Consider the following 144,179-nt stretch of genomic DNA (forward strand, 5'->3'; position numbering starts at 1 on the left):
CTTAGAAGATTGTTAAACCCCCTAACCCTACCCTGGATCATATGGAGCATTCATTACATGCTTTTGTTTGAGAGTCTCCAAGTGCCCCCATAAGTGGCAACAATAATGTCCTAATAGTAGAGTTACTTACCTCTATCAAACTATCCAAGCTGCAGCTTGACGTGAATCTTTTCAGTATGACACATATGGCAAAGATCCCAACATTTGGATTGTAATTCACTATGATTGGCTCACACTTGCTTATGTCTTTCTACACTTGAAGATTGGGAAGACAAACCCCATCCAGGACGTTCTATGACAGACACGTTCAGAGCCCATTGACTATGGTTTTATTCTTTTTAACTGAAAGAGGTGATCAAAAAAAGTCTGGAGATTTCCAATAGACCCTGCGACAAAGTCTTGAATGCATATATGAACACATCCTTATTTGAAAAATAAGTTGAAAGAGTTATCCAGGATTTACAAAAAAAATGACCGTGATCATGGATAAATAGAAAAAGTCAATACTATGGGGAAGGGAACCCAGTAGGAGCAGTGGTGTGGACGCAAACAGTCAAGACAGGGTCACAAAATATGCAGCAAACCGGTTTATTTAGAAAAAAAACCAGGAAAATATATAAACCTTGACTTCAAGCACAAAATGAGCAAAACAAAATACAGCCTTAACTTCAGGCAAAAACAAAATAAAAACCTGCTCGTCTGAGCAACTAACTAAACAGTAACGTTAATACGTGTGGCTTACCACCAGCCACACGAGCAAAACAAACACTACTTTGTCTCACCAGACTCGGGGTTACAGGACAGAACCATACATCTCCTTTCCCCTCATGGAACTGCACTGCATTGCAGGATCTGCAGCCTTTTCTGGCCCAGTAGTGAGTCCAGGATCTACACCGGGGCTGAGGCCTACTCCAGAACCGCACTAGACCACACATAAGTTAAAAACCAGGGGTATCTATAGAGATATTCCAGCACTCTGCCTGTCACCTTCTCACAATACTTATTTTGTAAAGTCCCACTGATAAAGTGCTGTCATTTTTCTGGCACCTGTCTGTCTCTCATTGCTTCCTGGATAAATCTAAGGAGGCAAAGTGAGGGGCGACATGCGTCTGGGAGTAGCGGCATGCATCCCGTCAAGCAGGGCCGCCATCAGGAATTTTGGGGCCCCATACAGCCTACGTGTCTGGGCCCCCCCCCCACGTGACAAATTTAGCCCCGCCCACTTTTCTGTTGACTCCGCCCATTCATTTTTCATGTGCTCCCACACAGTATAATCCTCCTACAGTCACCTGTAAATTATATACCCCCCTCCATCTCTCCCCCAGTTTCATATACACCCTTCCTCTGCCCCCAGTTTCATGTCCCCCCTCCATCTCTGTCCCCAGTTTCATGCTGTTCTCCCCCTTTCAACTGCCCACAGTTTCATGTCCCCCCGTCTCTGCCCCATTGTCATGCCATTCCCCCCTCATCTGCCCCAGTGTCATGCCATTCTCCCCCCCATCATCTGCCCCAGTGTCATGCCATTCTCCCCCCCACTTCATCTGCCCCAGTGTCATGCCGTTCTCTCCCCACCCCCTTCATCTGCACCAGTGTTATGCCATTCTCTCCCCACCCCCTTCATCTGCCCCAGTGTCATGCCATTCTCCCCCCCTTCATCTGCCCCAGTGTCATGCCATTCTCCCCCCTTCATCTGCCCCAGTGTCATGCCATTCCCCCCCTTCATCTGCCCCAGTGTCATGCCATTCCCCCCCCTTCATCCCAGTGTCATGCCATTCTCTCCCCACCCCCTTCATCTGCCCCAGTGTCATGCCATTCTCTCCCCACCCCCTTCATCTGCCCCAGTATCATGCCATTCTCCCCCCTTCATATGCCCCAGTATCATGCCATGCTCTCCCCACCCCCTTCATCTTCCACAGTGCCATGCCGTTCTCCCCCTCGCCTTCATTTGCCCCCCTGTTTCATGGGCCCCTTCACTTACCTCTTCCATCGCTTAGTGTCACCCGCCGCTCCGCTCTCCGCTCTCACGCCACTGAAATAATTTAGGCATGATGTGATGACGTCATCACATCGCGCCTACAGACGCTGAAGCCGGACAGCGGCGTTTAAACCAGGAGCTGAGCTGTCACAGCTCCTGCTTTAATCGCGTAAGTATTCAGCTCATCGGCGTCCGACGGACGCCGATCAGCTGAAATCGGGACCGGCAAGTGCTGGGGCGGGCAAGTGCCGGGGGCCCCAAGAGGCTCTGTGGGCCCCGGCACTTGCCCGACTATGCCCTGCACTGACGCCGGCCCTGAATGACTGGTGCAGGCGCCAGGGGGCCGGCACACGGTGGCGGGCCAAAACCGGGCCCCCACCAGTTTTCAATTTGGCCGGGCCCCTGACGCCAGTACCAGTAATACTGGCCTATCGGCGGCCCTGCCGTCAAGGCATATTTTTCCGGGGCAACACGATGGCTCAGTGGTTAGAACTGTAGCCTTGCAGTGATGGAGTCCTGGGTTTGAATCCTGCCAAGGACAACATCTGCAAGGAGTTTGTATGTTTTCCCCACGTTTGCATGGATTTCCTCCGAAGACCTACTGATAGGGAAAAATGTACATTGTGAGCCTTATGTGGGGCTTACAATCTACATAAAAAAGTCATATTGCTCTGCAGGTAAATTTACCTGACGTGACACATGCCACTACTCTGCCACTGCACATGACCGCTGACACAGGATGTCACAGTGCTGTGGGAACTTCTGCTAGAAGAAAACACCAGAGCAGCAGGACTGGAATTTGCTGAGAGAAACCGGAGTACCTTCTCCAGCCTCATATTAAAAAATTGTTATCCTGGACAACCCCTTTAAGGTGGCAATTGGGCTTTATTAAAGGGGTTTTCCAGTTCATTTTTATTGATGATCTATCACCAATAAGAGATCAGTGAATCCCCCCCTTCTGATCAGCTCTATGAAGGGACCATGGCACCTGTTCATATTACACGCTGTCTGTTTATAGTGACCGTGTGATATAAGTACAGTCTTGTCTTATAGTCATGTATAGGATGAGGCTGTAGTTAAATGACATGACCCCTATGAGATATATGACACTACTAGCTGTTACCCGCGACTTCGTCTGCGGTGATTGTAGGAGTGGGTATATACAGGCGCGGGTAGGGTTTTCGTACTGTGTATAAGGGATGGGATATGAAATGTAACTTTGTATCTTGTTGTTGCTGTAATTCAGAGAATACGTGAGACTTTTGTGTTGAAGGTAATTTGTATTAGAGCTGCTATATATACGGTGTTGTGAGAAACTTTACATAGTGACTTTGGAACAGAAGTATTTGAAGTTAAGCCTTTCCCGCCGATGGCATTTTTTGATTTTCGTTTTTGACTCCCCTCCTTCTAAACCCCATAACTTTTTTTATTTCTCCGCTCCCAGAGCCATATGAGGTCTTAATTTTTCCTGGGACAAATTTTTCTTCATGATGCCACCATTAATTATTCTGTAGAATGTACTGGGAAGCAGGAAAAAATTCAGAATGGGGTGAATTTGAAGAAAAAATGCATTTCTGCGACTTTCTTACGGGCTTTGGTTTTACGGCATTCACTGTGCAACCAAAATGACATGTCCCCTGTATTCTGTGCTTCGTTACGATTCCGGGGATACCAAATTTATATCGTTTTATTTACATTTTGACCCCTTAAATAAATCCCAAAATGTGTTAAAAAATTATTTTTTGAAAAGTCGCCATATTGTGACAGCCGTAACTTTTTTATACGTGCGTGTACGGGGATGTATAGGGCGTCTTTTTTTGCAGGACCGGGTGTACTTTGTAGTTCTACCATTTTCGGGAAATGTTATTGCTTTGATCACTTTTTATTCAATTTTTTATCAGAATCAAAACAGTGAAAAAACGGCGGTTTGGCACTTTTGACCATTTTTCCCGCTACGGCGTTTACCGAACAGGAAAAATATTTGTATATCTTTGTAGAGCGGGCGATTTCGGACGTGGGGATACCTAACGTGTATGTGTTTCACAGTATTTAACTACTTGTATATGTGTTCTAGGGAAAGGGGGGTGATTTGAATTTTTAATCCTTTTTAGTTATTTTTTTTATATTTTTTTTACTTTTTGTAAACTTTTTTTTTGCATTTATTAGACCTCCTAGGGGTATTGACATGGGTGGGCGGTGTCGCGGATTGTCAGAGCGGTGGGGGTCGGCAAACATGGCTGCCTCGGAGCGTTAAAGAGAGCCTCCTGGAGTAGCGTTAAGGTGAGGGGCAAAGTGGTAAAGTATATGTATATGTGATTGTGTGGGGTTAGGGGCGAGGCTGTAGAGGGCAATATGAATTTTGGGGCTTGCTATGGTCCAAAGTGTGTGAGATTGCAGAGATGGTGGTGTGAGTTTGGGTTTTGTGGGGGTCCTGGCACAAACATATGTGTGCTATTGTGACAAAAAGTAGCCTATTGCGCAATCGGGTGTATTAACTATGTTTGTGGAAAATTTCAGCCAAATCAGTGGAGCGGTTTTTCCGTGATTGAGGAACAAACATCCGAACATCCAAACTCACAAACCCACAAACTTTCACATTTATAATATTAATAGGATGTAAACAGAGAAGCGGTCACGGCGCTTACACAAGTACCATGGTTCATTCAAACAGCTGATCAGTGGGGGTCCTGGGTTTTTGACACCCATTGATTATTTCATTAATGACCGGGAAAACCTTTTAATTAGGAAACCTATGGGGGATCATTAATAAGGGGAACTATTAATACAGGGCACACGGACATTATTAAAATAAAGATGTACTTTAGAGTATTTTTTATAGGGGGGGGTTATAGTATATATTTTATAATTGGGGTAGTGGCAGGATGGGTGTGTAGGTGAGTCAGGTGCCTGGAGAAGTGAGGAGCCAAAGATGTCTGTGTTGCAAACTTTACAGAGACAAATCACAGCTGGAAGGAGTGGTCATGGCGGCTCAAATGGAAGAGAAGGGAAACGTGAACGATTAGTCAGAGATGTCTCCTGTAAGTCACAAAATGTTACTGCACTGTATACACCTAAATGATAGAGGATAAATACCTGGTTAATGGAGGTCTGTCCGCAGAGACCCCTACTGGGCCTGAGAATAGTTCCCCCCTCTTCAGGAATTCAGCTTGACCGCAGCCAGGTTGAATATAGGAATGTCGCATAGTGGATGGACAAACCCACGTGGCTCTCATCCGTCTCGCTGGGAGTGCCAAAGATAGCCAAAGTCCAGTACTCAGTTATTTACGGCGCTCCTAGCAAAGAGAATGGGGGCCACGTGGGCTCATCCATCCACCAAGCAGAAGATGTGTGGTTATTTTCATTGTTAATGCCATGTTGTTCTGATACTGAAGTAATACAGTAAGAAGAATTCTTATAAACTGTTCCATAACTTTGTGTATTGTGTATGTTTATTATGCGACAATAGCATGTAACCTTTTTTTTGTGGAGGGGGCTCCTTTCTATAGTCTGCCTCAGGCAGCAAAGAGGCTAGGTTCCCCCCTGCATACATGCATATGTCATTGCTACAGGCAATCTCTTGCCTCAGTGGTGATGCTAGTAGTCATATGCACATGTCCAGAAGGCCATAGCTGCAGGAAACAGGTGCAGATGGACAGAAACTAGTGCAATGCTGGATCTGGTGCATCAGGGGATTGAGGAGGTGAGTACGTTTTTATAGTATTCATTCCCTGCTTTCATAGAAAAGGATGGGCGACACATTTTTTCGGTACTTGCCGTTTTGAGGACTAAAACATTTATGTTATTTGGGTTATTCAAATAATTGTTGCATTTATTTTCAGTGATAAAGCTTTATTTTATGTTATTTCTATTTTTGCAAAAAAAAGGAAATAGTTTTACCTCTGTTATGATAATTTTTTGGTTGGTGACACATATGGTTATATGTGGCTAAATCTTGTAGTGTGGGTGTGGTAGTGGCGTTATTTTTTTTTTTTTTATAATTTATTTAGCATTTTAACATTAACTTTTTTTTGCTGCTTTCTCCTATAACTGGGGTTGATACTTTAGATATGTAGTTCTTAGCCCCCAGTAGATTGCATGACCACCAGACCAGAAGGGAAGCCACATCATGGCTGCTTCCATAGCTGTAAAGACCAATGGAAATGGACTGGGTCTAAACCTTGCTTGGGAGGTTAAGATGAAAAAGAATCGCGCTTCCACCACGATATAGGATAAAGAAATGTCGGCTTTATTTACAAACTTTACACACAACGCGTTTCGGGCGTACCTCACCCTTTTTCAAGGGTGAGTAGCTTCTGTTGGACCCAAATAGTTCTACAATGTGAACACAAGGCAATTTACCTCTCTTGGGCCCAGAATAGATCTACAGTGTGAACACAGGGTGAGTAGGATCCAGAGAAAACAGGCTGTTTTGAAATAGAGTGTGCTCTGGATCCTACTCACCCAGTGTTCACACTGTAGATCTATTCTGGGCCCAAGAGAGGTAAATTGCCTTGTGTTCACATTGTAGAACTATTCGGGTCCAAGAGAGCTACTCACACATGAAAAAAGGTGAGGTGTCCAATCCTGTGACTGGCTTGCCTGCACTGTTGCGCTTATTGTTGTCTTACGGTGTCCTGTCCGGATACAAAGTCAATCTCTCAAAGTCAGAGGTCCTGAATATAACCCTCTCCCAAACCACAGCCTCCGAGTTACAAGCTGCCACCCCGTTTACCTGGTCATCGAAACCATTGAAATACTTAGGGATTTACCTGACAAAAGATCTGGCCTCCCTGTACGCTGCTAATTTCCCCCCGTTACTGGAGTCACTGAAACGCTTACTGACCTCCTATGATGATCACCCATTGTCTTGGTTTGGAAGAAAGAACTTATTGAAAACATACCTTATACCCAAGATTATATACTGTATGGCTATGTTACCGATTGCCTTGCCTCCTATTTTCTTCACTACTGTCCGTCGTCTGTTCACAAAATTTGTGTGGAGGAATAAGACCCCTCGAATTTCGTGGCAACAACTAACGAGAAGGAAGATTCAAGGAGGGATTGGTCTTCCTGACATGCTGAAATACCATTCTGCTGTGCGTTTGACCTGGTGGTCTGAACTTTCCTTTCCGCTGTTTTCCCGGATTCCTGCCGCCTTGCTTCAAGAGAGTATGGATGTGCCCCTCCAGGCAGTGCTCTGGTTCCCACATCTGTTTCGCCCACATATCTCAGCTACGTCTGCACTAATACCTACACTGTCAGGCATACGCCCGGACCTACCTGGGGAACTAATCCCAAAGCCTTCACCGGTGATGCCGCTGTCTCTCATTCCGTATCTGTTTGGTTGGTCCTCTGGGGCATACTCTGACCTATGGAATAGTTTTGGTGATTCTACTCTCGCTGACATTACAACTACAGATGGCTTCCTTCCCATTGAGAACATTTGCGCTTCTTTTCGAATTGACCCCACCCAGTTCTTGCACAGACAACATTTGAAAGCGGCCTTCCAAAGAATACGAACATTGTTCTCTCCCAGGCTGTGCCTTACTGAATTTGAAAAATTACTGATGTCTAAGACGACGATGCTCCGGAAAATCTCCCACTGCCTCCGTCATTTCATTGACCCGCATGTACCTTTTAAACCAAAGTTCTTGACTGACTGGGAGGCCGAACTACAGATCTCTCTCACTGAAGAACAAGCCGACCTGGTCCTAGCCCACTCACATGGCCTTTCCCCGTGTATAAGGCTTCAAGAGAACCACTATAAGTTGCTTACACGCTGGTACAGGACCCCGGACTGGTTGTTTCGGAAAAAACTGCATTCCTCTGACCGCTGTTGGAGGTGTCAATCAGATGTTGGCACACCACTTCATATCTGGTGGTCTTGTCCCCTTATTCAAGATTTTTGGCGTGGAGTACAGGACCTGATACGGAAAATCTCTGTCCCTTATTTTGACCTTACCCCAGAAATGGTTATCCTCTCTCTGCCCTCTGATGATTACTCCCCAAAGAAAGATAGGCTGGTCACCCACCTTTTGTCTGCAGCGAAGTCGCTTATTCCCCTGAACTGGATGAACACGTCTGCCCCTTCCATTTCGCAGTTAGTTGACAAAGTTAACCAAATTTCTCGCTTCGAGGAACTTATGAACTGGTCTTCCCGCTCTCATGATCGATATGTTAAGGTTTGGACCCCCTGGCTCATCTTGCGGCACTAACGAGTTCACGGTTTGTTGCCTTTGCCTGTACTTACCTACTCCTCCCCCTCCCCCTCTCCCCACTTCCCTATCTTACCCTCGTCCCTCCCCCTTCTTTTCTCTTGGTTCTGCTCCCTCCTGATTTTTCTCTTTGGCTTCTTTTCCTCCTGCTACCTGCCTTCTTTCTCTGCCCTCTTCTGCCTGCGTTTCCTCCCCCCCCCCCTCCTTATTCCCTACTCTCCTCTGGTACAACTGAGCTGACTGAATCTTTACATTTTCCTGATGATATATGGATTTGCACTTGCTGGCTCTATACGGTTCCCTGGACCTCACTTTGTTGTGTTCTCATTGTTTTCACGAGAGAAGTACTTGTATGCCTCATGCATTTTCTTGTCTTATTCTTGTAATATTGTTGCTTTTATTATATTTTCTGTTCTTGTAAAAATTTTGAAAAAATCCAAATAAAACTTTTGAATTAAAAAAAAAGAAAAAGAAAAAAGGTGAGGTACGCCTGAAATGCGTTGTGTGTAAAGTTTGTAAATAATGCTGACATTTCTTTATCCTATTCTGGGCCCAAGAGAGGCAAATTGCCCTGTGTTCACATTGTAGACCTATTTGGGTCCAAGAGAGCTAATTACACTTGAAAAAGGACAAGGTACACCTGAAACGCGTTTTGTGTAAAGTTTGTAAATAAAGCCGACATTTCTTTATCCTACATCGTGGTGGAAGCGTCATTCTTTTTCATCTCAACCTCTCAAGCAAGGTTTAGACCCAGTGCATTTCCATTGATCATTTATACCATCGGATGTTGAGAATCTGCTGCACCCCACTCAGAGAAGGGACCCTCTGCAATTGGTTCCTATGCCATCCCAAAAAGTTGTGGTCTCTCCACAACTTTACCAGGTGTGGACCTTTGATCTATCATACTTACCTGTACATCACTTAACTTACTACGCTATGAGGCGCTCGGTGTTCTTTCCTTTTCTTTTTTGAGCCATAGCAGTAAAGACAGTACTCATTGAGCATTGTGTATACAGTGATTGAGAAGGCAGGGACAGTAGTAATCCATCCCTGCCTTCTCTATGGGCGGCCCGGCTGTTATAACTGTCGGTTTCCTGCTTTTGCAGCTGCTTAACTTTGCAAAGACGTATAGGTAGTATATACAATGACTATATACATCTTGGCAGTACCAAAACGGTTAGAATAGTGAAAAGTATGAAAAACTATATTGTGTACTAGTAATTCAAAAGGACACACTAAATGCATGGTATGAACATAGTCTACAGGGCTTGTCTAGTTTATTGACTCACTATATAAACCTATCATTCTTTCATAAAGAAGCAGACGTGTTTCTCGTCTTGAAGACTCTTATCTCAGCAGTTTAATCCCCATGTCAAAACAGTTTATAAATTCAGAGCTGGCAGAACATTTTCTCCATAGAGTCTATAGGACAACACTGCCGTACCAGGAATATTTCTGCATCTCCAAGCAAGGCCCTCACAAGGTAAACCAGCAAGAACAACAACAAAAAATCAATTCTTCCTTTAGGCAAAATAAATAAATGCATATAAAGCAGAATAACAATTCAGCTAAGAAAAGCAGAACGCTTTCATGTGTTTCATGTCTCTCCTGCTCAGTCATTCATGCTGGACGTGCTGCTATTTCAAAGGTGCTGGAAGAGGAGCCTGGCGGGAGGTATCATGGCTCCATTTGATGCTCTGTTATGATATTCGCATCTACAATTATATATCCAGGATCTTTGTTATCTCAATGATGTTATTCTTTGAATACAAACTTGTCTATGGTTTCCCACACACAGCGCCTCCTGAAAGTATTTTATCAAGGAGCCATTTCCCTCCATGCCTGAGCGCCCAGGCCTGCTAAATTGCTTTTAACACAGAAAAATATTCCCAACCCCCTTACTCATGATAACATGGCATACTTAAAATTCCCCAGTGCACATACAGCAAAACACTGGAAGTATTATATACAGTGACAAGCTCTGCCCTGAAGTGAAGGCATATGCACATGACAAGAAACCACACTTGGCGCTGAAGCTTATCTTGTTGTAACACCAATCCAAGTCATGGCTCTAATCATATTAGTCCAACTGGGCTGTAAGCAGATATATGGTCACTTATAGGATTACTACACCTCAATGTAAAGACAGCTTTATGTGTAATTTATGGGGTGTTCCGGGAGTTTAAGAAATGAAGCTAGCTGCAGGAAACGTTAAAAAATAAAGAAAACAAGCATTACTCATTGTTAAATTCCCTGGTGCCCAAGTGCTGGCGCTCTAGTGCTCTCCATTAGTCTCTATTTATTTCTTTGTATCTACAGTATAACATTCCATATGTCCACATGACTGCAGCCGCCGATATCTGTTCTCAGCTGTACTTATTAACATCACCACTGAGGCCACTGATGGCCTGGAAATAGCTGATCCATGTCAGATCTCCACCAATCTATTATTGATGACGCATACAATAGTTTGGGCCTGATAATCCATTCAATGCATCAATATCCATAAGGCATTTTAACCACTAATACAACTCAAGCTATGGTCACACCTATATTGAGCCCGACACTCATTCCACTAGAAAAATGTGGATGTTAATTTTTTTTTGGCAGAGACCATGTGGAAACATGGCAGACCCCATTATAGTTTATGGGCCTCTTCTGGTAAACGCTTTTTAAGTGGATTGAGTTTCCCACTTGGGAATCCGAAGAACGGAAACCCCAACGCAGGTGTGAGCCTAGCATTATACATTAGAGGCAGCGGCATAGTTAGTGGGGGGCACGGTCTCTTAGGGGCCCACCCTGGAGGTGCCATAAACATATGCAGTTCTTTCAACTCTATTGGTGAAATTCATGGTAGAGCAGGAAGCATCCTCTGTATATAATGCCTTTCTTATATCAAATTATATTTAGTCCAGTAGATCACACTATGACTCCATGAATGTTGTCTCTGTCCATTGTACACAAGCCTGGAGATTTATGTATCATGTCTTGTCAGGTAGGATTGGGAATAAGAGATTGACCCTTAAAGGGATCTTTCATGTCCTCCTGCACATGTGGTTTTATATACCACTAGAAAGTCGACAGTATGCTGAATTCAGCACTTTGTTGGCTTTCCCATTATGTGCCCCCGGGCTGGAGATATCGGTGCTGTTAGTGTTGACAACGATCTCTGCCCACTGTCAGAAGGGTGTTTCTGACAGTCTACTGGGGTGTGAGCTATGCCCCTCCTGACAGTACTCATCCATAGTCCTGTACTGTCAGAGGGGGCGTTACGTACCGCCCAGGAATGATGCTGAGCAGTGAGGAACGCCCCCCAGTACAGGACTATGGACGAGTACTGTGAGGAGGGGCATTCCTCACAGTCCAGCTAGACTGTCAGGATTGCTTTTCTGACAGTGGGCAGAGATCGGTAACGGCCCCCGGGGCATATAACGGGAAAGCCAACAGTACGCTGTATTCAGCGCTCTGTCAGCTTTCTAGTGGTATATAAAACCGCATTTACCTGAGGACATGAAGGGTCCTCTTTAAGCTCACTGTGCACGAGTTTAAAGTCAACTTTGAGGCAGATGATCAATTTTACGAACAACTCCACCATTAATATAACAGACTGAGGGGCAGTTTAGAAAGAAAATGCTGTGAGTTTGTGCAAAAAGACAAATGATCGGCCAAATTTGGCTGAAGTTCATCTAATGTGCACGGACACCTTAATCTGTTCTACAAGACGTTTGACTTTTTGCTTAGTAACAGAGAACAATATAAGCCATGTATCTAATTTGCCGCTGATAGTCTTGGCCTAGATACTGTAGATCAGTGATGTAAGATGTTTGAGGGAAGGTTTTGCCACTGTCTTTGCTATTTTCTTCAAGTCTCAGCTCTGGAATCATCACCCCGGACTTTCTCGCACCTCCACCTCCGCCTCGCTCACTGATCAGCTTTATGTAAGTGTTTGTAATTATTTTAGAAGGGCTTAAAATTAAAACAAGTGAGAATCAACACATTATAAATTGCTCCGCGCATCACAATAAGGAACCTGAGGTGAATCTCATCGCATTAAGAAAAGCTAATGTTAAGCAATAATGCATTCTTCACAGCTGAATTAATGTCCTTCATCCACTGAAGCAGGAAATACATTCACAATGAATTACATTTTCTTCTTGGTCTGGGTAGGTACAAACACTGGATTTCTGCCAAAAAATCCCTGTGAGCTCATGCACCAAAATAGAGCCGGCGAGAGTCTGAGCAATTTACATTCTTGGTGCAGACTGGGGACGATGCGCGGCTTCAAATAGTCTCCTCAACTGCAGGCTACACTGTCATTCCATTCATGTACTCCATCTTCTCATGTGCATTCCTTCCCGTGAAGGCATCAGAGGAGCTTTGTTCCAAAATGATTGCTTGGAAAAGGAGCCTTAAATGGAACGTAGATTAATGACCGGACATCTTGTAATATTAAGGACATTCATACAGGACATTACTAAAGAACAGCACTTGAGCTTATGTTGTCATCTACTAAAAGGAGTCTGTCAGTGCCTTATAGGGGGCATTCACAGGAGCAGAGACTTACCTTTGTGGCTACAAACCAAGGAAGCAATGCACAGATAATCTAATTTTAAGGATATGCAAATCAGCCTGCAAGTGCGCTGGGGGCGGGGTCTGATTTATCAGAATTGCCTACAAACTGAGACAGATTTCAGAGGAAAGCTGGAGGACAACATGACAAATCAGGCCCCGCACCCATGGTACTTGCAGGTGGATTTGTATATCCATAAATAGATGATTCATTATCTCTGCATCTGATCTGTGGCCATGAAGGTATGTATGTTTCTACTCCCACTGCAGACCCCTACACAACACAATTATTTGAATGGCAGCCATATTGGGCCTGACAGACTCCCTTTGATAATGTTTTACCAGAAATTCCCTAAAACTGATGCATAGTTGTTTATGCAATACTAAAGTTGTCTCCTGCATGCCAAAATACTGACGCAGTAAAATTGATGGGTGACGGATACAGAAGGATACCGTCCGTGGTGAGCTCCATGCTGGAGAACAACTTCTATCCCATGTATGAGATCAGAATAGCACTGAGCAGCACTGAAAGCAACTGACTGCTTCACCCCAAGTGTGAGAAGGAGCGTTATCGGAGATCCTTCCTCCCAACCGTGGTCAGGCTGTATAATCTACATCAGTGAAGATCACTCCGCACAGAGAACTAAATGATCTGAAGTGTTTCTTTCTTTTAGTTTAGATGACTCTTAGTATCTTTTCTTTCTGCTATGAGCTTGTATGTGTTCTTTTCTTGTAATATATTACTGTATTATCCATGCTGCTGTAACACACTGAATTTCCACATGGTGGGACTATTAAAGGATTATCTTATCTTATCTTAAACATGAGGCTCCTTAGCAGTTGTTATGCTCCATTTTCTGGAAGCCTCCAGAGTATGCTGAGAGTTGTAGTGTCAGGGTTAGTTCACACGGGGATTCCGCGGTGCATATTCCGTCATGGCTACCGCAACAAGATGCCAGTGCAGTGCACGACATCCCATTGCAGCTTTCCACTCCAGATTAGGCCCAAATGAATGCCATGGTGCCATGAGGCGCGGAATCCGCCTGAAAAAAGGGCAGCTCACTTCTTCTACATAGACCGCTATTATGAGGGGGCAGATTATGACGTGGATTCAGCACTAAAATCCACCCCCTCTTGCCCCGTGTGAACAGGGTCTCACAGCTGCTGCAGACTGGAAAGGAAACTCAGTATCAAACCATCTACAGTGTATTGTAGGGGACATTATGCTGGGCTCCATCATATCTTTAGATATGCAACACTTTCCTGAAAATGCTGTTTTAGAAATATGTAAATGAGGCAGAAGTGCACTGGGCGTGTCAGAAACTCAGGTTTTCAAACTTGAATACACAGCCAGTGCACTTGAGCCTCTTTTGCATTATTAATAACTACATCTTTTCCAAGGGAATGGCGCTCCTATTGGTCTGAGCATAATGTCCCCTACAATGCACTATGGCCGGGGGGGTGACAGATACAAGACACCCTCAGCAAATAGTGCAATTTTTGTTGCACATTTCATTGCACAATTGTTGCAAATGCGCAGAGTGTGGACGTATAAACTGTGTGTGTGGACATAACCTTCAGGTATATCCTGTGGTGCGGTAAAATCAAACTTTTTATTGTGATCTTGAAAAACTAGTGCAATGTCCATTATTCAGCTACTCAGCAGTGAATACAGCCTAAGGTTAGGTTCACACCTGCGCTGGGTTTTCTATCATTCGGGTCAACCAGGGTATCCGAATAATGAAGAGTCAGACCACCAAAACAGTGGTTACATGCCGACACCGGTGGACCCTATTGACTATAATGGGGTCCGTTGGGTGTTCGTTGTTTCTGCAGTAGAATCTCCAATGTGAGCTTAGCCTAAATTTTCTATATTTAATAAGGGTGCATTCACACTACGTAACGCCAGCGTGTATCACAGCCGTACACGCCGGCGTTACAGCAGGGCTGCCGAACACTTCCCATTCATTTCTATGGGAGCCGGCATACGAGCGCTCCCCATAGAAATGAATGGGCTGCTTCTTTCACGGCGAGCAGTCCCATTGAAGTGAATGGGAAGTGCCGGCGTATACGGCAAGCTCTGCTCATGCCGTGCCGTACACGCCGGCACTTCCCATTCACTTCAATGGGACTGCTCGTGGTGAAAGAAGCAGCCCATTCATTTCTATGGGGAGCACTCGTATGCCGGCTCCCATAGAAATGAATGGGAAGTGTTCGGCAGCCCTGCTGTAACGCCGGCGTGTACGGCTGTGATACACGCTGGCGTTACGTAGTGTGAATGCCCCCTAAAGCTACGACAATTAAGATAAGATACTCCTTTAAGGGCCTGTGCACACGGAAGTTAACACGAGCGTATTTTAGCATTCTACACATGTATAGAATACACGGGTAAAAATAACAACCCCATTGACTTCAATGAAATCTTTTACATGTGTAAAAAAAAGTGCCAAAAAACGTGACACGTTTTTTGACACGATTTTTAAACGTGTAAAAGATTTAATTGAAGTCAATGGGGTTGTTATTTTTACCCGTGTATTCTATACATGTGTAGAATGCTAAAATACGCTCACATTAACTCTGTGTGCACGGGTTTATAATCCCACCATGGGGAAAAAAAAAAATAAATCCTGGACAACCCCTTTAAGGAATTCCAATGTAAATCCTAAAGCAGTAATAGGAAAAAACCTACAACATATAGACACTAGCAAATCTGTAGGTAAGCTAAAGGGCTTCTCAACTATGAATCACAGGTCCTGTATAAGTCTCCACACACCTGAGAAGGTGGTCTCTACCCTAAGGATGGACGTTATCCCCACAATCTGGTCTCTCAGCCTCTCACTTCTACCAAATCAATTCTCTCTAGGCTGCGCTGATGAAGTCCAACCAGACAGAAACGGTGTCGTCCGTAGCTGAGAAATTGATTTGGTTATAACCTCGCATTATTCAGTAAAGACTTCTGGGAAAGTCGGGCATAATGTTCAGGGTGCTTCCCATAGAGGGCGACATAACAGAGGCACTGTCTCCCTGTTTACATCTTGGGAGATAGATTTGCATATTCTTCCCAAGGTCCAAAACAGCCATTCTGGGCAGGGTTTAATATTACTGGCAGGAGTTTGCTGCCACCTACTGGCTGCAACGCATAGCATATACAGTATAGCTAATTTATCATGTTTACAAGTACTGAGATCTGCTCATTCTGGTTATTGAGACTTGGCCCCCCCAAAAAAAGGAATGGTATATGTGTGTCTGTCGAATTGAATGTGCATATAATAATGTGCAAAAGTTTTAGGCATGCATGGAAAATAGAAGTGTTTATAGTTCATTTTTCTCAAATAAAATACAAAGTTAATAAACAAAATAGAAATCTAAATTCCATCAATATTTGGTTCTTCTCAGGACACTTGAAGACATTTTTTTGAAGGAACGTGGTTGTTCCAAACATCTTGGAGAACTAGCCACAGATCTTCTGTTAATGTAGGCTTTGTGGGGGTCATGTCACCACTTCCAGGACTCCTTGTCTGGACTCTTTATGCCGAATATAGATCTTAATGACACTGGCTGTATGTTTGGGGTTATTGTCCTGCTGCAGAATACATTTGGAACCAACCAAACGCCTCCCTGATGTTGCAAACTGCTGTCAATTTTGAAGAAGCTCCAACACACAGGCAACAGTGAGGAGGACTATAGGGGCAGTGGTCAGTCAAGAACACTTAGGCCTTGTTCACATCTGCGTTGGTATTCCACCCGGGGGAGTCCACATGAGGATCCCCCGAATGGAATACTGAACGGAACTGCAAGCGGTGTGCTAGTGAAAGCACACGGACCCCATAGACTATAATGGGGTTCGTGTGCTTGCCACCAGATCTCCGCAGGGATCGTGTGGAGCGGAAAGTAGATTGTGAACTACTACTTCGTGCAGGCAGCGCGCGGCAAGCACACGGAACCCATTATAGTCTATGGGGTCCAAGTACTTTCCCTAACACACCACTTGCAGTCTTGCAGTTCCGTTCAGTATTCCGTTCAGGGGGGTCCTCATGTGGACTCCCCTGGACGGAATACCAATGCAGATGTGAATGAGGGGTAAATGAAGCAGATAAAAGACTTCTTATTTACTTGTTTATTTTTCGTTATTTTTTTTTTTATTTTAATCAAGACTGAGCCCCCACATATTTTCTATTTCCCTTTATGGGATGCTGGGGATGGTTGTTCCCATTTCAGGGGCGCCCGGACCATGCAGATATCTGTGCCCCTGTTTGAGATGAGATCTCATTCATTTATTTGACCCCTTCCTCATTCTCCCTCCTTTTTTTGTTTTGCTGGCCCCTTTTCTCTCTTTGTCTCTTATTCCTCTGTACCTTGTTGAAAATCAATAAACTTTGAATTGCATAAAAAAAATGAAAAAACAAAAAAGCAGTGGGTTGTCAAAAGTAAAATTTGATTGTTTTTCAATAAAGTTTCATCTTAGTTCCATTTTTCATTTTCATAAGGGGTTAAAGGAGAAGATGCATCCCACAGTTTGTTCCGTATGACCCCACATGTGGATTAAAACTGCTGTTTGAGACCAGGACAAGGCACAGAATGGGAGGCGTGGTATTAGGCAGATTTCGAGGGAATCGTTTTCAGGAGACAACACATTTGTAGAGCACCAGTGCAATGGACAGTACCAAGATGTGACCTAATTTTAGAAATTACACCTGCTAATAAAATTTAGCACGGGCTAAAGTGGTCATTGTGACCCCAGAGGCTTTCCACAAATAAATGAACAACGGATGGTGCAAAATGAGAATTAACATGTTGCTCAGTATGTCATGCCCTGCTTGTAGCACTGTGAAAAATAAGGTCTCTATTTATTAAGTAATCTTTGTTGATATTAGTAACACCCTATCTGAAGACCTATTCTTATGCTTGGAAATATGACAGGTAGAGATGGGTGAACCTCTGAAGATTTGTTTTGTTTCGGCTTTGGATAGTTCAGCTCAAATATTTGCATCCGGTTGAATAAGTTTGTCACGTATCAGAGCTTAAATTGGTCCTACCACATAGTGTTTGACACTTAAGAGGCTCCTGGGAACCTAGCTATCCCATTTCTAGTTCTCTAAGGCTAACACAGCCAGAGTTATTTCAAAGTGAAAGTGACATGTACGTCTATGGGAAAATGGATGGTAAGTAGAGATGAGAGAACACTGTTTGATCAAATACATATTCGATCGAATATCAGGCCATTCGAGGTATTCAATTACAATCAAATACCACGAGGCAAACGCACTAAAAATCCGTATCCCCTCCCACCTTCCCTGGCGCTTTTTTTGCACCAATAACTGTGCAGGGGAGGTGGGACAGGAACTACGACAACGGAGGCATCGAAAAAAAAATCGGAAAAAGTAATTGGCTGGCTAAATCAGGTGACCTCTAATTTATACAAATGGTGGATTTAACATTTGGTTAATTTGGGGCTGTGAACTATGTGACTGTGAGACAGGGATAGATGTACAGGCAGGGTTAACTAGGGATTACCTTTATTTAGGTGGGAATGTTACTCACACAGCTCTTTGGGGCTCTATCTGGTCGGGATCCCTGTCAGCTTGCGATACGCGCAAGCTGACTTTTTCCCATAGGAATGCATTGACCAGTGTGGATTGGCCAAATGCCATACAGAGTACAGCATACGGCCAATCAACGCTGGTTCTCCCGGAGACTCGTCTGTGAGGAGGCGGAGTCTAAGATCGGACCAGAATGGAGACTGCTGTGGACCGATCTTAGACTTCACCTCCTCTGGCAGAACCAGTGTTGATTGGCTGAATGCTGTACTCTGTATGGCATTCGGCCAATCAACACTGGTCAATGCATTCCTATGCCGAGATGTAGCAGAGCTGGCCGTGCACTCAGCTCAGCTACTCCAGAGATGCAGCTGAGCTGAGTGCATGGCCAGCACTGCTACACCGGAGATGGTGTTGGTGTCGGCAGGCTATGTGACCGGGCTCGAATCAGTGGCGTGAATGATTGTTTCCCAACCTTTTGAGAGACAGGGCACCCCTACAAAATAATAGTAGTATATCAGTTCCCTATCAGTAGTGATAATGTACCCTCCATTAGCCCCCCATACAGTATAAAGGTTCCGGAGACTCTTTGGGAGCCTCCAGTTGCCCCATTAGTATTCAGCAGGTAACACTAAGTCGGCATCTCCACGTGTCTCTGGTAAAGACATGCAGAGGTGCCCTCAGATATTGGTGCTGCCTCCTGCATTGACATAAGTGAATATTAAGTGCTGTGGTACATCCATTGTAGAGTAGTAGGAGGCTTTTGTCTAATGGAAAGGGATTCAATGGACCCCTTTGTATTAGAGCTCTGCCTGGCCCCAGTGATTGTATTGGAGGTCAACTGCAGTGGGTGAATGGAATGTGTGTGTTTTTTTTTTTTTAAGTCTCATCTTGGTCCCCGACAACAATAACATCAGTACTACCCCCTCCTCATAAACAGCAGGTGGATTTTTAATAATCTTGTCCTCCATGGTTATCTCTCCAGTGACCTGTGAGCATACCCAATGAGAATTCTTTAAAATGAACATGCCTGGTGAGTCAGGAGTAGATACAATAAGATCTTGTTCTCAAATCTGTACATTGCAGCCCTGCATTGTGACCTCCATGACCACGCACAGTCCCATTGATTTGTGGAAGACTTCCTATCTGTTTCAGTGTATAAGATACAGGTAATATTGCACAGTCTGATTTTCTTGAACCTCCAGACTCCAATGAGCACGGCTGGCTTGCAAAATAAAAATCAGTGCATGGATGTCTGTATACAAAATAAATGTGATTGTGTACTGTCCATGTTGTACCCAGCCATGTGAATAAGGTCTTACTTCTATTATGGATTTTTTTTCCCTCCTAACAGTATGTCTTTGTAGTATCCACACAAACATGGAGAGAACATACAAACTCCTTGCAGATGTTGTTCGTGGCAGGATTCAAACCCAGGACTCCAAGACTGTAAGGCTGCAGTGCTAACCACTGAGCCACCATGTTGCCCCCTCTTACTTTTATTATGGATTTAAGCCCCAGTCAGTTTACAGTATTGTGGTCAATATTTCCATCACTATTTGTAAGGCAAGACCAGAAGTGGATCCTAAACATGGAAGAGAGGAAAATCTTTCCATTATATTTTATTTCTCTGTAGGCTTCCCTCTTGGTGTTGGCTTACAAATACTTGTAGAAAATGCTGACCAGACAGTGTAAACATTATCCTATAGGTAGTCATCAAATGGAGTAGCTGTCCTAAAGAAGGATCATCGGGATAAGCTCCCTTGCACTTTTCCCTTTCATGTTCCCTATTTTGCCGCTCTCATTTCTTTACCCTTCTGCTAAATTTCAGATCCCTCTTGAGAAAAACTGGACTCCATCATATCACATACAGACATTTCTCTTACTGTGTATTGGATTCCGTTGTGGTTGCCTGTATATTGGGATGTTCAGTCACTGTATATTACCATTTTGTGACAAATTCTGCCTATGTCTCCTACAGTTTTGTTATCTGTAATAATACATTGTTATGGTTATAAAGACAGCTCTTTTTCTCACCACAAAAGGTCATAAAATTTGAGAAACAAATGTGTATTCTGGGACTTTTATACTGATAGGATAAGTCATCAATATCAGGCCAGGCCTGTAAGCTCTTCTTGGGGACTGACAGACCATCACTCAGCTATTCTATCCTATCTAAGGCTGGGTTCACCTCACGAATCCGCCTGAAGACACTCCCACCTGACTCATCCATTTGGACCTAATCCAGAGCGGAGTGCGCGACTCGATGCCTCCACCTCAGGTTCCAGTCCAAAATACCCTGTGTGAACCCGGCCTAAGTGATTAGGGCTGAAATTGCAAAACCAGAAACAATTAATACACTATGTACGACCTGGGCCTGGTAAACAAAGAGACTGAAGCACTATGAATAGCAGAACAACATCTGTATCTGAATAACAGAAGTCAGACCCACACCAGTCTGATATGGATACGTTTCTAAGGTGATTATATGAATATAGGGGTCCTTAACAGGTTGTCCGGAATAAAATATTGATGACCTATCCAACCTAAACACCTGAAACTTGGACTGGGCACTTGACTTTTTTTTTTTTTCCCTTTTTTTTTTTTTTTTTTTAATTTTGGCAGAGAGATCACTAATGTGTGTTTCTATATGCGTCTAAAAACTACTAATACACCCCCCCCATTTTACATTCTATCATTGCCAAGTGGACTTTCCCGTATGTAACAAATCCGAAAATAAGAGACGTCAGCTTGTCCGTATTCCCATCCAGGTACTGGATTACATGAGTTTACAGAGGTCACAGTTCATGATGGATTTGAAGGTTGATATAATTACGTATCCAAAGCACTTTGGTTGAACAAATTCAGAAAGTGATGTATAAAGATAAATACAATGAAACACAAGCATCAAATAAAATAAATATTAACTCGTGGGCACTTTTTTTTTTTTTTTTTTAAATTAAATTATTTTGTAATCAATTGATAACATTCCAACGTTCGGCGTTTCGCCCAAGTTTCTAAACAGCACAAGAAACATATAGCAAAATGATCAAAACACACAGCTTTTCCTGAGCTTCTATACCTAATTGAATACAAAATGAAAATCTTTCAAATAAATAAGAATATTTCCAGGATTTAAAAAATGGAAAGTAAAGGCAATGTAAAAAAAGAAAAAAAAAAAAACATCAAAAAAAGAACATTCATATTAAATGGGCTGTTCTTGCCAAGTGTTGACCACACTTTTTGGAGGCCGATGAACTCAAAAGCATCAATTTCAATAGAAAGACTGAGGCAGGGGTATAGGAATCGTATTAAAACACATCTACAAGGTATTCTCACATCCTGAAAATGCATGGATATCAATCTAATAAACATATTTGACAACACACATGTATAATTCATTGTCACAGTTATAAATACTCAAAACGTCCATTTTATATTGAAGGGAGTTACAAGGAGGAGGAAAATAGGAAAGGAAAAATAATCTGGATATGTTTACATAGTGGCAGAAACTTTCCTCAGATTCATTCATCTCTCTAAAGCAAAGAGAAGGAGGCCCCTGTTTTATCGGAAGCGGACATGCCTGCTGTCAGACTACTATAGGCTTCAAGGATTAGTTGAAAATTAACCAGGAGAATGTGGAATAATTGTGGTTTTCTACATACCCAAACTCTACTCAATCTAATAATCTGGGGTGTCTGCAGTTAACCCTTGTATTCCAATAACCTTCGCATGTTAGATTCAGAGGAGGTCATGATGCTGAAATTTAGGGGACAGTTTGGCAGTCATTTTATTGACTCATCAATATTAGATTGGTGCGGGTCCCATATCAGGACACCCCTAATCATCTGGTTAAAGAGGCTGACATGCTCAGATGAGCACCGCTCCTAAACTCAGGCCAACAATGTCATATTGACTGGTCACAGTCGTGCAGCAGCTCAGATCCAATCAAGTGAATAGGATAGGGTTGTCATACCAAGAACTGCTGCTATATGATGTACAGTGCTGGGCTAGGTATGCAGTGAAGAGGCTGCAGAGCTCGTCTGAACCAGTTGAATGGCAGGGGTGAAATGGCATCCACTAATCTGATAACCCTAATGTTGTGCCGGGGAATGGTTATCTATGATTCTTGAAGTCCCTGCCTCCTAGACATACATATTTCTGTAGTGTAATCACTATGGGACAGTGTTCCTTTAGGTGGCAGGGACTCCTAGCATCATAGATCACTATATTGCTAAGAGACCATTTCCAGGCACAATGTTCAGTCTAGTAAATACGGGTCACACACAGACTGAGTTTCATAGACTAAATTTAACCATGTGAATTAGGACACGTCATGGCGGTCTTGTCTGGCCTTATCCTTACACCTTAAACAGCATGGCTTTGCAGGTTTACCTGGAAACCCATGTTCCCATCAAAGCAAGTTATCTATATGGTGAGGGTCCAACTACTCAGGCTCCCACTGATCAGGTGAGGGGGGACTTTTGAACAATATTAGGGAGTAGGAGACCACCCTCTATGGTGTCCATTTGACCTTGTAAGGCATTGTAGACAAGGGTTAGCCTATTGGGACAGATCCCTATAAATCTGCAGACATCCCATTTTGTTAGTCAGCAAAAGAGAATCAATTGTGACACCTACAAAATACATCCCATAGTGTATATACCCTCTTTGGGCGCTACTGTATTTTTAGGCTTTTTTTTTTTTTTTTGAGTTAGGTGAATGTAAATGTATACAGTATATCTAATGCATGTCTGGTACTGAAGAAGTCCAACATTTGCACACTTTCCTGAAAGTAACATATACACATACAATGTGATGCAGTGGATTAGAAGCAGGCATTGTGTTTTCTGGAAATACTGCTTTTTATTTTCTGGAAAACTGAATGATTGGCTACAGTAAGCCACTGCTCTATAGTACAATGGCAAAAGCCATGTATAGGAAGGATTCAAAGGGTGGGGAAGGCGGAGAGTCGGGAGGCTTAAATTCCATAAAAATCAATTTAAATTAGGTTATTTCTGTATATTTATATATATTTATATATTTATAAATAAACACTCTGACCAATATCAGATTTTTTTCTCTTAGTGCACTGTTGTAGGAAAAAATGGTTTAGTGCAGTTTTCTAAATTAAAAAAACAAAAATTGAGAAGGGAACACAAAAAACCAATGCAGTCCTCTGCAGTGTATAAAATAAGATGGAAAAGAAATCTGCACATTTGAAAGAAATGTAATGTGAAAAAAATAACACAACATGCTACAATATGAGACATGGCAATTGTTTTTGGCAAATAAATTAGAAAAATATGAAGATCATATTCTGCATGGAGAAATTCAATAGGTTTCTGACTTAAAGCATATGAAATGCATAGCATTATTCCATTGTACATATAAGATAATGGTCTTATAGGGTTTTTTTTTCTGTTTATACTCTTTATGCAGGTGAACATCCGCAGGTTATTAAAACAAACGCAGAAAAATAATAATTTTACATGTTTGGGCTATGTCAGAGCCCTTCTCCATCTTGAACTCTGTCCCCAAACAGTTAATAGTTCATTCCTGTCTGAAAGCTTCGAAAGATGACTGAACGGCAGAATCACACTTCGGCCCCAAGCTCAAGCACCCCAGTCTCTATCACAGCAACATATTTGTCCTCAATCTTAATCAGCAGGATAGTTTTGTCAATGTGGGACCTATTACAAGGGTCTCTGCTGCAAGGCACCCAGCGGTGAATTACCTGTGGAAAGCGACACAAAAGAACAGAGCGAGAGAGAAAGAAGGGAAGAGAGATCAAGAGAGAGACTAGCGTTAGATGTCTGGCTTGTCAAGGTACTCACATTTCATTTGGTCCGTTTTCACATGGAGATCAAATCAATATATCTCTATTTGGTGCTTCTTATACAATGTTGTAAATCCATTAAAATACAGGATCTACTTTCAAGGTTTTTACGCTCGAGGGTAGAGGAAATGAAAAAAATTGTAAATAACATTACATGTCAAAAATAGACATAACATTTGCCTCTGTCAGGGCTTGCAACATGGTACATTGCCTTTACTTCCCCTTTTCTAACTGCAATTTAGATTGGGAAATACCAGCTTTGAAATAAAATCACAAACTAAAAAGTTATAGTTTTAGGCTAAGGCCACAGCGACTTGCGGCAGTACCACATTAATGTCACATTGCAAGTTGCAACTAATGTATCCTGCAGTGATACAGTAGGTCGGCATTTCTGGTAAGTGTCATGTTGCAAGGCTTGGCTGCAACCACATTCACCAGCATTAGTTGCAATGTAGTAGCAAGACCTTGGTGTCTTAGGTTAGACAACTACAAGCTGATGTGAGTCATGGTAAGGAAAGAACTCCATGTGGGCACAGCCATAACAATGGTGAATTATATTAACATAGGCCTTGTTCATTTCTTGCATTGAGATCTAGACCTAAGTGTATTCAAGATGCCAAGCAAACGCATACTGGAATCGCACGTAGGTGATTCTTCGGTTGTGAATCCTCCAAATTTGGGAAAAATAACGTAGAACTGAAAACTCATATTTACAAGTAATCCCTGTTTATTAAAGCAGCAGTGCAACAATCTGTCCCACTTGAGACAAATCTGAGTGATACCCAAGATATGCGGCACAGGAATTAGATTCTGACGAGCAAAAACTTGTGTCCTTAGCAACTACCATTAGCAAACAAAAAGAAAAATACTTTATTAATTTAAAAATATCCCGACAGATGGAACAATGTAAATTTGTCATCAAGGATAAAGAAAAAAAAAATGAGCTTCTCCCTTGGAGATATTAATAGTAATCATCATAATTGAAGAAACCTACATGGCCTTCCATGCCTTCCTGAGGGCTCCAGTCTTTCCAGCTATTTTTCCCGGCTTTTAGCCGCACTAGCTCATCCGGCCATTGCAGCTCTTTTCTTTTGGATATATTAACTCCTTCAAGCACCTGGCTTGGATCCACAATCTATGAAGGGAAAAAAATAGGACATTGGATCAAAACATTTCCAAATACTGAAAAAGCAATATATAAATCCTACCAGGTGATTTCTGACAGCGGCGTACGGTAGAGGGAGAATGGCTGAGAGATAGTTTTATAGGATTTGGGGCAGGATTTCTGATTAAAAAGCAGAATAAATGCTGACAGCACCTCTAACTAACCATACACAAGATACCGTATTTTACGGACTATGGGAGTGTATTGCCGTCTATGGGAGATTTTCTACATTACTATTATGGCTGGTCATGGACCAACCGCAATAGTAATATAGCAGTGACAGGCCCGGGAGCCTCATTAGGCTCCCAGCTGTCACCAGAACAGGTCGGCTCCTGCGACCCCGCCACGCAGGAGCCGGCCTGCAACTTTAAAGTTATGGGGCCAGTAGGGACCAGCCCCGGGGGGTATTCTACACTTTGGGGGGAAGGGGGGGATTAAGTTTTAATGCCCGCAATTAGAATGCATTCTAATTGCGGATATTAGCTTTGGGCTTCCACGTATAGTGGAGACCCGGTTGCTATGGCGACCGCTCTGCAGCAGAGCGGCCGCCATTATTCTTACAGACCTGGCAATAGAATGGCGTACAATGGGAAGAGTTTTAGACGCCGGCACAGGTGCCGGGGGCCTGCAGCATTGCCACGCTCCTGCCGCTGCAGGAAGCCAACAGCAGCAGGGACATAGCGATGCTCCACATTCGGACTATAACACGCACCCTCATTTTCCCCCCAAATTTTTGGGGGAAAAAAGTGCGTCTTCTAATACGAAAAATACGGTATTTATCTGCAGATTATTGGCAGGACCAACATATTTTAGTCACATCTGCTGTTAAAGGAAATCACTTTGTTTTTTCATTACATCCAGATAGTAAAATAAGATTTTATTCTATTTTTGGTACATTATTATGGGGGGCTGCTACCTTGCCCAGCATTTAATAATATGTTTTACAGCAGCGGCTATGTAAACATGCTATGTACAGGGAGTAGATAACAGGTCTGTAGAGAGCGAATCGGGGATGGAAAAAGTTACCGACTTTAAAATCAAATTATTGTTTCCAATTATAAAAGATTACCGTTATTGTAAAATTAGATGCATAGCTTGTCACATGTGTATTTCCATAAGTAGTCAGGCTGTGGAAACTTAGAGGAGTTGGAGTCAGTGATTTGGTCTAAAGACTCCACAACTCTGATAGATAAACTGACACCTATTGTATGTAGCTGATGCAATGCTAGGTCAATGGTGACATCATACAAGTATGGTGATATCATGCATGTATGGTCAGCTAAAGAATCCTATGTACTACACACAATAACGTTACCAGTGTGTACGCAGAAGGCTGCACAGGGGTAAGCCAGACCCTCACTGTCAGGCTTTATCCTACCCCGAATCCTCTAAAATGATTTAATACCTCAGCTTCTCTCATCATATCCTACTCTTACATAGGGCAGATTTACTTTAAGACAACAGTTATGCAAGGCTCTAAAAAAAATTGGAGCTTTCACAGGAATTTTCTTGGGAAATTTTCCTAACATCATTCTATCTCAAATGTGATGTGAACAGAGCCTTACAATAACATCCTTAAGCTACAGTAACCTGCAAAAAAAAGTACATGTGAATACAACCGCAAAGATTGTATTAAGGTCTTCTCAGAATTAATAGGATTGTCTGGGACCACTGAATTAAAAGCACCCAGCTCTGGAAGGCTAGAAAACAATGCACGAATACTTACCTGCATCCATGTGCTGTGTATCTCATGGACGCAAAACACATTTGGCTTTAAACCATTTCTATAATAGTACTGTATTTCTTAGAAACAAGAAACTTAGCAGGAGATGGGCAAAAAAGTTTGGTTATCCGTAACTGTAATACTTTATTGAAATCACCAGAGGACAAGTACTGGATCACAGGGTGACGGCGAGGAAGCTTTTATGGCTCACATAACACTAAGACTAACTAAGGAGCAGTCAGGCAGTACAATGTATACACAAAAGTGTAAAGCCACCCATACACATGAAATAAAAGGCCAATTTCGATTGATCATCATAATCCTATGGTCCTTCCCTACAGCTGGTGGCAGACACGTGTCTGTGAAAATGTGATCTGCCAGGCTAGGAAATAGCAGCTTTGAGACTATGTATTATTTTGCTGATCACTTGCCACTTTGCACATCCCCAGGGATCAAGATTTTTTTTTCCTTGTATTGAACAGATTCCCCAATTGTTTAGTTTAGCCTGTTGTATGAACAACCCAGAGGCCGATCATTACCATGTGTACGGCTGGCTTAAGCAGACAAGTACTACATGAAAAGTGTCTTCACCTGTACTCTGTACATGACGTCTTCCTTTTTGGCTCTTGAATGTGTTGCTGGACTTGAATTGCCACATGACTGTGTTTCAATAAGATTTCCCCCTTCGGTTCCCAAAAACCCCACTAAAGTGTGCCGTTTGCATGCAGGTATACTCTGGCTGGAGCTGCTAGAGGAGGGAAGGCCGATCATAACTGACTGGCTTGTGGGGTCTGCTTGGTTTGCCATGGACAAACGTGACTGGATGGATGTTGGGAGATTACGAAGAGAGATCTGGCTGGTAGAGGATCGCCTACAAGGCACAAATCCTGTGTTGGACGTCCGGAGGGATGAGTGACGGCTGTTGTAGCAATAAGATGATTGACTGGCCACGGAGCCACGAGCAGGGGAATGTCTGACAAGGCTTGATTGCATGGAGTGAGAACTGTGGCTGGTTCCTAAAACAAGAAGGCAACCAAATATTAATATAGTGTGGCTTTAAGAAATTACAATATTTTATGACATCTGTGGAATCCAATATTAATAGATCATTGAGAATGTAGATTAAAAAAAAAAAGTTTGAAAGATACATAGAAAATAGGCACATTTCCTACAAAGAAACATATGGCTAAATCTAAGTGCAAGATTATACAACGACTCAGATGAAACTAGTTGTCAAATTTCTTATCTAGGAATATGGAACTGAAAGAGCTGAGAAAGCATGTGAACGCTTATCTCCCCTATTCTAAGGGCTAGTTCACACGTGAACTGCCCGCGCGGGTTTTGACACCGAGAGAGACGTGTCGAGCCGCGTCTCTCTCTGCCGCGGCTTTCCCCTCCGCTGTCGGCTCAAATGAATGAGCCGACATAGGAGGGTGCTGCCGGGGGCGGAAGCCGCGCGGCTTCCGCCTGACGATAGGGCAGGTCGCTTCTTTTCTCCGCTAGCGGCAGCCCACCGCTAGCGGAAAAAAGAAGCCTGGCGGTCTGCATAGACCACCATTGTAAGGGGAGGTTTTTGACGTGAAATCCGCTGTCAAAAACCTCCCCTGGGCTCACGTGTGAACGAGCCCTAGGTGACAACATTGGATCTTGACCTGAGAGTGAACATCTGGCACTGTATTATAGGCCACTTCATCTCTATGTACTATATTTCCTATACACAGGATATGTCTGATGTGAAGGTTCCCTAAACTAAGTGTCCATTTTCGGAACTCATAGAAATGGATGAACAACAACAAACAAAGCCATCTCTCCATTCACAGCAGACTAGCTGGGGGAAAAAAGAATGGGGGGGTAAATCCTGCTCTTGAAGCAGATGCAGGACCCAGAATAGGAACCTGCATCTATCTAACATTTATCAGACCTTAAAGGGGTTGTCCACTTTCAGACCAATATTGAGAGACAAATGTTATGGTTTGCATAATAAAAAGTTCTAAAATTTTACAATATACTTACTGTATTAATTCCTCAGTTTTCTAGATCTCTGCTTGCTGTCATTCATTCTGTTACTTCTAGTGGATAAAACTCTGACCATGGTCATGTGATTTACGGTCCATGGTCATGTGATGAGCACACAGGTGCCGCTCGTTACAGTCACAGCACAGTAATCAGACATCTGCCTGGTAATCAGCTGTGCACCTGTGTGCTCATCACATGACCATGGACCGTAAATCACATGACCATGGTCAGAGTTTTATCTACTAGAAGTAACAGAATGAATGGCAGCAAGCAGAGATCTAGAAAACCCTGAGGAACTGATACAGAAAGTGTATTGGAAAATTGTATATCTTTTTATTGTACATTTGTTTGTCAATATTGTTCTGAAAGTGTCCAACCCCTTTAAATATCCCAGATGGGAATACCCCTTTAAGGAATAGCATGAAAATGAATGGACATCAGCTAGTTCAAGAGTAGATAAGGAACTTTTGCTGGTAACTTCCTAAATGCAACAAGGTTACCTTACCTAGGGTTGATAAATGAGGGACTCCTGGAGGTTGGAGGCGTGAAGTCTGTACATGTCCTGTACCCCCAGGAATCCCCCCTTGTGATACACTGATTTGAGCGTCATTTGCATTAGAAGGGTTGTTACTGTTTATGGAGGTCCCGCCTCCAGCATCTGAGTCCTCTATGTTTCCACCGCTATTACACCCGGCTCCGCAGCCTTTCCTTAACCTGAAATAAAACAAACAGCAAAGTCAAGGTAAACGAAATTGCAAGTTAGAAAGTCCAAAGGAGGACCTCTGCTCTCTGATCTAATATTTTACATAGAAGAGATTCTAAAGTCTTTCTTTGAGCTCTTCATCAGGCCACTCTTCTGTTGCTCCTCCTGGAAATATATCAATAAATAGCTAACTGTCCATCACCTCTGCCCTGTCAATACTGAAAGGACAATATCTGTGGGTAACAAAGTACCGCGTAGACAGGGGACTTCTTTACAATGAGTTATTATTTTACTCATACATTTCCAGGAGTAATAAGAAATGAGTCCTGAAGCTGGAATCACATAGGGATCTTTTGGGGCACTTTAAGTGAGTACTTTATCCAGTTTTTTTTTGGGGGGGGGTCGTTGCCTAAGCCAGAGGGAACAGGAAATATACTTATTCCTGCTGGATTTACTTTGGGCTTTAGCTCAAACAACCACCACAAATGTGTAATTCTAGCCTCCGAACTGTTCACTTGTTTTGAGGAATGTAAGCATTTACTAAAGCAGACCCACTTAGTCCTCAAGCAAACAAACAAGTGTGCAGACCGAGGCTCTTCCGATGGGGTTATCTGATGTTCCATTCCGTCGTGATGATTATACAGAACAAAACCTCCATTAAAGTAAATAGTCAACACCAATCTGTCGTCATTTCAGTGCATTCTGCTATTAAATCGGCCCCCACTTGGCCTGTATACTCGGTTGTGTGCATGTAAGCCTTATAATGAAGATTCCCTTTACCTGTGCCATGTAGAAACAATAAAATTCCTGATATTTGCCACACTTATGGGCCCCCCAAGAATTTCCTTGAGCTGGTCATGGCTGTCAGAGTAGGACGTTGTTAGTGGGGACACATAAATAGGATATCCAATAGGCTGGTCACAAGAAGAGTTGATCATGTTCCTGAGAGCCTGTTTAGCATTTTGGATGCTGCCTCTCTCAGGGTTGCGGTTCCGGAGAAAAACTAGTTCCTGCTGTTGGCCAGCCCACAAGCCACGAACACATTCTTTGTTTACCTGTTAGAAGAGAGGAAAATGATCTTCCATTAAGGGCATATATAGCTAATATAGGGATATAGGGATTTGCGTGTTGCAGTGACTGTACAAAATAAGCCTTTGAAAATAGTGCAGGAGAATGCACAATAATCCTACTCTGCCTCCCAGGCTTCACATTACTTGCCAAAAATTGTACAATATAAAGATTTTGTTTAAAATAATCCAAAATTAGATTGACAAACATTTTTTCTTATGGCTGGGTTATCAGGCAGGAACACTACATGCACAAGAAGATAACCTGGCCACAATGAGGAATCATGACTGGGTTTCTCAGTAAAGAAAGTTCTTGCATTCATCGTCACATCCATTGGCAATCGATCAAGACAACAGACTATCACCACTAATGAGGTTAGAAAAAAACCTTCAAAATCCTGCAACTTTATATATTTTTTTTTATAAAAAAAAAAAAAAAAAAAAAAAAAGCCTCAAAAAACAAACCTGGTATTTGAAATTGATTTTTGAAGCTTGACAAGAATAGAACAGCTCCTCAGCCATCAACACCAGGTCTTCTAATGGTGTTGTAGGTCTTAGTCATAGTGCTGGCTGGCTCCCAGACTTTATAAAAATCACTATCCCTCCCTCTTCTAAAATTTTTGGTTTTATTAATCCACAGGACACAAACATAAAAAGTTAAGTTCAAACTATAGGTTTCAAGTGGTAAACTTGCTCTTAGTCATGGCATTACTAAGAATGAGTTTAGCGCTTGAAACGTGTAGGTAGGCACATTGGGGATTCATCTTTTTGTATGCGCCCTTTGGATTAATAAAGACAAACCTCAGCTGAATATCACCATTTATGGAATATAGCTCTGGCTATGCTGCTGGATACGTGAACCTAGTAGGCAAAGCAGGCCACTCTGCCACCTAGTGCACAGATGAGCAATATGGTCTTTGGCCAGTCATTGCAGCTATTTACAGTTTGTTATAGAAGCTTATATAAAAAGGATCATTTCTCCATAGGTTGGAGTTACACTTTAATATGCAAGTCATTAGTTGTGCATTCTCTTGGACAGCAAAGAGTGAAAAGGGTTCGAAAATTGGTCACCTTGATAACCCGGAAACTGAGATAGCGTTTATTTAACATAATAATCTTGTACTCATTAGTCCCATCATCCATGACATGGCGCAGGGCAAGCAGTGAAGGAGAATTTGAGAGAACAGCGCTTCTCCATGCTGGATCTCCCTCATGGGCAATTACTAAATTTTGCTCATGAGACATGATGGCTTCATATAACACTGCAGGGTCATCGTACTCGTCTGGAGATGTAAAATGATCCTAAAAGACAGAAAAGCAGAGCAGACAATGCAAAAGATTAATTGACAGCCACATACATATCGACACTCCTTCAATACTGAAGTTGGCAACACACACTGAATTTTGATAGAACCAGCTGACCATCCAAAGTTTATAAATGAACCACAGACTCTTTCCTGATGATGGATGTCAGGGAAGAGAAGGAATGTGATAATGTCTTACAACGGTTTTGGCCCTCTCTTATTTATTACAAATTTCATGCTCAAACTGAGAACACGTGTATGGAAAAATCTGGAGAAGTTGCCATGATCGTTCAACCAACAGCATTACTCATTCATATACATTGCAGCCTGATCTATCTTTAGGTGCATTTTGTTACGTGATCCAATACAAAAATTTCTCAACACAAACCTGGTGCAGTTTTAGTGACATCCGGATTCCAGGGACTACTACTTTCCTGAGTAATTCCATATCTGCAAAAATCCACTCATCTCGAATGGAGGAGATGCGAAAATCTCCTTTAAACAAGGCATGTAGACCGTATAGAAAAGACTCAAGGTTACTAAGAGAGGGGGGAAAAAAGATAGTTAGAAATGTACAGCAAAGAACAGACTGAAATGGTAGACAATTAATAGCACAGGCTTTATACTTTATATAAACAATGATGGCACTGTGGGTTGTGCAGCCTCGTAACATTGGAAAAGATACATTTGTGTGTCCCAATAACATATCAGCAAAAACAGCAGCTCTTATTCACATACTGCAATACCTTTCACATGTCAGTGCAAACTTGCTGCCAAGGAATTCAAAGTTTATTCCATATGCAAGAGACGTGGGCCCCACTTTGCATAAAGGCTTTGTTGTACACTACATGCAAAGTGAATGGGTTTCTGGCTAATCCCATCCACGCATTGCAGAGAAAAAAAAAAATCTGTAGCAGAAATGCTGCGATTTAAAAAAACAAAAAAAAAACAAGTGTTTTTACAAATCGCAGCATGTCAATTACACTGGCGTCTTCTATATAGGTATAATAGAAGCAGAAAGTCCATAGAAGAAAATTCTAGACTTTTTGTGAAAAAAGTTGAGGGAGAAAAAAACAAAAACAAAAACACCTTGATGCGTTTCCACCACACCGGTTTTTTTTTTTTTTTGCAGATTTGCTGCATCTGGCCTTAGTCTAAAAGTTTATTCTGGAGCACGTCAATCTTTCCATTTTGTTGTGCCGGAAATAGCAGACAGCTCATTTACCTGGACATGTGATGAGATGCTGTCCCAAGAGCTCTTCTCCCCAAAATACAGAGTCCATAGCAAAGTGTTACCAGAGGGGAATCTTTCTCTGCTTCGATAGGCTGAAAGAAAACCAACGAACGCAGAAAATGAAAATAACAGTCCACATCAATGAATCAGAAAGTAAATCAACATTACCATTTTTTTTTAATAACGTATTTTCCGGACTATAAGGCGCACATAAAATACTTCGATTTCTTCAGAAATCGAAAGTGCGCCTTATAGTCCGGTGCGCCTTATATAAGGCTTGAAGCGGCGGCACGCGAGGAGCTAAGCGGCGGCCGCCGGCAAAGTCTCCATGCCGCTTCCATACATTGCAATGGGAGCGCGCTATTCAAATAGTATTCGTTCATCTCTAACTATTTGAATAGCGCACTCTCATTGTAATGTATGGAAGCGGCATGCAGACTTTGCCGGCGGCCGCTGCTTAAAGGGATTCTACTAGAGATGAGCGAGTACTGTTCGGATCAGCCGATCCGAACAGTACTCGCTCAACTCTAGATTCTACCATTAAAAGAACTTCTTCCCCCTGACCACGTCGGAATAGCCTTAAAAAGGCTATTCGTCTCCTACCTTTTCCATAGCCAGCGCCGCCTTCTCCCTGAGCTGTGTTCGCGCCTTCCGTGTCCTCGTCTGTGTTGTCTTCTTTGGGCCTCATGGATGACGCATACGCAGTCGGCTCTGGCTGCTAGAGCCTGTTAGAGCCGACTGCGCATGCGTCATCCATGAGGCCCAAAGAAGACAGAGACGGAGCTGCGGAAGAAGGCGGCGCTGGCTATGGTAAAAAGATAGCCTTTTAAGGCTATTCCGACGTGATCAAGAAGGAAGAAGTTCTTTTACTGGTAGAATCCATTTAACTCCTCGCGTGCCGAGCGCTTCCATTCATTTCAATGGAAGCGTGCCATTGAAATGAATAGAAGTGGCCGGCACGCGGGGGGTTAAGCGGCCGCCGGCAAAGTCTGCCGGCCGCAGCTTTCAATCACATATAAGGCGCACCGGACAGTGCTGCGCCTTATATTTCGGTGCGCCTTATATATGAACCTAGGCAGGACTATAAGGCGCTCATGGGTAATGCGCCTTATAGTCCGGTGCGCCTTATAGTGCGCAAAATACGGTAGCATACTTTATATATCATGTGCTTGTTATGACACTTAGGGCTAGTTCACACGGATTCCGCGTGAACACATTCCGTCGCGGCTGCAGCGACAGGATGCTGGTGCAGTGCACTGGCATCCTATTGCAGCTTTCCGCTCTGGATTAGGCCCAAATGAATGGGCCTAGTCCGGAGGGTGCTGGCGCAAGGCGGAAGCCACAGCTGAATCAGCCGCGGTATCTGCCTGAAGAAAGGGCAGCTAGCTTCTATTTTCCCCTAGCGGGAACAAACTGTTAGCGGGAAAAAAAAACCGCTAGTGGTCTACGTAGACCTCCGTTGTGAGGGGCGGATTTTGAGGCAGATTCCGCGTCAAAATCCGCCCCCTCTTGCCCCGTGTGAACTAGCCTTTAGGCTAAAATACCACCTTTAGCAAAAAAGCAGCTGAAATTATCTACCGTAGTTTCTTCTGCAGGTTTTACACCTGTGGCTGGGAAAGACTGAATACCATGATAAACCCGTGGGACAAGAAGTTAACCTGCTGCAAGTTCAAATCCTACAGCGCCAGACACTTTGCACATTTGTTCCAATCCCACATACATTACACTTGTACAAAAAAGCATTTCTGTGGGTTTTTTTTATTTAACAAAAGATCCACTATGTGGTAAATATTGCTGCACGTTCAAGAAGAAAAAAAAAAAAATGTTTCAGCCTAATGGTACCTGTACAGTAACTGAGAACTCTAATCTAAGACAATGTTCAATTTTTTTTTTCAGGTACATATTAATTCTATTAAAAAAAAAAAAAAAATCTATTTGTATTGCATTTCATAGTGTCATATACTTTAACGTAAATAAACACCAAAAATAAGAGCGACCCCAACCCCAATGCCAGCAGAGAACAGTTACGTAGCTTCTTTTATTACCAACTATTCATGCACCTTTTCTCTGCGGGAGGAACAATATTTTATCCAGTTCAGATAACTTGCACAGAAGCTCTCTCTTGAAATGCCAGCCAGGCGAAGATCATAGTCCTCATCAATGTTTGGATTAAATGTAGGATCCACATCTACATAGCAGTGATCTGAACATGGTCGGAGTCCTTCCTGCATAGTTTCATTGGCCAACCACTCCTCCAGTTTTGCAGAGGTTGTCACATAGTAGATAATACCCTATGAAAAATACCAATAACACGTCACCATGGGCTTTTCAAAAGTACATATTGCTTTCAAGAGCTCTTAGAGAAAAGGATTCCATTACTGTACAGTGTAAGAAACAGGAAGCAGTGGGCTCAGTACACTGCACAGTACCTGGGGGCAGTGCTACTACTGCAATGTTAAAGATAGGCCAGAAGATTAAAAAAAAATAAATAAAAATAAAATAAAACCTCACAGAAAAGCCCTTTAAGAAGAATACATATTTTTTCACCGATACTATACACATTCCATACCTTAACGTAGTAGGTAGTTAGAATCCGACGAAGGTCAAAAACCTGAAGCATGGAGGCTGCACTGTTATCTGTAATGCTGTAACCCTCCAAAACATACTTTGTCACCAAGACTTCCCATGCAAGCCACCGCTGTCCAAAGGCAGCATTGAAAGACAGCATGTGGGGAACATGTCCAGGTTCACAGCAACAAAATCCCTCATCCTCTTCCACCCCCTCTGTGATGGCCTCTACTTCACGTTGCTGGCAGTAGGTACCTAAAAATTATGAAATTAAAAGAGAAAATTGTAAATATGTGCAATAGTTGTGGCATAACACCGGTATCTAATCGCAACTGAAATGTGCCATTTTATGCAAATTCAGACAATTACCACATTTGTAAAGGTAATAAAAAAATGCAACATTTCGGATTTACTAGATAGACTTTACATTTCCTAACTTGAAAAGGATTAAGCAGTATGGTATCTCAGAACATAACATTGATCTGTAGGGGTCCAGAACCCACATCAATTATTGCTGAAAAAATAAAAATCCTGCTCGATCTTGCCATGGATTCCACAGCCAATTCTGCTACAGAGTGCGTGGCGTGAGAAGCCTCGCTGATTATGTGATGGAGCAGTGCAATGGAAAGGAATTTGAGATGGATGTCCGCCTCAAATTCCTCTTCATTTGCCCCCATGAGCATCTGGCCTAACTGTCAAAGCTAAAGAGCAAGCAAAGAAAACTAAAAATAAGTGATACAGCTGTGGCAATGCCACAGATCGACAAAGCAGTGTACCTCGAAATTCTAAGCCTCGAAGCTGAAAGGTGACGAGTCCATTGCCAATTTCTATGAGGTGGACAAGAGCATTGAGATAATCAGAGGCGAGGATAAAACAGTCTCCTGTATTGTAATTGCCCCAACGACCAAGAAGGAGGTCTCCACAGAGACTGTGCTGTAAGGAGCGCGTCAGGTGCTCATAAAAAATTGAATTCAGATTGTTGTCGTCTGACCCTATAAAACAAAAAAATACTAATTTAATCCTGCAGTAACAGATCTCGATAAAAAATGTTAATGTCAAATTATCAGAATTTATTATGGGCAAGATCTTGATAACCACTTCATATACACAGTAAGCTTTATTTCACTTTATAGGACATTTTTTTAAGGTTTTAATATCATAAGCAATATATAATCTTTATCAACAGCAATACTTCAAACAAGATTCTTTACAATAGTCACAAGAATGTCCTATCAAGGATGTTACCTACAGAAGGTGCAAAAACGGCAGTCGCATTATGACCTTTGTGCCCATAGGGATCCAACCACCACTTAGTCACATATAGCATCCTCGCAGCGTGCAGCAGCCCTGCACTGGAATCCCTACATCATAATCTATTATGTTCTGTCAAATCACATTACGTATTATTCCACTATACAGTTATCCCTATGTGCACTTAGGGGTGCAAGAAATTCAACAGCATACAAACTGTTGCCTGAAAAGATCCAAAAATCACACTATTGCAACAGAATAAAACACCATGTATAGTATATAGAGTTGGGGCCCTTGTTACCATTCTGTCTACTCTTGTAGATTTTCTTGCCACATTGTAGAAATAAGTAAATGAAAGTCAAGCATAGTTAATGAAGCTAAAAAAAAAAAAAAAAAATTCTATTAAAGAAAGTAACTTCACACCTGGATTTCGGTCGAGTTGTGAGGCCAGCCTTGTATTTGAGTGATCCACACGCTTTGTGCTGCAACATAAAACCACACATAGTTAAGAATCCATTAAATACTTCATCAATCTGGAGAGAATGGTTTTTGATGAAAAATACATACTACTCTAAAATCTGAAAGCTTTTTACATCTTGGAACAAATATGCCTAATGATGATGGCAACGTAATGAAACACATTCAAGGACTTACTTGTAGTCTCTTTCCCAGAATTTTACAGGCCTCACATATGAAGTGATGAATATTGCACTCCCAAGAAAAGGGTTCAAAGGGGTTGAAAATAAAGCAGACACAATTGCTTGGACAAACAACATAGCAGAATCTGAAGAAGTAAGTTAAGGAAACGGACCCTTTGGTTAGATAATAAGCCCCATAAGGGACAGCGACTGATGGGAACAGAAGCGGCAACAAGCACTGCTGACTATAAAGACAACAGAAAAAAAACCCATACCCATAATAGTTGGTGAAAACAAACATAGTAATAACTATTAAAAGCATAAAGGATACGAGGTACGGCGAAGGGCTGGGCAAAGGCATGGAATGCTGATCCCCATGTAATCTGCCACGGAGCAATGTAAGTGTAGACAAAGCGTAACTTGTAAAACAGTTCCCAAAGCTGAAACAAAGTAGAGAAGATTAATTAGAACTTTTCTACAAAATCTAGACATGACACAGTATGGCAGCCAAACAGTTACATAGAGAACTCGGGGACCTAGATGGTAAGTAACCTATGTGCAAACATAAACGGGTTATTAGCCCATGTACATTATAAGCCAGCATCTGAAAAGGTGATTAAAGGGATTTTTCGGGACTGAACTACTGATGACCTATCCTCAGGATCGGTAAGGGCTTCTCAATCTTTTAATATTGTGACAGCACATGGTATTATCTGGGCCAACTGTCCATGCTTAGTGTTTAATTACCTTAGCTATAAATTTGTTTGCTGTACTCAAGCAGAACATTAAAATAAGCTTAAAAAAAAAGAAAAGAAAAAAACACTACCCACAAAACACAAAAACTAAACCACCACCAACAGGGCCTATGCAACATATGGTTGGGGTCTCTGAGTGCCATGTGTGTAGTGCACATATGTACCCAATGCTTAGTTCATCATTATATGACTATCCGAGCGCTGAATTTCACATTTATCACCTACTCTGTGACTGCAGATGATAAATGAAGTTTGTGGAGAAGAATATTTAGTAAGACTTCTCTGCCATTAATTAGCTTATTAACTGTACAAAGGCTACAGACTGGAGATTTTGTAGCTAAGCCTCATTTATACAGGAATTAACCCATTAATAAATGAAATGGTATGATTGTCTAGGGGATGATGTGGCCAGTTTATACAACAGATTTCAACTAAGGCAACCACTACAGAACAGCAATATTATTTAAATATACAGAAACGCATGAAAAATACGACAAAATGTATATTTGGTTATATACCTTGCTGAAGAGGATGGACATAAAAAACAGGTCTAGCAGGAGTTTCTCTGAGCAATCCTTATAATCAAATGTGAAGAAGAGTACAGTGAAGATGAACGTGGCATACTGACAGGTAGGGCTACTGTAAGACGACCTTAGCAGCTTCATTCCAGCAATAGTGATCAACAACGCGCCAACCCTGTTGAGAAAATAATGACAAAAGTAAATGTGATGAAGTCTAAAAAAAAATGTTTTCTTACTTAAATTAACTGGATACTATAATAGTATATGACTAGGATACATTATATGATCTGATCTGTTAGGATTCAGCTTCTGGGATCCCACCATCCATACAAATGAAGAACTGTTTTAGCATTGTACAATGATAATCCATCAACGGCTTGAGCGGGGAACTAAAGATGAACAATGGGGCAAAGGCTGCAGTTTCCTGCAAAGCCAGGTGGCTGTGACTGCCACTTTACAGGGAAAACTTGAAAGGCAATTCAGAGGCCAAGCAGCTCTCCATCCCCTTTATTCTTAGGATTATGTACCCAGACATCAGATCCGCACTCATCATAAAGCAACAGCACAATCACATCACTTCCTACGAAGCTAGAAAACTACTACTTAAACATACTCACTCTGCACCAAGTTTCTTAGGGCTACCTATATCCTTGGCACCATTGCTGAGTTCATTAAGAACTATGAGTGGGTAAATAACATTCTTTTCCACAAAGAGCAGCCAGACATGAGCCTTTTCAAACCACATCATATGAGCAGCATCTTGGGAGGACGAAAAAAAAGGGGGTGTTATTTTTAAACAAAAGTTGTTAATATCTAAGAGACAGCATCCTAAGTGTTATATCACCCGTGAATAACTTACTTCGAACTTCAAATTGATAATATTCCTTTGTTTTTAGCAGCGGGTGTGAGAAGCAATGCCAGGGAAGCTGTTTGCGTACTTGTGGTAAAACGTAATGAGTAAGGAAACCAACTGAACCAACTACTGCATAGAGAACATAACTCAGAACAGGCTGCAAAACAGAATCAAACGCATTAGTAAAGAATCAATCCAGTCTACACATTCGGTGACGTGTATGAATACAACTTATATTCAGAAGTACAAAAACAAGTTACCTGTAATGCTGTAAACACAGTGCTGACGTGAATTGCAAAGTAGAGAACTGCTATGACCACACAGACAACTAGGTCAGACTGAAGCCGTTCATTCTGCAAGAGAGTAAACAAAAACTTTATTTAAACCCTTAAATGGGTACAGTTTGCAATAGCAGATTGATGATCTGGGGACCCTTCTATGACAGGAGATGGATCACTAGATGTTAGTTTGGGTCAGTGGGAAACATGGTGATTGGAACAGAGACAGGAGTCTGCTTTGATCATGCCATGGTCCTGGATCACAGTAGGGATTAAAAGTTCTTCTGATCCCGGCTGTATAACAAAAGACTGCTCTAAGAGCCTAGAGGACTCAAACCTTATGTGTAACATGAGGGTCCCTTAAACCAGTCGAAACACCTAGGCAAAGAATAAATGGAGAGGAGGCTGAAGATGTGGGCAGCTTGCCGAGTTTACTGGACAAAGCTATGTTTAAGTGCACATTCCTGTAGTTGATGCTGGTTACATTTTTCAGTCATAAAGCACAGAACCATGACAAAAAAACATAAAATCACTACTTCAAGAGCACTTACAACAGAGTTTCTTAGCTTCTCAGGAAGAGGATCTTTCACTTCTGACAGAGGGTCCTCTGGATTTTTATCCTCATTGTTTGGAAAGAGTTTTGATTGCACCAATGAGCTAAAACCAGACAAAATACAATAACATTAAAATAATAATAATAAAAAATAAATAAAATATGACTTTTTCCACATTTTTGTTTTCCAAAAATCATAACTTTTTCTGTCAACAAAGCTACGTGAGGGCTTATTATATGCATGGCAAGTTGTAATTTTATTTGGCACCAATTTGGGGTACATATAAAGTTTTGATTAGTTTTTACTAGCATTAACCACGACATTGTCCGCGCCGTCCTCACTCCCTGCGCGAATCACCTCCTACGCGGCCCCAGCCTCCCCCGCGCACCCGTCCTCCTTCCCTCTGCATGCATGGCAGCACTGAGGCAGTTTCCCCGCCATGCCGCAACCAAGAGCACCACTCCCATCTATGCACAGCAGCCGGACCCGTCTGCGGCACATAACAACACCCCCCACCAGTGCTATAGACACAAACTCCAATGGGCAACCCTCGAATATAATGATCGATGGCCCGGGAGAGGTAAGGGAACATAAAAAAGTGTTACTTACCTCTCTGGGTTCCAGATAGGCTTCAGGCCTAGTTCTTTGACGTTCCTGAAGATGGCCAACACCACTAAGGAGTGCAGCGGAGCCAGGGATAGGCACAGTGGTTTTTTATGTTGGTATCCCCTTTCGGTGTCCGATTATAATACTCTAGGGTTTGAAAAGACCCCAGAGTATAATAATTATTTATGGGTGTTCACAGTGGGGCATAATACTGTGTGCAGGGGCCACTATGGGGCATAATGGTATATGCAAGGGCCACTATGGGGCATAATAGAGCGCGCAGAAATGCAGGGAAGAGGGGGGGGGGAGCGGGGTTGGTCGGGGTCTTCGGCGGTTGGGTGTGGGGGGGGGGGAGAGTGCTATTCCTAGTTAGCCACTGGTGTCTTTGTAGATATTCGCTCACCTGTGCACAGGTAAGGAATAGTTCCAACAGCAGCCATATCTAACTGAGATAGCTTTTGCTACAATTGTCTCACATTTTAGAGATTTAGATATTTTAAAAATTTCTTATATTGCATTTGATGGCATTAACAAATTTTTATTTCTACGCAAATTTGCCTGTCAGTAATTATGTATATATACACAAAGTCGGAATTCAATGGTCTTACAATTCATGTTCACTGGAAATGTTACATTTGTTAACTTACATGAGGACAGAGGGATCGCTGCTCTGTCTGCTGAGATGGTAAGAAACTGCCACTAGTACACCACAAAAAATGGAGAACAATACCGGAACATGCGGGGCATCCCAAGGATCCTGAAGAGAAGATAAAAGTGACGTTACAAGTCCTCTCCGAACTAGATGTGCAATGCGTCCTAAATAAATGGAATACGGTCCACAAGTACTAGATACTAATGCATTAGACTGTTCATTCTGGAAAATATATGCAAGTATCAGTTATAGATCTAGATCTAGATCCAAGGAAAAGGGCAGAGGAATGGAAAAGGATTGGCAAGGCATTATTCTTTTTCTTAATTTATGCCACGTGAGAATGCTCTCCCCCCAGCCTCTCCTACGTCCATGACGTTTATTTTATTCTATAATGTATATAAAGTATACACTTAAAGTATAAACACTTAGGGCTAGTTCACACGAGCATAGAGGGGGCGGATTATGAAGCGTAATCCACGTCATAATCCGCGCCCTCACAATGGTGGTCTATGGAGACCGCCAGGCTTCCTTTTTCTGTGAGCGACATGCCACTCATTGAAAAAAGAAGCAATCTGCCCTTTCTACAGGCGGATTCGGCGGCTTGCTGAGCGGCGGCAGCAACCTCCGGAGTAGGTCCATTCATTTGAGCCTACTCAGGAGGGGGAAGCCGCGACTGTCGGAAGCCGTGACAGTCGTGGAAGGCGGATTTTGGCCTGAGAGTGACGCGGTTCCCCGCGTCATTCTCGGAGCCAAAAACCGCCTTTACGCTCCCTGTGTGAACTTACCCTTAAGTGTTCTGCTAGCAAATAGTAAACCAAATGATAAAACAGAGTTTGGAGAACATAATGGATCACTATCGAAGAGAATAACAACAATAATAATAATCTAAAACCTTCCAGACTTCAAAATATTATAGATTGAATATTTAAAACTATGGACAAAGGGATAAAGAATACAAAATAGTGGTTGAGAATAGGACTCCCTCTATATCTTATTTCATATAACCAATACAATGATGTAATCCTTCTACAAGACGTAATATTCTTACACTTAAAAGGTAACGTGTTAGCTCTCCAGAGGTGTCTCTCTGAAATAATTCGGGAGCATCTTTTCCTATAACTCCGAGTTCTATCGTTCTATCATTCCTCTATTTTCCTCTTAGAAATTTCTAAATAAACTGACAACTGGGAGTTACCATTCCTGTCAAAGGAGTATGGCAGTCTGACGCGAGCAGCACTGACTGGGTAGGGATCAGTTTGTGCAGAGAATCACCAGCAACTGGTAACCTAGTCATCAATTTGACTATTTCTAGGAGGAAAGACAGGAACAGTACAGGAGACCCAGAATTGTAAATTCAAGTGGACAATTTTAGGAGACGATAGATCTTCTTTAATGGCCCTGTAATAACTTACCTTAAGAGCACCATAACACAGTCCATAGAGTAAAGCTACTGCCACAATGCTACGAATAAAGCTGTAAAGTGCTGCAAGCAGGCTGGTGGTAGCTGAAAGATAAAAAAAGTACAGAATCTGTAGGCTCACTCCTTGCTAGATCTCATAGCTATAATAATAAATAAAAAAAACAAGAAAAAAAATAAATAAAAAATGCTTAAAAGGGGATTCCTCATTTACATAACATAAAAAGAAAAACAGACATTCTTGCCAAAATTCTGAAGGTTGCACCCTCTTTCTTCTCATGTTCAAGCATGCTCACTACGACGGTTTTCACTCAGGGCATCTCCTAATTCTCGTGGTCACTTGGGGTAACCATTATACATTTTTCACAATTTATCACATGTTTAGGAGAACCCTTTAAAGTGAACCTGTCACAAAGAAAGTACAGTCTTATCTGCAGAGAGCAGGTTATAGAGAAAGAATGGCAGAGTATATTGATAGACAGTGTGGCGACAAATGATTCCACCCGTCATCTATTGGTTTATAGCTTGACTCTTTCCATGCTTAGAATTGGAGGGTATTGCTAGTTAGTGACTGACAGACCCCCATGTAGGATTGTGCACACAGAATACAGAGATATGTACGCCAATTACTCACCCTATGACTAGATGATTGCCTCTAAGCACAGAAAAAGCAAAGTACCGTAATAAACTAAGGCCTTGTTAAAATCTCCAAAGCAGTCTCCAGCGCAGAGACTCCTGGGTGGAAAAAGTCCAGCAAAAAAAAAACCAGACACATTACAGACACCATTATAGTCAATGGGGTCCCCCAGAATCCATTGTTGTCCATCATATTAGATGGACCACTTTTCCATTCTTCTGGTCCTGTACTGGACCAAAAAAATAAAAAAAGAGAGAAAAAAAAAACCCCAAAACAATGGTGCTGGTGTGAACACGCAATAATACTGAATCTTTTCCGTCAACACTGTATATACCAGTAAGCTTGGCAATGCTGCTAGATGTCTTTTCATAGTGACAGGTTAACTAAGTTTGGCTTGTTTACTTGCTATGTTCAGGTTAGTTAGCTTTATTTAGCTTATTTTTGTATAAATGCAAAAAAAAAAAAAAAAAAGTTTACAAATTTCTAATTCTATCACATACAGCTCCCGAATGTACTTTTTTCAATAAGACAACCATATAACACAACCATTAATGTTTAGTAGAAGTAGTACCTACCATTTCCACCAAATACATGTATATCCACTTGTTCACATAGGTACATAACGAATGTGTTCACCTGAGGCAGAAGACCAATAAAAAACACAACTGGGAAACAGAGTGTGAACACTGTGGGAGGAAAACCAAAAAAAAAAAAAAGATCAGCGAGTAAATAAACCATGCCATACTGCCAACACCAAAACACGGTCCGAGGGAGGATGACATACATAAGAAGCTTACGCGCCAGTACTACATCACCACTCTCCATGGGAACCATCATGCCAGCAGTATGGTAAATGACCATTTGAGCACTGAATGACTGCAGGGGGTCATGTGCTGGTTGCTTGTAAAATTTCCAGGGGCTGCTGAATCTTCTGCACTGGACTGGCAGGAGACCAGGGTGACTATTGTTTTTTGTGTTATTTTAACATATTTTCTGTTTTTCTTTTAAAGCTAGGTAACCACATGTAAAAGCATGAAGGCATCTTACTAACTTCTAATGACTTCTGGTGTCACTCTTCACTACAGAACCCCAAAGAACTTAAGTACACATTTACATGAACATATTCATAACTTGTCTCTTGCCTTTCCCATTTTATTGTATATCTATAAATCTCCCATTCCAATGATCACCTTTTTTAAAAACACCAAACCCACCAGGACCATCTGTGTTAGGGAGTGTTCACACTACCGTCATTGTCCGACATGTAGTGTCCGCTGCTAATTGCATTCATTTAAATGGACATTGGGTGCGTTCTTTTCCAGTCCGTGTCTGTCCTTAAGCGTCCATTCCCAAAGATGTCCGGCTTTTCCTTTTTCCTACGTCAGGTTTTTGCTGCCTGCTTGAAAAGTCTGACATCTTTGGGAACGGACACTTAAGGACATCTACAGAGAGTAAAAGAACGCACTCGATGTCCATTTAAATCAATGCAAAATGTCACGGACAAAGCTAGTGCCCGATGCTAATGTCCGCACAAGATTTTGAACGTACATTAGCAGTGGACACTAGCTGTCGGACACCGACGGTAGTGTGAACGCCCCCTTAACCTAAAAGAAGCTTTCTGCAGAGCATTGTGTGGACAAAGCCTAAAGCGTTAAAGGGGCTCTATTACCAGATTTACGGGTTATGAGCTAAAGATATGCCTGAATAGCCTTTAAAAAGGCTATTCAGGTGCTGCTATTAGTTTGTAAAAAAAAGACCCCCCTTCCCCCTGTTTTTGTTAATTACCTTGGTAATAGATATGTAAATGAGTTTGATCGTACACGGTGGGCATTTCGTGCACCCCTTAGCGTCATAGCTTCTGGACGCCCACCGCTGCCTCCAAGGCCTCCTCCTCCTGCTTATTCACGGCAGTTTCTATTGAAAGCACGTGCGTGCGCAGTAGCGCTCCCTCTGGCGCGCTACTGCGCACATTCCAGCATAATTTTCCCATAGAGAACATTACGAGCTGGAGCGTGCGCAGTAGCGCGTCGAAGGCAGCTCTACTGCGCATGCTTTCAATAGAAACTGCCGTGAATAAGCAGGAAGAGGAGGGCTTGGGGGCAGCAGTGGGCGTCCAGAAGCTATGACGCTAAGGGGTGCATGACACACCCACCGTGCACAATCAAGCTCATTTACATATCGATTACCAAGGTAATTAACAAAAACGGGGGGAAGGGGGTCTTTTTACAAACTAATAGCAGCACCTGAATAGCCTTTTTAAAGGCTCATAACCCGTAAATCTGCTGACAGAGCCCCTTTAAACTTCAGCAAGCAGAAGAAACATACTTACCGATTACTAAGTCCCTTGCTGAGATGAGGAGCACAGGATTGGTGAAGGCCATTCCATATAATTTGTATTTGGTGGCAGACAAGTTTTTGCTTCCATAGTCCAGTAACCAAATAAGGCCACAACAGGCACAGAAGTAAACAGGCCTACTATAGGCTATGATACGGTTATGGCCCTGAAATAAAGACACATATAGTGAATGCAAGAAAGTAAAAATTCTATCATTTTGGAAACTATGAATAAGGGCTGTCGTGACCTGGAACACAGTTGAGTTCAGATTTTATAAGAAAAACCAAAATGGTGTGTATATATGTATAAGTATAAAGATATGACGATGTCGGAATACTTACATGTCTAGGAGAAGAAGAATCAGGTTGAACACTCTGAAATAAAAACATAAAAAGCCAATTAGATTGTATTTAGCAGGACAAACAACAACCTGTATCACTTGAAGCTATGTAGCTATGTTCTCCAACCAGTAGCTCTTAGTATTGTGTATTGGCTTCAACACAGACGTGGACGGCTGAGAAAATCTTTGACATGGAGAAAATTATATTGATACATGTTGCTATGAGGCTTATTCAGCATGTCCTTTCCCTAATATATACAGAATGTGAGTCTGTGTGTGACCAGAATACTACTACAGTCATTAGCTCTTATGCATTGACACAACTGTATGGTGTACATATTTATCCTTCTGCAGCTCATGAACTATCTATTCTCCACTGTGCTGACAGACGCACATGCTGAGGAGTATGCAATTCCCTATTCTTCCTCCCAGTGCAGTGGGTGACATTGGTGCTTTCCTATATCACACACTGCATGTGTGATCTCTTGGTCCTCCGCCTATCTGCCATACTTTCTTCTGCATCCACAGACCTACTCTTTGTATAACAACCTCATTCCTCCGTACATGCACACCATATATATAGTAGCAGCTTTTCAGAGAATTACAGCTTCACCTCAATGGGACAAACCTGTAGTTCTCACACAGCTGCTTCACTATATAAAGCTGGAAAAGTTTTTCCAAAAGTATTTAAAGGGATTCTACCACTAAATCGGTATTTTTTCTGCTTTAGACATCAGAATAGCCTTTAGAAAGGCTATTCATCGCTTACCTTTAGACGTGGTCGCTGCTGTGCCGTTTCTTATAAATACCAGTTTTTACCGGTATGCTAATGAGTTCTCTTGCAGCAATGGGGGCAGGCCCAGCGCTCAAATGGCGATGGGGGCATCCCCACAGCTGCCAGAGAACTCTCTCCAGCGACGCCTCCGTCTTCAGCTGCATCCTCCCCTTCATTCGTCCTCTTCTGTCTGCGTCAGCTCCGACGCCTGCGCAGTCTGCTCTGCCAGTGAGACACTAGTAGAGCCAAATGCGCTTGCCGGCGGCCACTTTTTGTTCGGCGTAGACTTAGAGGAGCGTACTGCGCGTGAAATTGCGGCCTCGAAAATATGGCCGCCGGCCGGCATACTCTACTAGTGTCTCGCTGGCAGAGCTGACTGCGCAGCCGTCGGAGCTGACGCTGAAGGAAGATGGTGAGAGAAGGGAAGGATGCAGCTGAAGATGGAGGCGTCGCTGGAGAGAGTTCTCTGACAGCAGTGGGGACGCCCCCATCGCCGTTTGAGCGCTGGGGCCCGCTCCCATTGCTGCGAGAGAACTCATTAGAATACTGGTAAAAAAACGGTAATTATAAGGAACAGCGCAGCGGAGACCACATCTAAAGGTAAGAGACAAATAGCCTTTCTAAAGGCTATTCCGACGTCTAAAGCAGAAAAAACACAGATTTAGTGGTAGAATCCCTTTAAGACAGCACAAAAATGTAAACAGGCGGCTCACCTTGAGAAGAGAGTACTGACAGCTGGCAATAACAAGACAAAACTGGAAGACCCAGATATCTTTGAAGAAGCCTTCTGTGAGAAGAACGGAGCCCAAAAAGGCCACGAGAATTGCAAGGATGATAGACAGGACATTTTCTAAGATCTCTCTATTCCTGAAAGATTTATGAAACACAGGTGTCAGCAGAAATCCTAGCTTCTACATTGGAAGATAAGCAGAAAATTGCTTTCAGAGTCAAATGGAATTACCCCTTAGTTGTGCATAAGGTAAAGGAAGAAATATTGCATACTATTATACCAATTATTAACATATTAAGATTTGAGTTACTCTTAAAACAAAATTTAAGCACCAAATATAAATGATAAATTACCATTACTTTTATAATACTACAAAAACTCTTAAGTATTTGTAATAATAAAGGACAGGCGACAAGTCAAGAGAGACATCACATGTACCAAATTGCTGCCTTTACCTGTCAAACAAGGCCAAGAGTGTCAACCTGTCAAAATTGATGCCAACCCAGAGCTTGGGCAGAATCCAGAAGCGGTAGTAGTGTTTCACTTTGTGGGATGCCTGCTCCTGTGGCTGCATCTGATCCTGCAGGTCAGGGCTTAGGTCAATATCTGGCTGCTCTAGCAGGTCTGTGTCTATGGTCAGCAGCCGATTTAATCGAATCTGAGGGAGAGAGAGCTACCAGAGAGTTAGAGGAACACAACACTTCATAACAGATGAGAAACTAGAGGCTTTTAAGACTAGAAAATCTAAATTTGCAACAAACATGGCAATAATATGTTTACTGTCTCTTTATGCAGATAGGCCAAAGCAAATTAGAGTTTCCATTTTATTGCAGAATATAAAGAGTAGGCAGTAAAACTAGATTTCCATTGAACAGTGCACGTTGTTATATTGTTATAATAGCTGTAAAATGATGTCACATAAATAATATATGTACTATTATTAAGCTCACAGCACATGAGGTATGTAATCATAAATCATATGTTTGGCTCTAGTGGTTGTCAGGCGCCCATTAAGAAGAAAGCGTAGAAGGTATAAGTACACGGGGTGCAGAACAAGGTTACCCAACTGCAACTAAAAGCAAATGCTTCCTCAGGTGCACAGGCAGCTGGTCATAGGGCACCGCAGAGACTATGACATTACAGCAGAGGAAACGGAGCACAATTTTACACTCCCCATAATAAAAGATGGAAATAAAGCAAAGACTGAAAATAATCTTACTAGATCATGTGGATAGAATCGAACTGAGGTAGAACTTGATACATGGGAATCTGTGTCACTGTAAAAGAAGCAAATATTTCATCATCAATACAACAAATACACAAATATCATTGTTTATTTGCCTCATAAAGCTAGGAAAACACACTTCGGCGGTGCACTATTTACTCCCTGTACAGTATATACCTCTGACAGTAATGGCAAGTCATACATGTGCATGTGACCGCTACAGCCAATCACTAGCCTCAGCAGACATGTGCTGTACTTGTATGGCACATCACGACTGCGGGAACTGAGACCAATGGGTACCATCAGAGCAGGGGGGAACTGAACAGATGACTAAAGGATTTCATTCTACTCAGTTTTTTTTTTAGTAAATGCTACACAACCCCTTCAAAAGGGAACTCCCTCTTAATAAAGCGATAGTAATGACATATCCTAACAATATACTAAGTGATCAGTAGGGGTGTGACCCCCCAAGACCAGGGGTAGGGAACCTTTGGCTCTCCAGCTGTTACAAAACTTCAACTCTCAGCATGCATACTTGCTCAGCTGTTTTTGGAACTCCCATGGAAGTGAATGGACCATGGTGGGAGTTGTAGTTTAACTGCAGCTGGAGAGTCGCAGGTTGCCTACCCCTGCCTAAGATCCTTATGGGATCCTGAAAATAATGCAACGGCATAGCTTGTTTAGAATGACATATCCTTCACTGTTTATCTTCCACAGAGCTGCAGCTCCATTCAATTAAATCTGTGCTAAATCTGTAGCACATTCACTTCATCCTCATGACTGCTAGGGTCTCAGAGGTCACACCCCCACCAGTGATTGCATATTCTAGATATTGTATAGAAGGGTCATTCCTATCCCATGTCTCCAGCTGCATTACATAACTGTTCTACACTGCATGGATACGTAGGGGACATGAAGAACCTTGCCCTCGTGCAGTCAACCATAGTGAGATAAAGCCAATAATCTGGGAGGAGCTGGAGATCTCGTTACTGGAGACTGAGCACTCTGACCTTCATGTAGTGATTTTTTACGTATTATTCAGCCAGGCTGGTAAAGTAGTAAACCGATCTGTTTAATAAGGATGTATAAATGTAGGTCTATATAGCTTTACAGAGGTCTTCCAGTTCTATAGTGAACATACAGAAGTAATAAACTTCAAAAGATGAGCAATTTTATAAACACGCTGACCAATACAAATAGCAATACAGAGCTGTGTGTATGCCCAATCTTTTAGATTTAAAGGGGTATTCCCATAACTCTTGTTCTGCAGCCTGAAGGCTCTGTACTCTCTTCACTTCCTGGATTTCTCACACATTGGTGGGCGGGGTTTCACTTGCTCTATCTGCTATGATCCACAGTATGACGCTGATGTGGAAACTGATGTAGCAGAGCTAGATTTGAGTCATTACATACAGAGGTAACAGACTCCTAATCTAGGCCTTATCAGCCAAATCCAACTAAACCAGCTGATAAGTGGAAAAGCTGAAGATAGACAGCACAGTAATCCCAGAGCTCTCACCTCCCCCTCCCCTATATGAGGAGCTCTGTTGCTTGTCAGCTCCTCCCTCCCCCCCTGAGAGCAGGCAGCTACCTCACTTGACAAATGAGCAGATATTCCCAAGGGCCATAGAAACAGAGTGTCAACAATGAAGTGAATAAATTAAGATAGCGGCCAAACAAAGCAGTTTTGATAAAGCAATGGATTTAGGAAAAGTCTTATATCCACATAAACTAGCAGTATAGACAGGATCCTTGTTATGGGACAACCCCTTTAAGAGCTGTAATCTACCAGTACTCCTAGTGTACAGAGAGTGCTCTGGTGACATGTATGCACAGTCTTTACACTTAAGACAGTACAGTTATCTGATACCGGAAATAAGAACTTTGTTTACTTCAGAGGGTTACCATATAATAGATACAGGTGGCGTACAGTTATAATAGGCTGCCAATGTCCAAATGCTGTGACCTGTGCTGAGTGCTAAAGTGGCACTTGTGCTGGAAACAACAGTATTATTTGCCTCCTGAGTCTTCAGCTTTTTTCAGAGAAGAATAAAGTTAAGAGTTGTTTTGGGACTAGGACAATGACGAGCTTATCCTTAGGAGAGTTGTGAAGTATATATGGTACGCAGTTGTGATGCAAAATAAGAGGCCGCAGTGTTTGGGCAACCACTACAGCCTCTTCAGTAGTCACCAAGCACAGTTACTCATTGTATAACAGATGTGGTTGGCTGATTTGAACTGGACAGATCTGCAACAAAAACATGTGACCAAATTATGTGATGTCACTGGTCTAAGAGAAAGTGGGGCTCATCTGACCACTGTAGTCTTTTGGCAGGGAGACGGTGTTTGATTCCCCTCCATATACTTACGACCTACAGATAAGTCATCAATATCAATGCCCCAAGAAATATCTCTGAATATGCATTTCACTAAGGAATTAGACAGACACACTCAAATAACAGAACATGATACAGAAATTGTAACACCAACCAGAGGTTATTGGATGTTCTTCTTGCAGCTGGCTCAAAGTTAACCAGCGACATGTCGCAGCCACCAGTCTCATAGAGGGATGGGGTGAATTTACCTGGAAGTGATGGAGAAAACAAGAGCACACAGGACAGGTTAAACACTTCAGCACAACAGAGGATGGACATTGCAAATGATAACATTTTCTCACCATGTATTAACACTAAAAGGTGCCAACAGACCCAAATATTCAGAAGATTAAATTCAATTCTTAAATATGCTCAGTTCACAAATGAATGAAAGCCACAGCTGTGCGGTGGGCAAAAGATACGATAGATACAAACAGTGACTTATAATAGCAGTCAGCTGGTGTTTTAATATTGGAGTCAATGGGATCCACATTGGTCAAGGCCGGAAACCATGACACCAATGTGAATTAAGCTATAATGCATTTTATAAAACGACTTGCTTTATACATATTACAATGAGCAAGTACATCAGACGAAACAGGAGAAAATATTTTAAAAAAAGTTAAATTTTTCCTTAAAATAATATTCATTGAGCATGTGAGCACCTTAAATAATATATATGTATAAACACACAAAAAACATTAATGAATAATATTTAAGTTTTATAAAAAAAATAATAATAAATAAATAAAAAAAAGCATTGAAATCACATGACGTTAAATTGAGGAAGGAACGGAGTCATTCTTAACCTTTCCAGCACTACCATTCAACAAGGCATACATCAATTCTGCAGCAAATGTCACACACAATGCAGGAAGCAGAAGCTACGGGAGGAAGTCAAAAGGCTGCGAGCAACACCACAGTGCAAGTTAGATGCTTTTGGATCACACAAATGTAAAAAGTGAACTGTATGCAGTGAAAGAGGTCCCTGGTAAGTGGGGTATTAGTCGTGTGCCCTAGAGATACTAGGACATAAACTACGTTAGTTTCTTACAAATTCATAGGATGTGCTTCCTTTCACCATTTGCTAAAGATGAAGGGTTAAATAGGGTTTCTGATTTATTCGAGTCCTACAAATTTTATAATGGTTATGAAACATATTTTGTGTGTTTTGTGTTAATCCCTCACCGCCTTCACAGTCTTCGCATGGTATCAAGTGAAAAGGGACATTCTTGTTCAGTCAGGAGTATTGATATAAACAGGATGTATTCACATTGAGCCTCTGTGCAGTAAAACGGATTGCGAAGACACCCTTAGGCCACGGCTATGTAGTAAATTTAGGCTGCATGACATTAAGATGGCAAATACAATACCGCCTGTTACACCTTGTGAAAAATACTGAATTTCTGCTGACCAACAAGTTACGGCACCTTGCAGGTCACAATGTGAGCACACCCACATCACATTAGGCAGAATGTAGAAGTACAACACTGCAACCTTATGTTACTCTAATACATTTCAACATGAAGTCCTAACCTTAAAGAAATGCCCCTTATGACAAGCTATGCACTTGTGTGAGTGGTATTTTTAGGGCAAATGTCAACTGACAGCAAGTAGAGACCTTAAAGTGGTTTTCTGGGACTAGAGTATTGATGACATCTACTTTGTGCAATAGACAAGCAATATCAAATCGGTGTGGTTGCCGGGAATAGAATGCAACCAATGAAGATATGGCACAACACCATACATTGTATAGCAGAAATGACTGGTATTCCAGCTCAATCCCATTCATTTTACTGACTGCGACTGAGCAGCAATAAGGCCATGTGACCAACAAAAAAGTTGTCAACGGTAAGCAGATCTCTTTAGACTGCTGATCTGCATGGGTGCCGGGAGTTTAAACCCTCCTAACTGATGTTTATAACCTATCAAAAGGCAGGGACATCAACATCACAGTCCCAGGAAACCCCCTTTAAACGTGGCGAGTAAAAGTGTACTAGAAAGTAGCATAACATTTTGCATTACAGTGTGTAACCTTAACTCAAATAAAACTGTTCTTTAAGGCATTTTCAATAGAGTTATATAGCCACTATCACACCTTTATGCTGTGAGGCCCAGTTCACATGTGTTTCTGTTTGGGATGTCCGCTTGGGGACCCCTGAACGGAAACCTAATCTGCATTTTTAAAAAAAAAGCGGTTACCAAAGGAAACCCACTTACATCATAGACTATAATGGGGTCCGTGTGGTTTCCGCAAGAAAAATGCAGAGAGAAAAGTGCTGCTTGCAGGACTTCTCTCCACATTTTTCATGCGAAGAGGGGAACAAAATGGCCCGAATGCAGATGTGAACCAGGCCTAAGTAACAATACTCTTGCGCTGATCCGCATTTACATTCCATAATGTGATATTGTTTTATTTATGTTGCCCTCTATTAGGCCAAGCCTCTCTAGTTCTGCCCTAGCATCACATTCCTTACCTGAAATAATGCAAAGCATTCTCAATGAAAAATAGAGTTCAATGCATTTCAGGTTAGTGTAAAGGATCCAAATATATATTAAAAATGTGCGCTAGAAAGTTTAGGTAAAGACCAGAAGCAAAAATGACTTAGAGATATAGGATTACAGGAATTATAGGATTAGATAACATTTGCACCGATTAACCAAACCATTCATGAAAATCATTTATAGATTTTAATACAAATGTTTTGCAAATATGTTTAAATGGCACCAACATAATAAGCAAGACACGAAATATGCACAACAAGGAAGCCAAAAAGACAGCAATGTATTGTTCACATGTAAAGCTTACTCTAAGGAGAAATAACTGCATTGGGGTTAGAAATAAACAAATTGTAAAACATTGCAAAACACAAAGCAGTACTAAAATCTTAGATATAAAATAAAAAAAGAGGCTGTAATGTGATAAGAAGAACCTGCAAACTAAGATCTAAAAGAAAAGGTCGGTAATGAACAACTGTTAGCAACAACAAGCAATCCCAATTACTCTTCTATAGAAAAGCACGCAGGGGAGTTCAGTCAGTCCTCATATAAATGCTGTAGGGATAAAAAATATGGTCAGCAATCCGTTTAGTATCTGACTAGAGAGTGTTAGATTATATATTAGTCATCAGATAAACAGATTCCACCATTTCATTATTTAACAAAACTAGGTCACAATTCAGAAGCATTGTGTGAAAAATGAAGTACAACCTTACTGCTTCCATAGGAATAAATGGGGTAAGTAGCAGCTGGGTGACTGCTCTGGATTAACCCTACAGCGAGCATGACAACTTCTATAAAAGCAGAAGTTGTGGCAGTTTGTTAGTCTAGAGTATTCAAGTGTGATAACATGATAGCAAACCCCCCCCCCCCCCCCCCAAAAAAAAAAAAAAAAAAAAAAAAAAGATACATCTAGTACTCTACTAGCCTCAGGGAGAATGGCAAATGTTCAAGTTCATAACCGTATAATGTGAAAGAGTCAACAGTTTGTTTGGAAGGGATGAAAGGAGAAAGTTGCATCTGAAAAAAACCACAAGACATCTGGAACAGTGTCCTTTGCACAGACGAGACCAAAAATGGGGATGTGGCACACTGCCAGATTTGGCAAAAACCAAACACAATCACTGCATACCAACTGTCAAGTACAGTCATAGGAAGATGACAATTTGAACTTCTTTTGGCAGCCACAGGACATGACACCTTGCAAACATGCAAGTATTCAAGGGACAAATGTAAGGTCATCTATCCAACAAGACAAAGATCCCAAGTAAACCAGCAGATCTACAAAAGAACGGCTGAAAAATAAAAGAATCAAAATGTTGCAAAAGCCCAGTCTAAGTCCAGACCACAACCCAATTAAAATGCTGTGACAGGACATCAAGAGAGCAGCAAATAAACCAATGCCCATAAAATTAATGAACGGAAGCAACATTGTAAAGAAGAGTGGGCCAAGGTTCCTCCAGAAAGATCTGGGAGACTTAACAAGTCATTGAGAAAACTATTACTACAAGTTATTGCTGGTAAAGGTGATTCTACAAGTTATTAATTCATGGGGTGCATTTAGTTTTTCACACATTGCTTTTCCATTTTTGTTAAATAATGTTATATGTGAAATCTGTTGTGTGCTGTTGTTCATCTGACCCTCTAAGGGAATGTTCACACGACAGAAAATGAAGAGGAATTCCTCTTCATTTTCCGCCGCCGGCATCTTCACCCGTTGTCTAGCCGCGACGGGCTGCTCATGCAGTGCCTTGGCATTCTATTGCGGCATCCTGCTGCTGATTAGGCCCAGATGAATGGCCTAAGTTTGAGCCGCGAACTTCGTGGCCAAATCCGATGTGGATTCTGTAGCAAGATCGAGCGGGATGCTTTTTTTTTTCCTTCTGTGATCTTTTCTGGGTGGAACCTGCCCTGGATTCGGGGATGAAATCTTCCCCCAAATCCGTAGTAAAATTCTGCCATGTAAACACACCCTTAAAGGGGTTGACCACTTCAGACGACTTTCAGACCAATATATATATATTTTTAATTTTTTTTTTTTTTTTTTAATGTAGATTGTGAGCCCCACATAGGGCTCACAATCTACATTTTTCCCTATCAGTATGTCTTTTTGGAATATGGGATGGAAATCCATGCAAACACAGGGAGAACATACAAACTCCTTGCAGATGGCTTTTTGCCCTTGGCAGGATTTGAACACCAGGACCCAGCGCTGCAAGGCTGCAGTGCTAAGCACTGAGCCACCGTGTGGCCCCTACTTTCAGACCAATATACAAACCATAACATTTGTCTGTCAATATTGGTCTGAAAGTGGCCAACAGCTTTAAGGATATATATAATTTTTTTTTTTTTTTTTTAATTATACATACCATGACACTGCTTACATACTATTCCAACATTTCAGGTGTACATTAAATTCTTGCAAAATTCAACAGTTTATTTTATGCTCATTCTGATTTAGAAGTCCACTGGTTGGTCCTTCTCAGTGACTGACCTCAAGCTTTGCATATACAGATATCCTTATGTATACAGATAGCCATTAGTCACTAAGCAGGACTGTCCACTGAACTCATGAACCCAGAACAAAAAAAATAAAAAAATAATTCTGCTGAATCTTATCCCATAAAACTATATTCTATAACATGCCGTCTACAGACTGGACTGCAATACGATTTTTCATGAATGAATAGTACAAGTGAATACAACAAAATGTTGAACGAGGAGAAGAAGAGCCTGCTGGTCAATAGCAGAGATTACCATCCGCAGTGAAAATCTCCTGCATCTAGTAAGAACCACTATATAGAGGAAAGCCATAAATAAATGACTAAGCTGGCAACAGCCTCCTCCTTTACCCCTTGTAGACCTCAGTGTGTGAGGCTGGATATGGAGACTGGTGTTGTCAGTGATAACAGACTCATAAATGGAAAAGGAAAAACATTATTATTATTCACTTCTACTACTCATTTATGAAAAGTTATATCACTGGAGGTAGGCTTTAAAAGTTTGCATGCATGTTAAATGGGCTAAAACAATTAATGACATCCTAAAGAAACACTTCCAATATTAGATTGGGGGAGGGGGACATCTAGTACCCTCACTTATCGGCTGTTCTCGGCAACTGATACTCTGAGAAATTAGCAGGAATCAGACAGCTCTGTTCTCGGTGTTGTGGCTGAAATGAGTCACTGCAGCTAAAGTTCCATGATAATGAATTGGACCTGCAGTTCCAATGTTCGGCCACTACACAGAGAACGGCGCTGCTCCTTTCCTGTTTCATTCTCTGAGTATCAGCTGCTGAAAATAGCAGATTGGTGGGTGGTATCAGGTGTTGAACCCCACCAAGATGATCAAATATTTGTAGCCTAGTAAAACCCTTTAAGACCCCACGTAGCGGGCTGAAGCAAAATAAAAAAGTGCTGCAGGAAAAACCGTATCACTTTTTTTCCTGCAGTACTTTTCACAAAGTTTACAGAGGTTTCCTCTGCAGACGTTCTGCTTCCATTATACCAATAGAGAAACCTGCCATTTCCATAGGTATAATTGACATGCTACGATTACCAAAACGGCAACGGTTTTGGAAATCACAGCGTGTGCTGTGTGGATGGGATTCACTAGAATTTGCAGTGACTCTAAAACGCCACTTTTTTACACACTTTTTATACATGAGCCCCACAGTACTTGTTAGTAGAGGTGGATTTGTGTTCAGTGAGCTGTCAAGAGAGATCAGTAGTAAATTTTAAAAAGTAAAAATAAATATAATGAAAAAATGTAGACGTTAAATTCATCAACCAGAAAAGCTCCACATCTCCACATTCATACAGGGTTCTGGAATGGAAAAAATAGAAGTGAACTGCATCATTACCCAAAATGTGCTGCATTAAAACTTCCATGTCCCCAAGGTTACATAAGGCCTGCATACCAAGTTCATCGTGCAAACTGCTATTGCCTACGGCAGATGCATTGTCATGTGATGCCTCTAAGTGGACACTCCCATTTCTCACCAGCAAGGAGGCGCTAGCGCTGAGCACTGCAGCCTGGGAAGGGGGGCGGGACTGGACTTTGACCTGGGTTGATGGCTGCTGGCCTTGATGACCATCTTGAAGGCTACAAGAAAACAGTTATTGGGTAGACATTAAAGGGGGTAGTGAAACAAGACCTATGTGAAAAATTACCTGACCAGATCCTATCATAATGAAGATGCAAGTAAGCAAATCAATGTTTATTCTGTGCTGTGGACATAGCAAAAGGGCTGGGGGACAAATGTTAAAAAGAAGTAATACTTAAACATAATAGGCTAGTCTAGAGCAGCATCAATACAGCAGTATAGCATGGAAAGGCCCCCAAATGGTTGGTGACTGATCAAGCACTATATCAGACACACAGCTTAGGAGTCTGGTGTATTTAGGTGTACAGCGCTGCCCCCTTAGGGTGGTGACTGATGGCTGTGTGCCTGATGTACTGCTTGATAGTTCCTCCTAGAAATGCCCGAAATACTGTTACCTCATAACAGCCTATGAAAAGATCTCAGCTCCCTACCATCAGAGTAAAGAAAGTCTCACAAGTACCCGGCCCCGCAGATAGATTTAGGTCTTTCAGTGCTTTACCCTTAGCAAGATATGGCTGTTTCTGTCAATGTACAAAATAAGCTCTTTGGAGCAACAAAGGCATTGTCATTGCTCTAAAGTAGTAAGTGGGAAGGAAAAGCCCTTGTTGCCCCAAAGATATCATTTGCATATTAATAATTAAAAAAAAAGAGCGATATCTCAGCAACGGAGGCACCAATGCAAAGGGGAAACACCATTTGATTCAGGTGACTAACTTATTTGCAGGGCTGACTTGAATTGCCAGGTTCTTGTGACAGACTCCCTTTTATTATAACATAAGGAGTAGAGATGAGAGAGTACATTTGATCGAATACCTCCGCCGCATAGTTCTTGGCATAAAAAAAAGCGCCAGTAAAAATTTGATGCCCCTCCCACCTTCCCTGGAGCTTATTTACATCAAGAACTATGCGGAGGAGGTATTCTATCGAATATACTCGCTCACCTCTAGTAAGGAGGTACACTGTAATAGTAAATATATAGGTATTGCCATAAAGACTAACCAGAATACATACTTCTCTTACTCATTTTTAACTTGTCTCCATACAATTTCAAGCACTATCTAGCCCAGATAAAGCCTGGTGCTGTATAGGTCAGGATATATTTCATCTGCTGCTCAAATCTAGCAAATATGACCGCACACCGCTGCAGTAAGGTAGCGTAAGGGGTCTATTTAATATGTAGCATGGCATGAATAATTTACCCATATCAAAGCTGCAGGAAGTGCAAAGGTAGACGTACACAATAGAACCCGGCACTACTCCGCACACAATATCATTTGAGAGATTGGATGAAGAAGCCTGAAAATTATTTGTCAATGAGGACTGTTTGCTTGTGGCAATCTGCAGGTCTTATTATAGTGTAGAAGTGGGGCTAAATATTTTACTATCAAGCTAACGTCAATGGGGTTTCTCTATAGACTCAGATTACCTATTGAGGTACAATAAGTGGAAATACAACCACTGTAGCCTCTAACACTAGATCAGAATAACAGCTACTCCTATAAGTCCAGAGTTGTCTATACAGATGGCTAGCGACTGTCTATAAGGGGCCTCTGGAAAAGCCTGCTTGAGTAGTCAGGACAAAGTGGTGTGGCACTACCCTGGCATTTCCTATACATAAAATAGCAAAAAAAAAAAAAAAAAAGTCTTTCCTGAGAAAAAGATCACGTTAAAGGGAGACTATCAGATACTTTTTTTCTCCTGCACCCGGTAGCAGACTTACATAGTTGTGGAAACATACCAAATGTTGAAAAATTGACCTTTTAACACACATGCAAATGAGCCTGCAAGTGCTGAGTGAGTGGGTGGTCCTCAGTCATCCCGGTTCTTCGCCCTGGAGTTAACAGCTCCAGCAGTTTCTTAAATCAACCTGATCAATACTGAGATCACAAGTGATCCTGTGATGGTGCTCGAATTGTACTTTCCCTACTGTGGGCAGCGGCCTCAGTGACATCATAGGGGAAGCATAGTACAAGGTTTACCTAAGCACTTACCAGGCTTGGGACAGCCCACTAGGCACTTCCAAGCTCATTTGCATATGTGTTAATAGTTTGTTTGTAAGTCAAGAACCAATTTCCAAGAAAAAGCAGTGCGTTTCCACATCTATATCCACTACCTAGAGATTGGTGATGTTAATGGGCAGAAAATCCCCTAACCATGGTGTGGTTTACTGGGCAAAAAATATCCAACCAACTTCCTTTAACCCAAAAAATGTGAAAAAAAAAATCAAATAAAAAAAATTAAAAAAAAAAAATCACTGGTAAATAAACAGAACTCTCTATCTGACCTACGCCATTAAATTCTGAGAAAATTCTACAAATTCTATGTCAAATCTATCCTTCTCTTGCTCCATAACTGGGTAGTGATGCCATGGTGAGGTCTGACTCAAAAACGGTTACTAAAAAAACAAATGAAAATCTTTAGCAGATGACAGAATGGGCTTTATAGTTATTTGGCTTATTGGCTTTTTTTTTTGCTATATTAGGCAGGAACTGTTATGTAGGTTGCAAATGACTTCTTAGCATTAAATGACTGCTTTGCAGCAGATCCATGCAGATCACATGCTCACAGTGTCATGCAGAGAAAGCCAATATAGAAGGGGGGAGGGATCAAAGCAAGACTTATGTATTTCACGGTATTAGGATGACAGGTATGGGGAGTGGTGGGTGGAGCAAGCTCAGGGTAATGGTTAGAAGCCTGCGGCATGCCATATGATGGAACTTTGGAATACCATACCTGAGGGGTGATCCAATGAGCGATGCGGGAGGAGTGGGATTACTCCCTGCATTGTGCCTGCGCCGGACAGCCTGGCGCCTAAATGTGCTGCGTTCGCGCCGAAATGTTACAGTTTCCTCACTGGTGTGTGCTGCAGCAGCAAGACAGAGACTTCAGGTGAAAAACCAAACTAACTCCGATATAAGTATCCAAAATATTAACTTTAGGATTCTCCCCATTACCCTTATTTCAGAGACTGTTCTCTCTCTGTATGTTTATATTCCCTCTACACAAAACTACTTACATAAAGATAATAGTACATATAAAAAAAGAGTAATAATGAACATGAGCCTATAGGAACAACACATGAATGGCTTCTACATTGCAAACTTAGCAAATACAGGAATCAATAAATCATCTCTGGTCACACACGCTGCAATATTTTAGGACACATGAGGATTGGCAACAGTGTGTGCTGAGTAAGCAGGAGGAAAAGCTGGAAATTTAGTGACTCACTTTGAGGCTGGTAAATATAATCTGCACATAAGTGGGGATTGGTCTGTATATTAAATCATGTCGTCAACACATCAAAACTTAGAACAATGAAAACTACCACAAAAATGTTTCATGCAGAATGTCCAAAAACCATCACACAGCTGGGCTGTGCAAGTGAAAACAGACTGAAAAGGCAAGAACTGCTGAAAATAGTCAGCATGGACACAGCAATGCAATGGTCTGGAGCACAAAGAGATATTCCCAAATGACCAAGATACATATAAGGGATGCAATTATTGGGCCACGTCAATGACATCAGAGCCCGGGATCGATCAGACATGTTGAATTTCAATCCGCTTGGGGACCTGCCGAATGGAAACTTATCCGCATAAAAAAGCAGTTACCTAAGGAAACCCACAGACCCCATAGACTGTAATGGGGTCCGTGTGGTTTCCACACGAAAAATGCAGAGAGAAAAGTGCTGCCTGTAGGACTCTTCTCTCCGCCTATTTCATGTGGATAGGCGTACAGAATCCCCAAACAAAGATGTGAACCGGGCCTTACGCTAAAGTGGATATTCCTGACTTTTATGGTGGTTCAGAAAACAGACTAGTTCCCTGCATCTATTTTTGAAATCGCCATAAAAGCGAATAGAGAGACGCCTCTCCACACAGAGGCCCCCAATTCTTGAGACAGGCGTGGGTCCCAGGGATCGACAAACCTCTATGGATATGACAGATGGGAAAACATATTTAACACCAAAGCTTGTGAGTTGCAAATTCTGTGCACATTAATAAGTCTCCTACATAGTCAGATAAATACCTGGTAGCCCACAGATGCCACTAGAGAGTGCCTAGGTATTTAGGGCAATACGGTTTATAAATGAACCCAATAAATATTGGATAGTAAGTTCCTGTTCACCAGGTAGCTGCAGTTAGCAAGCCTTGTGCTCATCATATAAGGCTGCATCCCAACAACACAAAGTATTGATATTTATCTTTGTCCACTGCTGTAGCTTCTGGCACCTGGAGGTTGTCAGAACAGATCTGTGTGGAGTGCAGGAGTCAGACCCCACAGATCATATGCTAATGACAGATCGATATCAAAAATTCACTTCCTTTCTGATGAGACGTGAGCCTCATTCTCCAGCACAGCGGACACTTGCCCCAGTGTTTTCTAATAAGATTTATCTAGGACACATTTACTGTAGTCAGACATTGGAAATCACTGCAGAACACGGCAAAGCCAACCTTGACTGCATGAACTACAGAGACAAAGCAAAGATACAAAGTCAGATTTGTGGAGATGATGATCTGCACAAAACAAGGGTTAATTCACAAGAAAAGCAACAAATCTGTTATACAAGGAAATAAAGAACGCCGTAGCGGCTGGTAGTTCGCACTTCATTTACAAGGATAAAAAAAAAAAAAAATCTGCAAACTTGAAGGTAAAAAAAAACCTGACACCAGTGGGTAGAATAAAACATGTTACCTAAAATAAACTGTACAAAAGGAACAGTTAGGTTAGATATCCATGAAGAGCTTAAAAAAAGTGGGTGCTAAAATAAGCCTAGGAAAGACTTGCTGGCATCCAGTGCTGTGAATACAACAGATCTTTGGAAATTCTGAGATCCAGATGTGAGAAGACGTAACTCCATGTGTTATAAGTAGGAAAGTCCTAAATTAAAATATTGTGTGATTATTGTGTATTACAGAAAAAAGCAGAGACAGACCGTGATGCACTAGACTGGAAAAAAAATCCCAGGAGACAGGTAACCAATGTGCCAGACAAAATAATGGGACATGTTTGTCTACTAAAGCGGTTACGTTAGTCCATAGAAAAAAACTATGTAAAGTTGTCTCATAGGGTGGTATACCTGGCTCCTAAGGTCTGAAATATAAGTACGGGACTGTAATAGAGCTTAAAGTTACCCACTATCCTCTGCAGTCACCACCACAGGAGTTCATGTCCCTTTATGAGTAGAATGGATAGCAGCAGGTATGACCATCCCTCCATTTACTTCTATGGGACTGCTAAATTCTGAGTCCCATAGAAGAGAATACTGCAGTGGCCAGCCATGTATATAACCAAATCATTCACACAGGGTACTCAAGACCTATGGATAAGGGAAACTGGGGTAAGTGGAAACCCCCCCTTAAAAAGGAACCTGTCACATGAAAAATAGAGTTGAGTCTGCATGTTACATAGCAGGAGGGGCCTGGTACACCTGATACCCCTGTCATTTATTCATTGTCAGTCAGATAGCTCCGCCTCCTGGATGTCTCGGCATAGAAGAGCAGATACTTCAATGGATAAATGACAAGTTATATGGAATCTGTCTCCATACTTATCTAAACATCTGATCGGCTCCTCTTGCTCTATAACATGCTGCCTACAGAGTGAGCAAAGTTTGCTTTAAGGGTGGACAGCCTGCTAAGAGTAGCCCCAAAAATGATCAAAATGATCTCAAAGTGTCCAAAGAACTGGCGTATAGTATATAAAGGAACTTCTTGTTATAATGCAATCTGCCAAATAGTTAAAAAGGGAAGGATACATTTATTACTTTGCAAATATTCATAACATCCAGATGCTGTCCTTTATCCACTGCACAAGAAAATTAAATAAAAAGATTTGCCACAAGACAGATTTAAAAAAAAAAAAAGTAGTTAAACTATTTCTGCACATTACTACAACTCAGTGTAGAAGTAGACAAAATCAGAAAAAGTCACTGAAAATACTTTGGAAAGGGGAAAAGAGATCCAAAATAATGAAACCAGCAAGACTGGACAAAAAAAAAAAGAAAAAACACTGGTATATGTGCGTCTGGTATGTAGCACTACTGGTAATCGGTGCAGTGGTACACAAAATGTCTAAGTTCACACAGAGGAATTTGGTGTTGACTTTAAGGCGGATTCCACCTGAATATCAATGCCAAATTCCATCCTTAATCTGCCTTCCATTGGATTCCATGGTAGAGAGACCGAAGCAGGACAATGAGAAAAAAATAAGTGTCCTGCTCGATCTTTCCAGAGATTCCACAGCCAATTAGGCCACAGGACCAGCAAACACTCAACTGAATACGCCCACTCATCTTAGTGTAGACAGAAAGTATAAGAGGCATCAGAGATGGAAGGAACGCCCACCCCCCGACAGTGCAAGTCTATGGAAGAGTACTATCAGGCGGGGGGTGTTCATTACTGCCCAACAATAACTTTTCTGACCGAGGGGAGATATCAGCACCCATATCTCCAGCACCAGGTCGCACACCATGAATTCAGCGCACTGTCTGCTTTCTAGCAGTATATAATACTGCACATCTATGAGGACATGAAAGGTCCTATAACAAGATCTTCTGATTTAAGAAGTGGGCCATATTCTTGTGACACATTCACTTTAAATGGGAAGAAAGAAAAAAAAAAAGTTGAGGGTACACTTAAGGGTACATTTACACACTCAGGTTTTTGCCTGCAGTTTACACTCATACCTTTTGAGAATGGGGGCATCCTGCAGCTGCAGTGAATGGAGAGGTGCTCACACATATGCAGCTCTCTCCATTCACTTCTATATGAATGACAGCCAAATCCACTATTTTCTGTGGGACAACCTAATCATCTAATGTTAATGGGGTGTCTCAACTCTGGGTCTCCGAGTGAAAGGATTAGACCTCAACATGCCATCTCTTCTGTTCTCGGGTGAGATAAGCCACCGCCATAGTTATCTGGCAGCGGCTTTTCTTCTCTACCCGCTCAAAACACACCAAGCACAGCTGAGCCAATCCTGCATGTGAATGTGAGAGTTGGGAAATCTAGCTGTTACCGATCTGCAGTGTATGGTCACAAGCCTACGATTACCCAAAGATGCCAAGAGGGTTTTTGATAAGGATGACCTATTCTTTATAATTAAAGTTCTCCAAGCAAAACTTATTGAGAACTTTTCCTTTTGACATGTCAGCAATATCAGATTAGTGGGGTCCAATATCAGGCTACTCAACGGTTGATTGATCTTTGCAACCTCTGCGGTCGTGTGTGTGTGTGTGTGTGTATGTATGTGTATATATGTGTGTGTGTGTGTGTATATATATATATATATATATATATATATATATATATATATATATATTTATACACACACACAAACACGCACACGTTGTAGGGAGGTCATACAGGCAAGTGGAGGCCACACACACTACTGAGCCACATTTTGACATGTTTTAAGGAAATTACATCAAAGTTTGATCAGCCAGTACTGTGTTTTTCTGTTTTCAATTTTCTTTTTCTTTTTTTTTCTTTTTTGGGGGGGGGGGGGGAGAGACTCCAAAACCAGGCCTCCATTGGTTAATAAATTTGATTTCCATTGATGACTTATGTAATTTTGTTGTCATCACATTCACCTTTGTACAGAACAATGTATTCAATGAGAATATTTCATTCATTCAAATCTAGGATGTGTTATTGGAGGGTTCCCTTTATTTTTTGAGCAGTGTATATAGATTCTAATATATCTACACAGAGCAGGAAGCAGAAGGCACCATACACTATACCATCCAGAACAGTTTATAGATGGGGGTGCCAGTTGTTTGACTCCTAACAATTTGATATTGGTGACCTATTGTAAAGGACAGGGTATCCATATCAAAATCCCACACCCAAAATAACACTAAAATTGTAGCTCATTAAAGCTCAATGACATACCCCGACGGTCATCCAGCAAATTTTAGTATTCTGTTTTAAAGATATAAGCCACATTAGTTTCCAAGAAAATTAGGGCTTAGTTGCCAACTGGGCGTCAACACTGTGGCCCCTCTGATGCAACATCTATGAGCTGTATGTCATGTAGTGTTGTGGCCTGCTTGGCTTGGACATCCTAATGTACGCAAACACTAGACGTGGCTTATATGAGGAGTTGGATAAACACCATTAAAACGCTCAGAAAATAAATGTCTACCACCTTCCCCCAAGCAGATTCAGCCATCACTACTCCATTACAGTTATAAACATCAGACCTTTTGGGTGTATGTCAGTTTTGTAAATTTGGAAAACAACAACTTTGAAATGTTATGCAAGTGAAAGAGTCGGTGCACTGGTGGCGGGCCTTCAGCCCTGGGAGTACTGCTTTTGGTGGTTAAGTAGGATGGGTGAAGTTGCAGAAGCAGGAAGATCAACTCTCTATGCACAGGTTGGCACAGGCAGGAGCTGGAAGGGATCTGATCAGCAACAGCAGTGCTCCAGGGAGAGGAAAGCTCCGCCCACAGAGCACCAACTGCCTAATTTGCATAACACTTCAAGGTCGTTTCTCTTGAAATCTGCAAAAGTAACCTACATAAGATAGGTATGGATCACTGTAATGTTCTCTTTAACAGACTTGAGAAGGTGGAAGAACCCCTTTAAGCAGAACTCCAGTACCATATGCATTGTGACTAACATGCACACATAATAGGGTCCTCTGAAAAGAGTCCTATTTAACCTTATATAAGAAAAAGATTGCAAATAAATAAAACCATATGACTACTCTAAGTGAAATGTGCAGATTTACTAAGTCCTAAGGACAGACCACATACAATGAATAGAAGGATAAAACAAACAGGACTGAGAAGGGACACCCAACAATGCAGGCCAAGCATGCAACCAAGAGACAGAAGAACATAGTCACAATTAATAAGTCTATGTTGGTGCCATGTAAACATAACATACATTTGTATTCACACTTTCCTGTCCAATATGGTAGACATTTGTTGCATACACAGAGTACACACTCTCTTCTGCTCCTCTACTGACCTGGTTACTTACAACCACTCAGCTAAAATATTAACGTGAAAAACCTGCAGTACAACACAGCATTATATTACAATGCAAATGTATCTGCTCGAGTAAGGCGAGTTTCACGTGGCCAAGTTCAAGCCAGGAAGCTTGGTCGATGTATCGTTCAGCCCAAACCGTCCTCATTTGACCTGACAGACATGTTGAGTTCAGCACAGCTGAATTGCGTTCGGGTAGGTAAATCCAGCGGCCGCACGGCCCAACCCAAACTAGGCCATGTGAAAAAGCCCTAAAGGGAGTTTTGTTAGAGCCACTGCCCACATTAAACAAATGACTGCTCAAGGGCAGGAGTGAGAAACTTATCAGCAGAAATACCATAATCGATGTGGACAGAGGTGGAACTGCACAAAAAAAGAGAAAAAAAAAAAAACCCCACAACTTATTTAATTTGCAGATGAACCTCAAGTGCCCACTGGGATGTCCCGATGTGTTAAGTGCTCAATCTCTCCTCCACAAGCTCTGCTTTGTATCACCCCTTTGCTGTCCAATACCAGCCACTGTATTGCTGAAATATCGTACATGCGCAGTACTTTCCAGCCTTGGCACATCAACTAGAGTGAGACACTGTACACATGCATCACGAAATCCATAGCGTGTTGCACATGTACATGTAACGCAACAACACAGTGCTTGCACAAAAGTGACGGCAGACAGAAAGGGACTGGGGCACAGGGAAGGGATAAGAGGAGATACCAAGTACTTACTCATTTGTATATTGGGTAAAAGCGGTTTCTCTAATTACACCACAGTCCACATCAATAACAGTATATTTGGTAGTGGGTATCTTACCCTTACCAGGCACTGAAGTCTTTTCAATAGGGTCCAAAGCTCTCACAAACTGCCTTCAAAGATAGCAACCTTTGCCACCAGTATGAAGCCAATGTCAGCATTACATCATCATAATTCTATATAGCAATGTGTGACCTGTAAAGTATACCCTCCATATGACATACTACAGTCATATTGTATAGGGCCATTCCCTAAAACCATTTGTAGTAGAACTGCTTTAGTCTGAATGCTTAGCAACCACAGGAAAAATCCACAGGCTACAATCCCGTGTCACTCCAGCCTGTGCTCCAAAGATGCATGTTCAACATCTATAAACAGGCGCCTAGTTTGTTGATCGGCTCCTGAGGCAACCGTGAGGAATTTTATTTTCCTGCAGCAGCAGTTTTTCCTACAGAGAGTATACTAGGGAATGCCATTCAAAGTGCTCACCCAAATCAGAAGTGCACGCTACATTTCTGGTCTAGGATCAAATCAGCCATTCAGAACCACAAAACTCATTGTAGTCTTCATGTCTATAAAACAAATCCAGTGGCAAATGTATTTCCAGTAACATACCTGCAACTGCGGATTCTCTCTCTTCTACGTCCTGAAACGTAACCTGGCTGGGCAAACTATTTCTTGAGCGAGTTACAGACTCTAACTGTGACGCGCGACCTAGTAAAGACAGCTGATCTAGAACTTCCCCCTCTTTGGCCTCTAGATCTGACTTTGAAGTGGTTAATGGTTTGATGCTTTCAGGGGCTGCCAGTCTGTTTGGGTCACCCAGGCTAACTACAGTGCCACTGTCCAGGCTTAATACCCTGGCACGACTTTTTGTACCACTTGCACTTGAAGTCCTACGGTTGGAGCGCTTTTTGCCACTTCCTTCACAACTTAAGTGAGTTCGATGCGAGTCTGCTCCTTTTTCTTTGATGTGATATTTTGTCCTTAGAGCAGTATATCTGGCCTCAGGAGACTGGCATGAGTGCGAAGTAGTGCTGGAAGAGCTATCGCTGCTAAAACGGTGGGCCGACTGCACGCTTGAGGTCCTGCTCAAGTCGCTTTGGTCGCTAGAATCCTCGTCATGACAAAAACCAGTGCTGTGAGGTTTGGTATCAGCGATGCCTTGAAATGACACATATTCTTTGTGTCTACTGGCATCAAAACTGCTGGCTCTTTTTTTACCTGTCCGCCTCCTGCATGACTTATGAGAGGAGGATGTTCTGTGTATTAAACTGGATGATTTGGGTCGCACATCGCCATCTCGATGTTTAATACCCGTTTCCTTAAAGGGTCTCAAGTCTACTAAAATCACTGGTTTCTCGCCCGGGTCATCGTGATTAACCGAAAGCTTCCCAGGCAGCCAGTCAACTTGCGCAGTTAGTTCATTTGCATGGGGGTTCTTGTTTGCTTCTTCAGATGCCGACGAGCTAAGACCCCTTGGACTTTGCACATCATCAGATGTGTTGGCATCCTTGGCTTCCTGAGCTGAATTTCTTTCTACTGCAGTCCTTACACTACTAGTCCTTTTATCAGTAGCTGAACTATGCTCCTCCTCTGGGTCACTACAAAGGCCTCTCTTTACAGCACTTGCCTCCTCATGTTCAGATAAAATGCTCTCTACATGAGTGGAGCTCGTCTGTTCACTTTTATAGCTGCTAATGGTGCTATTTGTGTCCCTGTCTGTCCCGCTACAGTAGCTTTCTGTAGATCCACTACTCCTCGTGCTAAGGCTCCTTAAGCTATCCATGCTTTTGTCAGATTTCATGTGTTTCACACTACCATTCCTTGAAAGCTGCTGGGCTCCTTTGCTTTTGAGACAGTCTAATTGAAAAATCCCTGAAGCACAAGCGTTTTCTACAAGAGAATCTTTGGACCCAGAATGTGGTTTGGAAGCTTCAAGTTCACTAACAGGATCCAGCCCGCGCCTTTGTTGATAGAGTGGAAAGTCAGTGAGGGAAGTGTCTGGAAAAGCAACAGCAGAGCTTGAAGTCCTCGGGACACCTCTTGGTCTATGTTCTTTTCTATATGAATGCGAATGCAATGGAACAAGTGAAGCCATTTCTGTGTCACACGCGTTAGACAGAGACAGATCCACATGGTGATGGTGACTGTGTGTTGCAATTGAACCTTTGTCGCTGAAGTCCCTATTTAAGTCCTTGCCTCCGGATGATATAGAAGGCTGGATGGAGACAAAGGAGTCATTGGAGACCAGACGAAAAAGTTTCTGATCCACAGTTAAATCTGTAAAACAAAAAGATGAAAACTCAGCAAAGTGGTTGCGATTCTGCCAGGTCATCAGAGTCTTTAACCACATGAGACTGCGCAGTAAAAACAAAACAGAGAAATATGATGGATCTTAGTAAATGTCTATCATTGTTTTTACTAGTATTCATTGATATCTGTGTGAAATCATCCAGCATAGCGGTCACTGCCCCATCACAAATGATAGCAATGATGCAAGTATGAACAAGCCTTAAAGCGTTTACTCATTAAAGAGGAGCTTTCATGTCCTCGGGCATACACGGTTTTATATACCGCTAGAAAGCCAACAGTGCGCTGAATATACCGCTAGAAATCCTGACAGTCTAGCTGGGAACATCCTTCCTGCCAGTACTGTCCATAGTACTATACTGTCAGAGGAGGCGTTCCTTACCCCCCAGCCATGACACTGAGCTCTCATAGCTGTGGTGATACAGTAATACAGCAAGTGACCACTGAGATGGCTAACCGGGGCTGTAAAGTCAGGGGGCCAAACCACCAAATCCAACTACTCCTTTATAAATGGCTGACAGCCACCATCAATCAGAAGTAGCAAAGCTCTAATTTACTAAAGTGTCAGTGATTGAATAACTGTGAAAGTAAATATGTAACACTATACATCTAATTCTATTATGCAATGAATATTGTATGATTAATTAAAAATAACTAAACACTTTATTTTGAAGCTGGAGTCAACGTCTAACAACTCCTCTCTCAGATTTGACTCCATCCAAAATTGGTCCTAACTCCAACTCCACAACCCGGCTTCTAATTCCCTGCAGCAGCCATGGAGAGATAGCAGATAACACATTTAAGCCTATATTTCCCACACGTGCAATGAGGGTGGATTGGCATCTTAAGCTAGGCTCACAATAGCGTTTGGGTTTCCGTTCATTTTTCAAGTGGAATGGGGGACAGAATCCCTGAACGGCAACCGAGCGCTAGTGTGAATCTAGCCTTACACACACACTGATTATTTTGCTTTACCTTGGTCTTCACTTCCTTCTTTGCACAAACTATAGCTCTGGCCAAGGCTCAGACTGATATCATCTGAGGTCTTTGCATCTGTATCCCCTGCAGAGACAAGCAAGTGTCATACTATGTGTGTGGTGAATAGATGAAGTAAATATGGGCAACAATTGCAAACCTGAAAAGTTGAAATTTAAAAGAAATAAATAAAATCTGATTTACCAAATTATATATGGGCACTAACTATATGCCCTTTCAGGGCAATTCCATATAACCAAATTATCTTAGCTGATAAAAACATGAATGTAAAAGGCTGCAGCAAATTTGGAAGCGCAGAAGTAGATCCAAAAGACAGGTGGAGTATCAAAGGAGTGACATTTCCTATCTTACGGATTTATTCCAGCCTAATGAATACACTTTATTATACATGATCATACAATGAACACAAGATCTAAGCTCTATAAAAGCCCTGACTGTACTAAGACAATGCACACCAACCAAAAGTATAACCCTACACAGTTTAAAATAGAACACAACTTCTGATTTAAGAATATGGAAATAGTTAGGGGCTCCCCAGGAATTGGACAAACGCCTGTAAAAGGTGAGGAAGGAGTAACCTGTATTTAGAAAAAAAAAACAAAAATGAAAAAAAGAGAACAAAAACACTAATTTTTTCCTGGAACTCTGTCGTCTGCTGCTGACATCTGTTTGGGCATGCTGTACCCTCTGCTGAAATTCCTGCACTCCATGTAACCACAGAGACCAATCGGTCACAAATAAAGTGACACCAGCGGCAGACAATGGAGTGCATGATTTGTTTTTGGTTACATGTCTCTCAGCCAATTCCTGGACAACCCCTTTAAGAAAATAAAAACAAAAATGATTTGGTGCTATCAGAAAGCTATACAATAAATTACTGATCAATGGAGGTTCTCCCACCAAGTCCCCCATCACTAATCCTAAGATGGGGTGATGTGTTTGACTCCCATAATAATCTAGCAGAGAATATAAATGTGCCCCCACTATGTTCATTTTCAATGGAAGCAAAACAACCTCCAAATCTCATCAGGGTCAGTGGGAGTCTGAGCGATCAGACCCCCCACTAATCCACAATATATCAAAAACGGAAATTTATACTTAAATAATGAAATAAAACATTCCAGTCCTTCCACAATTAACCTCTTTTGTTCCCTTGATCTTATTTGTTCTTATGTGACAATTAAAATTCAAAAATATAAAAGACATTTTCTCTGGGTGTCCCAGGAGATCAGTCATGCCCCCTTCCTTATCCTCATTGAGTCATGGTGTAAAATTGGCCACACACAAGATACAAAGTTGGCCTTAATGGTGGATTTTGGCCATTTCGACAGACAATAGTTGGAAAAAAAAAAAATGACCACACACTGCTATTGTTTCCACATGCAAATATGGATATTTATTTCTCGTCAATAGAAAGTAATATTAACATATCACTGCTAGATTTGTGCATACCTTTACTTGTTGATGCAACTCCATATCTAGACATTCCAACCTATAGAGGACAGAAAAGAAAGGAATATTATCAATAAAATGTTTTACTAGAGTTTGTAAAACTTGGTTAAAAAAAAAAATGTCCATTTTCACTGAAAGGATGTTACTCATGGGTCGGGCTTTGGTAAAGGGTTGTGGCTGAGCATTCCTGGTATACGTAGCACTCATAAGTGTGGGAGATCTCTGGCAGCAGTGCCTCTTGGTTGTGAATCTACTGCACTACATCTCTGCCACCCAAAACATAAAATAGCACTAACTAAATGCAGTGGTGTAACAAGCCTGTTAGGCAATGCAATACAGCCTGAGCAATGACACAATGTACTGCACGCCGGCCATTGCCAACTTTTCCTGTAGAATACTTATATTGTCACAAACTGCTAAAATGTCACAAACTCTGCAACAGGAACTCCATGTTACACAGTTAAAACACTCAAATATATGGAGCAGTTGTTCAATTCACTTATGTGCCAAAAAAAAACGGAATATTGTACTGTGTTATCGCTGGTGGTCCATTGAGAATAAACAATGGCAGGTCAAGCAGATAATCATAAGTAAGGGGCTCCCCCAGTGGATAGATGCCAACTTGAAACAACAGAAATTCCCCTTTAAATATATAATTTGAAGCAGTAAAATTGGCTTAACTCTATGGAAAAGTCTGCCCAAATGACTTGCAAAGCATTTTTTTTTTTTTTTTTTTTAGCTGACAAGTCATAAGTCGGTTTATGATAGATACACTGTAAACTTATTGGTACAAGAGTTATCTTGTTTGATAGTATAGTTTATACCTGGTTACTTGGATCCAATCCAGAATAAGAATTCCTTGAACTGCATCCAACAGGAGGGGTGGCTTCTCTTACAAACTCCGACATCTCAATACCTCCACCAGGGTCACTGAGAGGGAAAAACAAAATGATATCTGATTAAATGAGATATACCATAAGTGCTACATAAAACATCTACCATACATAAAATGTAAATTAAACTAAATATCTTATTTTGTATTAGCATTGCCTAGGCTTGCAGTAACCAGCTTACAGCTGTACTACCCATATAGGTCCATGATAACACTTCAAACCTGCAGACTAGGAACACTACCTGGCAGCAAATTACGGTAATGCGATCCACATCAATGTCCTCTCTGGTACACACAGCACAATGATGTACCAACTGAGATCCTACTAAAGTGGACAATTCAAGGCACTAATGTTTCTAAATTCTAGTATGATCCTGTTCATTGGAAATGGGATGACACTGTCGTTTTCTGCTTCTGATACGCCTTGTTGCACAAACTATATACATCTGTATGAGTGTAAATTGTTAAAAAAAATTGCTTCCCTGTATAACCAGCCACTGAAGCATTATATATATACACTCACCGGCCACTTTATTAGGTACACCATGCTAGTAACGGGTTGGACCCCCTTTTGCCTTCAGAACTGCATCAATTCTTCGTGGCATAGATTCAACAAGGTGCTGGAAGCATTCCTCAGAGATTTTGGTCCATATTGACATGATGGCATCACACAGTTGCCGCAGATTTGTCGGCTGCACATCCATGATGCGAATCTCCCGTTCCACCACATCCCAAAGATGCTCTATTGGATTGAGATCTGGTGACTGTGGAGGCCATTGGAGTACAGTGAACTCATTGTCATGTTCAAGAAACCAGTCTGAGATGATTCCAGCTTTATGACATGGCGCATTATCCTGCTGAAAGTAGCCATCAGATGTTGGGTACATTGTGGTCATAAAGGGATGGACATGGTCAGCAACAATACTCAGGTAGGCTTTGGCGTTGCAACGATGCTCAATTGGTACCAAGGGGCCCAAAGAGTGCCAAGAAAATATTCCCCACACCATGACACCACCACCACCAGCCTGAACCGTTGATACAAGGCAGGATGGATCCATGCTTTCATGTTGTTGACGCCAAATTCTGACCCTACCATCCGAATGTCGCAGCAGAAATCCAGACTCATCAGACCAGGCAACGTTTTTCCAATCTTCAATTGTCCAATTTCAATGAGCTTGTGCAAATTGTAGCCTCAGTTTCCTGTTCTTAGCTGAAAGGAGTGGCACCCGGTGTGGTCTTCTGCTGCTGTAGCCCATCTGCCTCAAAGTTCGACGTACTGTGCGTTCAGAGATGCTCTTCTGGCTACCTTGGTTGTAACGGGTGGCTATTTGAGTCACTGTTGCCTTTCTATCAGCTCGAACCAGTCTGGCCATTCTCCTCTGACCTCTGGCATCAACAACGCATTTCCACCCACAGAACTGCCGCTCACTGGATGTTTTTTCTTTTTCGGACCATTCTCTGTAAACCCTAGAGATGGTTGTGCGTGAAAATCCCAGTAGATCAGCAGTTTCTGAAATACTCAGACCAGCCCTTCTGGCACCAACAACCATGCCACGTTCAAAGGCACTCAAATCACCTTTCTTCCCCATACTGATGCTCGGTTTGAACTGCAGGAGATTGTCTTGACCATGTCTACATGCCTAAATGCACTGAGTTGCCGCCATGTGATTGGCTGATTAGAAATTAAGTGTTAACGAGCAGTTGGACAGGTGTACCTAATAAAGTGGCCGGTGAGTGTGTATATATGTGTGTAATATATATATATATATATATATATATATATATATATATATATATATATATATATATATATATATATCACAGTTACACAATCATTACCACCACCATAGAAAGGAGGATGAATAGAAAAACGCAGTCCCTATTTCTGTTCAGAAGAGTGAGACAGGGTCCTCTTACCCAGGTCCATTGCTATCTTCTCTTCTGGCTGAGCTGTCACTACGTTCCGCCTTGGCCACCCTCTCCGTCAACTCACTGGCACTCCTCTCTACGATTTCTCCTTCATCCAGGGCCCTGTGTAGTCGGTAGTTTACAAGCTTTAACACTATGAAAACAGCTGCTACCACTGGGCAGTACACAGCTACAATCACCAGAGAAGAGGGAAGTGCCTGGGAAAAGACAAAAAGAGAAATGTAAGATACTGCACATTCTACACAGCAAAGCCACACATCAAATCTGTATGAACAGCATGAAGGTACTATGGGAAGAATATGCAAATCCGCCTTCCATGATGTAATTAGGAAGACAGTTGCTGCCTCATTGTTGCAAACCAATAGAGGGCGCTCACTGGAATGTGCAAGCCTGTCTTAAGACAGGATTCCAGTGAAATAACCCAATAATGGCTGCTCCCTTTAGCCTCATGCCCGACCTTCCAAGAGGCCTTTGTTTAGCAATGACGCTGGGATTATTACCAGGTTATAGTCTCTCAATCGAGGACAGCTGTTTCGATCTGGTTGGATCTCATCAGCCCGATGTAGAGAGGACTATAACCTGGTAGAGGTGAGAGGCTTAGACAGGGTTCGGGGGATATTGTCACTCCTTAGGGAGAGACCACCATATAGGTGTGTGGAGACTTGTTAAGCCTTTAGCACTCCACTTTGCAAGGAACTATGGGAAGAATATGCAAATCCGCCTTCCATGATGTAATTAGGAAGACAGTTGCTGCCTCATTGTTGCAAACCAATAGAGGGCGCTCACTGGAATGTGCAAGCCTGTCTTAAGACAGGATTCCAGTGAAATAACCCAATAATGGCTGCTCCCTTTAGCCTCATGCCCGACCTTCCAAGAGGCCTTTGCATATTCTTCCCATAGTTCCTTGCAAAGTGGAGTGCTAAAGGCTTAACAAGTCTCCACACACCTATATGGTGGTCTCTCCCTAAGGAGTGACAATATCCCCCGAACCCTGTCTAAGCCTCTCACCTCTACCAGGTTATAGTCCTCTCTACATCGGGCTGATGAGATCCAACCAGATCGAAACAGCTGTCCTCGATTGAGAGACTATAACCTGGTAATAATCCCAGCGTCATTGCTAAACAAAGGCCTCTTGGAAGGTCGGGCATGAGGCTAAAGGGAGCAGCCATTATTGGGTTATTTCACTGGAATCCTGTCTTAAGACAGGCTTGCACATTCCAGTGAGCGCCCTCTATTGGTTTGCAACAATGAGGCAGCAACTGTCTTCCTAATTACATCATGGAAGGCGGATTTGCATATTCTTCCCATAGTTCCTTGCAAAGTGGAGTGCTAAAGGCTTAACAAGTCTCCACACACCTATATGGTGGTCTCTCCCTAAGGAGTGACAATATCCCCCGCAGCATGAAGGTAGGAATTTGACACATCATATAAATATTATTAGGCTAGATTCACTTCGGTGCTGGGCTCTCCATTGTATGGACTTCATACGGGTAGTTTCACACAATTATTTGTGACCCTGGAAAAACCGGCCCTAATTGACACTTAGGAAGGCTGCTTACAAAGATGTCCTTAACTAATACAAAGCTGGATTTGGTCAGGTATATATCTTACCTCCTAAATTGTCAGAGATGCTTAGTTGTGGCATACACATGTACAGCTAAAACATCTGTAGCATAACTAAGGCTGGAGGCAGAGCAGTGTGCAGGGGGCTGTGCGGTAGGAGAATGGGGTCCCCCCATGGGTGCATACTACAGACTGGCTAATATATTCCCTACTACAAAATGACAGGGAGTCTAATCTGATGCAATATGCTATAAGTATATGATTCAAGGAAAGAAAAAGCCTTGTTTATACGGCATCTGATGGAAGATACCATTTGAACAAACAAGACCTCTGTATACATTCGGAGGTATATGAAGGTACGGTAGGTGTGTCCTATTGAGGCTCTATATTAAAACAGAGCTGCAATATAACAGTATGCATAAAGCCTTACTTGAAGGGTGAAGGTGGCAGTGCATAGACGTCTTTAAGCTGGCCATAAGTTAGTCATTTCAAAGAGATGTTTTCTGAATGAGGATAGTCTTCTCAGTGATGTTGTGGACTGGTAAGATCTAGGGTATGGGGAGGTTTGGAGGGGGTATGGAACAGTGTGAAACATACAATAAATGTCTTTTGTGGGAAGACCCCTTTAAAAACAAGTCAGTCAGATGATTTAGCCCTACCAAATGACTTCCAGCATCATATCTGCATATATCTTTTTTCACTTTTTACAGCATCTTTGTTCCAGATCAAAGCAACATTTATTCAGTATACAAAATTATGTTGGACTTGACACAAAGGCGGCCTGACAAGTGCTCTGGGACTCACATACAAGGAAATAAAACGGTCTGATGACGCATGTAGAAAATACAGAAAGTATTTTTTTACTAGCATGGACTTCCTCCATATTCCAGCAGACTGCCATTATAGGAGTAAGAATGAAGCATTCGCCTAGTATGCAGCAGACAGATATTCATGTCTTTCATGAGCACATTATCACACGTGTAGACAGATGAAGACTTTCCATACATCCCTTCATTCATTCCTTTCACAGTAAACTCCCCAGCGCACCTGAGAAGAATAGGTGTATGGGAGATGTGCCAAGTCATTGTGATGGGAGCCATTCGTGTAACCTAGGCCGAGCACAGGCAGGCGTGTCAGTGCCCTCCAGCAACTGCAAAGCAAGCTCAAGCTTTCACAAGACACGTTGTGCAAAACCGCACATTCATTTCTGTCTAAGAACAACCACTAACTATATCATTCTGTTATGACTGACTCATTTCCTTTCCAGGCAAAAGAAGAACAGGGTGACACACAATCCGGGCCCAAATCATAACTCACCACCTAAAAACAAACTGATTTCCCAATAAGCACACAACACTAAAGGCACAATATTTTCACAGTGAAGTCAACAAAGAAACCATTTCCTTACAGCCAGGAGGGGCACAGAAAACAAATCCTTTTTTGGCTGCTCCTAAGTCTTGAGGTAGAATATAAAAAGAGAGAAAGCAGTGGGCAGCCATTGTCTGCAGCTCCTGACAGGGACACTTGTGGCCCCTACTATGTGACTGGGTGCTATGCAATCCTGCCATTCAGATTGGAGAGAGGACTTGCTTCAGTAAGGTCACAGAGTAAAGATAAGTGGGCACAGAAGTCGGATGACTTAAAGGGGTTGTCCCATCACAAGGATCCTATCTATACTGCTTGTTAATGTGAATGTAAGACTTTTCCTAAATACATTGCTTCAGCAAAACTGCTTTGTTTGTCCACTATCTTACTTTATTCATTTTTTTTTTTTTTTTTTACACATCCGTTGACTTATCTGGTCATAAGTCAAGTGATGTATCTGCCTCCTCTGAGGGGGGAGGGAGAGGAGGGGGGGGGGTAGTTTACCCTTCGAGGGGAAGGGGCTGCCAATACAGACCCGGCATCCGCTGTAATAGAGAGGTGGATGCCGGGGATGGTTAGACGCCGGCACAGATGCCTGCAACATCGCTATGCTCCTGCCCTGCATGAAAAAACTGTTCTACAACTGTAAAAGAGCAAGGCTATATTAGTATATGACTCTCAGAGCATGGAGATCACAGACTACCCTTAGTATGCTGGTAGGGACATGGGGAACATTAATAAAAATAGCCCATAGCAGAACACACATGCCCAAAACCACTTTATACCCCTTAGGAAGCTGGTTGGCGATTCGTGTTGGGTTTTAGACCCAGATCCCTATTTTATTCACAGAGGGGTAACACTTATATTACATGGATGCGATGCAATATCTTGTACGCCAACGTATATTTGATTTATTTTATGTATACTTTGTAAAAATACCTTGTGATTAGGGATCTGGGTTGACCCTATAGCTTGCGGGCTGCCTTCAAATTTATGTAAGTATTGTTATGTATTCTAAGAGTTTTTAATACACATTTAAAAAAAATAAAATATTAATATACTCTTATGGGACTTTGTGGATAATTTTTGGCCATAGACTCACTCTTTCATTGGTGTTTATATGGTTCAAGTGTATTTCAGACTGATTTTGGCGATGAAAATGCATTTAACTCAATGAAATCAGCCTGTAGTTTGGCCTCCAATTTCCCATTTACTTTCATAGCTTGAACTTGGTAGATGTATGCATGAAATTTAAAGAGTCCTTCATGTCCTCAGAGATGAGCCGTTCTATATACCGCTAGAGAGCTGATGGTGCACTGAATTCAGCACACGGTCAGCTTTGCTGGTATGCCTTCCTACATTGTCCATCAGGTGAGCCTTACAGCTCAGTGTCATTGCTGGGCTGTGAGGAGCGCCCCCTAACAGTACTCTTCCATCACCTTGTACTGCCGGGGGGAGGAGGGGGGGGGGGGCAATCCTCCTGAAAGGCCTGTTCTTCTGACAATGGAGAGATTTTGGTGCAAAACTAACGGCAAAGATATCTCCAGAACCCCTGGGCACATACCGGTAATGCTGGGTTCTGGCCGTGAGCGCTTTATGCTCTGCACGGCGAAACTGTTATTTTTTTTTTAAACCGGGCACAGAGTACTGCATGTCTGACTCTGTGTCCGGTTTTAAAAAAACGGTTTCAGGGCAACACGGTGGCTCAGTGGCCTTGTAGCTCTGGGGTCCTGGGTTCGAATCCTGCCAGGAACAACAGCTGCAAGGAGTTTGTATGTTCTCCCCGTGTTTGCGTGGATTTCCTCCTATTCTACAAAGGCATACTGATAGGAGAAAAAAAATTTACTTTGTTAAACCTATATGGCGCTCACAACCTACACACAAAAAAAAAAAAAAAAAAAGAAAAAACGGTTTTGCCGCGGAGAGCATAAAACGCTCACCGGCGCTCACGGCCGGACACTTTTCAAACCCATTCATTATGGGTTTGAAAGATGCCGGCAGGTTTCCGTCTCCTGCTCTGTTTTGTGCAGAAAACGGAAACCTTCAGAACGGAGTCCCAGGCGCAGATGTGAACGAGCCCTAAAGCTGCGATGAATTCACTGCACTGTCAGCTTTCTAATGGTATATAATACCAATGATCTCTGAGGACATGGATGGTCCTCTAAGATCTAATACTTTATACATCATGTGGGGATAAGTCATCAATATTAACTCAATGGGAAGATGACAGCTCCACATTCACCTGTTTAAAGAGACCCAATCATTTGGATAAGTGCTGCACCCTCTACTTACTAAGCACTGCCCTACGTATTGTATAGCGGCTATGCTTTGTACTGAAAGCTCAGCCCTGTTCACTTGAATGGGACTAAGCAGCAAACAGGCCACATGACCAAAGAACATGAAGTTACATGGCCTGAGGAGAGGAGAGATTCTCTCTATTAGGGGGTCCTGCGTATCAAGTTACTACTGATCTAATATTGATGACCCATCCTAAGGACAGGTCTTAAAAATTTTAGTACCAGAAAATCCCTTTGATCATGTCAGAGATCAGCTCTGCCCACTCTCATCCTGGCAAAAAAGATATGAAATGGTTTCCATCTTATTTGTTCCCCAAATGCATCCTGTGCTGATGAATGACCCACTGTAAGGTTATATTCTTAGTTACTGATGGTCTGCAGATGACTAAGTACACATAGCAGTAAGCCCTGTCATATCCAGTATAGCTTATGCATGCAGTCTTATTATGGCTTTGTACAGGAGCCATATACTGAGTGCCTGAGCAAGAATCGAACCGTGCTCTGGGAAATCAGTGAAGTCTTTCCCAAGGCCATTCCCTGGCACTAAATATATAGCTCATAAGCGGAGCCATAATATGGTCAGGCCCATGAGAAAACGCATTCTCAGATATTACAAAACTGCTTCTACATTTCACATTTCTTTCATTATGTACCCATTTTCCCAACAAGTAGAATTCACTTAGTAATACTTTAGTCATTCCTTATTAGGGGATGTTCACACGACAGAATCTGTTCAGGAATAGAGATAAGCGAGTAGTGAAATATTCGAGATTTGATATTCGTTTTGAGTAGATACTACTCGATCGAATATCGAATCCCATTACAGTCTATGGGAAAAAATGCTTGTTTCATGGGAAACCACTATTCGGCTAAAGGAGAGTCACCAAGTCCACGAGTAGGAGGAGAGTGTTTAGGAAGAGCAAAGTGCAGTTAAAGCGCACGGACCCCATAGATTAACAGGTCCATGCGCTTTAACTGCACAGCGCTTGCAGTTGCGCTGATATTCCCTTCGGGGGGGGGGGAGGACGGGAGGAAAGCGCTAATGTGAACTTACTCGTTCTGCAGAACCAGCATTGATTGGCCAAATTCTATACAGTGTATAGCATTTGGCCAATCATCGCTGGTTCTGCAGCAGGCTCTTCTTTGCTAGTTGGGAGAGCTGGCAGCTTTCAGTTATGCGGGAGAGGAATGCATTGACCAGCGTTGATTGGCCGGAGGCTCAGCTGTGAGGAGGCGGAGTCTAAGATCGGACCAAAGCAATCTCCATTGTGGTCCGATCTTAGACTCCGCCTCGTCACAGGCGAGCCTCCGGCAGAACCAGCGTTGATTGGTCGAATGCTATACACTGTATAGCATTCGGCCAATCAACGCTGGTCAATGCATTCTTCTCCCACATAACCGAAAGCTGCCAGCTCTCCCAACTAGCAAAGAAGATCCTGCTGCAGAACCAGCTGTGATTTGCCAAATAATACACACTGTATAGCATTCGGCCAATTAATGCTGGTTCTGAATCGAATCTTTACTGCGAATAGGAGTAGTATTCGAACAAGCACGAGTATTTCGAATACCGTAGTATTCTATCAAATACCTACTTGATCGAATACTACTCGCTCATCTCTATTCAGGAATATGAAGCTAATTTTTTCTGCTTGACCATATTCCACATTCATTGCAATGGGAGAAACTATCCATATGAATATACCCTTAGGTGGGAGCTTTATCTACAGTTGAGAAACATCCCTTTCTCAAAGTCATGTACACAGCCAAGTGTGCAGCCTTAGGCTCTTCCAATGCTGTATTTACCAATTTTCTATAGAACAGACTGTATAAAAATATTGGAACGGAGCTCGGGCCGCATACTATGTAATGGCATTCTCTAGTTCTCATGAATAGACTGCAGGCAGGAAGGGATGGTACTGTCTCTAGGTACCCAAGTGAGGATGTGCTGAAGCATCATGGGATTGACACACGAGAAAGAGAAATCTAAAAACCAAGATGGTGTCTGATCAGACTTGAGGCAAGGCTAAGAGTCAGTGATATAGATGCAGTGTACATAAAAGTGTGACAATGAGGCAAGTGGTTCAGAGATGGAAGGAAGTGTTTTCGTTGGACTGCTTCTTTAAACTCAATACCCCCTTATAGCTAAAAACCACCTAACATTCTATATATCGACATTTGTATGCTCATACCCAACAAAGGGAAAAAGAAAATAAATTCCCCTTATCAAGTACGGTGAAAGACAATTTCCTACTTCATGGAACTTGGAGGAATGGATTTATCTCTGGAAAGCAAAATGCATTTCACAAGCTGAGACTCATTTCTGAAAGGTTTCCTGGCGACTAGATTTAACAATGGCCTGCTATGAATGGAGATTAAAAACAATAGTTACAGCTGTTCAGACTGCTAGGAAGTCTACATGTAATATGGCCAGAGTTGTGCTTCAGGGGAAGAAGAAAAAAAACACGGCACTCCGCTTGTTTGTTACACAGATGCCGTGAGGAAGCCAAAAGACTGCAAATTCCAGACAACAATACAGTCCCTTTTATTTCACACATTTACAAGGTAGCGCTGAATCACCGAGTCTAGCATGTTCTTTAGAAGAATAAACAAAAACGGGCAGCTGCCATATTTTTTGTTTCATCACAGGAATAGAAAGACATGGTGAACCCCAATGACTTAACAAGCACACTGGGGACCTGTCATGGTAGCGGTCATATTGGGAGGAATAGCACTGTATGTTCTGTGGTACTTCAAGGAGGCTCCATCCAAGATCCAAGCCGTTCACTTTAGATACCAGTCAGCTGGTCCCTTCAAGTTTCACAGGTTTAACAGAGAACAGTCCAATGTGAATGGAGAACTGTTTTTTTTGTTTTTAAATAAAGACATAGCCCAAAAGTGAATGTCACATAAGAGCTCATGCACACAGAGCCTGTACAGCAAGAAATGGCGCTGCATGTTATTTATTCAACAGTGAATGGCGGTCGGACAATTTTTTTTAATTTTTTTCTTAAACTAAGTGTATATGTTTTTAAGAAAACAAAACCACCCCTAACCCCCCCCCCCCCCCCACACACACACACACACAGGTTGTGTGTGGTACTGCAACATATTCATAGATTGTAAGCCCTTCTGGGCAGGGCCCTCTACCCCACTGTGCCAGTCGGTCACTGTTAGTATCATATCTGTTTGTACATTTTGTGTACTGTATGTGAGCCCTCAAATGTAAAGCACCATGGAATTAATGGTGTTGTATAAATAAATTATAATAATAGCCACATACTCCTCAATAAAGCAAAGTTTCAATTAATAGGTACAGTCCATTACGTGTTCTAATCCTGGATGAGCCCTTTAAGATAATGTAATTTACAGCAACCCCCAAGTAGGAGGGCCCTATTGTTGATTTATATTTATTAAAAAACAAAAAAACAAAAAAAACAAAACACACAGCTGCCTGAATAGTTATGTTCGGTCCTGGAATTTATTAACTAATAAACCGGAACATTTTAACATTTTAGAATTTTACTTCTCTATAAACTGCATTGCTGGTGAATTACAGCACTAGCTATGATGACAGATTTTCCCATGACTTAACACTTCCCTGTATGGATCATTATGTGAAGCTATGTGCTTTGCAAGGCAAACATTTTAGGCTGCTTACATGCCACATTTACGCCTCCACTGGGCTTTGTCAGAGGTATGTGTTTAACTACCCAAAAACAGCACATAAATGTATGCCGTGACATCCCCTCACTTTAACAGGGGTCAACAGAACACAAAGGACTGAACGTTGGACTGCATTTGATCTGCATTCAATGAATGTCAGTCTTTTTACATGGCAAGACCTGCGCTAGAATTTTATGAAAATGTCACTCCCCCCCCCCCCCCTTATTGTTCTTGGTCCAGCAGGGTGCTGCTGGTAAATGAAGAAGAAAGGAGGAGAAATCATTTTGCTTCCTCATGCCACATGACAGTGCAAGAAGCACCTGAAGGAGAAGCATCCGAAACTGTAACCAGGGCTGTGGAGTAAGTAGGCAAGACCACCGACTCCTTCACAAAAGGCTGACAGCCATGGTCAGTCAGAAGCAGTAAAGATATTCTATAAAAAAAAAAACCAAAAAGTGCTCACAGTGCTCGTCCATAGACGAGTATTATCTGGAGGGGAGGGGGGCATCCTCCCCGCTCAGACTGTACAGCGCGATAGGCGCTGCTGTGGAGAAGGACGTTCCTGACTGACTGTCAGGAACGCCCTTCTGACTGTGAAGAGCTACGGTACCGGACCGATAGTGCTTTACCCGGGGCACAGATTGGGAAAGCCGACAGTGCGCTGAATTCAGCACCCTGTTGGCTTTCCAGCAGTATATGGAACTGCCTGTGCCCAATCTGATGAAAGATCCTCTTTAATAAATTTTACTATACTTTATTTCATGGAGAAAATTGTGCACTGCAGTTTTCCACAATGAACAAATGGAAAGCATGAAAGATGCCGAGAGTATTGTCCTGCAAGCAGCACTTTTCTCTCCGCATTTTCCATGCAGAAACTGAGTGGAAAGCACATGGACCCAATTATAGTGTATGGTGTCCACAGGTTTCCTTAGGAATCCACTTTTTTTTTATACGGATAAGGTTTCCATTCGGGGGTCCTCAAACAGACTCCCCAAACGGAAACCCATGTGCAGATGTGAACAGGACCTTCTATGGAATGATGTGCGGAAGGAAGACTAGGGAAACCAAGTGCTATTATCACAACCAAAAACTCTCCCGAAGAGAAATGGTTAGGGTCCAGACATCTGTAAGAAAACAGTGGAACCGCACACTCATATATTGGATTGAGGTGCAAACAGAAAATGGGTCCTCCGACCCTGTCAGTATCCAAAAAAGAAATGATCTGCTGCACACTCTTGATTCAGTGATGAATAGACAAATATATTTATGTGAAGGTAACACAGGTTGATGCACCATGGAAAAAATGGTATTTAGTTATAAATGAAAAATTGATCCAATGTTAAGCAGGGACATTTCGGTTTAATGACCTTCATCATGCCAGATCTATGTGTGAAGTACAACGAGCCTCCTTCTTTCTTTTATGGTCCAGACATCTGTCCCCTGCTGTATAGCAGATATAGGATCAGACAAACATGACTCCTTCGTTTTAAAGGCTGCACTACACCTGTCCATAGGTTGTGCTCGCCTCATTCACGTCTACAAAGCTGAGCTGCAGTGTCAAGGAGTAGACAGGAATGTTTTTCTAATCCTACACAACCTATAAGATTCTCGGAAAGGAGATAACTGTCTGGCAGTCACATCCGTAAAATAAATGTATATATATTTTCGATCTCTAGTCAAATACAGTGGGAGAACAACTTCCCATCCACTCCTGGGTGTGGAGACACATTTGATCAAATCTATTCCCATAAAGCAGTGGTCTCCAGCTGTTAAATAACTCTCACATGTCCTAACAGCTGCCATCAGGGCATGGTCATAGCTTCATAAGAGCTGGCGAGTCGCAGGGTTAAGACTGCTGCTGTAGAATATGATCATCTCATATCCAGTCACAAATAGAAACATATAAAACTAATGTGTGTGGTCATTTGTAACAATCATTCTACACCCTGTAACACATAGCAGGACAGATTCACTTGTACTATCTACTAGTACTAGTTCACACGGGGGCAGGGAGGCGGATTTTGACAGCAGATTTCGCCTCAAAATCCGCCTCCATACAATGGTGGTCTATGGAGACCACTAGCGAGACCAGAAGTGAGCTGCCCTTCCTTCAGGCGGCTTCCGCCTGGCGGCAGCAACCTCCGGAGTCGGCCCATTCATTTGAGCAGACTCCAGAGGGGGAAGCCGCGACTGCGACGGTTGTGGTAGGTGGGTTTTGACCCGAGAGTGATGCAGCTCTCCGCGTCACTCTCGGTGCCAAAATCTGATTCCCCCCCCCCCTCCGTGTGCATGAGCCCAAGTTACACAGGGCAAACGTACACTAAACTTGGTGCAGGGTGTCAAAACTTGAAGTCACCCTCTGACCATAAAACCACACGCCTTTCTGCACAAGTCGTAAACACCTCGAACATATTTCAGAAATTTGGTGCAAAACACGTTATACAGCTTTTTGGTGCAAATTATGTCAGAATTCTGGTGCATTTTACTTGATAAATCTCCCCCAGTGTCATTGTAGAAAACATTACCTTCACCCGTAACCACTGCATGATAAAAGTCAGGCTCTGTTTCTGCAGAACAGATCTTGTATGCAGTTATTATAACATAATAGACATGACTCATCCATATTCTGCTGGAACATCATAAAGTCCTCGATGTAGAGAGAAACACCAGTGTCTAAAATATCTCTGGAGATGCAGGAATATTCCCTACATGTGCAGAAAGTCGCTCATACTAGAAGAGAACTTACCATTACTCATGTAAGAGGATCCAACCCAACTAACCTATAACCTCTCTCAGTCAATAGGCTACAGTAAGAGAGGTGTCAAGAGCGCCAACGTTCTCTGGGATCACACAGGGCATAGACTAGTAGGCCTAACCATGACAACCCTGCCTGTGGCTAATCCACCATAATGTACATATGCAGCATAGTAGATGAGATATATCCATATACAGTATATATGAACATACTGAGAAAAATAGGCCCACACAAAGTCATCTGTTTAACAATGCAGCAGGTATTACCACGGGCTTTTCACCACTCAACCAGGCATGCGTGTGTATGGAGGAATAGTAGGCAATAAATACTTCTTAATAGCTTAACATTCTTCTGGAGTGTATGACCACCAGGCTCCAAGTTCAACTTTTTTTTGGCTTGAAACAAAGTGACGATTTATGTAAGGCCTGCGGACACATGCAAAGATGGCCGGCTATACAAGACTCTGTACTTACTGGTAGAAGAGCTTTATTTTTCAATCATTACAAGTCGATAAATCCACTCTGTAACAAAACCTAATGGATTCCTGATTTAGGTTTCTATACACAGCTAAAGATAAATAGATTTTCCTGCTGACAGACTCCCTATAAATGTGACTATAGTAGAACTGCAACCTGCAAGTTGCCATAACTGTGACAAGTCTCACAATTCAGCAAGGTTCATTTCTAACAACTTTCACCCTTATCAATACAGACCGTGCTACACTACGGTCTTTGGTCATGCGATATACAGCCAAAGTCACTGTAAAGCGCTAACCTGGAACAGCGAGTGACACAAAGATCTGGCCTTACAACCTGTGGTTTCCATTTATCCACAGCTTGTGCACCCATTGCAGCAGAAAAGCATTGCAGCCTTTACTGAAACTAGTCGCAGCTTGCCCAGTAACTTACATACTTCTAGTCATTCTCCAGAACAGTCTCCTCTAAACGCCAGAAAAATAGGGTTGTTTTTTCTCTCCATTGCAACATTCTCTCAAAATACCACAAAAGAGGTTGGCTTAGGGTCTGGTCACACAGTTTTTTTGCCAGCGGATTTTGACGCGAAATCCGCCTGCAAAAAAATCTCCCATTCATTGCTATGGGAGCTGCTAGCTTTTTTTTCCGCTATTGGAAATAAAAAAGCGACATGGCCTATCTTCAGGTGGATTCTGCCTGGAAAAAACCCACTGAAGTCGATGGGAGGCAGAAAAACCGCAACGTGTTTTTTTTTTTTTTTACGCGCTTTTTGTAAAAAACCCCTATCATTTTTCAAAGAGTAGTTTCCAGATCCATACACTGTGCAGGAGCAAGGTAAACCAAAAACGTCTCAAAAAATGCTCCAAAAACACCTCATGTAAAAAACTGCATCAAAAAAAGTTTCCTGAAATTCCTGAAGCAAATTTTTTCAGCTGCCAAAAAAACTCTGTGTAAACATACACTTAAAGGGAATGTGTCTTCAGAAAAATCAAATATTGTTTAACTCGTGTAAAATATATATATTTTTTTTCGTGTTACCAGCTATATTTATACAAATCCTGCAATTCCACCCAACTTGGCCCAACTTCCACACTTGCTTGTTACATGCTTACACTGTCTTAAAAAAAAAAAAAAAAAAAAAAAAAAAGGAGGCGCTCTAGGTACATATGTCAACTCTTAGGCTAGGTTCACATCTGCACCTGACCTCTGTGCAGGCGTTCCGTTCACCTCTCTGCATTTTTTGCCCTTTTTAGACGGAAACCGAACGGAAACCACACGGACCCCATTATAGTCTATGGCAGTGATGGCGAACCTTTTTGAGACCGAGTGCCTAAACTGCAACCCAAAACCAAATAAATTATCACGGAGTGCCAACACGGCAATTTAACCTTAAAACTCTGTGGGTCCACAATTGCGGACCCACAAATTACAGTCATGTGACTGGGGCTTTACAGATCTTGTACTGAAAGGTAAAGGTCTCTGCATTCTGTACTTTTAAACAATTAATTTTCACTATTTACATCGCACAGGATCTGTTTTATAGTTTACCGTGCAATGTTATTACATCCTGTACTAATTTCACGTCTGCTATAAAACAAATACTGTGTGATATACATAGTGAGGGGACCCCACACAGTACAATCTGCCCCTCAGTGGCCCCCCCACACAGTACAATCTGCCCCTCAGTGGCCCCCCACACAGTACAATCTGGCCCACAGTGGCCCCCACACAGGATTATACCTGTATACTCCACAGTAGCCCCCTCCCACACAGCATGAACTGGTCCACAGTAGCCCCCTCCCACAGAGCATGAAAGATCCACAGTAGCAGCATAAAATGGTCCACAGTAGCCCCCTACCCGCACAGCATGAAAGTCTACAGTAGCCCCCTCCCACACAACATGAAAGGTCCACAGTAGCCCCCTCCCATACAGCATAAAATGGTCCACAGTAGCCCCCTACCCACACAGCATGAAAGTCTACAGTAGCCCCCTCCTACACAACATGAAATGTCTACCGTTGCCCCCCTCCCCTGACAGTGCAAACAAACACAATATAGTTACCTGAAGAGCTGCCGGGTGTTCTCTCTTCTGTTCACTGCGCGCGCTGATGACTTACGTCATCACGCCCGCGCTTGTTCAGAGGTCACACTCTGTAGTCAGTGTAGGCCGCGTAGTACGCGTGGCCTACACTGAGCTACACTGACAGCTTTCAGCTGGATGCGCATTTGCACAACCAGCTGAAGGCAGCGATCGCTCACTAACGGGGAATCCTGCATCGGATTCGCCGTTAGTGAGCGATCAGGGCGACAGCACGCGTGCCAGCAGAGGGGGCTCTGCGTGCCCTCTCTGGCACGCGTGCCATAGGTTCGCCATCACTGGTCTATGGGGTCCTTGGGTTTCATAAGGTAACTGCTTTTTTTATGCAGATTAGGTTCCCCCCCCGATTTAGGACCCCCGAACGGAAACCGGTGCACAAATGTGAACCAAGCCATAATCATATGTCTGATCTTTCTCTACTCTTCCTGTTTGGCGAAGTAGAGTGGGACGAGTCACATGATCCAGAATGGATGCGCCAAACCATATCATGGCCACATGGCACAGTATGCACAGCAAACAGATAAATGGCTTTGTGGTTCCTTCTCCTTAATATTACAAATAATTTAAAACGTGACAAAATGGGTTGTATAGAAATGACTACAAGTGCAATTATTCCATGTTAATTTTTAACAATAACCTATAATCAGGATATGAGAGATAAGATAACAGATCAGATCAGAGGTGGCTAACATCCGGGGGCCCCAGCTGAACACTATTTAGCCTAATTTAATGACGTCCGTGCAATAATATTACAACCTCTTTCTATAGAAGTGAATGAGTTGAGGCTGTAAATACATTACATAGAAACAGACAGTGCTCAATTTAAACAGTGAAGATGTCATCAGCAGAAATTAACTAATTAGTCCCATCATGATAAGTGGTGGCATATCACAAGGATATACTATCACTGACCAGTGACAATCTCTAGAACCTCTCCTGACCTTAAAGGTGAAGTAGTGCTAAGTTAGCGCTATCCCCCTACAATATTTTACCTGCACATAGGGGCTCCTGGTCACTTACTATGCCGGGAACTCCAGCACAGGCTCTTGTTTCTTTCATCAGAGAGGACTCCATTAAAAACTACTACTGAAGCTGTGCACAAAGATACTGAACAAGTATTAAGTTTTACTAGATGGAATTTCCAATAACGAAGGAGCCCAGACAATTGATCAGTGGCTCATGGGTCAGGTCCTCTAAAGATGGAACAATGTACTATCTGCTGGACCGAGCGCACACAGAGAAATACAAGCCAACAGGGCTTATTGTAACGTTATCGGAAATGTACAGTTATATTTATAGCAAGAAAACAAGAGCGGACCGTGAAGCATATAACCCAGTTCCTTTCTGGTAGTGAGTCACGGTGATGTCAACATAACATTCCAAAGAGGTGACATGTTGTAGAAAGTGTATTCCAATTTGTTACCTACCAGCAGATTGTTAAGGAGACACAAATGTAAACAATTCAAGAGTATCCGCAGTCAGGGAGATGTCTAAAGGTTAAATCTGCTGTTTAAAGAAAACCTGACACATTGAACATACAATGTGATCTATCAGCAGAAGGGTATGGAGCACACTGGTATACAGGGTTGTAAAAGATAACTTGCAATGTAGTACTCCAGGACTAGGAGTCCAGTGGGTGGCCCTAAAGGATTGGTAAAAAGAAGACTGACAAACATTCAATGTAATCTAAGTCACTAGTATGTGTTGTGCCACAGTCTGACACCAGATACTGCACAGATCAGCTGACCTGGAAGCTACAACAGTGGATGGGGAGTACAAGCAGGAAAGTAATAGGTGCAGAGCAGCAGATCTGTCCACTGCATAGCAGCTAAGCTCATATAATGTGAATAGGAGCAGAGCTACTACAGCTTCCGAAACCAGGACGCAAGTGGATCAGCTTATCTGTGCAAGGTTCAGGTGTCAGGCCCAACAGATCAGATACTGTGTGAGTAGGTCTTCAGTATGAAATATGCACGTAGGAAACCCCCTTTAAACACATCAGTCCCCATAGGAAAAAAAAAAAAAGATACGGCATGGAGAAATTACTATAAATCATGAGAACCAAATATGCACTCTGCGAGACCTCTCAGCAATGATGCAAAAACAAGGAGGACCATTGCCTATAGCAACCAGTAAGGGACATAAAAAACAAAAACTGGTATCTAAGGGCAACTATTCATTCCGTCTCTTGCACCACTTTGAAATATATAATCCATTATTATCTACCTAGGTCTTCACTAACAAGGAAAGCTAGGATAGCAAAAAAAAAAAAAATATATGATATCAAGCATATACTGGACAAAAAAAAAAAAAAAAGCTACTGTACATAGAAACATTTCCAAGCTCCTGGAAGTTCATTTTGGATCAATGCCCGCATTTGGTTCCAATTTTCTCACATCATATAAACAAATGGCTAGTTCACCTGATGTCCACATTGACTTCTAGTAAGGCGAGGATAAAAAAAAAAAAAAAATTGTCCGAACAGCGATAACCGACAGACCTCATTATAGTCTATGGGGGTCTGAGGGTAACTGCTCATTTAGCGGATGGACTTTCTGTGCTTCAGTGGACACAAATGATGGAGAGCCCAGTCAATGGCTACATGCACACAAACATGTGCGGGGCAATGAGAAAATGGCACTGATGGTATATGGAGAATATCATATACCATACCACTGAGATTAAGGTGGCAATAGGAGGCAAAGAATGTGAGCAGATCCATTTAGGACAATGGTGACAGTGTCTGTGAAATATGTTGGTATTATAGGGAACACCTCTAGAAATGGTTTGGGAATGATTTCCCTGCTTTGTCCTCATGTGATATTTTAGAAGTTGTTCCATCAACATTTCTCAACAGGGCAAACACTAGCAGAACTGAAAGATTACAAGAAAATCCTGCTTAGCAGCTCGAGAACACCCCATGACCAGTCTCCAACAATACACCAGGGCTTCTCAACCTTCTCAAGCAAAATACTCCCTAGTGAGTAAACGTTCCATCCCAGAGACCCCATAGTAGAGATCAGTTAGAAACGGTAACACAATCAAGCTTCATTCGGAGAATCCATCAGCAGTTCTGTCCTATCTGATGGCAAGGACATAATTATTACTTCCATGTGAAGGAGGGAACAACATATTTTGGGATTACCATGTCTCTTTTGACATAGATGAATGCTTTTTGTATGTGTCACACCTCTTTCTGTGATGTAGATATGAAACGTACTGGCATGTGAAGTGCCCACATCACATATAAAATGACTAAGAATCCAGCAAATGTAGGAGCACTGCACCAGGCCCAGGAGATGTCCCCAATCTTCTGGGATTCCAGGAGGTCATCCTTGGCTTCAGGGAGAATTTACAAGTATGAATAATGTCCCCTTAGTGCCCCACACGCTGTATAATTCCCCCTCCCCACAGTATTTTGCCCTCTTACTGCACCCACAAAGAGCGAGCAATGGATTCTTACTCACTTCCAGCAGCACCAGTAATGCCAATGAGCCTCGTCTTCCTAAAGTAGACCATGCATGTAAAATAACAGGATCTTTTCCAACCTCCCAATTCACATACACATAGGGAAGAGAAAAACACACTACTGCACGACTCTTCGGGGGACATCGGTATACACAGCACACTCTATATACAAACATAGATCTATTTATTTTCCCCAACTGTACCATCAGCCTATCACAAATGTGAATTGTACATAAGCAAGATATCCAAAGCAGTATTTAACTCAACAAGATGTCAAACACTATGAACAAAAAAAAAAAAAAAAAAAAGCACAGTAGGTCAAACGTCACCATTATTGTTTTACTTCAGACAACCAGTACTTACAAATAGCCTCAAACAATGTGGAGAGCTTCTAGTTTCACCATGTACTTAGGAGTGGAGCTGTGGAATGTGTCCCATAATCGCCACCTATCACCTATACATGTCTAATCACTGAGAGTCTCTCTGGGACAGTCAAGTACAGTGCTAAGATGTCTTTATCAGACCTTAGAACAGGCACAAGAAACACATCGGACCAGTACTTGGGATTTAGGAGAACCAAGACACTACATCTATTCATAGTCCCTACTAAAAGGTACAACCTGGGACCGACAAAGGTGTAGGAGTGTAGAGAGAACCTATTGTGGGACTGTGGTGGGATGGCGGTAGCACACACAGATATATATTGGTTACATTACTGCAACATAAAACTTTATCACTAAAGTCAACATAAAGCAATGAAACCTGGTTGGAAAAATGTTTTTTTAGGATTTTTTTTGTCTTTGTGATAAGATATACTGCAGCAGTTTAACTCTGCTACATCTGTATATTTTTTTTTCTTAATAAACTAATTTTTCCAGTGTATTCACACACACAAAGGTTGGGCTGAATGCAAACTCCCCTGACTAAGTCACAGTACAAAATATTTTTTTCCATATGTTCTCGGCTGTACAGAAAAAAAAGTGGAACATCTGCACATTGTAAATATATCCTAAACGTACAATGACATTGCAGAGCCTGCGCCTCAAAATAGGAGGGGCACAAGGAACCTCACTGATGAAAAGTGTCTGAGATAAAGTGTCCATGTTTGTTACATCAAACACTAAGATTCCGGCCTCTCTGTTAACAGTGATCTGATACGTTGCTATTGGAAACACGTGAATAAAATGGTTTTATACATGAGGAACATTAGTCTTTACAATAGGCCTTCTTCAATGTAAAAAAAAAAATAAAAAAAATTAAGGCTGGGGCCTCAGCTTTAAGCGGGTTTTCCAGGACTTCTATACTGATGATCTGCCCTTACAACAGGTCACCAATAAGTGGTTGTGATGGACCAACAGCTAAGACTGCCGCCAACCAGCTGTTTGAAGAAGCCCAGATCTTCTGCGGTCTCTTTCCTATGACAACAACATCACGTTAATCAGTCACATGGTAGGGCAGCAGCTCAGTCCCATGCAAATTAACAGAGATGACTTGCAATACCAAGCACAGCTCTACACAATGCACAGCACTGTACTTGATATTCACTAAGAGGTTACTGCACTTACCCGAATGCTTTGGTCTCTTCAACCAGCTGATCGGTGTGGGGCTCTGGTGTGGAGTTCTACTTATTACATATTGATGACCTATCTTTAGGATAGGTCATCAATATGTAAATCCCAATAAACTGAAAATATTATAAAAATATTATCATAATTTATGTGCATATCATAGACCCTGCCCTCATAGTCCTTTAAAGATGTATACAATGACACGGAGAATGATGAAACGTCAAAATGTCAAGTCCTGATTGGCCGCTGTGGTCATGTGATATTCACGCTACTGATTATTCATCTTCATAGCTTAATTAAAATAACTGTTCATTAATATTTACTATCGTCTGTCCCTCTTAGAGCAGGAAACGTAGCAGCCTCCTGGACATGATGACAGCTGACAGGCCATGTGACATCACATCCAATGCTGCCGTTTAGTGGGCAGCTATTTTAGGTATATGCCCAGCTTCACTGGAAAACTAAAGACTTGCCAGCATAGCAATCCAAAACATATTCACATTAGTTCATAGACTACCTGATTTCTTGATATTATAGCACCAGTAGCATTCAGTTTAGGGTGACATGTGTCTTTGTGGTCACACTGGTACAACTGCTCCAGCACAGTGAGTTACAACACCGGGGTCCTGGGTTCAAACCCAACCAATGACATAATTTACACCACATTTGTATGTTCTCCCTCCACCTACTTCAAAAACACACCGACAGGATAATTTGGAACTTAGATTGTGATCCTCAATGGGGACCGTACCTGTACGGCACTACAGAATACATTGGTGGTGTAAAACTGAATAATCACAGTCACTTTCAATACTGCTACAGCAGAAAGCCTATTTGACACTTCTGCTGGTACCATAAGACTGTAGCTTATTAGTTGCTGGGAAACAACAAATTCAAGCATGCCTGAACGAGTAGATGTTGCCTTTGCATGCTGGGAGATGTAGTTGCGCAACACCTGGAAGGCCACAGACTGAAGGAGTAACATTGCGTCAAAAACCATTACCCCTCTGGGCATTGTTGTATTTATGTTATTGCTACGTGACAACTAATACACCTTCTAAGCACCAACCGTGATATAAATGACAACAATACAATCTGATAACACAGCCCTCCAAACACAGGTCAGCAAAATACCTGCTGCCAACATTAAAACAATGTGTGTGTGTGTGTGTGTGGCATAGTAATGCCCATGGGCACAAAGATTTCCAAAGAAAATCTGCCCAATCTGATGTGGTTGAAGATCCCATATTGATGCAGTTGCATATACGTGATCCTCTATCAGCTGTTACAGATCTACATGCTGTATAATACCGTACCTGACATTAGATTACATTATAACACACACATACTGTAGTATCAGCTTACTGGTGTACCCTAGGTTACGTATATATGTGTATATATATCTCCTTATATTATACTGATGGAGACAAGGACAGCTCCCCTGGAGACAGTGAGGTGCCCACATTCCAGCAGTGCCCACCACAGCCTGGCAGTGCCTCACACTAAGGGGCTCCACTATAAGGCAAGGCCTGCAGAGCACACAAGATGGAGGAGGCAGGAGATACATACTCACCATGTACAGGGTGAAGGGGAAGCAGAGCAAGAAGAGCCATATGTAGAGGTGCAGGGTGTTGACAAAGGTGCTCTGGTGAGGGTCGTAGTACCAGCCCCCGGTGATGGAAGCCCAGACTCCCTGCCGGAGGATTTGCAGCGTCTGAGACCCCATGGTCCTCCGTCACCTCCCCCGGGCCGTCGCCGCCTTCACCTTCCCGTCCGCAAAAGAATAGGGACACAACGACGGGAGAAAGGCCCGGGCGGCCTCACGGCGGCCATTTTATCTCCTCTCACCCCCGGAGGAAGCTCGGGTCCTCCAGCGACGAGCGGCCTTAGCCTTCAGCGCTCGTTCCCCCTTCTGGATAACCATAGAGTGCCGTATAGAACGTCTCTTACAGCTACTCGTGGAACGGTTATCGCCACCTAGCGGCTACTCCTAGGATTGCAGCAACTCCTCCTATGGGATACACAAATACACCAGAAGTAATTGGAGTTTATGTCACCAGCATTTATTACAGGGTAAAAGTCACCATGTCTCAGCCAAGAGGCCATAACTGTGATGTTCAAGTGCTGTGTTTGATTGACCAGTAGCCATGACAAATATCTACCCCAATATCAACAATTTCTAGTTAATGATTAGAAAACTGGCTATCAAGCACAGTAGTGGTAAGTTTTGGTTAGGTTATAAAAGCGTCTAGCTGGCATGGTTACATTATACTTAGAGATAAGCGAACGCTGTTCGGAACAGCCGTTCCAAACAGCACACTCACAGCACGCTTCCATAGAAATGAATGGAAGCGGCCGGTATGCGGGGGGTTAAGCAGCCGGCAAGACGGAAACCCTGTCCGCCTAAAAAGCAGTTACACACGTAAAGCCACAGATCCCATAGATTATAATGGCTTTGATGGGTTTTTACTTCGCAATTTGCAGCGAATTTATACAATTTTATATATTTAAGTGGAATTGGGGATAAGTGGCGCAACGCTAATGGGAACCTAGTGTTACTATGTTTATTATCTCTGTTCTGTGACATCAGTTTATTATCCATGTGGTGTGACATCACTTTGTTAATTATGTCTATACTGTGACATCATTTTTTTTTATTCCTGTACTGTGACATTACTGTGTTCAGTATCTTTACACTGTTAGGCCTGGTTCACATCTGCATTCGGTATTGCGATTGGGGAGTCCGCTTGGGCCCCCCCCGAATGGAATACCGAACGCATTGACAAATGGTTAGCTAGACCCTATAGACTATAATGGGGTCCGTGTGTTTCCGCGTGGTGCCCGTACGAGTCATGCGGAGAATAAAGTAGTTCATGAAGTACTTTTCTCTCTGTATGTTCTGTGCGGACAGCCCACAGAAAACACCCCACAGAAAACACACGGACCCCATTATAGTCTATGGGGTCCGTGTGCTTTCTTAGCTAACCGCTTGTCAATACGTTCAGTGTTACATTCGGGGAGTCGCCAGGCAGACTCCCCGAACGGAATACCGAACGCAGATGTGAACCAGGCCTGCAATTGCTATTTTTATTATCCCTGTACTGTGACATCATTATGATTATTATCCCAGTGCTGTGACATCACTGTGTTAATTATCTCTAATCTCTTCATTATGACATCACAATGCTTATTATTTTTTTTATTATGACTTTACTGGGTATATTATTTCTGTGATTTGACATCACTGTGTTTTTTATATCCAGTACTATGACATCAGTGTGTTTATTTTGCCAGTACTATAGCGTAGAAAGATCCCACTGTAGGAGGTTCTGTTGTTAAACATAAGTTTATTGGTATATTGTGGTACATGTAGGATTGCAAAGTACAAATATTGTGACGTTTTGGCTATTTTAGCCTTCTTCAGACTCTACAAACAGATATACAAAATAGTGAACAATAAGATTAAATACAAAGTGGTGAGTAATAAGATCAAACAAAGTGCAGTAAATACAGTATAATGTATTCAAATAAAGATTACCAATGTTTGGTATAATACAACAAAATAATTATACAGTCACATAAGTGTGTTACATTGAGGGAGGGAGGTTTAAGGTCACAACAAACCCATGAAAAATCCATACTTACGGCATAGAGTTCATTGGCATATAGTGCATCTGTATTTTCCCTGTAACAAGTCATCATTATTAGAGATGAAAAAACCAACGTGTATCATATCAATCAATATTCCACATTATTTATTTTTTATGACAACTAACAAATGGAGATTTGTATCGAGCAAACTATGGCTGTTTCATTTTACTATGCAGTCTCAGGCCCAGGGCAGGTGACAAAGACAAAAAAAAACAAATCATACCCACCTGCCTTTTCCTCTTTTGTGTCTCCTTACAGAACTCTCCTGGTGATGTCATCCACCTGGGTCACCACTGAGGCCTGTGATTGAGCCACTAACTTGGACATGCTGAGCATCATGACACTTGGCATGCCCATGTCACTGCTGAGCCTCGATCACAATATATTTTGCACTTTGACTTTACTGTGCTTATTATCTTTGCACTTTGAGATCACTATGCTTATTATGCCTGTACTAAGCACATCACTGTGTTAGTTATCCCTGTACTGTGACAACAGTGCATGCAGTGGCGTAACTACCACCATCGCAGCGGTAGCAGCTGCCACAGGGCTCGGGACATTAGGGGCCCGGTGACAGCTGCTACTGCTGCTATCATTATTCTCGGAGGTCTTTTCGGACCCCCGAGTATAATGATCGGGGACCCCTGTTGGTGGAATACTTTCCACCAACAGGGGGCCCCGAAGCTGCAGCAACGGCTGAGACAGGAGCTGCAGCTCTGGCTCCTGTCAGCGCTTCAGGAAGATCTCCCTCTCTCCCCCCTCCCTTTCTCTGCTGTCCTCTGCCCACCAATGAGAGGAGGAGGCGGGGCTTATCCCTTCCGTCCTGCACAGAAGAGAAGAGGAAGAAGCTGCTCCAGGAAAATGAAACTAAAGCTACACAGGTACGTACTGGGGTTACTATACATGAGTCCCCCTGCGAACTTCCGGTTGGCACATGCGCAATGGAAGGGCGGCAAGAAGACTTCCTGTTCCTTAGTGAATTAACCAGGGCTGGGTATGTACTTCAGGGTATGGTCCTCGGGTTACGACGAGCCTGCTGCAGAACCTCATTTTCTGAATGCTATACAGTGTATAGCATTCGGCAAATGAAGGCTGATTGTGTAGCAGGCTCGTCCTTGCTACGAGCAGGTAAGTATGCTGTTACCAGTTGACTTTTTCTCATTGAAATGAATAGACCAGCGTTGATTGGCCAGTTGCCAGTGATTTGGCCAATCAACGCTGGTTCTGCCAGAGGCTCGTCTGAGGAGGCGGAGTCTAACATCGGACTATTCATTCCAATGAGAAAAACTCTTGCCTGCCCGTGGCAAGGACGTGCCTGCTGCAGAATCAGTGTTCATTTGCCGAATGCTATACATATATATAGCATTCGGCAAATAAATATATATACTGTATAGCATTTAGCAAATGAGGTTCTGCAGCAGGCTCGTCGTAACCACGAAACAGTATGCCTATACCCCTGCTAGACATGGCAAACTCTCAAAACCGGAAAGAGATCTTCGACCGGAAATAGGAAGGGCGGGACTTAATCCTTTGTTATTGTTGTCAAAGGGGGACTCATGTATACTTATTACTATCAGGCATTTGGGGGGATTACTTGTGTTTTAGTAACTCCATGTGCCTCATAGTAATAGCAGTTAACCCCATCATCTCCCTCACATTAACCCGTTTGCCTCACCATAAGAGTTACTGATATGTGAGACATTTGGGGGTAATAGTAATGAAGATACTTTATTATTACCTCCATGTCTCTCACATATCAGTAACTCTTATGTGAGGTACACAAGGCTTAATGTGAGGGACATGATAGGGTTAACTGCTATTAATATGAGGCACATGGAGTTACTAAATTGTAATGCACATGACCAGATTTTTTTTTATCCACAATTTGTCCTGGTATAGCGGTCAGCGGTGACAGTATTTAGTCCTGTAGGGGCCACTAAGGGACATAATACTGTGTGCAGGGGCCACTATTGGGTATAATACTGTGTGCAGGGGCCACTATTGGGTATAATACTGTGTGCAGGGGCCACTATGGGACATAATACTGTGTGCAGGGGCCACTAAGGGATATAATACTGTGTGCAGGGGCCACTATTGGGTATAATACTGTGTGCAGGGGCCACTATTGGGTATAATACTGTGTGCAGGGGCCACTATGGGACATAATACTGTGTGCAGGGGCCACTATTGGGTATAATACTGTGTGCAGGGGCCACTATGGGACATAATACTGTGTGTAGGGGCCACTATGGGACATAATACTGTGTGCAGGGGCCACTATTGGGTATAATACTGTGTGCAGGGGCCACTATGGGACATAATAGAGCGCGCAGGAATGCGTAGGAGGGACTCGGTCGAGATCTTTGGTGTCGGGGGGGCCCCATGTCAAAAGTTCGCCACGGGGCCCCGCCATTCCTAGTTACGCCACTGAGTGCATGCATTATCCCTGGACCGTTACATCACATTTTGCAATACCTTTGTTCATATTGAGTCCAAAATGATCATAAACTTTTCATCTTCTGACCTCGCTCCTTAAGGAGGGCTCGTCGTATAGTCTGGAAAGCCCAATGACATAAATCATCTGGCAGGTGTCGTTACCTTAGAAATTTGGTGTTTGTCATTGGGCTTTTCTGATGCTCTTTATAGTGGTCATGGTAGGGTAAGGGCCAATTCCAAGTTTCACTATGGGGCCCCATTGTTACTTGTTATTCCCCTGCCTGCTGAAGACTTTTTTTTTTAAAGAAAGCCCTTATACCGTAATAAGGACAAGCTAGTCATCTTAGTTTTTAACAAAACCTAAAATAACAGTCAGAGGAATTTCGTTGTTGTTACCCTTTGTATGAGAGTCTAGTTTCAACCACTAAAGTCAATACAATATGATTTCTAAAGAAAAAGCAAAAAAAAAAAAAAAAAAAGGAATACAGAAAAATTGGGGCTGAGCAGAATAATTAGAGTGACAGGACAATGCACTGTCTGTATTCTGTACAATTCTAGAGAGGTGTAAAGTAAGTGTGAGAAAAGGCTCAAAAAGACACCTGATCCCCTGACTAACACTTTCTTTGACCCCAGAAAGAGCAGGTGTTCACATCTCGCTACCATCTGTTCATGTCTTGGGAAAGTAAGACGTTCCAGACAATGTTATGAGTGTTAGCTGTATTTCTGCTACTATAAACTTATTCCATCAATGTTTCATTGCCTCTCTGTCTAGTTATATTTTATTTAGACGCTTGTGATCTTGTTCGCAATGTATTATGCTAATACAGTATGAGCCATATAATTCACACTCAACAATCCATAGGAAGACTCTTGGCACTAGCCAGCGAAAACAGCTTTAGTTACAATGCAAGTTCAGGTTTTACAAGACGCCAAAAATCATAACGGCCATAAAGAAGTATAGATTGTAGGAATGTATGGGAGGCTGTGCACATAATTCCACACCAGGCTTATTCTTGGCTGGCATGATCATAGCTTGCTCTATTGCTTTTTGTCATAGCACTGTTCCATAGCATGGATTTAGGAATCCTTCTCTTGTATGGCTACATTCATAAAAGTGATTTGTGAAATAGTTCTTTTGCAGTACCGCTCATATATTACATTCAGCATACATATTTCTTGTACCCACTGTGTGCTAAGGAGGAGGAGAAGGATCTCTTTTAAAAAAAAAATGGCCTCACTTAATATAGAAAAACACTTGTCTGAAAGGTAATGATGCCGTAGTAAAGTAATGATTTATGGTTTCCAGTTCCTGTTACTTTTCTGCTTCTCTGATGCCTATTCACCACTTTTAGTGCTACATCCACACGGGACATGCCCACTGCTGATTTTATGTTCTCAGTACTGGGGATGACCTGGGCTGGTTTCACACATAGGGGTACATTTATTTAATGAGTTTTCCAGGGAAATTAAAAAAGCTTACCATTGCGTTCCCTGCACAAGATAAGCTTTATTATTATATGCATGTTCAATGGAGGCTTGAAGTTTACCTTTGCAGAAAACAAAGGGTTGCTGGAACTGTGTGACCGCTTCCTTTCCTGCAGCCGCTTCATCACCGACTTCCATATACTCCAGATGCAGGTCTGAGTACAACGTAGTTGGACTATCACCGGGGGGCTTTTCCATTACAGATTTTTTCTGGATTAGCCAGAACATTGCCAGGCATTGTAAAAGGCTGCATTTTACCAATGTGGGGCCCCGGCCTTAGTCTAATTCTGCACTGTCTGTAAATTAGACAGGATTAGACAAGTGAAAGGATCCTTTTATACTGGCTCAGAACACTATATAGTCAATATAGCAAGTCAGTTGGCTTTCATTTATTGGGGATCCTCATGTACAATGCAAACTGTATGAGATACAGCATAAGATAATTTATAGGTCATCTATTCCAGTAGAAAATGGCCAGTCAGCGCTATTACCGGTCTTCGATGAAGGTTCTTAGGCTAAGTTCAGACGCCGTCTTTTTGGTCTGAATTTTGAGGCCGTATGCGCCTCAAAATCCTGACCAAAAAGACGGCTCCCATTGAAATCAATGGGAGCCGGTCAGGTCTTTTTTCCGGGAGCTCTTTGTTCTGGCTCCCGGAAAAAAGAACGGACATGCTCATTGTTCAGGCCGATTCGCCTTGCGATTCGACCTGAAGACACTCCCTCCTCCCAACTAGGCCCATTCATTGGGCCTAATCCAGAGCGGAGTGTGAGACTGTATGCCGATGCATTTCCATTGCAGATATTGTTCTGCAATGTGCCGATGGGATTAGCCAGAACCTCATACACTTTGCAGTAAAAAGCTACAGTTTTTGCAAAGGAATTTACAACATTGCCAAATCACAACGTTTTTGCAATGTGTGGCCTCAGTCTAAGGGTCCATTCACACGGAGTAACATGCTACGTGATGTGGCACGTATACGGCGTGTGAGATTTTGCGCGCCGTATAAGCTCCCATTGATTTCAATGGGAGCCTGGATCGTATATGCCGCGTGATTTTGCGGCCGCACAGAGGCTCTCAGCCCGCTCTGTGTCCTGCGTCGGAATGGCTTGGCTGGTCCCCGCGCGGGGTAGGCCAGAAGCCTGCCCTTGAGTTTGTGGAGGTTCCGATTTCCCTCTGGTACCGGGACCAGCACTTCCTGGGTTGGGAGGTCAGCAGTGGGCCAAAGGCTGGTTATTTGTTTCACCACAGCATCAGCTCCCCTAATGATTTTCTCCCTGCCTGTCTCCTGTCCCTGTTACTCCTGGACACTCTGCATGTGTATGACCCGGCTTGCTTTACAGACCTCTCCTTCGTGATCCTGATTTGACATCTTCCTGACCTCCTGTGCATGACCTTTGGCTTTCTCCTGACCTCCCTTATCTGGATCCTGATTTGGCTACTCCGTAAACCTCCTGCTTATGACCCAACGCTCCTGACTACACTTCTGGCTCTTCCTTCTGCTACCACGTGACCTCCAGTTACCGACTCGGCTTGATTGACTATGCTTTGGTTTCCCCTGGAACCTGCTTTGATCTCTGGATTGCCAACCTGCCCTGTACGTCTGTTTCTCCATGCGGACCTGTTCTCCTGAACTTCATCCACTGAGGTTAATGTCTGGGTATTTCTGGGTCCTCCTTACTTAGGGTTCCCTGGGTGTGTGGCACTCTCTGGGTGACTGCGGTTCTGGGCCCAGGATTTTACCAAGTTCAACTCCACCATCAGGAGCTCTGGTGAAGAACTCCGGGGCCTGGTTACGCTCCAGTTAGGAGAGCGTAGTACACTCAGGACTGTTTTTGCCTTGGTGCCTGGGGATTCTAGTTGCCCAAGACTTACAGTGATTATTGTTGCACCAGGTTCCTAACACACGCACTATCTTTGTCTGTCAAAACAGCCATAGGTGAATAGACCCACTGACATACATGGGTTGTGTAATGGCCATGTGAAAACTGTTTCAAAAACAACTGTCGTGTGGCTATTATTCGCTGCCATATAAATAAGTGGATTTGCACAGACAAACACGGATGGCACAGCGTTGTGAATAAGGCCACGTGAACCTGGTCAAATTCTGCTATTTCAGTCAGAGAGAAGGTACAGTATATCAGATCTTATACTATGGTGCGCTGTGCTGGGAAAGACAGAGATAAACATTTTCCAATAATTGTATATTACAAAGAGCGGCTTCCATTGCTTGTCTTCCTGAGAAGCTGAGGTTACAGCAGTCATTGATTTATGATGTTCACTTTGTATGTAATAATTCTTTCAGACACAGACGAGTAATAAACCTAGTGATATGTGCTTCAATGCCTTCTGTAGGAAAAAAAAACATAGTATTTAAGTAAGTAACATCTGAGAAATTCTGTAGACAAGAATATTAAAGAGTAAGGGCTTATTCACACAACAGTGAAAGCGGCCATCATGAATGACAATAAGGGATTGTACTGACATCTGTTTTTTTAATGGACAGAAGAATGGCCTTCTAAGAAGTGGATATGTTCTATATTTGTCTGTATTGATAGACACATGGAACCAATAGAAATCAATGGATCTGATTGTAACAGATGTTAAAACTGTTTGATTTCCAAGTTATGTCCATTAAAAGCAGAAGGAAATTTTTCCGTTAAGTGTGCATTCACACTGAGTATACGTTAAGCTCTTTTTGAAAGTAAAACACGTTCAGAATGAGCGCGTACAAAGTAGATCCCATTCATTTATATGGGAGCCGGCATACGTACACTCCCCATTGAAATGAATGGGCTGATTTTTTCCCTATTCCTTTCAATGTGATATGCATGTATGCTGTCTCCCATATAAATTAATGGGATCTGCTTTGTACGCGCTCATTCTGAACGTGTTTTACGTTCAGAAAGAGCTTAACGTATACTCAGTGTGAATGCACCCTAAAAGTGGATGCAAAACAGGTGACACATGGCCATCAAGCACAGACAAATGGACACGGAAGATACACGGAGAAGACTTCTAAAGGTAGGAGAAGAACCAGCGTTGATTGACCGACTGTATAGCATTCGGCCAATCAATGCTGGTTCTGCATCGAACTTTTACATTCAAATAGCGAGTGGTACTCGATCGAGTACGAGTATTTCGAATACCATAGTATTCGATTGAATACCTACTCGATCGAGTACTACTCACTCATCTCTACAAAATAACTGACAAATGGCCATTTTTAACATTCATTTGACCACCGACTATGTCATAATAGGACTATCACAGAAATACTGTACATTGGGGTCTCTATTGTACCTACAGATATCACCTTCATATGACTAGAATTTTTGTCAACTGTCTCGATCAGAGGTGTAGATGTAATACAACTGGTTTGGCTACATAGTAGACTTGTCATAACGGCAGCAGCATATTTCATGTTCATAAACATCAGATTGTTAATAGTCACACAGCTCAACGTGAAGAGTGTACGGAAATATAAATATAGAATTGGGTTTGCCTGGAAAGCGGGATGGAGCAACAGGGGAGTGACTGTATTTCTCTAAGGTGTACTACACAAGGAAGAACAGAGATCTTCACTACACCCTGACAATTACACATTACATGACACATCGGGAAAGTGAGAAATGACATGTCACCTGTTATGACATAATTGTCTTAAGTTATGTGAGCGTCTCCATTGTCATTATATCCAGGAATGAATAGAGAAGAAAACTGAATGAATGACAGAATAACAATTTAAGAACTAACTAATCTCCTTGGAATATTTAATCCCCAGCGATGTAAATCTATATGGTTGCTTTGCAATCATGTAAAAATCTGCTGTTACCATCAGTGTCTGATTCTTTAAGCGTAACTAAAATTTGGGACACCTTTTGATTTTCTGGCAGTATTTGAGTCATGAATATATTTTATAGTATAGTTTATTAACACATTTTTTATCCTTTCTGTGAAATCCTCCATTTTTTCACTCTTTCTCTTTATGAAGCAGAAATAGCTCTCAATACAGAAGCCAGGGAGAGAGTAAAAAAGCAGGATTTCACAGAAAGGAGCCAACATCCTATTAATATTATAAATGTGAAAGTTTGTGGGTTTGTGTGTTTGGATGTTTGCATGTTCGGATGTTTGTTCCTCAATCACGGAAAAACCGCTCGACCGATTTGGCTGAAATTTTCCACAAACATAGTCATTACACTCGATTAAACAATAGGCTACTTTTCGTCACAATAGCGCACATACGTTTGTGCCAGGACCCCCACAAAACCCAAACTCACACCACCATCTCTGCAATCTCACACACTTTGGACCATAGCAAGCCACAAAATTCATATTGCCCTCTACAGCTTAGCCCCTAACCCCACACAATCACATATACATATACTTTACCACTTTGCCCCTCACCTTACCGATACTCCAGGAGGCTCTCTTTAACGCTCCGGAGCAGCCATTTTTGCCGACCCCCACCACTCTGACAATCCGCGACACCGCCCACCCATGTAAATACCCCTAGGCGGTCTAATAAATGCAAAAAAAAAAGTTTAAAAAAAGTACAAAAAAAAAAAAAAAAAAAAGGATAAAAAATTCAAATGACCCCCCTTTCCCTAGAACACATATAAAAGTAGTTAAAAACTGTGAAACACATACATGTTAGGTATCCGCGCGTCCTAAATCGCCCACTCTACAAAGTTATACAAATATTTTTCCTGTTCGGTAAACGCCGTAGCAGGAAAAATGGTCAAAAGTGCCAAACCGCGATTTTTTCACTGTTTTGATTCTGCTAAAAATTTGAATAAAAAGTGATCAAAGCAATAACATTTCCCCAAAATGGTAGAACTACAAAGTACACCCGTTCCCGCAAAAAAAGACGCCCTATACATCCCCGTACACGCATGTATAAAAAAGTTACGGCTGTCGGAATATGGCGACTTTTCAAAAAATAATTTTTTAACACAGTTTTGGATTTTTTTTTAAGGGGTCCAAATGTAAATAAAACCAAATAAATTTGGTATCCATGGAATCGTAACGAAGCACAGAATACAGGGGACATGTCATTTTGGTTGCACAGTGAACGCCGTAAAACCAAAGCCCGTAAGAAAGTCGCAGAAATGCATTTTTTCTTCAAATCCACCCCATTCTGAATTTTTTCCCTGCTTCCCAGTACATTATATAGAATACATAATGGTGGCATCATGAAGAAAAATTTGTCCCAGGAAAAATTAAGACCTCATATGGCTCTGGGAGCGGAGAAATAAAAAAAGTTATGGGGTTTAGAAGGAGGGGAGTCAAAAACGAAAATCAAAAAATGCCATCGGCGGGAAAGGGTTAACTTCAAATACTTCTGTCCCAAAGTCACTATGTAAAGTTTCTCACAACACCGTATAGCAGCTCAAATACAAATTAACTTCAACACAAAAGTCTCACGTATTCTCTGAATTATAGCAAAAACAAGATACAAAGTTACATTTCATATCCCATACCATATACACACTACGAAAACCTTAACCGCGCCTGTATATACCCACTTCTACAATCACCGCAGACCAAGTCGCGGGTACCAGCTAGTTTGTTAATAAAGTGGGATAGTGGAAAGGAAGGATGATGTAAGTGATTTAATAAAAAGTAATTGAAAGACAATGAACAAGTACCTGAGCAAACTTGCACAAGCCTGGGGTGAACCCAATATCAGCTAGCTGACACCCCAAGGTATACAGGTAAATTACAGATGATGGGAACCAAGTAGACATTTGGGCAATTGGTTTCCTAGCATAGCAGTTTCTGAACATTTACAGTGGTACAAACAGCCCCCCTCCTTAATGTCTGTGTCCAGACACTGCATGCACGTATGTCTGATGGTCACTGGTTTGGAATTTCACCTTAAACTTTTTGCATCAGAAATTCTAAAAGCCAGTATTGAAGTGGAAGAATTATCAAGAAATAATTTTAACCCTTTACAATACAATCGTCAGTATTAAAGAGTCAGATAACCCCTTTAACTGCTTGCCAACCAATCATTGACAATTAAAGGGGATATCCAGATTTCAAATATTATCTGCAAATACATCCACAGCAATGCTAAAAACTCACTGTTTCCTCGTGCACCTTTTTTGGTTTTATTTTATTGTTTATTTATATAGCACCATTAATTCAATGGTGCTTTACAATTGGGGGTTACATACAATACACAGAATATACAGGTAGATATAATACTAACAATGACCGACTGGCACAGTGGGGTAGAGGGCCCTGCCCGCGAAGGCTTACAATCTATGAGAATCTATTTTACTTGAGACTCCTTGTATCGCTATTCACAGAAGGTGGAGGGGATTATAATTGAACTGCTATCACGGAAATTTCCCAAATTAAAATGTAACCTTTATTAAATGGATAATAAAAGATGACGTGCAGCCAACTATTGTGAGACAATACAATAAGTAAATGTGTGGTGTAATCAGTATACAGGGGCAGACACTGGGCACTATATCCAATAATAACCGCAATTGGATATAGCTAATACCAGCCAAACCTATAGACCTAGAGAGCCCATTATACTCAGTTAAACTTAATTCTGAGTCTACAATGGGGCATACGCCTAAGCCTCCTGACTAGCCAAAGGACTATAATGCCTCAATTCCTACTAGCAAAGAGCCCAAGGGCAATCACATTCTTCGGTGTAGAGCGATCGCAATTAAAATTCATTCAACCCCTATCGATCCAGTTTATAATCTCCAATGGGTAGTATTTAGGCAATGACCCTTTATATTGACACAATTGAATTAATGGACCTCTCAATAATGTGCCGCTGTGCTCTGTAAGCTCGGAAACAGCTCCAAAAATTATTGCTGATATCCCCAAGCTACATATTACGTCCTCTCAACGCATTTCACTCAAAGGATTATCAAGAGCAGAGTCAAAGATAACCTAAATGATGAGATTGCAGTGATAACCGCACTTCCCAGAGTCCTAGTGGTGGACCCTGGTACTCAGAATAGTTGACCCTGCGCACTCTCTGCTATATGTGTGAGAACAGGGAGATGAGTAATCATCAGCAGCAGCAGCAGCAGCCTGTACTGTACACACAGGAGACAGTGCTCGCTAAGAACTTCCTGTGCTCGCTGGAAGCTAATTAGCATATGAATAAAAATGAGCTCATTCAAATCTACTGAGGCGATTTACATACAAAAGGTATGTGTGGAATAGCCTTTCTAAAGGCTTAGTTAAAAATTACTTTTCCCAGTGATAGAACCCCTTTAATTTGGGAAATTTCAGTGATAGCGGACTCCTTGTATCACTGTTATTTACATGTAGTGAATCTGTGAACAATGTACAATTTCCATAATGCATCTCCCTGCTCTCACTCTGTAATCCTCTCCCTTCCCAGTCTCCCCTGCAATGAAATCACAGATAATAAATCACTCCCGCATCTGAGGTCACATGATGGTGTGATGTTTTGTTTGCAAGCGTACCCCCTTCCCTCTACGCAGCAAATACAGGGAAATGTAGTTTTTTCACAGATTCATTGCATGTTAAAAATAAACTGTTATACAAGGTCTCATGTAAAATAAGCCAAGAAAAGGGTTCATATGGTAACAGTGAGTATTTAGTACCTATGTGGATGTATTTGCAAATAATTTTTATACTCTGCAAGGGAGTACCTGTCTATATTTATAGAGTCTGCATTCGGATATTAACGTCCCTGCCTTCCTGATGGCTGCGTATACAGCTATGGAAGTCACCATGAAATGCCCCTCAAAGGTCTACTTTAAAAAAGTATGTGGGGGTACAATGTGTTTCCAATTTACTAATTCGGCTTTCTACTGTCAGGTAGGCCATTCTGAACTGTCTACATCATCCCAGGACCTCACCTGAATTAGAGAGAATAGTTAGCAAATTGAGTTCTGAAAATGACAGCAACAATTGCTCAGGAATGGTGGGGGCTAGAGATAAAAAAAAAATGTAACTGAGCTACAATCAGTGCAGTGGCACCTCTTGAAGAATGTAAAAAAAAAAGTAGTTGGTTAATGGTAATCATGGGTCCTTTAAATATTGATATAATCATGGCTCATATACATTGTATGATGCAAGAAAATAAGTGTTAAAGTATTAAGGGAATGACTATATAAGAGCACACTAATAAATTGTATATACACAATCTGGGAACTGGATCAGAAACTGTCTGGAGCACACACATTCTAATGTTCAGGCCAGATGAAACATGACCAACAAGTTTGCCAACTTGGTTATACAAATGTAAATGTACAATGGAAATCACAATGAAACATATTTAGTAACAGGCGGGGTTCATTTAACAGGTCAGCAACTAAATTAAACAAGGTAGACAATTGTACTTCAGCTTCTACATACCAGGCTAGACAGTGGAGCCCTTTTCATTCAGCAGTTGAAACCTCCATCAATCTAGACATGAAGAGGGAAAAAATCATCTAGACCTTGGGTGCCCAATCCGTCGATCGCAATGAACGTATGGGTCGATTGCGGGATGCAGCCAGGGATCCCCAGTGTCTGCTTGTTCACAGTGCAGGCTGAGAGTCGACTCTCAGCCTGCGCTGTGAACAAGCACTCCGGACACTTGCAGTCCGCTCTTAGGGATGGAGGGGGCCGGGGTTCTGCTTGTTCACAGCGCAGGCTGAGAGTCATCTATGGACACTGGCAGGCGGTGCTGCCGCAGCCCCAGCCTGCCAGAGTCCAGAGATAACTCTCAACCTGCGCTGTGAACAAGCAGACAGCGGGGATCCCTGGGCGGCCACAGAACGCCGCTGTCTCCTGCTCTCACGCTCCATCTGGCCCCGCCCACAGGCCCACCCCGCCCCCACTCACAAGAAGTGGGTAGTAGATCTTTCGACTTGGTCATGTTATAAAGTAGCTCATATGCTGAAAAAGTGTGAGCACCCCTAATCTAGACAACAAGTACCTTTTTTACCTGGGTGAATTTGGCACTTTTTACTGAAGAACTACACATGACTTTTAGTTGCAATTATGATTTGCACATTTCTACTATGCCAGTAAGTTAGTGATGTTTAATTTAAAGGGATTATGTCATTAGAATCCTTTTTTCAGTACTATCACATCAGAATAGCCTTAAGAAAGGCTATTCTTCCCCTACCTTTAGAATTCTTCTCTGCAACGCCGTTCTGGTGATATTCCTTTTTTCTCCGTATGCAAATGAGTCTCCAGACGGCACAGGGGGCGGTCCCAACGTGCTCAAACAGCACAGGGGGCGTCCCTTGTGCTGCCTGAAGACTCTCCAGTGACACCTCCATCTTCTTCTCGAGACTGCCTCTTTGCTGCATCTTCATCCAAAAACGCTGACTGCGCATATCCGTCGGCCATTTTCCTGTGGCCAAACAGACAATTGTGTAAGAGGCCACAGGAAAATGGCCTCTGTCTTCACTGTTTTTGGAAAGCAGTAACATATAGACATGTAAATATATATCTAGATGAGTTAAAATTGGTACAAAAATAGCACAACTAAGTATTTAGAGTTTTTATGTAGATCTACGTTACAAAACGTTGTTGACCTTCCAACTAGGCTGTAGTTTGTGTGATTGTAGAACTAATCATATGTTATTCTTTTGGCAATATCTATAACATCTGATTATGATGATTATTCAGAGGTGTATATACAATATATAATGATTAGTTCCCCTGGCTGATTGTAACTCTATTAGCAGTATATACTGACTTTTGATCATTAAAATGCTCTGAAATGTCTCTCACAGATCCATAAATTACTTTAATCATTAATGCTCAAGGCATTTATTCTCATTTATGAGATATTGTAATGTATTCTTCTTCAATATTCCATCTCATTATCCATTTCAGATATTCAGTCTCATTATTTGAGCATAATTAGCATTTCTGGAAATTGCACTCATAGCTCTAAGTGACTAGTTTGGCAAAAATATATTTCACATTATCCTTAGAGAAGTAACCAGAAGCTGGAACTAGATTCAGAACAACAACTTCTTCAAGCACCAAAGGACAAGGCGGGACCAAAGTGAAGATCAAGTTCAAGGTTAGGATGAAATTAAAAAATGACATGCAATAACATGACACAGAGCCAGGAAGGGATACAGAATCACCACTCCATTCCAACTTCTTCCCTAAAGAGACTGCCAGGCCTAACGTCATCTTATGACAACCTGATGCAGCCAAATAGATAAAGCAGGAGAGCCATAACCCAAATCACCAGGTCCATGGAGGAAGACATCACAGGACCATGACCAAAGGAGAAGCTATCTGCTTACTCAACCACTGATAGTAGTAATAATATATGGTATCACACTCAGGTCATGGAGAAATGAGGTGCTTGTGGTCTGGTTATCTAGCCATACTCATAGGACAGGGATAGTCAACTGGTCCGAACCTGAACCTTTATCTCCCACCCACTGTCCCCAAGCCCCGATCCCTTGCACTAGTGGCAGCACAGATCATGTATCATCTCTGTTGCCTTCACACATTGTACTTGGTGTAATGGATCAGGGCTTGGGTGTTATGACCCGGTCTCAGCAGTCTCGGCCTGTTAGGTTCAGGCGCAGAATGTCCGGACGGCATTCAGCGCGTGAATCACCTGATGCACGGCAGGGGAATGTTCACACCAGACATGCTGTTTCTGCTCTGGCACTCGGGCGTGGATCACGTGGTGAGTGGCCTGGTGGATCAGTGCCTGGTGTGTCTTGGCCTCTGAAGGGGTTAAGTTCTCTGCAGTGCTGAATACTTGACAGGCCATGGGCGAGGCCTTCTCTTACTATATAAGGCTGTTGTACATGCTATCTGATGCCGGTCTTAAACGTCTGTTCCTGTTCTCTAGTAATGGTCTGTTGTCTGAAGCTACTACCATCTGCATCCTGGCCCATCCAGTTTCTTGCTCCTGTTCACACAGGACTGGTTCGTTAAGTATTGAGCTTGTATCCAGACATAGTGTTCCGGGCGCAGCGAGCCCTAGGTATTTTTCTGTTTGGAAGTTTGGAATTTTGGTAGGGTTTTTTTGTGTGTGATCCTAAGTTCTGTTTTTTCCTATCCCTTGCTTAAGTTCAGTTATTCTGTGTTTCACGTTTATTTTCTCCCTATGCTTTGCGTTACTCATGTTCACCGTTAGTCCGCGTCTGGACATCCGTGGGGGGCTTGTTCTGTATCTGCCTCTCCTTCGTAAACGTGAAGCTAGACAGGGCTCTATTTCCCTTGGTAGGTTAGCTACTTCTCCGGCTGTGCTCGTGCCCCTTCAGGCAAGTTAGTCGGGCCCACGGCTACTTCTAGTTGTGCAAGGCAGGGTGTAGGAGTATCCACACTAGAAGTCCAAACTGCTCATACTTCCGATTTTTGTTTTCTTTTGGTGTGTGTTTCCTGTACTGTACTGAGAAGTTATCAGTCAGGGGCCAGTCCGTGGTCAAGGATCCCCAGACCATAACATTGGGGACAGCGGGCGGAAGATAAAGGTTCCTCCCTGCTGTTAATGTTAGTGTGTGTGGGGACACTCATATGGAATTATTCTGTTGGGAAGAGGGAGGTACTAATAGGCAATTATACAGTGAGGGGGTACTAAGGAGCATATCGTGAGGAAGAACAATAATGGGACATTATACTGTGTGGTGCACTAATGTCACACTGTATATTTTTCCTTAGTGCCCCCCCCCCCACACCTTTTAGTGCACCTACACACAGTATAAAGCTCGTTAGGGACCCCATCCACAGAACAATGCTCCTTAGTGCCCCCACCCACAGTATAATTCTCCTTAGTGTACCCTCTTCGACAGTATAATGTTCCTTAGTGCCTCCATCCACAGTATAATGCTCCTTAGTGTACCTCACACAGTATAATGATACATTAGGAAATATTTTTTCCTAATTTTTCATTTGTGTCTTATAGCCAGATGCGTCCTTTTATCCGAAAAATACCATAAATGCTTGATGTGTTCAGCTACTCTTCTTTTTGGACCTTTACTTGATGGCGCACCTCCTGTCATAGAATATACCACAGCATTTTATAATAAGATAAGATAATCATTTAATAGCCCCACCATGGGGAATATAAGTGTGTTACAGCAGCATAAATAATACAATAACACAAGAAAAAACAACATAGAAAGATAAAAAGATATAGGAGAGAAGATAGTAGGAGCCATAACAAAAACTTCAGGATCTTTTAGTTCTCTGTACAGAGTGTTCTATGCTTAGCTCAGTGTTGGTTGTACAGCCTAACCACAACTGGGAGGAAAGACTTCCGATAGCGTTCCTTCTCACACTTGGGGTGAAGCAGTAGGTCGCTGACAGTACTGCCCAGTACTATCACTGTCTCATACATGGGATGGGAATTATTCTCCTGCATGGAGCTCACCACGGATAGTGTCCTTCTATCACCCACAACCTGTACTGGGTCCAGGGGGCTCCCCAAGACAGAGCTGTCCCTTCTAATCAGCCTGTCGAGTCTATTCCTATGCTACTCCCCCAGCAGACCACTCCAAAAAAGATGGCTGATCCCACTATAGAGTTGAAAAAGGCCCTAAGAAGTGCCCTTTGGACTCCAAAGGCCCTCAGCCTCCTGAGCAGGTAGAGCCAGCTGTGGCCCTGTGATTTTCGTATGATGAACGTATATATTAAAGATCAAAATGGATTCTGTACACTCTATAATTGGTGAATGCAACTGTAGTTACGTTTGGGCCTAGCATAGGACTTTATCAACGCATCAACAGGTAGAAGAACAGGGAGACATATGGAGATGGTACACACTACACCCAGCTTTTATGTCCAACAACTGGAGGTAGCTCTCATGTGGAACCTCAGGTGCCTGCAAGAATCTGGACCTGAAATTAGATAAGAAAATATTTAGGCTGTGTTTACATCTGCATCAGAGACTCTGCTGTCCTCTCCCATCAAAACAGCAGACAATTTAGTGGAAGACCCATTATAGCTAAGTGGGGTAATTCGGGAACAACTGGCATCTGTTGTGTAACTGATCTGGCTTCCATTACAGACAGAAGCCACAATGCCAATCTAAATAGAATGAGGGTATATAACCCTTTAATATATGAAAATAGCCTAAACCACAATTTAACTTATGCTAATCAAATAAATATAAATAAACAATAGATATATAAACCCCAAAGTGTGTTCACATTCACCACACAGTTATCAAAATAATAAAGGCACTGTAATAAGTCCAGATCTGAATATGACTCCCATAAAGAGGCTATGTTAGTTAATTCAAATCCATACCTCCCAACTTTCAAAGAACAGAAAGAGGGACAAAGTGTGCGGCACACAAGGTGCGCAACGGCAGACTTATCTCTACCCACTTCTAAATTGACTCCGTCCATTCCCATCTGTTTCTCTTTGTGCTTCCCACACGATATAATGCTCCTACAGTCACTCTAATATTATATGCCCCCACATTATAATGTTCTGCTCAAATCGACCCCACAGTATAATTTCTCTCTCTTTGTGCACCTACAGTTTAATGTCACCCTCCAGCTACCCCAGTTTAAACTGGAGGCAACTAGAGGGGAACACTAAACTGGAGCAGCTGGAGGGAGACATTAAAGGGGTTGTCCCGTCACAAGGATCCTATCTATAATGCTTGTAAATGTGAATGTAAGACTTTTCCTAAATACATTGCTTCAGCAAAACTGCTTTGTTTGTGCACTATATCACTTTATTCATTTTTTTGTGGCCACAGCCCTGACCTAGCTGCTCCTGAGTCAAGTGATGTGTCTGCCTGCTCTCAGGGGGAGGGAGGAGGGGCTAATTGCACGGGAGCGAGCCTGGAGGGGAGGGGGGGTAGTTTATTCTTTGGGGGAAGGGGCCGCCAATACACTGATACACTGTTAGACGCTGGCACAGGTGAAGCCAGCAACATCGCTATGCTTCTGCCCTGCATGAAGCAAGCAGAAGCGATGCTGCTATTCCGGGGCGGGGGGGGAGGAGCGGGTTAGCAGCATCGCTTCTGCTTGCTTCATGCAGGGCAGAAGCATAGCGATGTTGCTGGCTTCACCTGTGCCAGCGTCTAACACTCCCCAGCATCCGCTGTAATAGAGAGGCGGATGCTGGGGACTACGCCGGCACAGGTGAGCCTGCAACATCGCTATGCTTCTGCCCTGCATGAAGCCAGCAGCGGCAGAAGCGATGTTTTTATTCCGCTCGGGGTCACATATGCAAAGCCAAGCTTGCGCGCTCATACACCAGTCTAGCCTTCACAAGGCTAGACAATCTATGAGCGCGCACGCAGGGCCGGCGGCATCTCGCCGCTTGGCTTTGCATATGTGACCCCGCCCACCAATGACGAGACAAAGCCGGAAGACAGAAGAATTCACAGAAACGAAGACCGGTAAGTATGCGACGTGGGAGTACCCCTTTAAGCTGGGGCAGCTGGAAGGGGACATTAAACTGTGGGGGTACCTGAAGGAGGACATGTCCTCCTTTAGTTTCCCTCAATTTAATGTCCTCATACAGTTGCCCTCATTTGAATGTCCCCCTCTAGTTGCACCCAGTTTAATGTCCTCCTCCAGTTGTCACCATTTTAATGTTCTCTTCCAGCTACCCCACTGGTTTAATGTCCTCCCCCAGTTGCCTCCAGTTTAATGCCCCCTCCATCTGCCCCCAGTTTAATGTCCTTCTTCATTTGCCCCCACAGTTTAATGCCCTCTGTATCTGCCCCAAAGTGTAATGTCTCCTTCATATGCACCCCCCAGTTTAATGTTGTTTTTCATATACCCTCTAGTTTAATGTCCCCCTCATATGCCCCCGCCTCCCCCATTTGTACCCCCTCCATCAGCCCCCACAGTTTAATGTCCCTCTACATCTGCCATAAAAAAACACTGATACTCAAGTCTCCTCGCTCCCTTGTTGCGCATTCTGCATAGCCTTGTCCCAGAGTGTAGAGAGTGTAACGTCATCACATCGCGCTTACAGCTCCCGAAGCCAGGGCACACAGGAGCACAGTGATGAGGTGGGAGCTGTCCGTTTCCGCTTCACAACTGTATTCAACTCATCTGTGTCTTCTCTCTTGTACTGTCAGAGGGGCTGATCTTATTTCTCAGCCTCATTGCTGGGTGTTCAAGGTGTTGTCCAGGACGATCAATATTTTCATATAAAACTGGGGAAGGAGAAAAAAAAAAGCATATTCACCTGTCCTTGGTGTTCCTGTTCTCCCAGCACAGTCCAGTTCTGCTGCTCCAGTTTTACCTTCTGGCGAAAGTTCCTGCTGCACGTGACGCTCACACCTCAGTGGTCATGTGCAGTAGCCAAAACTAACAGTACTGATATCTCTAGAACCGGGCACATACCTGCAAAATTGAAAAGCACATTGTCATCTTGGCAACTGCATATAACATACCGTATCTGTTTGGGGACCTGGACAACAGAGAGGCGGACTGCCAAAATCGCAGTAATAGGGTGCATTCACACGGAGTAACGTGCCGCGTGATGTGGCATGTATACGGCGTGTGAGACTTTGCGCGCCGTAAAAGCTCCCATTGATTTCAATGGGAGCCTGGATCGTATAAGCTGCTTTTCTTTGCGGCCGTGATTTTGCGGCCACAAAATAAACCAGTGGGGTAGCTGGAAGAGAACATTAAAATGGTGACAACTGGAGGAGGACATTCATAGTCCTCACACGTAGTCTCACACGCCGTATACGTGCCACATCATGCGGCACGTTACTCCGTGTGAATGCACCCATACACAGAGTCTGACGGACCCCATTGACTATGAACAGGTGTCCCTTCTTTTGAAACTTTTAAAACGACAGAGGAAAAAGTCCTCTGTACAGGGGGACACTACAACAGATTCTCCAACGCAGATATGAGCCTAGCAAATATGTGTGTAGTGTCTATTCTGGACAAGACAAAAGTGGTCCACCGTACATCACTCTCTCACAAACAACACACACAATCCTGTCCAAAGTCAAACCTGTCCTTTAGCAACTTGTGCATAACAAGAGATGAGTCTGATATTGTCAGTTTCCCCTCTGGTGGTCCTGGCGTTACTACAGTTCTTCCAGCGCATGCAGAGTGAAGACATGGTATGCTGCCGGGAGTTCATTGCAGAACAGTATATAGGGTATAGTTTATGAGCAGGCACAGTATAAGAATATTTGGTGGTTTAATGTCCTAAAACGTATCACTGACAGTAAAGCCACTTTCACTCTACAGATATATCCCAGACTTTTACAGGTTTTTAAATAGAATCCTGGAAATACATAAAGTTCACAAATCAAAATAGGAAAAATACCTTGAAAATTCTCCTAAAAATAACTACAACCTATTCTGCACAAATTCCCAAACCTGTACTGCTTTCATTATTCCATTTTGTGTTCTTAGCAAGGCCCAGTAATGCTTTTTGTGTGTGAAGCCAGCTCCATCTATTATGTACTAGTGCTGACAACACAGTTTTTTGTTTCAAGCTCAATGGTCTCCATTTCAAAAGTTATGTTAACTGGCTCTATACACATATTGGTAAAATAGACTCAGCTAACATTCAGCCTGACCTACAACGGTGGTTATAGAATAGTGTATGAAATATAATAATAATAATAATAATAATAATAATAATAATAATAATAATTAAATAATGATGCATCTTAAGTTAGATAATCGTGGGTAATTTTATAAGACATTGACATGGGGACAAGTAAATGACCATGATAAAATCACAGCAACCTCTTCTGGAATAAGGAGTTAGAGGAAGGTCTTCTCTATATCCTTAACCACAGAGGTACGTTTTTTGCTTTCTGGAACTCCTCATGTTATATTTCACGAAATATTGGTCTTTGCACTACAGGAACCAGCAGACATAGGCAAGGTTGAAGCATAGCCAGTGGACAGTGTTGCTGATGAGATTGTTATCCTATGGAATAAGTTGTATTGATTTTATGCATATAGTGACAATAAATATATACTGAACTGGAAATACTGGCACTAAAATAAGGCTGTATTCACACCAGCGCTCGCTCTATGGTTTGGGGATTCCATTGCCTGCATCCGCTTGAAAAATGCACACCTAATGAACAAAAGCCAGGCGTAGGTTTGAACTGAGAGTAAGGGTGTGTTCACATAATAATAATTAATTAATTAATAATAATTTTATTTATATAGCACCAACATATTCCGCACCACTTTACAAATCAGAGGACACATGAACAGACAGTATTAGACATTACAATGGGACATTGAAATTAACATATCAAACAATAGGAGTGAGGGCCCTGCTCATGTGAGCTTACAATCTATGATATAATAGAGAGACACAAGAGGTAAGAGGGTTTGTTTGGTACAACAGTCCAGCCATCTTTTAATAAATAAGGTCATATAACTGAAGCAGTATAAGCCGTCACCAGCTGGTATGTGTGAATATACAGAGACTAAATGCAGGCAATACAGGGTAACTTCTAGATGGAGGGGTCAGGATCTGAGGAATAGAAGGTGAAGGGTAGACTAGGATAAAAAATGTTAGTTTAGTGTGTGGAATTTTAGAACAATGCGATCAGGTCATGCAATAAGTTTTTGACTTTAGGGCACGTTGGAAGCTGCTGTAGTTCAGTTTTAGATTGTCTGGGGTAAAGTGCTCCAAAGCACCGAGGCAGCACAAGTAAAGTTTTGGAGATGATACATGTCTAAGGTCATTGGCAGACTGGAGAGGTCAGGTAGGGTGATAAACAGTGACAAGGGATGAGATGTAGGGAGATGCGGCGCTATGGAGGGATTTATGGATGAGTGTGATAATTTTATATTGTATTCTGTGGCGGATAGCAACAAGTGCAGTGACCAGCACAAGATAGATGTATCTGACATGGTTGCCACTAGGAAATGTTGTAGGCGGAGTGTGGAGAGGATAATAAAAAAAAAAACCTGCTAATATCTGCAATCTGTAATATCCGCATGCACCTGAGTCCAGCAAAAAGCAGAAGGAAAGGTCACTTGGTTAATCCATCCATTATCCTTGAGCAAGCAACTTTAGCTACAGAAGAAGGACCAAGAAGAGCAGAACAAGAAAATTGCAATACTGTAGATCATCTTGCAGTTTTCCTACCAATGCTTCCTGGGTCCTCCACTGACTTCTGTTCTGTTTGGTTCAGAAATGAGCCATCAGCATGAAAAAGTAATCAGTGTACCCAGTTAATGGTGATCTGTCAATACCACTGAGGTCACAGCTTCAGCCATTATTTAGCTGCACAGGTCATATGTGCATGATGGTACGTCATTGTTGGAGCAGGAACAGGAACAGAAGACCTAGGCAGTGTTGGAACAGAAGTGTCAGTATTGTTTTGTTTTTTTTAAAGTTACTTTATTGCATTTAAAAAAAATATTTGGTGGCTGGGCAATCCCTTTAATACAGTAGCACCTTTATACTGAGATGAACTAAGCAGTGGATCTAAATACATGCCAACATTCTGTTCTCAGGATATGCACCTGCATAGGTGAAGTGTGCCAAAATATGGAGAGAATTAGAAAAATCTAAAGAACACTGTGCAACACATATAAATCACTCTTTCACCCACGTCAACTCCACCTCTGCTATTAAAATAGTTGTTGATAGAATTGCCTAGAGATGATCCTCAACCCTATGTATGTACAAATAATATAGTTCTGTATCATAGCTCTCAAAAATGTATAGGACAGAAAATACATTTAAGGACTATTTGCATAACATTTTTTTTTGGATCTGTTTAACAGATTCATTTAACAGATGCTAGAACTGGGGGGCTAATGAATGTCATCTATTTATATGGAGATCAATGTAGAAAAAACTATTTTGTTTTGTCCGGGTGTTTTTTTTTTGTTTTTTTTTAACTAAATGGAAGTATACCATACTTTGGAAGGAAAAACTGGACAGGAATGTATCTGTTATCTTAATCTCTATGTAAATGGCTGTAAAAAATTCTCAAATTTATTTCAATTCCCCATATTGCTTTACCTGAGGCATAATTTAAAGTGTAGCTGTTGTTTCAAGTGGATTCTGAATAATAATGATAACTCAATAATAAGCAGTTATTTGTGTGAGGGCTAATACTATATTAGACAGAGAAGAAGAAGAAGAAGAAGAAGAAGAAGAAGAAGAAGAAGAAGAAGAATCCTACTTTGCTCTCTGTAGCTTCCATCCATAAGCAGCAGCAGTATGGCAGACATTATGTAGCAGTGCTGAGCAGTTTAGCTGTGAATCAGGCAGTTGGGTAATGCTATGTTCACACATCAGTATGCCATCCGTCCGTTTGAATTCAGTTTGACACTTTAAAACGGACAGATACACATACTGATTGTATACTGACACCTTTTTATACTGATATCAAACGTTCTCCATCCACTAGAGGAGAGATAAGGGGATTAAAAGTAGCAATTGTAAACAGAGTAAAGATAAGGAGATATAATAAATGTCCTTATGTCCTCCTTATCTCTACTCTGTTTACAATTGCTACTTTTAATCCCCTTATCTGTCCTCTAGGGGACGGAGAACGTTTGCTATCTGCATAAAAAGGTGTCAGTATACAATCAGTATGTGTATAAGTCCGTTTTAAAGTGTCAAACGGAATTCAAACGGACGGATGGCATACTGATGTGTGAACATACCCTAAGGCTTGGTTCACACATCAGTATGCAATCCGTCCATTTGAATTCAGTTTGAGACTAAAAACGGACTGATGCACATACTGATTGTATACTGACGCCTTTTTATGCTGATACCCTAGAGGACAGATAAGGGGATTAAAAGTAGAAAATTGTAAACAGAGTAGAGATAAGGACATTTTGCACTGCACCGGCATCCAGGCACGGCTAACCGTTTTTTGATCTGGAATCTGAGGCAGCCTCCGTGTACAATTCCGGACCAAAAAAGCCCACCTGAACTCAGCCTAAGGGTCAGTGCCGACACAGTTTTTTGGCGCTGATTTTGACGCTGAATCCGCCTCAAAATCAGCCTCCAAAAAAGCCTTCCAATAGCGTTCTATTCAGAGGCTTTTTTGGAAGCTAATTTTGAGGCGGGTTCAGCGCCAAAAAACTGTGTGTATTAACCATAAGTGGATATATTTTATTTGGAGGGACTTACACCCCCCCCTTCCCCAGGGTCCAGGGCTTTGGAGTAACTGCTACTTCTCCACCCCCTATATCTATGCCCGTGCCCAGGGGAGATACGGTAAAATAGTAATCAGTGATACTCACCTTTCCTGATGACATCTTGGGCACATTCCATAACATCTCTGATCTTTCAGCCTCTTTTGTGACCTCCCCTGGCCTTCATCTTATTATACTCTGGTGTCTGAAGACCCCAAAAAATAATAGTCATTTGTGGTTGGATAACCCCAAACATTTTGTGTTTCGCCAAACCTGAATTTTTTAAAAAATTTGTAAAGAAACCCAGCCCTACTTCTTAGACATGTGCCTATCTGGGATACTACGCCAGTATAAATTGCTGTTCTCACAGTGATGTTACAGCTCTCGGTCACTTGATGGCAGGCTTTTACTTGAGCAACGTTTTCACTGCAGAATGATCGAAACAATAACAACGACAAAGCCTAATTGAGTCAGCAGTTTGCACTTGGTCCTCTCCTCATCTCAGATTCAGGTATGCTGGAATTCATTAGGCACATTGCCACATACATGAGGAAGTAGAGAGTTGCAGTATTACTCACAAGCATTTCCAATACCCCAGAGCAATGTGAATACATTTAAGTTGCTGTTTATCAGCCTTTCCCAGCTGCAAAATTTAGAGTGTGGTGAATTACTATTGTGATTTATTTATGAGGACAGCCGGGCAGAACAACTGCAAAATACAAATAGCAGAAATCTTCCCAACTTCTTCATGGTTCATTGTCTGACACACACTCGCCCACATTTACTACACTATACTCCCCATTTGCATGGCATTGTTTGCTGCAAAATTTGACTCATTTGTACAGATTTATCATTAGGGGAATGTTTCAAGTCAGTGTTGCTGGAGTCTGGGGGCTATGTTCACCATTACTCCCTGCAGTCATCGATTCCATCTAAGTGATGGGATCACTGATCATTCAAGAAAGGTTTAATTGGGGTCTTGTCATGATCACTATTAGCCCCTTGAGTGTGGGGACCCATTCAGTAGGGGAGTCACTGTACTCCTGCACCCAGAGCCCCGAGATATTGGCCATCTCAAAGCTCTGAGCATCAAAAACAGGGTTACTTGAGATCATTTGCAAATGAACTCTAGTAACAATTATCTTGTGATGTAAACCAGCAATTGAGATGTCATTGGCTAGTTTAATTGATGATCGAAAGCAACGCTGGAACAGGATGATAATTGCATTGTTCTTCTAATGAGGTCTGTTTATCCTTTTCTTTTTGTTCAGATCCACTATTAGGACTTTGTTGGATTCCGTGGACTACATTGTTGACTGGCGGTGGCATATTTTAATAATAAATCATAGTTAATAAACTGCTTAGTGAGGATCGGATCGGGGTGTTTTAGTGCAAATATATATATATATATATATATATATATATATATATATATATATATATAGAGTCAGGGTCTGGGGTTGCTAGGTGGGGTGGCATAGACACACAAGTCCAGTTTCTTTAGTTCAAAAGAAAGGTAGAGTTTTATTTTCAATCAAAAATATAGTGCAGCAACAAAAGGAAACAATACAAGAATAAATACCTGCCCGGCTAGGCTCTAACTAAACATAGAATAGGTTACCTCACCTAGAATAACAGAAACCAAAAGCCAGTAGAATCATTCAGGACACAGCTCCAAAAATATGACCTCTCTGTTTGGCTCTCCAGCCAAGCTCTGCCCCCAGTCTGCTGCTGGAGCAACTTCTTAAGCCTCCTTGATGAGCAGACTCTCTGCAACTTAGTCACTGCTGGAATATCCCCAAGGTGTAGACTGGAGGGGGGTGGAATCACAGGTCCCACTACCAACCTACCTGCCATTCCTAAAAATCCAGCCCAATACTGAGCATTTACCAAAATGCTCAGCAGACGAAAGTTGTCTGCTTAGAACAAACATTCCTTCTGGAGTTTTCTCATCTCACCCACCTTAGTAGTCTGGGTGAGATGTACACCCCCTCCATTGACCAGCCATCGGCTTACAATATATGTCTCCATTTTTTGTTCCTGATTACTATTTCCTTAGTAATGGTCGTTGCTTGATTGGCAGTGTCAATGAGTGAGGTGGGGCTTAGGCACTTCAGGAGGCATAGAAAGCCTCCAGGTGCTCCAGTACCATGTACTAAATAAATAGCCCTAAATAATAGCCCTAAATAAATAAAAAAAATTCTTAGCCTGCATTCACATAAACGCCGTAAATGACTGCATGACAACCGTTTTTTTTTTTAAATTCTTACGGCCGCATTAATTTTAATGTCCATTCACATGACCAATATTTTGATGGTCCATTATATTTTGAGTCCCAAATAGCCTACTACTAACTGTACTTTTTAGTAAAGGGCTATTTGGGACAGTAAACCACCAGTCAATGAGGACTATGTGGGTTATTGAGTGTCCCAGATAGCCCTAACAGGATTCCTTTAAGACTATGTTTTTTTACATGTGAATCATGGTTAATAAAATATGTCATGTTTCTATTAGAAAAATATGAAAGACAAGATTTTGCTTGTGATGCCCACAGGGTCCGGAACATTAGGTGCCCGGCGACATCTGCTACTGCTGCATTTTTTTTTTTCTTTATAGGCTGTTACCGGCTGGAGTTACTCGGGCCCCGGGCCCCACAAACATCATTATTATACTCGGGGGGTCTTTTCAGACCCGCGAGTATAATGATCGGAGGTCCAGGGGAGGTAAGGTAACATAAAAAAAAAAACGTGTTACTTACCTCTCCGGACAGGCTTCGGGCCTACTTCTGTGATTCTCCCTGACGTCACATGACCCAGGCCTGCGTCCCGGGTCATGTGACGTCCCGGAAATCATTGAAGATGGCTGACACCACTGAGGACTGCAGCAGAGCCGAGGATAGGTAAGTAACATTGTTTTTTTTATGTTGGAACCCTCTTCGGTCTCCGATTATCATACTGTGGGGTCTGAAAAGACCCCAGAGTATAATAATTGTTCACGAGTGTCCACAGTGGGGCATAATACTGTGTGCAGGGGCCACTATGGGGCATAATACTGTGTACAGGGGCAACTATGGGGCATAATAGTGTGTGCAGGGGCCACTATGAGGCATAATACTGTGTGCACAGGCTACTATGGGGCATAATACTGTGTACAGGGACAACTATGGGGCATAATAGTGTGTGCAGGGGCCACTATGAGACATAATACTGTGTGCACAGGCTACTATGGGGCATAATACTGTGTACAGGGACAACTATGGGGCATAATGGTGTGTGCAGGGGCCACTAGGGGGCGTAATACTGTGTGCAGTGGCCACTATGGGGCATAATAGTGTGTACAGGGACAACTATGGGGCATAATGGTGTGTGCAGGGGCCACTATGAGGCATAATAGAGAGCACAGGAATGCGTCGGTCGGGGGGGCATGTCAAAAGTTTGCCACAGGGCCCCGCCGTTCCTAGTTACGGCACTGGATATTATGCTGTATTTGTGCTTCTACCTGTGTCTTATTCACACATTTATGGTTGTTTTGTTGTCTGACAAGTAGATGACACCGCTCATTTTTCCCTGTCCGGTGACTAACTGACAATTCACTGACAGCAGAGCAGAAGAGTTAATGGCCCATATTGATGTGCATTTCACAAACTGGGAGAAGATGCTGTCCATAGCAGAGCATTTATTATCACATTGTTTTCTGCAGGATGGAATCTGTAAAAACCTACGTCAGCCCATAACAACTAGTGATCATCCACTGTTTGTCTAGAACTTGAAGGCAGCATTGGAGCCTGTCATGTGAGATCAGAAAAGCTGTTCTTAGGGCTTTCATGACTTTACAGGATGGGATCTGATCCCGTTCTTATCACTAAACATACAGAACCTGCACAGAGCTATAATATGGCAGTGTACAAAGAGCTGAGACTACCAAGTCACTGTCTAGTATTTGCATATGCCCTTGCAAATGAAGGGAAATGGGTGAGTGGCAGATATAGCTGGTTCTTATTAACTGTGGAATGTTGTTCTGGGGAAAAAATCATCTGAAGGTCTCCCATATACATTAGATCATTGATGAAAAGATATACATACACACGTGGACAAAAATGTTGGTACGCCGCGTTTAATGAAAGAAAAACCCACAATGGTCACAGAAACAACTTGAATCTTACAAAAGTAATAATAAATAACAATTCTATGAAAATAAACAAATGAAAGTCAGACATTGCTTTTTGCTTCAAAGGAATTTTTTTTTTTTTTTTAAGAAGTCTCATGAAACAGGTCTGGACAAAAATGATGGTTCCCCTAAAAATAATGTGACCAAAGGAACATGTTAAATCTCGGTGTGTCCACTAAGTAGCGTCACAAGTATCTCCAATCTTGTCATCAGTCAGTGGCCTGTATATAGGGCTACAGATACTCACTGTGCTGTTTGGTGACATGGTGTGGCATGTTAAAGGTAAAGGTTATAAGACCATCTCGAAGCAGTTTGTTGTTCCTGTGACTACAGTTGCACATATTATTCAGAAATTTTAGATCTATGGAACTGTAGCCAACCTCCCTGGACATGGCTGCAGGAGGAAAATTGACGGCAAATCAAAGAGACGGATAATATGAATGGTAACAAAAGAGCCCAGAAAAACTTCTAAAGGGTGCATTCACACTGAGTAAACGCTAGCTTATTTTGTAGAGTAAAATTACACTTGTAAATTTTGCTATCCCATTGACTTCAATGATATTTTTTTACAAGTGTAAAAATACGCCAGTAAAAAATACGCCTGTAAAAAATACGCCTGTAAAAATACGCCTGTAAAATGTCATTGAAGTCAATGGGATAGCAAAATTTACAAGTGTAATTTTACTCTACAAAATAAGCTAGCGTTTACTCAGTGTGAATGCACCCAAAGAGATTAAAGGTGAACTTCAAGATCAAGGAACATCAGTGTCAGATCGCACCATCCGTCATTGTTTGAGCCAAAGTGGACCTCATGGGAGACAACCAAGGAGATCACCATTGTTGAAAACAAAAGAGCTAGACTGAAATTTGCCAAACTACATATTGACAAGCCACAAAGCTTCTGGGAGCATCTTTGGAAGGAGATGAAACATGCCATTTGGAAAAGGCACCCCTTAAACCCGAGACAACTGGAGCAGTTTACTCATGAGGAGGGGGCCAAAATACCTGTTGAGAGATGCAGAAGTCTCATTGACAGTTACAGGAATTGTCTGATTGCAGTAATTGCCTCAAAAGTGAAAAGCAATGTCTGACTTTCATTTGTTCATTTTCATAGAATTTTTATTTATCATTAATTTTGTCATATTCAACTTATTTCTGTGACCATTGTGTGTTTTACTTTCATTAAATAAGGGGTACCAACAATTTTGTCCATGTGTGTATGTGTCTAAGGCCCCATTCCCACAGAGTAACGCGCCGCTCATTCTGACACGTAAACACGTGTCAGAGTGAGGCGCTTCAAAACAAATCCCATTAACTTCAATGGGTGCCGGCTTACGCGCACGACACTTTGAAATCAATGGGAGGCTTTTTAACCCATTGATTTCAATGTGTAGCGCGCGTAAGAAAGCACTCATTGAAATCAATGGGATCTATTTTGAAGCGCCTTACTCTGACACATGTTTACGTGTCAAAATGAGCGGCGCGTTACTCCATGGGAACGGGGCCTAATTCTACCATTCCCTCTTTCAAACATACATACATGTAGCGACCCAGTGGAGGAATGCGGTAAAGGAGACAGTCACAGTTGAAATAATGGTGGGTGTAGTTGGTTCAACCAACCCGCCAGCACTGCTCAGGGCTGTCACAATGAAAAGAAGGCCTGAAGTGTAGAAGAAGGTGGTAGTAGTATCCCCTGAGGCATTTACTAGTACTAAATTCATGAAATGTATGGCAGCTAAACCATTTGACCCCTCTAGCTCATCATATATGAGACACTTCCTCCACCTACTCAGGGACTATGAAGACTGGTTTTAGTCTTCTTAAAGTTGCCCCATTGTGCCTTGGGAAACTGGAGTGCCCAGAGGAAACCCACAAAACATATAAGGATTTACAACCTTCATGCAGATGTTGACCTTGGTCAGATTCTAAATCGGTCCTGCAAGGTGACAGTCCCAACTAGTAACACAGCGTGCAACTGCTCCAGGGAACTGCACCCTCAGCACAGTATACTTATCTATGGTATCCCAAAACAGTCTATTTATATGTTGCTGTGGTGTGAGTTATTTTAATGAAATATTTGCATTGACCCTCAAAGAAAAAATACACTTCTACATAAGTAAATGTGTATATTATATACAGTCCCATCATTATGATGAACATCTTGTGGGAGTTTCACACAATACTCCTGCAATAGGAAACCTTTTTTTCGCTTAACAATGGGACATTTCCTGCCTGCCAACGAATAGTGCAAGCCTAAAGTCAAGCTAAGCTTCCTGGTTCAGAATGACAACTATGAGGCAACAGTAAACCTATAACAAGAGGACACTCAAAATATATAAACATGTTTTCCTTTCGGGACAGGATGATACTCCTCCATGTAATAAGAACAGTAATCTTGTGACCAAGGGCTTTATTTTATCACTGAGTGTCAGAAAACCCCCAAAGAACTGTATTAATAGAATTTATCAAACAGGGTTATATTTTGGCCAGCATTTTGTACCAGCCAGTATTTTAATAACTCCCATTCCAAAAAAGTTGGGACACTGTATAAAGTGTAAAGAAAACCAGAATGCAATCATTTGGAAATCTCATTTAAAGAGGACCTTTCATGTCCTTGGGCACATGTGGTTTTATATACCACTAGAAAGCCGACTTCATTCAGTGCACTGTCAGATTTCCCGTTATGTGCCCCGGAGGAAGAGATATCGATTCCGTTACCATAGCTCTTCACTGTCAGAAGGGCGGTCCTGACAGTCTAACTGGGAACGCCCTTCCTGACAGTCTGTCCATAACTGCATACTGTCAGAGGACGCGTTCCTTACCGCCCAGCGATGACGCTGAGTAGTGAGGAACGCCCCCAGTACTAGTCTATGGACAGGTACTGTCAGAAGGGGGAGGGTATTCATCGCTGGGCAGTAAGGAATACTCCCTCACAGTATAGCGCTATGGATTCTACTGTCAGGAGGGGCGTTCCAAGTTTAGACATGAAAGGTCTTTAATTCAGATTTTTTCACAATATGATTTATCATACATATCAGAAACTGAAAGTTAGACATTTTTCCATTTCAATTGACAAAACAATTTAGAACCTGATGGCAGCAAAATATCTCAAAAAAGTTAGGAGAGGTAAAGCTTAATAAGGCTGAAAAAGTAAGTGGTACTAAAACAAAAGGAGGGTCACATAACATAACAGGTCACATAAAATTTCAAAGATTATTTATATCCCACCATGTACTGTACATAATATTATCAAAAGATTTATAGAATCTTAAGAAATCCATATTCACAAGGGCCAAATCCAATGATCAATATTGAATGCTACAGCTCACAGGTAGCACTGCATTATAAACAGGCATGAATGGTTATCCAAATCACTGCATGGGCTCAGGATTACTTCCATAAATCATTGTCTGTGAACACAGTTCTCTGTGCAATCCACAAATGCAAGTTAAAGCTGTATCATGCAAAGAGGAAGCCATATACAGTATCAACACAATCCAGAAACACCAAAGCGCATTTCAAATGGACTAAGGCCAAATTAAAAAATGTTCTTTAGTCAGAAGAAACAAAAATTTTAATTATTTATGTAAACCATAGATCCAGTGTCCTGTGGACTCAAGAGGAGAGGGATCTACATTTCTGATGGTATAAGTTTGCATGAGTACATATTGCATGGGCAGTTTACACTTGTTGTCAATGCTGAGCGTTATATAGAGGTTGTAGAACAACATATGTTCCCATCCAGGTGACATGTATTATATGGAAAACCTAGAATATTTCATTGAGATAATGCTAAACCACACCGAAATGGCTTTGCAGAAAAAGAGTTCAAATGATGAACTTGCAACTTCTAAATTCTGATATTTTATTATGTTCCATTGTGAATAAAATATGGTTATATGAGATTTCCAAATCATTGCCTTCTTTACTTTACATTTTACACAGCGTCCTGTCACTTTTACAGAATTGAGGTTGTAAACCAAAGCAAGTTATCCACCTAGGTCAATGCATCCAGAGAGGACACAGATGAGTTGAATACAGTGGTGAAGCAGGAGCGGACAGCTCTTGCTTCAACATTGTTCTCCTCTCGATGCTCCGGCCCTGGGAACTGCAGGCACGATGTGATGACGTCACCCACATCAGGCCTACAGCTCCCTGTACACTCCAGAAGAAGAGACAGCAAGTGAGTATCAGTGATTTTATTATGTTAAACTTTGGGGGTGACATTAAACTGGTGGCAAATGAAGGGGACATTAAATAAAGGTAGATGAAAGGGGGCAATTAAACTGGAGGCAGATGAAGGGGGACATTAAGCTGGCAGCAGATGAAGGGGGGACATTAAACGGGTGGCAGATGTAGGAGGCAATTAAACTGGGGCAGATGAAGAAGGATATTAAATTGGGAACATATGGAGGAGACATTAAACTGGGGACAGATGGAGGGTGACATTAAACTGGGGGCAACTGGAGGAGAACATTAAACCATGAGGGTAGCTGGAGGGGGACATGTCTGCCTCTAGTTGCTCCCAGTTTAATATCCCCCTCTATTTGTCCCCAGTTTAAACTGGGGTACGAGGAGAGGGAAGTCATACTGTGGAGCAATTGGAAGGGAAAAGTACAAAGAAAATGGGTGAGAATGGACGGAGTCAACATAAAAGTGTGTGAAGCTAAATTTGCCATAGCATGCATAGTGCACCACACATTTTGTCCCTCTTTCTGTTTTTTGTTAAAGTTTGGAGGTATGACCTATATGATATAAATAAAGGGCTTTGGATGCCTAAAGTGTAATGCCTATTGTGCCTTTATTGTGAATTTTCAAGGAAATGTACTAAAACTTCAAGATTTCGAGTTTCTATCTTGGATGCTGTAATTTCTTCCACTTCTATGCCATCTCTCTGTCCGACGCCCAGCTGTGCTTTATCTATAGCCATAGCACTAGAAGCAGCAGTCTCCCTTCCCATAAAAGTAAAAACATCAACACACATACCAAAATCCTTTCTTTTCTAGACCCTGAAACCTCCTGTCTTTTATGTTTCCTTCAAGGGCCATTTTGTGATCAGGGAAATTAGGAAATCCAGTGGCCATTGCTTTAGGCGGGACACTGCACTGCACCCATTAGCTGATACAGTATGCTGAATCTGTCACATAACAGTTACATAAGGGATCCCATTATTGGGGTGTCTTATTTTATCAGAAGAAGTAGTGCTGCATGCTATATTTGTTTATGCCAAATTTGATTGCATTTGCAATTGAGTCTACAACACAGGTGTGAACATAACCTAAGAATCTCTATACCACTCTGCATTATTGGTTCCCAGTGATTGCGCGCCATGCCATGCCAAGACTGCAAGGTGGTGTGCTATACAATGCTTGCCTAGATGTCTTCTGACCTAAGCAACGCTCCTCAAAGATCTATTTGCCATTGTATGTGGGTCTCCACTTAGCTCCATTCTAAGACATGATGCCGGAGCATATCTTTACCTACACTGCCAGACTGTACAAAAATTGGATTTACAGTCAGGCAATAAAGTGTGAAGTTATATTTGGCTGCTTCATCTAATTCTAAATCTGACACTAAGCTATAGCAGTCACACTTTGCAGGTAATGCATTGCATTTACATACAAAACTGAGTCCATAGCAACTGAAGACTCCTTATATATACACATGCCATATCCGCACTGTCACAATCTACACTACATCCTCCGGGTGTAACATAAGCACATTGTAATATCACAAAGGATGACAGCCATACACTGGATATAATATAATATTCTAAAGTTTCCAAACAGCTTCCTACTAGTCATTATATAAAAACCCTCCAAGAAGGGGTAGTTGGAAGCAATCAATGGCCTTAGTGGCATCGGGAACAGGTAGTGACATCAAGTGCCCAGCATGTGGACCGGGAACTTCTGAAAGAAGACAACACTGAACCAGCAGGACCGGACTGAGCTGGGAAGCACCAGAGCACTGGGGAAAGGTATGTTTTTGGTTTTTGTTTACCTCCCCCAGCCTTTTTAAAATATAACATGTTTGCATGGACAACCCCTTTAAGTTATATTTCCTTTGTTTAATATGGAAACTGTGACTTACTCCTATGGAAAATGGTTTCTGTTTGGAGTAACAACAACCAAAATACAGGACCAGCCTCGCGGAGAAAGGCAGAAAATCAGCGCTCACCCGGTTTGGAATAGGAAAGGCAACTTTATTTGGCACCACGCGTTCCGGGCAACAAGCCCTTTTTCAAGTGCAATACAAATCCCACCACTGTGGACAGGTTGCTTGAACACAACACAACCTAGCCAGGTGAGCGGACACCTGTATTGATTTCTCCATACCCTTTTTTTTTTTTTCCTTTTCATTAACTATATACCAAAGGTATTACACAAGGAACGGCTCGGTGCCGGGGGTTTTTTCTTTTCTGTTTGGAGTAAGGTACTGATTCACAATGCATTTTCCACAAGCATTTGCAGGATATTCATCTGGTAAGACTGTGGACAATAATGTACAACCTGTGCCTGGATTTCCTCTTCCTTTTCCCTTCTGCAGAAGAGTGATCAGACATCCAAGAGGAAGTAACATACACATAATGAGTAAAAAACAAGATACAACCTTGTAGCACTACCACAATAACGTTTCATATGAATACTACAGATGAATAGAAGAAACTTTGTAACTTATCTGTAACCACTTCCAGCATTTTTGCGTACGTGTATGACAGGAAATGCATGCACATCACCGCATACATATATGTGATGGTGATCATGTGGGCTCAGAAGCAGAGGCCACCGATCCCGGCTGTTTAACCCTTAACATGCCATGGCCAATAGCGACAGCAGCATCCTTAGGTGTTTGTCAGTGAAACTGACACTCGAATCAGCCCCCCTGAGGTGTGATCGCAAAGTGCTTATGGGTTGTCTAGACAAACGGGGGCCTTTTCCATTATACAATTTCTATTAGGACTTGCTAGGGGCAGGTCCTAATAGAATGCCTGTTACAATTCAGTAACAGGCACAATACACTGCAATATACATGTTTTGTACCATATTAGACAGGTGGCCAAGATCTCTAGTGGTAAAGTACCCTGAGAGGATTTGAAAAAAAAGTAAAAATAAAATGAATTACAACTGGACTGTGAGGAACAATCCCCCCACCCCCACCCCACAGTACTCATTCACAGCCCTGTATTGTCAGGGTGCATGTACACCATGTAACGCGGCAGTGATTCTTGCACGATAACTCAGTTTTGGTTTATATTGTACTAGCTGGTACCCGCGACTTCGTCTGCGGTGATTGTAGCAGTGGGTATATACAGGCGCGGGTAAGGTTTTCGTACTGTGTATAAGGTATGGGATATGAAATGTAACTTTGTATCTTGTTTTTTCTATAATTCAGAGAATACGTGAGACTTTTGTGTTGAAGTTACTTTGTATTTGCGCTGCTATATATACGGTGTTGTGAGAAACGTTACATAGTGACTTTGGGACAGAGGTATTTGAAGTTAACCCCTTCCCGTCGATGGCATTTTTTGATTTTGGTTTTTCATTTTTGACTCCCCTCCTTCTAAACCCCATAACTTTTTTATTTCTCCGCTCCTAGAGTCATATGAGGTCTTAATTTTTCTTGGGACAAATTTTTCTTCATGATGCCACCATTAATTATTCTATATAATGTACTGGGAAGCAGGGAAAAAATGCTGAATGGGGTGGATTTGACAAAAAAATGCATTTCTGCGACTTTCTTAGGGGCTTTGGTTTTACGGTGTTCACTGTGCAACCAAAATGACATGTTCCCTGTATTCTGTGTTTCGTTACGATTCTGGGGATACCAAATTTATATGGTTTTATTTACATTTTGACCCCTTAAAAAAATACAAAACTGTGTTAAAACATTTTTTTTTTTTTGAAAAGTCGGCATATTCCGACAGCCGTAACTTTTTTATACGTGCGTATACGGGGATGTATAGGGCGTCTTTTTTTGCGGGGTCGGGTGTACTTTTTTAGTTCTACCATTTTCGGGAAATGTTATTGCTTTGATCACTTTTTATTCAAATTTTTATCAGAATCAAAAGAGTGAAAAACGTCGATTTGGAACTTTTGACCATTTTTCCCGCTACGGCGTTTACCGAACAGGAAAAATATTTGTATAGCTTTGTAGAGCGGGCGATTTTGGACGCGGGGATACCTAACATGTATGTGTTTCACAGTTTTTAACTACTTTTATATGTGTTCTAGGGAAAGGGGGGTGATTTGAATTTTTAATCCTTTTTATTTGTTTTTATATTTTTTTTACTTTTTTTTAAACTTTTTTTTTTGCATTTATTAGACCGCCTAGGGGTATTGACATGGGTGGGCGGTGTCGCGGATTGTCAGAGCGGTAGGGGTCGGCAAACATGGCTGCTCCGGAGCGTTAAAGAGAGCCTCCTGGAGTATCGTTAAGGGGAGGGGCAAAGTGGTAAAGTATATGTATATGAGATTGTGTGGGGTTAGGGACTAGGCTGTAGAGGGCAATATGAATTTTGTGGCTTGCTATGGTCCAAAGTGTGTGAGATTGCAGAGATGGTGGTGTGAGTTTGGGTTTTGTGGGGGTCCTGGCACAAACGTATGTGCGCTGTTGTGACGAAAAGTAGCCTATTCCGCAATCGAGTGTAGTGACTATGTTTGTGGAAAATTTCAGCCAAATCGGTGGAGCGGGTTTTGCGTGATTGAGGAACAAACATCCAAACATCCAAACACACAAACCCACAAACATCCAAACTCACAAACGTTCACATTTATAATATTAATAGGATTGCCCTTTCTTTGAAAACTTGATAAAATGTTCTAATGACAAAAAAACAGAACCACAAAAGAAATATGAGACAGCAGGAATACGGTGCCTGAAAAACAAAGGGGAATAAAACATAAAACAGTCAAAACAACATGTGGACAATATAACAGTATTGTTAGCAGAATAATTAGATGTGTGTGTGTAGATATATATATATATATATATATATATATATATATATATATATATATCCTATTAATATTATAAATGTGAAAGTTTGTGAGTTTGTGGGTTTGTGTGTTTGGATGTTTGCATGTTCGGATGTTTGTTCCTCAATCACGGAAAAACCGCTCCACCGATTTGGCTGAAATTTTCCACAAACATAGTTAATACACCCGATTGTGCAATAGGCTACTTTTCGTCACAATAGCGCACATACGTTTGTGCCAGGACCCCCACAAAACCCAAACTCACACCACCATCTCTGCAATCTCACACACTTTGGACCATAGCAAGCCACTAAATTCATATTGCCCTCTACAGCCTAGCCCCTAACCCCACACAATCTCATATACATATACTTTACCACTTTGCTCCTCACCTTAACGATACTCCAGGAGGCTACCTCTTTAACGCTCCGGAGCAGCCATGTTTGCTGACCCCCACCACTCTGACAATCCGCGACACCGCCCACCCATGTCAACACCCCTAGGTGGTCTAATAAATGCAAAAAAAAAAGTTTAAAAAAAGTACAAAAAATATAAAAAAATAAATAAAAAGGATTAAAAATTCAAATCATCCCCCTTTCCCTAGAACACATATAAAAGTAGTTAAAAACTGTGAAACACATAAATGTTAGGTATCCCCGCGTCCGAAATCGCCCGCTCTACAAAGCTATACAAATATTTTTCCTGTTCGGTAAACGCCGTAGCTGGAAAAATGGTCAAAAGTGCCAAACCGACATTTTTTTCACTGTTTTGATTCTGATATAAATTTGAATAAAAAGTGATCAAAGCAATAACATTTCCCGAAAATGGTAGAACTACAAAGTACACCCAGTCCCGCAAAAAAAGACGCCCTATACATCCCCGTACACGCACGTATAAAAAAGTTACAACTGTCGGAATATGGCGACTTTTCAAAAAATAATTTTTTAACACAGTTTTGGATTTTTTTTAAGGGGTCAAAATGTAAATAAAACCATATAAATTTGGTATCCCCAGAATCGTAAGGAAACACAGAATACAGGGGACATGTCATTTTGGTTGCACAGTGAACGCCGTAAAACCAAAGCCCGTAAGAAATTCGCAGAAATGCATTTTTTCTTCAAATCCACCCCAGTCTGAATTTTTTCCCTGCTTCCCAGTACATTGTACAGAATAAATAATGGTGGCATCATGAAGAAAAATTTGTCCCAGGAAAAATTAAGACCTCATATGGCTCTAGGAGCGGAGAAATAAAAAAGTTATGGGGTTTAGAAGGAGGGGAGTAAAAAACGAAAATCAAAAAATGCCATCGGCGGGAAATTGTTAACTTCAAATACTTCTGTCCCAAAGTCACTATGTAAAGTTTCTCACAACACCGTATAGCAGCTCAAATACAAAGTAACTTCAACACAAAAGTCTCACGTATTCTCTGAATTACAGCAAAAACAAGATACAAAATTTCATATCCCATCCCTTATACACAGTACGAAAACCTTACCCGCGCCTGTATATACCCACTTCTACAATCACCACAGACGAAGTCGCGGGTACCAGCTAGTATATATATATATATATATATATATATATATATATCTCAAGTATGTAGGGTTGCCGCAGCTATTCCTTGAGTTCAAGGAAGACTATGGCACCACTAACATACATATACATCCACTCTTCCATGCCTCTCGAGTTGGAAACATTTTAGATGGGAAAATGGTTGTCTGTACATTGACCAAAGGATCAGTTAATATTTAGGGAGATAGGAATCAATAAATTGCGTCTTTTGGGTTATAGCTGCATTCAGTCTCAAGGCCGATGCTTTCACTTCTCATTCATTTCAGCTGTACATCATTGCTCGGCGTGTGGTCACAGCAAAAACGTACAGTCAGTAATAAGATATAGATGAAATTAATCAGAGATTGACTTATTGACTATTGAAAGCACTGGTGTCCACTGGAATGAATGCGGCTGCAACCACATCAGGTACATCATCTTGTACCACCATCATGTCAACAAATGATGTACTGACAAAACTATAGCTGCGGCAGGTACATCATCTGGCACCAGCCTAAGTGGTTACCCACTCCTCTCCAAGAACTGATGGACTGATACAGCACTGAGAGATTTTCCAGAGAAGTATGAATGAGATAGTTATGTTATTTAATATTCTTTATATTGGCTAGTTTAGAACATGTGGCTACAGCTTGAGAAGGTTTTCGCACCAAGGCCCAGGAGCCTTAGGGGCCCCATAAGCACTGGCATCAGTATTGAGATTGCTGCTTCTGTCTGGTCCATAAGTCAAGGAGACCCACAGATTACCCTAACCACAGTAAGGATGATTAACCTCCTTAACACCCGTAACCATCACTATCAAGAATTCGCTGTGGGGATGAGGTTGGGGCTCCCGGACAAAAGATTGTATCAGAGCCCACAAGACTTTAGTTACACCACTGCCTATATCTCATTGAAAAGTTTGACATAAAATGTGACATTTTACACACTCTTGCTATGTTGGGATATTGTAAGATAAGATAAGAATATCCTTTAATAGTCCCACAGTGGGGAAATTTCAGTATGTTACAGAAGCATAGTAATACAGATACAGGATAATAAACAGTAATATATTACGGAAGTAGACATACATATGCTGAGAAGAGAAGATATACTAGGAGTCCATAGCAGCTAGGGAAGAGAAGAAAGAAAGAAGGAAGACTTCAGGATCATTTAGTTCTCTGTGCAGAGTGATCGTCGCTTAGTCTGATGTAGATTATGTAACCTGATCGCGGTTTTCGAGGAAGGACTTTCCGATAATGCTCCTTCTCATACTTGGAGCGCTATCGGAAGTCCTTCCTCCGAACTGTGATCAGGCTACATAATCTACATTAGACCAAGTGAAGATCACTCCGCACAGAGAACTAAATGATCCTGAGGTCTTCCTCTTTTCTTTCTTCTCCTCCTTAGCTGCTATGGACTGGACTGCTGTAGATATAACATTGAATGGTTATTCAGATTTGTATGTAACATATACTTTGTTACACATGACTGGGACAGCTGAATTGTGAAAGAAAAGGACGGCTGTTAAACCAGTGATGTTAGCATACAGACTAGGACACTGGAAGAAGCCTAAAGAAGCTAAACCCTGGGTCGGGCATTTGTTAGTATATGAAATAAAGCACAATATTGCAGATTTATAATGCCTTGTATGCCAGTTGTCTCAGTACAGGGGAAATGAAGACCAGCGATGAAAATCTCCCAGTGTTTTTAAGAAAGCTATCTACACTATGGCCCAGATCTACTAATATTTAGTCAATGTGTGGATGCATCAGATTTATCACAGTGTCATGCTGAATGATAACTTTGGCGTATCTTTACACTGTCTAAGCTTATATCATCTTTGAGTTAGCTACTTTGGGTGACTCAGTAGTTAGCCTTGCAGTGCTGGAGTCTTGGGTTTGAATCCTGCCAAGGACAATATCTGCAAGGAGTTTGTATATTCTTCCCATGTTTGCATGGGTTTCTACTGGGTACTCTGGTTTGCTCCAACATGCCAAAGACATACTGATAGGGAATGTAGATTGTGAGCCCTATATATGATACAGTGACTGGCAATGTCTGTATAGTGCTGTGGAATATGATGGCGCTATACAGGTAAGAAAAATAAAAAAAATACTTTGAGCCAGAATTTTACGATACAATTTTCACACATTTTTGGTGAATTGTGGTACATTTAAGACATTCTCCCTTTTTTTTAACCACACCTGCGTGTCTAGTATGTAGAAAAATTTGAAGCCCAAACTAAATTTCTTAAGATGTGCCACATTTACACCAGAGTCTAGTCATAACAATAATCCTAACTCTGATCCTATTAGATTGCAACACCTATGGATAATCTCTGTGTGACTGCACCTTATGCATCATCTGTTTATAGCAGTGACTAGCACAGAGGAATAAGGAAGATACAGACTCCATGTGCACCATATCATGTTCTTGATATTATCAGGGTGGTAATAAGCCTTGGCATTGCTATAGTGCAGTTAGATAGTGCTATATAATCCCGATATTGAGAATTAAGGAATAACACTGCTGGAGATTGTACAGTGTTGTATGCCACTGGAGCTCTGCCCACCTGTGATGGCTACTGGTCGCATGATTTTATAGATAAATCTGACGTATTGACTTTAAATCATGTTGCATTTGGCTATTGCAGATGGCAGAGTTCTGGCCACTTGTGACGTCTAATGCATGTGTTTGCAGTCCTAATACTGTATAACTAATCGATAAATCAATCAATTAATCATAAACCCCTATTAACAAAATATTAGCCGTACATCCTAACCACAAACACCAATGTACTGTAACCCTACTTAGCATTGAGACGATAAGATTCCTTACAAAGAGATCATTACTCTGGAGCCAGGGTAGATTTCCTTATAAATTGTAGGCATGACTTATTCCAAGTAGGTGCAATTATCCTAATAAATGAGCTATTGAAACCCTTAATGACACTTTAGGTTATCATAATAGTATTGGCTACCATCCATTTATTCAAGTTGGATATGTTGATCTTTATGCGTGTTCCCACAAGCTGAGAGTTGAAGCATCATACAGTGCCAACAATAGAAAAGTTCCTCTTAAAGCCTATTAAGCAAACATATTCACTTTCCTGGCAACTCCCTGGTTAGAATTTTGCTTAAAATCAATGTCACAATCCTGAATGGAATGCACAATCCTGTAAATAAAAAAGTCAATCTGGTCAAATGATGAGTTAATGGGGTTGAAAAAAAATGTAGTTCATACTGACTTCACTGGAAAATTCACTGGATGAACATTCATCAAAACGGTTTCATTATTTATTTATTTATTTATTTATTTTTTTTCTAAAAAAAATCCTATTAGAGCATTCTGAAGTTACATTCAAATGCAACCTAAAACTTTGTGAGCTAACAGTCTGTTTTGGGAGGCCAACAAGGATTCAGCAAAGATTTCAGAGTAAGTGAAGAGTTTAGGATGCAAAGCAGAGAAAGCTAAAGCCTGATAGACCTTGAAGGGAAGAGCCTGATAATTGATAAGTCGGATTTATGAGTGTAAATTTATGACCCTGCTTCAAACACTGGAGAAGGGGCTAAATTTGTCACATGGTTTTATGTCATTTTACAGAAATCACTGACCTGAGAACTGATAAGAACCTAAAATGTTTATTGATTGTACCAATTACTAATAACACTCTACCCTCCTTCCTTCTGGAATTCTATCCCTATGTGCCCTTTTGTATATAAATATGCATCCTTCAGAAATGGTTTTAAATTTACTTGAGAAAGGAGCCGAGAGTTCCGAAACGTTGTAATCTGTCATCATTATTAGTTAGCCATTAAAAAGGTATAACTACTGAAGACTATCAAGTATTTTTGTTTTTTTTTATAATTGATAAGTCTGTTATATTCACTTCTGCTACTGACTTTAGAAAGTTAGAAGTAATTTAATATGAACCTTCATATGAAATATGAACCCTGAGTGACTGGCTGCCTGATACAGTGCTCTAAGCTGGGAGCAACCTTTATCTTTATCTTTATCTTTCCTTTCTCACTCTTTTTCTCTGTATCTTCAAGAATCCTGTAACCAAGCAAACTAGCACTATGAATTAGCAACTATCAATCGAATGGAAGATCCTGTGGAGTATTTTGTTCCTTTTGTTTCTATTGTTAAGCATGGACAATGACTCAAGACCTGGACATGTGCACATGTGCCTGTTAAAATCCCCCCCAGGAGCTAAGGACAGCATGGACACCATGTGGCATGAAGGAGAAACCTACATGGAAGTGTGGACTTCTTCTTTTCAAGGAAATGATTTTTGGCGTCTATTGCTGATGTGTGAAGATGCTACAGCTGACTGGTATTTCTTTCTTTTACTGTGGACACGTGGGACTCTGTTACAACCTGGGAACCTACCATCACCCACCTACCTATGTGTTTATGGAAGCTTGGTAAGAGAGCAGCACCCTGTCTACCTGGATGACTTCAGACCTCTCTGGGCAGTAGAACACAGTGGTAAGAAGAAAGGAAGAGGAGGGCTTGTGATGAAGGATATTTGGGGCATTATTTTTGTGATTAATGGACAATAGCGCTGATGCAAGATACCGAACTATCAGCTGTGAGCATGAGATCTCACCACCTACCAAAGGAACTGCCACATGTTATCATGATAGCTGCATATGCCCCCCACCTCTGAAAAAAAAAACAAAAAAAAACGTTTTTTGCCTGTTATATTTACATGCTGTGACCCCCCTCCTCATGTCCTCCAACCATGGTCGGGCTGTATTATTAAAATCACTTCACACAGAGAACTAAATGATCCTGCAGTGTGTCTGTGTTTCTTTCCTTTTTAGTTGCTATGATTCCTAGGATTTCTCTATCTGCCATGAGCTTCTATGTGTTTTCTCTCTTGTTATATACTACTGTACCATCTATGAAACTGTATCACTGAAATTTCCCCATTGTGGGACTAGTAAAGGATTACCTTATCTTATCTCTTTACTACCAAGTCTTGATTCACTAACACTTGTGAAGGAATCAGAGGTTGACCCAGCGATCTTTGGTTGAGTGATGGTAGTTGCAGATAAATCACCATGTAACCCTAGCCTTCGTACATCCAACAAGAAATTGATTCCAGCCAGGTTACGTGGAAAGATGCAAAAATACTTCTTCTTTATTGTTAAAAAGTTTACAAAATCACAGCAGCATGAAAAACAGGAATGTGGGCGTCAGACTGACGCGTTTCGGATATGTAATCCTTTGTCAAAGTCTGATCACTTACGACTTGAGTCCCCTCTGATATAGTGCTCAACCACACCTCAAATCAATCAACCTGGTATATGCTAACAGGTGATTTACTAACTGCACAATAATACAGAGAGGACTCAAAATATATAAATAGTTAAAAAACACAAAAACAACCAAACATATTTAAAACCAAAAAATAAATATATAGACCACACGATTGTAGAAAAAAGCTATATCTCCATTCACATAATATAGAATATATACGTATGTGTGATCTCATATTACCAGATATAGACAATATTGAAGTTTAAACAAAAAACACAGCAACACATATATACACAATAAATATAAAACAAACTGAGAAAGACTACAAAAAATATACAGACCATCAGGATCACAATACATGCAAAAAAGAATCTCCATTATAAACGAAATGTGTTCCCACGGACCATCCCGGGATGCCCTGAATAAAAATGGAGGCTCCTCCAACTCACACGAATATGAGCATGCGTGAGGATAAATCATGTGATAAGCCTTCTCCTGTTCTATTAGATGGAATATTTCCTTTGAAATATCCGGCTATATTTCCAAAACAGACACATGTAGCACAAGACATTCTTCTTAATATAGAGGAATATGACAGGAACACATGATATCTACGTCCTCACTTCATTGGATGGAAATGTCCAACATTACATGTGATCCGGAATCATTCATTGAATGGAGATGTTCAACATTGTATGTGATCCAGAATCATTCATTGGATGGAGATGTCCAACATTATATGTGATCCAGAATAATTCATTGGATGGAGATGTCCAACATGATATGTAATCCGGAATCACTGTTAAGGTAAGTGCAAAATAAATGTGAGTTTATCACGTATAATATTGAGAAAATTACACCTTTCAACATGGTATAACTTAAAAATTCTTTTATAATATCACAAACCTATATTGTCAATGCCATCTTGTGTGTGTACACACGGTGCATGATATTACACACGGTACATGAAGATATTATATAACTATGGTGAAATTGTCCCACAATATAGATTCGTTCAGAGGATTACAATAGATGTTTAATAGATATAAGATATATCATTTCTATTATTCATGCCCAATGGATACCGTGTTCTCAACTTGAGAATCCAATGGACTTCTCTGATTCTTAAAATACGCTCCCAATCACCACCCCTAATTGGGCGCTTCACTTGTTCTATGCCCCAAAATATCAAACTGGACATGTCACTCTTATGTTTTTCTTTAAAGTGTCTCGACACCCCTGTATTTCTAAGGTTATCCGGATTACTTATACTACGTAAGTGTTCAGAAATACGCGTTTTCAAAGGCTTGATGGTACTGCCAATATATTGTACTTTACACTCCTGACATGCAATCATGTATACAACATGACTGCTGTTGCAATCCATATGATCTTTTATTTTATATTAATGATGCATCTCAGCGTCAGAAAACTTTGTTATTTTCGATGTCCACTGGCAAGTGGAACAACGTACATGTCCACATTTGAAAAAACCCACCATATGTAACCAATTTTGTGTTCCTTCTTCCTTCTTATTAACCAAGAG

General features: G+C 41.9%; 1 protein-coding gene across 5 annotated transcripts; it reads right to left on the minus strand.

Moving 5' to 3' along the window:
* Positions 1–21,036: 21,036 nt before the first annotated feature.
* On the minus strand, positions 21,037–96,967 carry PCNX1 (pecanex 1). 5 transcript variants are annotated; one of them, XM_075282861.1, is made up of 36 exons: positions 96,619–96,967; positions 75,784–75,992; positions 73,799–73,904; positions 72,975–73,014; positions 71,502–71,588; positions 68,829–70,496; positions 61,195–61,324; positions 58,276–58,460; positions 51,973–52,066; positions 49,477–49,534; positions 48,713–48,930; positions 48,241–48,394; positions 46,754–46,786; positions 46,407–46,578; positions 44,653–44,763; positions 43,436–43,527; positions 42,019–42,128; positions 40,763–40,868; positions 40,194–40,286; positions 39,940–40,090; positions 39,698–39,839; positions 39,078–39,255; positions 38,136–38,244; positions 37,821–37,950; positions 37,590–37,648; positions 36,692–36,907; positions 35,917–36,170; positions 35,408–35,638; positions 33,339–33,439; positions 32,502–32,652; positions 31,881–32,111; positions 30,523–30,797; positions 29,545–29,753; positions 27,615–28,039; positions 25,130–25,270; positions 21,037–24,033 (listed from the first exon to the last, which is right to left on the minus strand). In XM_075282861.1, exons 1-36 carry the CDS (start codon positions 96,769–96,771, stop codon positions 23,893–23,895), a joined length of 6,963 nt encoding a protein of 2,320 aa, XP_075138962.1. In that variant the 5' UTR covers positions 96,772–96,967; the 3' UTR covers positions 21,037–23,892. The 5 variants fall into 5 exon arrangements, with proteins under 5 accessions (XP_075138962.1, XP_075138960.1, XP_075138959.1 ...); XM_075282859.1 differs by having other exon boundaries at positions 48,713–48,915; positions 58,219–58,460; XM_075282858.1 differs by having other exon boundaries at positions 58,219–58,460.
* Positions 96,968–144,179: the final 47,212 nt, after the last annotated feature.

Source organism: Leptodactylus fuscus, chromosome 7 (genome assembly GCF_031893055.1).
Source record: "Leptodactylus fuscus isolate aLepFus1 chromosome 7, aLepFus1.hap2, whole genome shotgun sequence".
NCBI classification, from domain to species: domain Eukaryota; kingdom Metazoa; phylum Chordata; class Amphibia; order Anura; family Leptodactylidae; genus Leptodactylus; species Leptodactylus fuscus.

Coding starts and splice junctions, on each gene's coding strand:
- PCNX1 (XM_075282858.1), bottom strand. CDS start 96,771: ATGGGGTCTCAGACGCTGCAAATCCTCCGGCAGGGAGTCTGGGCTTCC. Junction 75,993..96,618: donor TCCCCTTCACCCTGTACATG/GTGAGTATGTAT, acceptor GTCTTTTCCCAG/GCACTTCCCTCTTCTCTGGT. Junction 33,440..35,407: donor GTTCCTCCCGCAGAGAAAAG/GTGCATGAATAG, acceptor GTTTTCTTTCAG/CCTATCGAAGCAGAGAAAGA.